Here is a 144,179-nt window from a genome sequence, read left to right as displayed (position 1 = left end):
GTATCTATTAAAATCATTAGATGCCTTGTGTTTTCCTGCCTGAACATCTTGGTAATGCCATTTTCTTTTCTTTTTTTTTTTTTTTTTTTTTTTTTTTTTGAGACAGAGTCTCGCTCTGTCGTCCGGGCTGGAGTGCAGTGGCCAGATTTCAGCTCACTGCAAGCTCTGCCTCCCGGGTTTACGCCATTCTCCTGCCTCAGCCTCCCGAGTAGCTGGGACTACAGGCGCCCGCCACCTCGCCCGGCTAGTTTTTTTTGTTTTTTTTGTTTTTTTTTTTTTTTTTTTTTTTGAGACGGAGTCTGGCTCTGTCACCCAGGCTGGAGTGCAGTGGCCGGATCTCTGCTCACCACAAGCTCCTCCTCCCGGGTTTACGCCATTCTCCTGCCTCAGCCTCTCAAGTAGCTGGGACTACAGGTGCCCGCCACCTCGCCCGGCCAGTTTTTTGTACTTTTTAGTAGAGACGGGGTTTCACCGTGTTAGCCAGGATGGTCTCGATCTCCTGACCTCGTGATCCGCCCGTCTCGGCCTCCCAAAGTGCTGGGATTACAGGCTTGAGCCACCGCGCCCGGCCTTTTTTTTGTATTTTTTAGTAGAGACGGGGTTTCACCGTGTTATCCAGGATGGTCTCGATCTCCTGACCTCGTGATCCACCCGTCTTGGCCTCCCAAAGTGCTGGGATTACAGGCTTGAGCCACCGCGCCCGGCAACAATGCCATTTTCTATATCTGGACAGCCTTTCTCTCTTCACTATCTCCTTCTACACATCTTCCTGTGGATTGCAGCACATACTGATGTCTCTCTTTTCTCTCTTTAGTAATTATTCTAAATCTCTCTTTTATGTCTTAGCAAATAACTGTCTTGGAATTATTTTTCCACTTTTCTATGTCTTAGTTTCCAGCTAGATTGTATATTCCTGGAGTCAGGGACTGTGTCATTTACTTATTCATGCCAGTGACTGAGTACCTCTGGAATGTTTTTGGCCCTGTGCTGGGGTTGCAAATTGGTTCGTAGTGTGCTCACTGCTTTTCAGTTGCTCACATTTTAGTGGGGATGTAGACACAAAGGCAAATCATTGCATTTCAATATGATAATGGCTTTAGAGGAGCCACAGATGGAAAAAGAAGAGCTAACCTTACCTAGGGAAACTGAAAAGGGCTTATACTTGACATTTCCACATTGACCAATGACCCACTAAAGAATCACATAAATTCCTTGCAGGTGATAACTCATGATTTTCACAATTGAGTTTTCTGTCACTCTAGAGAAACCATTAGTCTTTTCATGCATTTGTCTGAAGTATTCACATGTGTGGATGTTTTTAAACTACTGATTGTTAGGAAAACTTGTCAGGCCCTAATGAATTAGAATGTTTTCTCACAATTCAAATTTACAATGGGTACATATAGACCGCTACCTTGAAGATGGTGTCCCAGAAGTCAGGAAATTGCTGCAGTACATGGTCTACTTCCCAAGGCCTGGATGACTGGTGAAGGCTGGATGTCTGGAGAGTAAAGTGATAATATTCAAGGCCAGGCACAGTGGTTCATGCCTATAATCCTAGCACTTTGGGTGATTCTCTTGAGCACAGGAGGTCAAGACCAGCCAGGGCAACATGGTGAAACCTCATCTCTACAAAAAATACGCACACACACAAAATAGCCAGGCATGGTGGCATGTGACTGTGATCCTAGCTACTTGGGAGGTTAAGGTGGGAGGATTGCTTGAAGCCAGGAGTTGGAGGCTGCAGTGAGCTATGATTGTTCCACTGCACTCCAGCCTGAGTGACAGAAAGAGATCCTGTCTCAAAAAATAAAAATAAATAAATATAATAAAATAAAAAGAGGTTACTATTCAGGTAACACCCAGTGCTCAAAAGAAAAGATGGTAAAACTTTTAAAGATTATGTTATTTTTGATGGGGGGACATATCTTAGTGCATTCCTGCTGCTATAATAAAATGCCACAGACTGAGTAATTACAAATATTAGAAATTTATTTCTTCTAGTTGTGGAGATTGGGGAGTCCAAGTTCAAGGCTCAGACACATTTGGTGTCTGGTGGGGACCCACTGTCTGTTTCCAAGACCGCACCTTGTCGCTATATCCTCCAGAGGGGATGAATGCTGTGCTCTTACCTGGTGGAAACGATTGTAGGACAAAAGAGACTAAGATGCTGTCTTCAACCTTTTTTATAAGAACACTAATCTCATTCCTAATGATGGAGTGCTTATGACTTCATTGCTTCCCCAAAGGCCCCCACCTCTTAATATTCTCACATTGCGTATTAGGTTCCATCATGAATTTTGGAGAAAACACACATTCAAATCATAGCCAAGTGGGAATCTTATAAACAGTTATTTTCATTTATCTTCCCTTCTCATAAGGTCCATACCTCAAAGCCTGCTGGATATCGCTGATTTCATGTGTTAAAGAAGGAAAACCCTTTCCTGCCTCTGAGAACTTTTGCCTAGAGTTCAGTTAATTAGGAAAGGGGAAAAACTAGTGTTGAGACTCTGCCCCTAATGGGATGGCATCCTAGCTCTTTAATGCTGCATCTATGATGTTCGTCACCTGTACATCCAGTTAAATGAGATCATTTATTGCTTTATTCAACAGTTACTTGTTGAAGGTCTATTGTCTGCCAGAGGCTCAGAGTAAATTACTATTAGTCCGTTTGTGCTGCTATAACAAAATATCCAAAACTGGGTAATTTATAAACAACAGAAATTTATTTCTTACAGTTCTAGAGGCTGAGAAGTCCAAGATTAAGGTGCTGGCAGGGTCAGTGCCTGGCAAGGGCTGCTCTCTGCTGTAGCATGGTGCCTTGTTGCCGTATCTTCCAGAGGGGGTGAATACCATGTCTGCACATGGTGGAAGGACAAAAAAGAGGCTCTGGAACTCACTTGAGCTTTTTTATGTTTATTTATTTACTTATTTATCTTTTGTTTTATTTATTTATTTATTTATTTTTGAGATAGAGTTTCGCTGTGTCATCGCCCAGGCTTGAGGGCAGTGGCGCGATCTCTGCTCACTGCAAGCTCCGCCTCTCGGGTTCACGCCATTCTCCTGCCTCAGGCTCCCGAGTAACTGGAACTAGAAGTGCCCGCACCATGCCTGGCTAATTTTTTTGTATTTTTTTGGTAGAGACAGGGTTTCACCGTGTTAGCCAGGATGGTTTCGATCTCCTGACCTCGTGATCCGCCTGCCTCGGCCTCCCAAAGTGCTGGGATTACAGGCGTGAGCCACCGCGCCCGGCTTCACTTGAGCTTTTTTTATAAGGAGATTTATCCTATTCATAGAGTCCTCATGACCTAATCACCTCCCCAAAGCCCCACCTCTTTTTTCTTTCTTTTCTTTCTTTTTTTTTTTTTTTTTGAGACAGGGTCTCACTCTGTCAACCAGGCTGGAATGCAGTGGCATGATCATGGCTCACCGCAATCTCAAACACAAACAATCCTCTTACCTCAGTCTCCTAAGTAGCTGAGACTACAGATGTGCACCATTATACCTGGCTAATTTAAAAAAAATTTTTTTTTGTAGAGTTGGGGAGTCTCATCATGTTGCCCAGGCTGGCCTTGAACTCCTGGGCTCAAGCAATCCTTCCACCTTGGCCTCCCAAAAAATGCTGGAATTACCGGCATGTACCACCAAGCCTGGCCCAAGCTTGTTGTTATCATCACCTTAGGGGTTAAGTTCCAACATGAATTTTGGAGGGACACATACATTCAAACCATAGCAATCACAGAAATGGTGTTTACCTTTTTGGAGCTGATAATCTAGTGGAGGACACAGATAAAATAGTCACAAACAAGAATTAATTAGGAACAGTGATAGGTTTTATCAAGGAAGCACAAATGTCAGCAACAGAGAAAAATTAGGTAGGACTCTCTGTGTTTGCTCAGAGAAGTGTATTCCAAGGAGGTGACATTAAGTTGGCAGAAAGATGAGGAAGAGCCAGGTGGCCTTAGAGTAGAGGGAGTGTCCCAGGAAAGAGAGAAGTGTGTGTATGACAGGGTCCCAGGATGGGGGGACAGGGAGAGCGGAGGGCTGGAGACCACTAATCCCATCTAACTGGCAGGGATATGACATGGGAGTTAAAAAATACAGATAAGGAACCAGACTTCCCGGGTTCAAGTCTCCATTCTCCCTCTGCTAACACTGTGATTTCATGTAAGTTTCGGGTTCCATTCCTCAATTTTCTCACCTATAAAATGGAGGTTAAACATAATACTTGTCTCATAGAGTTTCAGGAGAAGCCATAAACCCACATTTTTACATGAACTCTCAATTTTTAAATTTTTAAATTTTGGTCACTTATTTTGGAAAGATTTTGTTTTTTTAAATGAGTAAATTGGCCAGGCCCAGTGGCTCACGCCTATAATCTCAGCACTTTGGGAGGCAGAGGCTGGTGGATCCCTTGAGTTCAAGAGTTCAAGATTAGCCTGAGTGGCCAGGCACAGTGGCTCAGGCCTATAAGCCTTTGGGAAGCTAAGGTGGGCAGATCATGAGGTCAGGACCCGCCTGGCCAGCATGGTGAAACCCCATCTCTACTAAATATACAAAAAATTAGCCGGGCATGGTGGCATGCACCTGTAATCCCAGCTACTCGGGAGGCTTGAACCCGGGGCAACACGGCAAGACTCCGTCTCAAAAAAAAAAAAAGAAAATTAGCCTGGGTGACATGGCGAAATCCCGTCTCTACAAAAAATACAGAAATTAGCCAGGTGTGGTGGCATGTGCCTGTGGCCGCAGCTACTTGGGAGGATGAGGTGGGAGGATTGCTTGAGCTGGAAAGGTTGAGGCTGCAGTAAGCTATGATGGTGCCACTGTACTCAACCTGGGTAACAGAGTGAGACCCTGCCTTGAAAAAAACAAAAACAAAAACAAAAAAACCTAAACTGGGTATTTAACTCCATTTGTGAACTCCTTATGACGTAGGGGTCACTAGTTTACAGTCTTTTATTTGGGGCCTCATATGGCACATAGTTTGGACTTTTCCCCTCAAGTTTTATGGGAATTCATTGAGGTGACATAGTCTGACCTATGTTTAAAAGATGATGTGACTGCAGACCAGAAAGTGGATTAGAGAGGGCAACGGGGAAGCAGTCAGACTGTTAAAACTTGGATGCAATTTCTAGAATGACCCTAGAATGCTTTAATGACCCAGTTCAGCTGTTTAGTTACTTCCTTTTCTTTGCTGCCACCCCCAAATTCCCATTAGTCCAGAGTCATTCTGAGACTTTCTTAAGGCTTCATCCATTTATATTTGGAAGCCCCTGCCCATATTATCTATGTATTTGTTCATTCATCCATTCATTCAACAGACACTTATTATTTTTCTCTGTGCCAGGTACTGTTCTAAGCACTTCACATTTACTTCTCACAGTCTTCTAGAGGTAGGTACTACTATTATCCCTTTTTTTTTTCTTTCCGAGACAGAGTCTTACTCTGTCACCCAGGCTGGAGTGCAGTGGCACAATATCAGCTCATTACAATCACCACCTCCCAGGTTCAAGTGATTCTCCTGCCTCAGCCTCCCAAGCAGCGGGGACTGCAGGCATGTGCCATCATTCCAGGCTAATTTTTGTATTTTTAGTAAAGATGGGGTTTCACTATGTTGTCCAGGCTGGTCTTGAACTCCTGACCTTGTGATTCGCCCGCCTCGGCCTCCCAAAGTGCTGGGGTTACAGGCGTGAACCACCACGCCAGGCCTATTATCCCATTTTACAGGTGTCTTGTCCCAGTCAACACTACTAGAATGAGGAAGAGCTTTTAACTGGGCAGTGTGACTCCAGAGTCTGATTAGAGTTTGCCTTTCATTGTGATCTTTTGCTGCCACGGCATCCTGCATTAAATAAAAGTACACATAAGTCTGTTAGGGAAAAATGGTGGGGATTGCTATGACTTTGCCTTTGAAAATATTTATTCCTGAATCTTACTAAATTTATGGCAGACCTTGAGCTTCTCAACAATCACCATGCATAATACGATTTCTCACATTCACCATGCATAATACAAAAATCTTGCAATTCAAAAAATCTAACCTACAACTGATTTTCAAATGTAGTGAAATGTTTATGAACACTAATTAACAGTATGCTGCGTGAAGTGGCTCACGCCTGTAATCCCAACACTTTGGAAGGCCGAGGCAAGAGAATTGCTTGAGCTCAGGAGTTCAAGACCTGCCTGCACAACATAGCAAGACTTTGTTCTCTACAAAAAAATTTAAAAATTTGCCAGGTGTGGTGGCATGCACCTGTAGTTCTAGCTACTAGGGAAGCTGAGGTGGGAGGATTGCTTGAACTCGGGAGGTGGAGGCTGCCGTGAGCTGTGATTGTACCACTGCACTGCATCCTGGGTGACAGAGTGAGACCCTGTCTCTTAAAAAATAAAAATAGGTCAGGCTCGGTGGCTTATGCCTGTAATCCTAGCACTTTGGGAGGCTGAGACAAGTGGATAACAAGGTCAGGGGTTCGAGACCAGCCTGGTCAATATGGTGAAACCCCATCTCTACTAAAAATACAAAACTTAGCCAGGCATGGTGGTGGGCGTCTGTAGTCCCAACTACTCGGGAGGCTGAGGCAGGAGAATCGCTTGAACCCAGGAGGCAGAGGTTGGGGTGAGCCAAGATTGCGCCACTGCACTCCAGCCTGGGCAACAGAGCGAGACTCTGTCTCTACATAAATAAATAAATAAAAATTAATAGTGGCCGGGTGTGGTGGCTCACACCTGTAATCCCAGCACTTTGGGGGATCAAGGAGGGTGGATCACCTGAGGTCAGGAGTTCGAGACCAGCTTGGCCTACATGGAGAAACCCTTTCTCTACTAAAAATACAAAAATTAGCCGGATGAGGTGGTGGGTGCTTGTAATCTCAGCTACTCAGGAGGCTGAGGCAGGAGAATTGCTTGAACTGGGGAGACAAGAGATTGCAGTGAGCTGAGATTGTGCCACTGCACTCAGCCTGGGTGACAGAGCGAGACTCTGTCTCAAAAAATAAAAAATAAAATAAAATAAATTAATAAGTGCATGACAGGGACATAATGCAATGTGTTGTAGACATTTAATTAACCATTTATTAATTTTGATTTTGCCAATTAAAATTTGTTTCCATGTCTTAAATTACTTCCATGAACCCTGGAACCCCTAAACATCTGAAGTCCTGACCTCAGTGGCCTGAGGGATGGGCTGGCCTCGTAGCGCTCCCGGTCTCTATCCTCCACCTCTGATCCTTTCCTGTCTGTATCTGGGATCCTGGCCCCTACTGGTTCAGGCCCTACTGGCTGAAACTCTTCTGTAAATCCCTGCGCAGAACTGAGCTCCTGCTGCTTTGCTTTCCTCTTGCCAGTCCTGCCGTAGGGCACTGGAGTTTTGCCCTGCAGATCCAGGGACTGAGTTCCACATCCCCTGGCCTGCTCACCTGCCCTCTGTGTAGTTTCTGCAGCTGAATTCCCTCTCATTTAGCCTAAGTGGATTGGAAGTCACAGGAGCTGACCATTTCCGAACAAAGCCCTGAGAGCCAAATCTGTTGTGTTTCTTGGACATTGTGCCAGCCCAGTCAGCACCTCATTAGGCAGCTCTGTCGTGGCAGCCTCCATTCCACCCTGGAACTCAGGGTAGGTGATGGGTCCACTTTGTTGGTTTTTCTGCCTTTTCTCCCACTGTCTCTGATGGACCTTCTGGGTACTGAGTAGCACTTGCTTTACATCTGCTTATGTGATTATTTGATTATTTATGTCTTCCTTGTTATTCATAAGTTCTGCAAAGGTGGGGCCCAACACTGATTTTGCACAGCATTGTATCCCAGAATCCAACAGTGTCAGGCACTTAGATGGTGCTCCGCATGTTTTTATCGAATAGATTAATGACACCGAGGTGCATTTTCTATTTACCCTTCCTGTTCTGTTCCCTTTTTTTCTCTCCCCTTTTTCATTTTTTCCTAGTTCCTTTAATCTCTTGGCTTCTTCAAATTCTTAATCTTTTTATCTGATAAAAGATGGTTCTCCTTTCCCTGTTCATGTATTTTGAATCAAGAAGCTCTTACTTCCCCCTTCCATCTTCATTTTCAAATGTGTGGTCATACAATGCTGTTCCAAATATATATATCTGGAAGACCAAGTTAAAGGCTCAGACAGATTTGGTGTCGTATAGGGACCCTGTCTCTGTTTTCCAAGATGTTGCTTGGAAACAGCAGCTTTGTTGCTACATCCTCCAGAGGGAATGAACACTATGTTCTCACGTGGTGGAAGTGATGGCAGACAAAAGAGACTAGGCTGCTCTCTTCAATTTTCTTTTAGGGGGGACAGAGTGTCCCTCAGTCACCCAGGCTAAAGTCTGAAGTGCAGTGGTGTGATCTTGGCTCACTGCAACCTCCGCCTCCCAGGTTCAAGAGATTCTCCTGCCTCAGCCTCCCAAGTAGCTGGGATTACAGGCACCCGCCACCATACCAGGCTGATTTTTGTATTTTTAGTAGAGACAGGGTTTCACCATGTTGGCCAGGCTGGTCTCCAGCTCCTGACCTCAAGTGATCCGCCCGCCTCCACCTCCCAAAGTGCTGAGACTACAGGTGCGAGCCACCGTGCCCAGCCACCGTTTTTTCTTTTTAATAAGAACAATAATCCCATTCATAAGGATGGATGTGGCCCAGTGCAGTGGTGCATACCTATAGTCCCAGCTACTCAGGAGGCTGAGGCAGAAGGATCATTTGAATCCAGTAGTTGGAGACCCAGCCTGAGCAACAAAGCAAGAACCTGTCTCAAAATAACAACACAAAGAACAAGCGGCAGCTTCAGCAAATGGAATTATAAGGTGGATGTATATACTCTCAAACACCATAACATTGAAAAAAGAATCAGAGGAGAAAGAAAACTAAACTCTGTACTGGAAAAAAAGGCAGTAGGTAGTATTTTTCAAATGTCTCGACATTCTAAGAAGTCTCTCAACAGTTAATAAATATGTTTTTCTTTGGAAACTGCCTGTGAAATATTTTCACATTTAAGGTTTGTTTTGGTTATTAAGCTTATGTAACATGCCAAGGCAGAAATTAAGTTAGAAAATTCTTGTCACAGTTGGATATGACAACAACCCATTAGTCTAGACCTTAAAATGAAACTATGTAATACAGTAATTTTTTTTTTTTTTTTTTGAGACAGGGTCTTGCTCTGTCATCCAGGCTGGAGTGCAGCATGCAATGTCAGTTCACTGCAACCTCTGCCTCCTGGGCTCAAGCCATCCTCTCACCTCAGCCTCCTGAGTAGCTGGGACTACAAGCGCATGCCACCACACCCAGCTAATTTTTTTTTTTTTTTTAATGTTTTGTTGACACAGGGTCTCGCTATATTGCCTGGGCTGTTTTCTAACTCCTGGGCTCAAATGATCCTCCTGCTTCGGCCTCTCAAAGTGTTGTGATTACATGCGTAAGCCACCACGCTCTACCCATAATAAATATTTCTAATTTCTACGATGCTTGTCATCTGCAGCCCTCCAGTGACCAGCAAACACAAATAGTTCGATTTTCCTGTGGGTGAATACATTTCCTAACACTCGGTAGCCAAGCTTACTCTCATCCCCAAGAGACAGGAAGGGAAGTACATGCTTAGATCAAGACACTTTCTATCTTGCAAGAAAAGAAATGGGTGCTGAAAGGTCAAGTGGCCTGACAACATTTCCTAGAGAAATGCATGGGGTGTGGGGAACTCTGAGTAGAGCCCAGATTTTTCTTCTGGGAATTGTTAGCTCTGAGGAATTAAGGGAAAGGTGAAATCAGTTTGTCCTATGTTGAAAAGTTTAGTAATCTTTCAACCCACATATCATACTGGACTATTTCCTACTTTTTTTCTTTTCTTTTCTTTCTTTTCTTTTTTTTTTTTTTTTTGAGACAGAGTTGAGCTCTTGTTGCCCAGGCTGGAGTGCAATGGCATGATATTGGCTCACCACAACTTCCGCCTCCCAGGTTCAAGCGATTCACCTGCCTCAGCCTCCCGAGTAGCTGGGATTACAGGCATGTGCCACCACACCTGGCTAATGTTTTGTATTTTCAATAGAGACAGGGTTTCTCCATGTTGGTCAGGCTGGTTTCGAACTCCCGACCTCAGGTGATCCGCCCACCTCAGCCTCCCAAAGTGCTGAAATTACAGACGTGAGCCAATGCGCCAGGCCTTTCTTCTTTTCTTTCTCCTTCCTTCCTTCCTTCCTTCCTTCCTTCCTTCCTTCCTTCCTTCCTTCCTTTCTTTCTTTCTTTCTTTCTTTCTTTCTTTCTTTCTTTCTTTCTTTCTTTCTTTCTTTCTTTCCTTCTTTCTTTCTTTCTTTCTTTTTCTTTCTTTCTTTTTTGAAACAGTCTCCCTTTGTCACCCAGGCCGGAGTACAGTGGTATGATCTCTGCTGATTGCAACCTCTGCCTCCTGGGTTCAAGAGATTCTCCTGCCTCGGCCTCCGAGTAGCTGGGGCTACAGGCATGCACCACCACGCTGGCTAATTTTTTGTATTTTTAGTGGAGACAGGGTTTCACCATGTTAGCCAGACTGGTCTCAAACTCCTGACCTCAGGTGATCTGCCCCTCTCAGCCTCCTAAAGTGCTGGGATTACAGGTGTGAGCCATGGCGCCCAGCCAGTTACCTACTCTTTTATATCATTAGGATATAAACCAACAGACTGGTTGATTTGGACATTTAGAACAGCTTTTCTGGTACTCAGTGTCTGTCAAAATATGGAGAAAACAATGTAACAGAATCAGTGGTCAGCTGAGTTTACTTGAGTCCCGGCCCTGCCTACAAGTTAGCTATGTGCTCTTTGGCGTATCTCACTGTCAGACTTCAGAAGAGGAAGGGAGGGAGAGAGAGAGAGTGACTGAGAGAATGAGAGGGAAGGAAGGAAGGAAGGAAGGAAGGAAGGAAGGAAGGAAGGAAGGAAGGAAGGAAGGAAGGAAGGAAGGAGGGAAGGAAGGAAAGGAGGGAGGGAGGGAGGGAGGGAGGGAGGGAGAAAAGAAAGAGAAGAAGAGATAAGGAAAGAAAGAGTGATGAAGGGAGAAAGGGAGAAAAGGAATGAGGGAAGGAGGAAGAAAAGAAAGGGAGGGATGGAAAAAAGATGGAACAAAATGATTATGAAGTTGTATTTCAATTGTAATAGTCAAAACCATGATTCTTTTTATTTCCTTTTCCTTTTTCTTCTTTACAACACGAGAACAACTTCACAAGAAAAATGTGAAATCACAATTGATAGATACATATGGCTTTCTCCCATCTAGTTTTGGCAGGACATCCAATGATTCCTTTGTTCTAAAAAATTATTTAAAATCATAGATGATAAAAATAAAAGGAAAAACATTCCATGCTCATGGACTGCAAGAATTAATATCATTTGAATGGCCATACTACCCAAAGCAATCTACAGATTCAACACTATTCCTATCAAACTACCAATGTCATTTTCACAGAATTAGAAAAAAACTAACCTAGAATTCCTTCTTTTTTTTTTTTTTTTTTTTTTTTTGAGACAGAGTCTCGCTCAGTGCAATGGTGTAATCTCAGCTCACTGCAACCTCCACCTCCCAGGCTCAAGCAATTCTTCTGCCTTAGCCTCCCAAGTAACTAGGATTATAGGCACCCACCAACATGCCCAGCTAATTTTTGTATTTTTAGTAGAGACAGAGTTTCACTATGTTGGCCAGGCTGGTCTCAAACTCCTGACCTCAGGTGATCCACCCACCTTGGTCTCTGAGGCTGAGGCACACTTACAGGCGTGAGCCACTGTGCCCAGCCCTAAAATTCATATGTAGCCAAAAAAGATAAAAGAAAAAAAAAGTTTGAATAGTTGCAGCAATCCTAAGGAAAAAGTACAAAGCCAGAGATATCACATTATCCAACTTCAAATTATACTATAAGGTTAAAAATAACCAAAACAGCATGATACTGGTATAAAAACAGACACACAGACCAATGGAACAGAATGAAAACCCCAGAAATAAAGCTGCACAGCTACAACCATCTGATCTTTGATAAAGTTGACAAAAACAACAATGGGGAGAGGATTCTCTATTTAATAAAATAAAAGGTGCTGGAATTACTGGCTAGCCATATGCAGAAGAATGAAACTGGATCCCTCCCTTTCACCATATACAAAAATTAACTCCAGATGGATTAAAAATTTAAGTGTAATACCTCAAACTATAAAAATCCCGGAAGAAAACCTAAGAAATACCATTCTGGACATTGGCCTTAGCAAAGAATTTTTGACTAAGTCCTCAAAAGCAACTGCAATTAAAAAAAAAAATTGACAAGTGGAGCCTAACTAAACTAAAAAGGTTTTGCACAGCAAAGAAACTATCAACAGACTAAACAGATAACCCACAGAATGGGAGAAAATTTTTGCAAACTATGCATTTGACAAAAGTACAATATCCAGAATCTGTGAGGAACTTAACAATCAAAAACCAAATAACCCCATTAAAAAATGAGCAAAGAACGTGAACAGATACTTCTCAGAAGAAGACATACAAGTGGCCAACAAACATACGAAAAAATGCTCAAAACTACTAATCTTCAGAGAAATGCAAATCAAAACCACAATAAGATACCATCTTATACCAGTTAGAGTGGTTACTATTTAAAAGACTAAAAATAGCATGCCGGCTGGATGCAGCGGCTCACGCCTGTAATCCTAGCACTTTGGGAGGCTGAGTGAGGCAGGTGGATCATCTGAGGTTGGGAGTTTGAAACCACCTGACCAACATGGAGAAACCACGTAAACACTAAAAATAACAAAATTAGCCAGGCGTGGTGGCACATGCCTGTAATCCCGCTACTAGGGAGGCTGAAGCAGGAGAATCGCTTGAATCAGGGAGGCAGAGGTTGTGGTGAGCCGACATCATGACATTGCACTCCAGCCTGGGCAACAGGAGCGAAACTCGGTCTCAAAAAATATAAAATAACAGATGTTGGAGAGGCTGTGGAGAAAAGGGAATGCTTATATACTGTAGGTGGGAATGTAAATTGGTTCAGCCTCTATGGAAAGCAGTTTGAAGATATCTCAAAGAACTAAAAACAGAACTACCATTCCATCCATTACAGATCTACCCAATCTCATTACTGGGTATAAACCCAAAAGAGAATAAATTGTTCTACCAAAAAGACACATGCACTTGTATGTTCATTACAGCACTATTCACAATAGCAAAGACATGGAATCAACCTAGATACCTATCAGTAGTGGACTGGATAAAGAAAACGTAATACACATACAGCATGGAATACAACACAGCCATAAAAACGAATGAAATCATGTCCTTTGTAGCAACATGGATGCAGATGGAGGCCCATGATCCTAAGGAAGTTAACACAGGAACAGAAAACCAAATACTGCCTGTTTTCACTTTAAATGGGAGCTAAACATTGGGTAGATAAGGACATAAAGATGGGAACAGTAGACACTGACAACTGCTACAAGAAGGAGAGATGGAGAGAGGCAAGGCCTGGAAAATGACCTATAGGAGACTATGCTCACTACCTGGGTGATGGGACCATCTGTACCCCAAACCTCAGTGTCATGCAATGTATCAAGTAAGAAACCTACACATGTATCCCCTGAACATAAAATAAAAGTTGAAAAAATTATTTGTGTTGCGTTTCCTCAAAAGAAAGAAGCAGTTAACCAGTCTGGGTCATCGGAGAGTGCCTCTCCTACCTAGTGGAAGAAAATCCTTTTGCTCGGCTGGGGCACAATTGTTAGCTGACAGGTACAGAAACTGAAGGTGGCATCTGGACATTGCATTCTCTTATTTCATTCTTGTGCTTTGCCCATATTAACCAACTACCTAGACCTTCACTGCATACCACACGGACTGTGAATGGCTGCCTTTCACTTGCTTTGTTGTTAAGTCATATTAATATATGTGTATCAAGTTTCTAGAAAATAATGTTTTTGCAGTATTGGGAATATGATGAAGTCAACGGCACTGTCCCTACCCTAGTGAGATTTGAATGGGCATAGAGAAATGTGCTCTTCCTCTTCAAGGCATGCAACTTGGCTTCCCCTTTCCTTCTCTTTGTTTGAATTCTTGTAGTTGCAAAGGCCAGAAAAACTCTTACTATTAATAAAATTTCCCATAGCAAAATGGGGAACTCTACTGGCTTTTAACACAGACCAGTTTGCACACGGCCGGATTTTGGGATTCAATTACGTCACTGAGTCAGGTCCATCTCTTGGCTAGAATTTCCCTCATGTGCACTTTAGCCTCTGGAAGGTCCTTATCAGAAAGGTGAAGGCCAGCAGAACTTCACCTAATCTTCACAACTTGCATCCAGCAACAACAACAAAAAATACCTCTTTTCTGGTCCCTTCAGCAATAGTTGTGGGATTGGTTCAGAGTGGGTCTGATTGGGTGGGTGCCACTCCTGAATCAGTCACTGTGGCTAAGGGAAGGGATGCTCCGATTGGTCTGGTTTTAGTTAGCAGTCAACAAAAGGAGCTGAGAATGTGGTTGACCCCACTCACTCAGCTACAGGGACTGACAATGGGCAGTGGCTTCCCAAGAGAAAGGAGGGTCACCTATACTTAACTCCAAGAAGAGTGAATGAACACTGGCCAGGCTATGTGAACCAATATCCACATTATCCCATAACATGAATCTTCTGAATCTCTTCATTCAGAAGAATAAGGGAGACTGAGGAGGCAGAGGGATGATGAGATCAACCAGGTTGAGGCTGGATACTTGACCAACCCCAGTATCATTTTATCCTAAGGACTAACTGAACCAAGTACTAAGTAAACTGTCCACTTTTCTGTTTCTTTTCTGTTTATCTTTGTCATATCACAAGTTAGAATTCTTACAAATCCTTAAGAAAGCTGCTCCTTACAATGTACACGGGGTTTTGCTATATTATTGTTTAAATGTTGAAAAGGGTTTCTTTTTTCATCCCTCATTGCATTTTGGCTTTTCATAGTGTGCAATTTTGCTGCATTTATAATCATTATGTACTTTGTTTTGGGAGAATGCATTTTGTCATAGAAGCTCTTCACACAGCAAGAGGAATGATCAGCTTCATGATCAATATCCAAGGACAACCTGGTTTTTTTCCTCCCTAAAAATATTTAAAATAAGTTGTAAAACTGTATGTACAGAAATTGAAAAAAGAAGCTGAAATCAATTTGATTTTTTAATCAAGAAATAATTAATTTGTGCATGACAATATTCAAATATTATTTTTAAAAGGCTGGATGTATTTCTTTCCCTTTTCCTTTCACAAAGTTGCCATTTAAATCTAGCTTTGTTTGTGATATAATAATGCAGAGCTTGTGCACAAAGTGCGACAAAACTAACAGAAAGACTTTTCTTATGAATAGGAAAAATGAATGTTTTTTTAATTTAAAGGAAACTGTATTTAAAATTCAATTTTTGGAAAATATAATAAAGTCAAATATAAATATTGTGAACAGATGTTTCTTAAGAAGCTTCTGAAATGAATAGTCACCATCTGGAACCATTTACAAGGAGAAGAAGGTAAGCACGCACCTGTTTCTTTCTTTAAAAAGATGTAATCTCTGTCCCAAATTATAAAGAAGTATGGCAGTTACCATAAAAATGTAATATTCAATTTGTCAAACTGTTTAGAAAAATATTGATAAGAATGTAGATGGTTTAGAAAACTGTGCTTCTAAAAGGCTTAATCTGTTTTCAGATTTCTTTGCTTACAATTTTTTAAAGATAAAACTCTTTGAAATGGATGCACGTTGTAAGTTTCAGAAAACATGCACAAAACCTCAATAGACACTGTCACTGCTGCTGCCACCACTATCATCGAAGGTATCCATTTGCCCATTATTACATTTTAGATACTCCACAACAAAAATTGAACCCATATACTTCTTCCAGTTAATGTGATTGATCGCATTAGAGGCTCTAATTAATGCCCTCCCTGCATCCATGCCCTTTGCAACATGGTATTGCAGCAGCTCTCATCAAAAAATGGAGTTTTGACTGGGCATGGTGGCTCACGCCTGTAATCCTAGCACTTTAGGAGGCTGAGGCCAGTGGATATCCTGAGGTCAGGAGTTCGAGACCAGCCTGGGCAACATGTCAAAACCCCGTCTCTACTAAAAACACAAAAATTAGCTAGGCATGGTGGCAGGTGCCTATAATCCCAGATGCTCGGGAGGCTGAGGCAGGAGAATCACTTGAACCTGGGGGATGGAGGTTGCAGTAAGCCGAGATAGTGCCACTTCACTCCAGCCTGAGGGAAAGAGTGAAACTCTATCTCAAAAAAAAAAAAAAAAAAAAATGGAGTCTTGTTGCCCATCCTTTGCATCTGGACTGAACTTGTAACTTGCTTTGGCCAAGAGAATACAGGAGAAGAAACAGCATGCCAATTCTGAGACTAGCTCTCAAGAGGTTTTGTACTTTCTCATTCTCCCTCGTGGAGCCTTGCTACTGCCAATGTAAATAAACTTGGACTATTCTGCTGGAGGAGGAGAGATGACATGGGAGAGAGCCTTGCAAAGGCCATCTTAGAGCAGTAAGACAGCCAGCCAAGATCAGCAGAGTTGCCTTACTTAGCTGTTTGCCTGAAGCAGGAAGATTTTAATTTCTCCCTGCCTTAGGATTGACAGAGGGTGATACAAAAGTTGCTTAAAGATTTTGGGAACTTCTGGCTACTGTCCTTGAACTTTAGGGAGGTAGGCACAGTTGTAGGGACATAGTGCAAAAGAGAAGATACTGGGATTTATAGATAGATCTTGATTTGCAGATTGGAGGCTGTAAATAAACAAAATAGGAACAACTCATGGGGTTTGTACAGAAATACAATTAACTTATTGAGGAGGATAATCTATTTTAAGTAATTTTGGCATATTTTTAATATAATAACAAATGAGGCTAATCTCTTTATCAAAACCCATCCTTCCTACAAATGAATTCTTCTTGTTCAATAGTTAGCTCCACATGCTATATGTTCTTTTAAAATACTCAACTAACTTATCTGTAAATAAATTCTATTTGTTTCCTAGCGAAGTCATCTTACTTAGAATACTTTTACCATAACTGAATTAATTGAGTTGTATTAACTCCGTTAGTAAATTTATCTGAAAGTTCTTGAAACAAAATTTCAAAGAATGAAGCAATGAGGAGTTACTTTTTGCCTGGCATGGTGGCTCACCCCTATAATCCCAGAACTTTGAGAGGCTGAGGCAGGCAGATCATGAGGTCAGGAGTTCTACACCAGTTTGGCCAACATGGCAAAACCCTGTCTCTACTAAAAATACAAAAATTAGCCTGGTGTGGTGGCAGGTGCCTGTAATCCCAGCTACTTGGGAGGTTGAGGCAGGAGAATCGCTTGAACCCAGAAGGTGGAGGTTGCAGTGAGCCAAGATCATGCCATTGTACTCCAGCCTGGGTGACAAGAGCAAGACTCTGTCTCAAAAAAAAAAAAAAGAAAGAAAGAAAAAGAAAAGTTACTTTTCATATTGGTAATGATCATTTATTGGTTACTTCCCTGGCATCCGTCTTCCATTTTCCCTTTATCTTTACCCCACAATGTCTTTCCCTCATTCTTGGTCATGTGATTTGGGTGGAAACAACTTTACTCCAAATGACAGGGGTGGGCTCCGATTGGTCTGGGGTAATATACTGCACAGTCAGAGATAACAAGACACAAGGAGATGTTTGTTGGCCTTCTGTTGTGGAAAAGCTGCGCAATTTCCCTGCATAGTGTGAGAACTAGAATTAAGAAAGTCCTTCCTTCCTTCCTTCCTTCCTTCCTTCCTTCCTTCCTTCCTTCCTTCCTTCCTTCCTTCTTTCCTTCCTTCCTTCCTTCCTTTCCTCTCTCTCTCTCTCTCTCTCTCCTCTCTTTTTTTCTTTCTTTCTTCTTTTTTTTGACTGAGTCTTGCTATATCACCCAGGCTGGAGTGCGGTGGGATGATCTCGGCTCACTGCAACCTCCACCTCCGAGGTTCAAGTGATCCTCCTGCCTCAGCCTTCTGAGTAGCTGAGATTACAGGCACGCACCACCATGCCCAGCTAATGTTTTTATTTTTTAGTAGAGATGGAATTTCACCATGTTGGCCAGGCTGGTCTTGAACTCCTGACCTCAGGTGATCCACCCACCTTGGCCTCGCAAAGTGCTGGGATTACAGGTGTGAACCACCAGGCCCAACCAGAAGTCATTTTTCTATGAGCAGAGGGGAGGAGATCCTAGAGCTGCCAGAGAGCCACAAAGTGGAGTCTAAGGGTAAAGGCAGACCATAGAAGGCAGAAAAGAGACATATAGAAAACAATGGGTCCTTGGAAACATTATTCGAACCGCTAGATACAGCTCTGCCTGAAGTTGACATTGCCTCTGGAGTTTTTGCTGATGTGGCCAATAATGTCTATTATTATTTAAACCAAAGTTTTCCTCACTTGCAAGTGAAAGATCACTGAAACAATCTGTACCTCTTAGTTTCCAACTTTGCCTCAAGCACCCTAGTTCAGGCCCTCTTTCCTCTTGCCTGGACTACTGCACTCTCTTAACTACAGGCCCTATCTCAAGTCTGTACCTTCTGATCTCTACTTCCCTACTGGGTTAATATCTCTCTCTTTTTTTTGGAGACAGAGTTTCGCTCTGCCACCCAGGCTGGAGTGCAGTGGTGCAAGCTGTGCTCCTTACAACCTTCACCTCCCAGGTTCAAATGATTATCCTGTCTCAGCCTCCTGAGTAGCTAGGATTACAGGCATGCACCACCACGCCCAGCTAAGTTTTGTATTTTTAGTAGAGACAGGGTTTCACCATATTGGCCAGGCTGGTCTTGAACTCCTGACCTCGTGATCTGCCCACCTCGGCCTCCCAAAGTGCTGGGATTACAGGCGTGAGCCACCGCACCAGCCCATGGGTTAATATCTCTTAAGCACATCTACAATCATATCCCCTTGCTCAGATACCTTCAGTGGGTCTCCAGTGCCGACTGGACTGTACTAAAAACAAACATTGTCTTTTGACATTGCAGGCCCACCTTCATGTGTCCCAGCCATTCTCCTTAAGGCTTTCCATGATCTCCATTCAATGTTGGTAAGTCAGAAAATTTCTTTTCACTTTTTCTTTGAGATGGAGTTTCATTCTTATTGCCCAGGCTGGAGTACAGTGGCGCGATCTCGGCTCACTGCAACCTCCGCCTCCCAGGTCCTGCCTCGGCCTTCCTGAGTAGCTGGGATTACAGGCATGCGCCACCATATCTGGCTAATTTTGTAATTTTAGTAGAGATGGGGTTTCTCCATGTTGGTCAGGCTGGTTTAGAACTCCCGACCTCAGATGATCTGCCTGCCTCAGCCTCCCAAAGTGCTGGGATTACAGGCGTGAGCCACCGCGCCCAGCCCACTTTTTCTTATTTGACAGCTCATTAGTGTTTAGCATTGTTGATGGCTCTCTACTAAGACATTCTCTTCCCTAGCGTCTGTAATACAGCACTCAGATTGTTCTTCTCTACTCAAACATTAAATGTTGGACTTTTTCAGGTTTATATTCTAGTATTGTTGCTTTCTTCTGAGTCCACACATATCACATTTTCTGGATATCTCTCATCTACTCCTATGACTTAAAATTCCCCCTTTTTGTCTTTTCTTTCTTTTATTTTCTTTCCTTCCTTCCTTCCTTCCTTCCTTCCTTCCTTCCTTCCTTCCTTCCTTCCTTCCTTCCTTCCTTCCTTCCTTCCTCCATCCCTCCCTCCCTCCCTCTCTCTCTCTCTTTCTTTCTTTTTCTTTCTTTTTGAGACCAAGTTTCGCTCTTGTCACCCAGGTTGGAGTGCAGTGGCGTGATCTGAGATCACTGCAACCTCTGCCTCCCCAGTTCAAGCAATTCTCCTGCCTCAGCCTCCCGAGTAGCTGGGATTACAGGTGCATGCCACCATGCCCAGCTAATTTTTGTATTTTTAGTAGAGATAGGGTTTCACCATGTTGGCCAGGCTGGTCTCGAATTTCTGACCTCAAGTGATCTGTCCACCTTGGCCCCAAAGTGCTGGGATTACAGGCGTGAGCCATTGCATTCACTTTATTATTATTATTTTGAGACAGAGTTTTGCTCCTGTTGCCCAGGCTGGAGTACAGTGGCACAATCTCAGATCGCTGCAACCTCTTTCCCCCACGTTCAAGAGATCCTCCTGCCTCAGCCTCCTGAGTAGCTGGGATTACAGGTGCCTGCCACCACACCCAGCTATTTTTTTGTATTTTTAGTAGAGAAGGGGTTTGATCATGTTGGCCAGGCTGGTCTCAAACTCCAGACCTTAGGTGATCTGTCTGCCTTGGCCTCCCAAAGTGCTGGAATTGCAGGCATGAGCCACCACGCCCAGTCTTTCTTTAAAGATGAGGCCTCACTATATTGCTCAGGCTGGTCTCAAACTCCTGAGCTCAAGTGATCCTCTTGCCCCTTGGCTTCTAGAGTCACTGGGACTGTAAGGTGCACCACCACACCACCACACCTGGCAAAAATACCTTTTAAATGCCAATGACTCCTAAATCCAAGGCTCCAGCTGAGACTTCTCCTCTAAGTTTCAAGTACCAACATCCATTTTTTCCATTGGACATCATCTCAGCTTTTCCACGTTACCCTTTCCTACTCCCATAGTTATCACCACCTACCTAGGTGCTCATGCCAGAAATTTTGCTGGCCTCTTGCACCTTTTTAATTCTTCAAATCTAATCAAACATTAAATCCTCTCAATTCTACCTGCTAAACATCTCTGGTCTTTGTTACTTCTCTCTGTTACCTACTGTCACCCTCTAGGAAAAGCCAAAAATCACCTGTTCTGAACTATTCAATAGTCTCCTAACTGGTTTCCCAACTCCCACAACTTTTCAACATTTACTGGGGGGCTGAATTAAAAATACTAAACACAAACTGGGCTGGACGCAGTGACTCACGCCTATATTTACTTTTTTAAAATTTAAATTTAATTTCTTTTATTTTTTTAAACAGAATCTCACTTTGTCACCCAGGCTGGAGTGCAGAGGTGTGATCTTGGCTCACTGCAGCCTGTCTCCCAGGTTCAAGTGCTTCTCCTGCCTCAGCCTCTTGAGTAGCTGGGATTACAGGCACACACCACCACCCCTGGCTAATTTTTGTATTGTTAGCAGAGATGGGGTTTCGCCATGTTTAACAAGCTGGTCTCAAACTCCTGGCTTCAAGTGATCTTCCTGCCTTGGCCTCCCAAAGTGCTGAGATTACAGGCATGAGCCACCATAAAATACTTTAAAAAAATTTTAAAATACAGAAGGAGTCTCACTATGTTGCCCAGACTGGTCTCAATCTCCTGGACTCAAGGAATCCTCCCATCTTGGCCTCCCAAAGTGCTGGGATTACAGCTGTGAGCCATTGTGCCGGCTTCATGTCTATAATCCCAGCACTTTGGAGACTGAAGTGGGAGGATTGCTTAAGGCCAGGAGTTCAAGACTAGCTTGGGCAACATAGCTAGACCTCGTTTCTACAAAAACAAAAAATTAGCCAGGTGTGGTGGCACATGCCTATCTTCCTAGCTACTCAGGAGGCTGAGGTGGGAAGATCACTGGAGCCTAGGAATTTGAGGCTGCAGTAAGCTATGATTGCCGCCACTGCACTCCAGGCTGAGCAACAGAGTGAGACCCTGTCTCTTAAAAATAAATAAATAAAATAAACACAAATTCTGTCTTTCCTTTTTAAAATGTCATGCTTACATGTGTGTGAAGATTGAAAATAAATTTAAAAGGAAGGTAAATGTTTTGCATAAAATAAATTTCTCAAAGTATATTCCTAGTTTGCAAAATAAAAAAGTGTATACAGATGCTCCCTTTAAAATAATATTTTAAAACCATTATTTAAATAAGTTTCTTACAAAGGAGTATATTTGAGAAAGCAAAGAAGTAAAAATCCTGAAACCTCTTAGCATGTTTCTATCTTTGCATCTATTTGCTACAGTGGAGAGAATTGCTGACAAAAAAAAAGTTAGGTACTATAGGTCATGTAAGTAGGCAGTTGCTAATGACAATGTTACAAATTAAAAATTTGAATTATAAACATTGAATTAATTTTCATTGCATGTATTTTCTTTTGAATAAGACCCTTTTAAATGTAGTCTAAATTGTAATTTATTGCACTTAAAAATAAAATCAATGCCATTGATTAAAAGAAAATGTGGGCCGATTGTTAATTCAGCCTTTGTGTTTGGGGTACATTGAGTCAGAACCTCCTAGCACCTAAGGTTTTCTTAGGTGGTAAAGGGAAATTCTTCGAAACCTTTATTAACTTTTCCTAGCCACATGAACATGTTCAAAAAGCTACAGTTAGAAAGCTATGCTAACAGAGAAGAATACAGGGCCCAAACTCAAACTGATTGTACTGTGCAGTTCATTCAGTAAATAGTCATTTCCTACATTAATCAGTTATCAGAGCTTTAGGAGATATGCCAAATACAGATAATCAGTTTTTGAAAACTTAGTACATGATAACTGCACTTAAGGCAAAAAAGATACTATACATAATTTTAGGTATTTGTGAACTTAATAATTGATACTGTTCATAGCATTATGATACATGCCCTGCATGTGCTATCTCATTTAATCTTCCCAACAATTCAATGTGATATGTACTATCATTCTCTATTCCCTTTATATAACCGAGGCAATTGAGGCTCAGAGTGGTTAAGTAACTTGACTACAGCCACACAGCTAGGGGGAGCTAGAATTATGGGCCATGGAGCTGGGTGTGGTGGTGGGTGCCTATACTCCCAGATGGGAGGATCCCTTGAGCCCAGAAGCTTGAGGGCATCCTGGGCAACAAAATAAGACCCTGTCTCTGAAAAACAAAACAAAACAAGCCATGTTTTCTGACTCTGAAGCCAGTAGATTTAGTCACAATGGTGTACTACTTCTCTTTAGATAATGAATTTGAATATTCCTATCCTGATAAGGTGTGGAAATGATAATACCAATTTCTGATTATACAATAACAAAAAGCTGAATCTGATGCCATATTTAATTTTTTAAATTTCTCACAGGAAATATATTTTTCTCACAGAGAGAGTTTTAGCAATCAAAAAGCAGTTCTTTCTTCCGGGAAATGGGTGGACTTCTCTTATCTCAGGACACTTGGTGGCTATCAGTATCAACTTCATTTCCCAATACTTGTTTTAGAGTAATTTAAATTCTATTTATGCTGATAAGCCCTGCCCATCTCCCTATCAGTTACAGGATGGGACATCTGGGAGGCAGGCTCTGTCTGATGAGGAGATGCTGGTGGGGATTTGCCTGGGGGAAGAGGAAATATGTGCACCTTAAGCAGAGAATTGAGAAAACTAGAGTCCAGCTCACTGCAACAGTTTGTTTGTTTGTTTCTTGAGACAGGGTCTCACTCTGTTACCCAGGCTGGAGTGTGGTGGTTTAGTCATGGTTCACTGTAGTTCTGGCCTCCCTGGCTCAAGCAATCCTCTCGCCTCAGCCTCACAAGTAGCTGGGACTACAGGCACGCAACACCATACCCAGCAAATTTTTGTATTTTTGGGGTTTCTCCATGTTGCCCAGGCTGTTCTCAAACTCCTGAGCTCAAGAAGTCCTCCTGCCTCAGCTTCTCAAAATGCTCAACAGTTATTAAATAAAGGTGGAGCATCCCTGGCCTGAAAATCCAAAATCTGCAATGCTTCGGAATTTGAAAACTTTTGAGCACCGACATGATGCCACAAGTGGAAATTCCACACATGACCTCACGAGACAGGTAGCACAGATTATTTAAAATATTGTATAAAATTACCTTCAGGCTATGTGTAGAAGATGCAAATGAAACATAAATGAACTTTGTGTTTAGACGTGGGTCCCCTCCCCAAGGTATCTCATTATGTATATTCCAAAATCTGAAAAAATTCCAAAATCTGAAAAAATTCCAAATTCAAAACACTTCAGGCCGGGCGGGGTGGCTCACCCCTGTAATCCCAGCACTTTGGGAAGCCGAGGCGGGCAGATCACCTGAGACCAGGAGTTCGAGACCAGCCCGGCCAATGTGGTGAAACTCCATCTCTACTAAAAATACAAAAATTAGCCAGGTGTGGTAGCACATATCTGTAATCCCAAGTACTCGGGAGGCTGAGGTAGGAGAATAGCTTGAACCTGGGAGGTGGAGGTTGCAGTGAGGTGAGATTGTGCCACTGCATTCCAGCCTGAGTGACAGAGTGAGACTCCATCTCAAAAACAAAAACAAAAACAAAAACAAAAAAACCCCACTCCGGTACCAAGCATTTTGGATAAGGGAATAAGGGACACTCTACCCGTTCCTGTCATGTGTTAGGCACTGTGCTCCCCACTTTTATTTGGTAATATTATTGGCTTTTACAGTTGAGGAAACTGAGGCCCAGAAAGGTGTGACAGCCACAGTCACAGTAGTGCAGAACCCTAATGTGTCTGATTTTATCCAACACTCTGCTCCGCAGTACTGTCGGGTGAAGGCATGCACAGAGGCTGGAATCCAGCACTCACTGCCTGTTCAGAGTCCCAGGACAGGCAACTCTGAGCCAGCACTGTGAGGGCTGTGAGAAACAGGGGACATTGCCGCCTGCCTTTCAGGACAATGCAGTCTCGCTTCCTCTGGGATCAAGTCCAACAATTATTTCACTTCCCAATCTCCTCTCCCAGTTTATTAACAGATTCAAGTTTTCTTTATCAAAACAAAACAAAACGAAACAAAACAAACCCTAAAAAATTAAAAAAATAAAAAACCTTTCCTTGACCTTGCTACACCTGGAAGCAATCCACTTATCTTCAGCTTTTCCTTGCTCAACCTCTCTTAAAAGGAGTTTACAACAAGGTGAGGCACCGTGGCTCACGCCTGTAATCCCAGTATTTTGGGAGGCCAAGGTGGGCAGATTACTTGAGGCCAGGAGTTTGAGACCAGCCTGGCCAACATGGCGAAATGCCATCTCTACTAAAAATACAAGAATGAGCCAGGCATGGTGGCGCACGCTTGTAATCCCAGCTACTAAGGAGGCTGAGGCAGGAGAATCGCTTGAACTTGGGTATTGGAGGTTGCACTGCACTCCAGCCTGGGTCACAGAGCAGACTCTGTCTAAAAAAAAAGGTAGGGCTGGGGGCGGGGTGGTTACACCAGCTGCCATGGGTAGGGTGACCCTGGGTTACCCAGGATATAGGAGTTTCCTGAAATGTGTGACTTTCCGTGCTAAAAAGGGGACAGTCCTAGACGCATTCGGACAGTTGGTGACCATAATACCAAGAGGATTCTCTGCTCACTCTGGGCTTATGTTCAGATTTAACCTTAGGAATCTGCCTTTCTTCTCCATCCACTGAAACCACCACTAACACCCAAACTCAGTGGGTTTTGTTGTGTTTTCTTAGTTCTGCAGTATCTGACTGGTGAACTTTTCCTTCTTGAAATTCCTTGGTTTCTTTCTTTACCCTCAGTAGCCCCATAACATTATAATTTTATTTCTTCTAGGCCAGGTGTGGTGGCTCACGCCTGTAATCCCAGCATTTTGGGAGGTTGAGGCAGGTGGATCACTTGAGGTCAGAAGTTCAAGACCAGCCTGGCCAACATGGCAAAACCCCGCCTCTACTAAAAATACAAAAATTGGCCGGGTGTGGTGGGGTGCTTCTGTAATGGGTATGGTGTACAGTATGGCCAGGTATGGTGGGGTGTTTCTGTGCTACTCAGGAGGCTGAGACACGATAATTACTTGAACTTGGGAGGTGAAGGTTGCAGTAAGCCGAGATCACACCACTGCACTCTAGCCTGGATGAAAAAGTGAGACTCTTATCTCAATAAATAAATAAATAAGCAAATAAAATATATAAGCCAGGCGCGGTGGCTCACGCCTGTAATCTCAGCCCTTTGGGAGGCCAAGGTGCGTGGATCACGAGGTCAGGAGCTCGAGGGCAGCCTGACCAATATGGTGAAACCTGGTCTCTACTAAAAATACAAAAAAAAATTAGACAGGCATGGTGGCACACGCCTGTAGTCCCACCTACTCAGGAGGCTGAGACAGGAGAATCGCTTGAACCCAGGAGAGGGAGGTTGCAGTGAGCCAAGATTGCGTTACTGCATTCCAGCCTGGGCAACAGAGCAAGACTCCATCTCAAAAAAATAAAAATAAAAATGAAATAAAATAAAAATAAATATATAATTTTCTTTCTCCTAACAACTGCTTCTCTGTCTCTTTCATTGACTCCTTTGACTACCAAATTCTGACATCAAACTACATGGTATCAGGCGGATCTGGGTTCAAGTTCTGGTTTTTTACTTGTGAGTTCTGTGAACACGACAAGTTATTTAATTCCCCTGAACCTTCGCTTTCTGGTCTGCAATACTGAGATAACGACACTTACTTACACTGTACCATAACGACTGGGAGAGAAATATTTAGAATATTTAAGGCAGCTGTTGGAAGAAAGCAAGTCTCATTAAAAGGAAGTTATAGTTACGACTGTGGTTCATCATATCTTAGGGTTTCAACTTTCATTTCCATGCAACTTGACAGACTGCAGCCTCAAGTGCCGTTTCTACTTCTACGACCTAATTTCTAACTACTGCCTTTCTCACGTTGTCTTCCAGGTCTATCAGTGAAAAATATTAGGGGACGAGGTGGCTGGCGTGTCTAATCCCAGCACTTTGGGAGGCCAAGGTGGAAGGATCACTTGAGCTCAGGAGTTTGAGATTAGCCTGGGCAACATAATGAGACCTCATCTCTACAAAAAATTAAAAAATTAGCCAGGCATGGTGGCATACACCTGTTATTCCATGTACTCAGGTGGATAGGAGGATCGCATGAGACCAGGAAGTTGAGGCTGCAGTGGGCTGTGATCATGCCACTGCACTCCAGTATGGGTGACAGAGTGAGTTCCCATCTCAAAAACCAATTTAAAAAATTAAAATTAAAAATATTTAAGGCCAAGCACACTGGTTCACACCTGTGATCCCTGCATTTTGGGAGGCCGAGGTGGGTGAATCACTTGAGGTCAGGAGTTCCAGACTAGTCCGGCCAACATGGCGAAACCTCGTCTCTACTAAAAATGCAAAAAATTAGCTGGGTTTGGTGGTGTGCACCTGTAATCTCAGCTACTTGGGAGGCTGAGGCAGGAGAATTGCTTGAACCCAGGAGGTGGAGGTTACAATGAGCCAAGATGGCGCCACTGAACTTCTAGCCTGGGCAACAGAGCAAAACTCTGTGTCAAAAACAAACAAACAAAAAAACAATTTAAGGCCAGGTGCGGTGGCTCACGCCTGTAATCCCAGTATTCTGGGAGGCCAAGGTGGGTGGATCATGAGGTCAGCAGTTCGAGATCAGCCTGGTCAACATGGTGAAACCCCGTCTCTACTAAAAATACAAAAAGTTAGCCAGGCATAGTGGTACACGCCTGTAATCCCAGCTACTCAGGAGGCTGAGGCAGGAGAATTGCTTGAACCCAGGAAGTGGAGGTTGCAGTGAGCCGAGATCACGCCATTGAACTCTAGCCCAGGAGACAGAGCAAGACTCCGTCTCGAGAAAAAAACAAAAAACAAAAAAAAACCCCAACAATTTAAGACCAAAGCCATCATCTTCCCCTGAAACCAAATCTAAGAAACAGTGTCTCCTGCTAGGTAACAAGATTCTCAGGAATCAGGTTGAAACACTCCTGGCTAGCTTTGACTCATTCTCTGATTCTCCTCTCTCCCCATCCACATCTAATCAGTTCCAAATCTGACTTATTTTCTATGGCATGTTTGTGGATTTTCCTTCCTTTTATTGTGATTCTCAGTGCCACTGTTCTCCCCGCTTCTGCCCACCCCCTAACCCCCGGCTCCCATCTCAGTGTCCCATAAGCTCGTACTTGGGCTATTCCAGTAGTCTTTTTATTGACTCCTCAACCCACAAGATCTTTTGTGCCTGCTTCTGCCAGATTAATTTCCTAAGGCAAGACTCAAAAAGACCTTCAGAAACAAATAAGGCACAAACTCATTAGTCCGACTTTCAAAGCTAAAGGTTCAAGACGTTTGAAAATGACTTAGCCCACATCATTTGATTGCTTAATAAGTGCTTCTTGAGTGTTCAGATTCAAGCAATTCCTTGAGAAATACTATGATTATTTCCTCAATTCAAATCATGATTGGCTGATCATGCCTGTAATCCCAATACTTTGGGAGGCCAAGACAGGGAGGACTGTTTAAGGCCAGGAGTTCAAGACCAGTCTTGACAACACAATGAGACCCCCATCTCCATAAACAATAAAAATTAGTCAGGTGTGGTGGTGTACCTATAGACCCTGTTACTCTGGAGGCTGAGGCAGGAGGATAGCTTGAGCCCAAAATTTTGAGGCTACAGTGAGCCATGATTGCACCACTGCACTCCAGCCTTAGTGGCAGACTGTCTCCAAAACATTAAAAAAATCAGGATTTTGTCCCCACCCTCCAACAACATTCCTGTTTGCAAGTTCACCTGTAACCTTACACTCCCAAATCCAATACTACTCTTTTTTTTTTTTTTTAAGATGGAGCCTCGCTCTGTCACCCAGGCTGGAGTACAGTGGTGTGATCTCAGCTCACTGCAACCTCCGCTTCTCAGGTTCAAGAGATTATCCTGCCTCAACCTCCTACAGGTTGGAGCCACCATGCCTGGCTAATTTTTGTATTTTTAGTACAGATGGGGTTTCAACATGTTGGCCAGACTGGTCAGATGATCCGCATGCCTTGGCCTCTCAAAGTGCTGGGATTACAGGCATGAGCCACTGCAGCCAGCCCCAGTGCTACTCTTCTTTGCATTCATGCTATCCCGACTCTTGGCTGTAGGGCCTCGCCCTCCTTTACACATTTCCTCTCCTCTGCCACAAGGAATGGATCAAGAATGGTTCCAAAGTATTTGGTCTGAGCAACCAGAAGAATGGAGGTCCGAATATGGGAAGGAATGAGCTGGAAATATAAAAATGGGATGCTTGATTGAGGCTCTAGAAAAAGGCTTAAGAAAATGTTAAGAAAGACAAAATCTGGAGAAGGCCATGGGAGTGTATGGTTAAGATAGGGTAGAGACAAAATATTACAGGTGAGGAGATTAAGAAAATGAGCTGTGTGTGGTAGTACATCCCTGCGGTCCCAGCTACTCCAGGGGCTGAGGTAGGAGGATCCCTTGAACCCTGGAGTTCAAACCTAGGAGTGTGAGGCCAGTCTGGACAACATAACCAAGCTTCCACCTCTAAAAAAAAAAAAAGAAAGAAAGAAAGAAAAGAAAAGAAAAGAAAAAATGAGGCTGGAGGCTGGGTCCAGTGGCTCACACCTATAATCCCAGCACTTTGGGAGGCTGAGGCAGGCAGATCAGTCAAGGTCAGGAGTTTGAGACCAGCCTGGCCAACATGGTGAAACTCTCTACCGAAAAATACAAAAATTAGTTGGGCATGGTGGCATGCACCTGTGGTCCCAGCTACTTGTGAGGCTGAGGCAGGAGGATCACTTGAGCCCAGAGGTGTGCAGTGAGCTGAGATTGCCCCACTGCACACCAGCCTGGGTGACACAGCAAGACTCCATCTCAAATAAATAAATAGACCGACTGTGTGGCTCATGCCTGTAATCCCAACACTTTGGGAGGCTGAGCTGGTGGATCACCTGAGGTCAAGAGTTCGAGACCAGCCTTGCTAACATGGAGAAACCCTATGTCTACTAAAAATGCAAAAATTAGCCAGGCATGGTAGCAGGCACCTGTAGTCACAGCTACTCGGAAGACTGAGGCAGGAGAATCAGTTGGACCCAGGAGGCAGAGGTTGCAGTGAGCCAAAATCACACCACTGCACTCCAGCCTAAGTGACACAGCGAGACTCCATCATCAGAATAATAATTAAAAAAGATGAAATTAATATTGACATTGTTAGTTTCTCATCTTCACACCCCATTCAAGTTTAGCCACTTAGGTCAAAAGGATTCAATTCCAAATCGGCATTATGTTTAGTTTATCATGTTCCTTTAATCTACTCCATTATAGAAAGTTTCCTTGGTCAGTGCCTCTGCCAGGCGGCCAACCGTCTGAGAAGTGAGGAGCGCCTCCGCCTGGCCGCCGCCTCATCTGGGAAGTGAGGAGCGCCTCTGCCTGGCCGCCAACTGACTGGGATATGAGGAGCGCCTCTGCCCGGTCGCCAACCGTCTGGGAAGTGAGGAGCGCCTCTGCCTGGCCGCCGCCTCATCTGGGAAGTGAGGAACGCCTCTGCCCAGTCGCCAACCGTCTGGGAAGTGAGGAGCGCCTCTGCCAGGCCACCCCATATGGGAAGTGAGCAGCGCCTCTGCCAGGCCACCCCATATGGGAAGTGAGGAGCGCCTCTGCCTGGCCGCCCCACCGGTCTGGGAAGTAAGGAGCGCCTCTGCCCGGCCGCTGTGCAACCTTCCAAGTGTGAAGTGTGAAGCCTTGCGTGTGAGCATTTCTCTCTTCCCCAAGTTTGCATTTTCGACATTAAAGTTTACTTTTTAATTAAAAGTTTTAAATTGTAGAATATATATATATTTATATAATATTGGTCTTCTATTGACTTTTATGACCCTGATAGTTTTGAAGCTTGTAGTTAGCTTATTTTGTAAAATGCCCTTCAATTTGGGTTTTTCTGATATTTCCTTGTGATTAGATTCATGTAGCAGGATGATCACAGAAGCAATGTCATGTACTTCTCATTGTATGGTGTCAGATGGTGCACAATTTCAGTTTGTCCCATTACTGATGTCAAAACACAAAATCATTAGTTTAGTTATAGACCTAATTGGCTTTTATTTGGAATTTATGAGTTGAGATAGCCTCTATTCTACAAAATGGAAGAATAGATTGGCAGGGTGCAATAGAGAAGTGGATTTTGTAAGGTGAGAACAAGGGAACAGAACAATAGAAACGAAGCTGATTGGCCAATGTTAAGTTACTTCAGGTTACTTTTTTTCTTTTTTCTTTTCTTTTTCTTTCTTTTTTTTTTTTTTTTTTGAGACAAAATCTCACTCTATAGCCCAGGCTGGAGTGCAATGATCTTGGCTCACTGCAACCTCCTCCTCCTGGGTTCCAGCGATTCTTGTGCCTCAGCCTCCCCAGTAGCTGGGACTACAGGTGTGTGCCACCACACCTGGGTAATTTTTGCATTTTTGGTAGAGATGGGGTTTCGCCATGTTGGCCAGGCTGGTCTCAAACTCCTGGTCTCAAACAATATACCCACCTCAGCTTCCCAAAATGCTGAAATTACAGGTGTGAGCCACCACACCCGGTCCAGGTTACCTTTTTGCAAGGATTAAAGCAGAGGGAACTTCCTTATCGTGCTGGATGAAACTGGCCTGTTTAGGGATTTGCCTATTTTTCCTCCTGCTTTCTTGGAAGGTCAGATAAACAACTTAGTTTTGGCTTGGTTTAACTCCATTTTGGTCTGTTGGGCCTAGGGTAGGAGCCCAGTCTAAACAATGCCCTCCTATTAAGTTTTATTTAATTAACACTGATGATGTTCATTTTGTGTAATTTTTTTTAAACACACTCTAAGAAACCAGAATAATGTTGTTGTTTTAGAGATAAGGTCTTGCTCTGTCACTCAGTCTAGAGTCTAGTGACATGATCGCAGTTCACTGCAGGCTCAAACTCTTGGGCTCAAGCAACAATGGTGTTCAGCTGGATCACATGATTACTGTGGTGTCTGCCAGCTTCTTCACTGTAAAGATACTCTCTTTTCCTTTATAATGAATAACTGTGTAAATCTCCCATCCCTTCAAACTCTTAATTTACTCATGTTTTAATGTACATCTGCATGGGCTCATGATCTTTATTTTAGCAAATAGATTATAATTTGTTACTATCATTATTTATTTAATGTTCAAATCCTGACCACACTGGCCAGGGGAAGCCCATTCAAGTTCACTTCTGTGTCCTTTGACAGACCCTCATCATTGTTGGGATACTGTCTTGATTTCTGGTACAAGATGTTCCAAGCTCATCGTGTGCATTCTCAGTCCTAACTCTAGAATCAGCCAGCTCTCCAAGAAGTCCTCATTCCTTTTAGTGAAAAACAATATTTAGAAACCAGATCTGAGCACTAGGTGCGTTCACTGCTCTTCGGGTGTTGCTGCTCTCAGCACACGGAGCTAGGGAATAGAAATATATATGCATATATACACATTTAAAACTATATTATTCATTGATCTCTATGTATGAAAAACTTTAAGTTTTCACCAAAGCATCTAATTCCAGTTCAACAGCTTAGAGTTTATCCTAGTTTTCTCCCTTTCCATAGAGACTTGACTCTCATTATCCTTATCACATTCATTTATTTGATCAATCTTCTGGAGTACAGCTAATCTCCCATCTCATTCTCCCATGTGACAGGCTTTCTCTCCTGTTTGAGCCCTGACTCCCCATGCCAGAAACTGCCCTGCTGCATGGACAGCCTGCTCACCTCTCCTGGGCACTGACATTCCACATCCCTTCACCTGGCATCCCACTTATGCGTCCTGCCCAGGCTCTGCTTCCTCATGCTGGGCCACTGTGGATTCCTCTCTCTCCCAACTATGGAGGTCTACCATGCTCAATTTACCTAAAAAATAGAGGGAAAGGGAGAAGAGAGAAGGGAGGAAGCAGTGTAAGGAAAGTGAGAAGTGGAAGGCAGATGAAGGAGGGAGGGGAGGGAATAGAAGTGGGGTGCGTAGAAGGAGAAAGGAAGAGAGGAGGAAGAGGAGGGAAAAGAAAGAGAATGAAGAGGGAGGGAAGGGTCAAGAGAAGGGTGGAAGAGAGGAAAGGTGAGGAAAAATGTGTACTTTTTTATCTCTTTAAAAAAGGCAATGGCTAGGCTCAGCGTGGTGGCTCATGCCTGTAATCCCAGTACTTTGGGAGGCCAAAACAGGTGGATCACTTGAAGTTAAGAGTTCGAGTTCAACATGGTGAAACACTGTCTCTACTAAAAATACAAAAGTTATCTGGGCGTGGTGGTGCATGCCTGTAGTCCCAGCTACTCGAAAGGCTGAGGGAGGAGTGTCACTTGAACTAGGAAGGTGGAGGTTTCAGTGACCCGAGATTGGGTCACAGCACTCCAGCCTGGGGGTAACAGAGCTAGACTCTATCTCAAAAAAAAAAAAAAAAAAAAGGCAATGTCCAAGTGCAGTGGCTCATGCCTATAATCCCAGCACATTGGGAGGTCAAGGTGGGAAGATCATATGAGTTTGAGACCAGCTTGGGCAACATAGTGAGATCCTGTCTCTACAAAAAAAAAAAAAAAATGTTTAATTAGACAAACATGGTGGCATGGGCTTTAGTCCCAGCTAATTGGGAAGCTGAGGTGTGAGGCTCCCTTGAGCTCGGGAGGTTGAGGCTGCAGTGAGCCATGTGGGCCACTGTACTCTAGCCTGGGTGATAAAGTGAGAGTCTGTCTCAATCAATCAACCAATCAATAAAAATTAAGGCAAAGGCAAATATGGTAAAATGTTAAAGTTTTTTTTTTTTTTTGACACTGTTTCTTGCTCTGTCACCCAGGCTGGAGTGCAGTGGTGCGATCTCGGCTCACTGCAACATCTACCCCCTGGGTTCAAGCAATTTTCCTACCTCAGCCTCCTGAGTAGCTGGGATTACAGGCACACACCACCATGCCCGGCTAACTTTTTGTATTTTCAGTAGAGACGGGGTTTCACCGTGTTAGCCAGGATGGTCTTGATCTCCTGGCCTCGTGATCCGCCCGCCTCGGCCTCCCAAAGTGTTGGGATTACAGGTGTGAGCCACCGCGCCCGGCCAAAATGTTAAGTTTTGACAAAGCCTGAGTAACGGCTAAATGAGTGTTTGGTGGTTTTTTTTTCCTTTTTTTCTTTCTTTTTTTTTTTTTTTTTTTTTGGTATTGTCTGTGGTTTGCTTTTCAAACCGTGTGTGATTACGTTTCCTTCTTCTTGAATTATTTCCATTCCATTATGGACTGATATCCTTGTAAATATACTAAAAATGAGTAACTAGAAAAGTGAAATAGCAAACCAAAGACACGTAAAACATAGGCTCTCCAATTTTTATTATTAGATTCAACAGACATAAGATTATTCTGTGAAAGTGCTCTGAAATTTTCTAAATGCATTCTCTCAATTTCTTCATTTCTCCATTGACCAATACTAAGAGTCATGAGAAGCACTGTCTGCTAGCAACCCACAGTTTGAGTAACACTGTAGTCTAGATTTTTTCATGGTCAACACATGACTTTTAAAAATAAGATAAAAAACAGGTCAGGTGTGATGGCTCACACCTGTAGTCCCAGCACTTTGGGAGGCCGAGGTGGGTGGATCATGAGGTCAGGAGTTCAAGACCAGCCTGGCCAAGATGCTGAAATCCCATCTCTACTAAAAATACAAAAATTAGCCAGGGGTGGTGGTGGGTGCCTGTAATCCCACCTACTTAGGAGGCTGAGGCAGGAGAACTGCTTGAACCCCAGAGGCGGAGTTTGCAGTGAGCCAAGATGGTATCACCGCATTCCAGCCTGGGCCATAGAGCGAGACTCTATCTCAACAACAACAACAACAACAAAATATAAAAAACAAAGACGAAGAGCCTGGATTCTACTTTGAAAAGTCACACGTGTGTTCATGAATTTGTGGGTGACTAGATGAGGCCTTCTGCAGGCATTCATTCCATTGCCAAAGCATCCTGCCAAAATAATGGTGTTTAGGGACTGGTAAGTTGCCCTGACCTTGACTTCCTGGAATCTAGGGATGAAAGAAAAGAGAGAGAGAGTAGACTGGGAGAACCAAAGGGACAGAAGCCCAGGCAGACAGAAGCCCATTAGAAGGCTCCTTACAGAATACAAAAACTTCTAAGCAGAGAGAGGAGACGAGCAGAACGTTGTAAAGAGATTACTTTTAAAAAACTGTGTCTGTGTTTCTGGATCTTCCCCAGACAAGGCAGTCTCCTTTCCAGTCATTCCCGGTCCATGAGCCTGAGTAACTTGGAGTGTTGGCAGCTACTCTGAAAGCCTTTGGCTCCACGTTTTGCAGACAGTGACTACCCCCTGAGAGCCTTGTCTCCTGTCATCCGTGTGGAGATTCTGCAGTCCCCGTTGTTCTGGGATCCTGTAAACAAAATCACAGTGGAAGAGGGGAGATAAGGAACAGATGTGACCGGCACATCTGAAATACAAAACAAAGCACGACAGAAAACAAGGGTGCTGCACAGTTTTTTCCACAGTGGGGATCAGGTTTCTACGGGGTTTGACTTTGCTTTGGCACAGGGCGCTCTGAGTGGGTAGTGAGCGTGCTCAGCACAGGAAGAAAGGGGCTCTCTGCGGTGTTCATTTTGAAGGTTTATGTTTTTAGAGCAGCCATTTTGATTTGAAAAATGTGTCAGCTTAATGCCCTCTCCCCAGGGGCCTAAAAGGCCATTTCTTTAAGTGTGAATTTCCCAGCAAAATATTTACTAGATTTTTGGGCTTTTTTTTTTTTTTTTTTTTTTTTTTTTTTTTTAAGTACAGTTAACCTGGAATTTTCCCTAATACTTACAAGTGGTTTTTTCTTTAAATGAACCCTTTAGCTCAGTCGTGTGGAAAATATTATTCTTTATATTTCCTCTGCTGGAAGGCTTTAGGTTGCATTTTCCTTCCCCCGATGGCATTTTTATTCATGCTTGACAAGTCACTTTGACAGGTGGCCCTGGGAATTCTCTAGAGGCCAGGATGAGGTCTGGATACCATTCCTGGGTGGTCTGAGAGCAGGGTGTTTAAAGCTAACTTTTCACATTCTGGGTCTGGAATCGTTTCTGAATCCATTCCTCAGAGCTCTGCTGCTTGTTCTATGAGACTTCTCCTTCCAGTGCATGAATTGGGATTTTGGCTGCATGTGCTCATTAAGAAAACCCATGTCACTTGTCACAAGCGTAAAAAGAGTGTTTCAAATGTTCCTGGAAAACTTTCAGCTGGTCCACATCCATGCCTAGGTCCTTCTTATAATTTCCCATATTCCTCCCTGCCCGGGTTGTCCTTCGGAGTTATTTCTGAGGCAGAATGACTGCCACGGGTCAGCCAGTCAGACTGGCTGCCGGTAGGTGATGGGTAAAGTCATTGATGTGGATGATTAACTGACATTGGGGAAGGGGCTCGGGGATGAGGGAGGTGTTCCTAGGCTGGATTTCTATTAGTATGGCCAAGACACAAGATTTATAACAACCCTTCAAGGATTTAATACCCTTTTGTGAATATGATCTCAGAGGATCTTATTAATACAGAGGCTCATTCTGAAGCGAAGAAACTCAATAGACGTAAAAAAGCAGAGGGGGAAAAAACCTAGCCTTTATTCCCAAACATTTACTTAGGATGGATTTTCTTTTTCTTTTTCTTTTTTTTTTTGAGATGATGTCTCGCTTTTCCACCCAGGCTGGAGTGCAGTGGCATGATCTCAGCTCACTGCAACCTCCGCCTCCTGGGTTCAGGCAATTCTCTGCCTCAGCCTCCCGAGTATCTGGGATTACAGGCACCCGCCACCACGCCTGGCTAAGTTTTATATTTTCAGTAGAGATGGGGTTTCACCATCTTAGCCAGGCTGGTCTCGAACTCCTCACCTCAGGTGATCCACTCGCCTTGGCCTCCCAAACTGTTGGGATTATAGGCGTGAGCCATCGCGCCTGGCTAGGATGGAATTTTTTTTTTATGAAGACCCATTCACATGTAATTTCTTAAATGTTTTGAGCTTATTTATCCTAATTATTTTTTATCTTCTATTTTTTAATTGACAAATAAAAATTGTATGTATTTATGGTATACAACATAATGTTTTGAAATTTGGAGTGTCTAAATCAAGCTAACTAGCATATGCATTACATTACGTTATTTATTATAATTTTTAATTACAAAAAAATGTTTGATGTCATCAGTATGGCTATGAACATACATAAGTAAGCACTTTGAGACTGTTCTGAGATCTTCAGGATTTTTTTTCTTTCCTTCCTTCCTTCCTTCCTTCCTTCCTTCCTTCCTTCCTTCCTTCCTTCCTTCTTTCCTTCCTTCCCTCCCTCCCTCCCTCCCTCCCTCCCTGATGGAGTCTCACTCTGTTGCCCAGGCTAGAGTGCAATGGCGCAATCTCGGCTCACTGCAACCTCCGCCTCCCAGGTCTGAGTGATTTTCTTGCTTCAGCCTGCCAAGTAGCTGGGACTACAGATACCTGCTGCCATGCCTGGCTGATTTTTGTATTTTTAGTAGAGACAGGGTTTCACCATCTTGGCCAGGCTGGTCTTGAACTCCTGACCTCAAGTGATCCACCCGCCTCAGCCTCCCAAAATGCTGGGATTACAGGCATGAGCCACTCTGTTTTTTCCTTTCTCATCTATTTTGTGAAAGAAGGTAGTCTTAAAGCTATGGCACTGGGCAACACTGACCTCAGGGGATTAAGGAATATTAACCTGCATTCAAAACAATATCACTCTTCTTTAAAATAAATAAATAAATAAATTGAAACAGGGTCTCACTCTGTTGCCCAGTTTGGAGTGCAGTGGCATGATCATGACTCACTGCAGCCTAGACCTCCAGGGCTCAAACAATTCTCCCACCTCAGCCTCCTGAGTAGTTGGGATTACAGGCGTGTGCCACCATGCCCAGCCAATTTTTGGTTTTTGTTTTTTGTTTTTGTCTTTTTAAATTTTTTTGGTAGAGACAGGGTTTTGCCATGTTGCCAAACGGGTCTTAAACACTTAGGCCTAAGCAATCCACCACCTCGGCCTCCCAAATTGCTGGGATTACAGGCATGTCTGGCCACAGTATGACTCTTAAGGGAATGAAAAGACAAGACTGGGAGAAATTATTTGTAAAACATGTATCTGATAAAGAATTTAGGCCAGGCTCAGTGGCTCATGCCTGTAATCCCAGCACTTTGGGAGGCCAAGGTGGGTGGATCATGAGGTCAGGAGTTCAAGACCAGCCTGGCCAAGATGCTGAAACCCCATCTCTACTAAAAATACAAAAATTAACCAGGCATATTGATGGGCGTCTGTAATCCCAGCTACTCAGGAGGCTGAGGCAGGAGAATTGTTTGAACCCGGGAGGTGGAGGTTGCAGTGAGCCGAGATGGTGCCACTGCACTCCAGTCTTGGTGACAGAGCAAGACTCCGTCTCAAAACATATACATATACATACACATACACATACACATACACATACACATACACATATACATATACATATACATATACTTAGAATGTAGATACATATACTTAGAATGAGCAAGACTCTGTCTCAAAACATATACATATACATATACATATACATATACATATACATATACATATACATATACTTAGAATGGTAAAAATATATTTAAAAAAACACTGACACCACCAAATGTTGGGTGAGGATGTGGAGCACCAGGAACTCTCATTCATTCCTGGTTGTAAATGCACAATGGTACAACCATTTTGGAGGACAGTCTGGCAGTTTCTTACAAAGTTAAACGTTCTTACTACATGATCTAGCAATTGTGCTCCTGGGTTCTTACCCAAATGAATTAAAAACTTATGTCTACTCAAAAAGTTGCACATTGATATTCATAGCAGCTTTATTCATAATTGCCCAAAACTGGAAACAATCAAGATGTCCTTTTAGAGATCAATGAGTAAATTGTAGTACATCCTTAAAATGGAATGTTACGCGGTGATAAAAAAGAAATGAGCTATCAACTCATGAAAAGACATGAAGGAAACTCAAATGCATATTTCTAAAAGTAGCTAGTCTGTAAAGGTTACTTTATGATTCCACATATACGACATTCTGGAGAAGGAAAATCTTTGAGGCAGTACAAAGATCAGTGGTTGCCAGGGGTTGGGGAGGAGGGAGGGAGGAGTGGATGTGGGTGAAGCATCACTGTTACAATGGTGGATATGTGATGGTATACATTTGTCAAAACCCATAGAACTGTACAACACAAAGAGTGAATCCTAATATAAACTATGGCCTTTGCCGAGTGTTGTGGCTCACACCTGTAATTTCAGCATTTTGGGAGGCTGACGCAGGAGGATTACTTGAGGTCAGGAGTTTGAGACCAGCCTAGCCAACACGGTGAAACCCTGTCTCTATTAAAAATACAAAAATTAGTCAGGCATGGTGGCACACACCTGTAATCCCAGCTACTCGGGAGACTGAGGCAGGAGAATTGCTTGAGCCCGGAGGCGGAGGTTACAGTGAGCTGAGATCGCACCACTGCACTCCAGGCTGGGTGACAGAGTGAGACTCCATTTAAAAAAAAACAAACAACAACAACCACAAAAAACTATGGCCTTTGTTAATAACAATATATTCATATTGGTTCATCAATTGTAACAAATGTACCACATTAATTCAAGACATTAATAATAAGGAAAACTAGGGGAGATGGGAGTATATGGAAACTCTTTGTATTATCTGCTTAATTTTTATGTAAACCTAAAACTACTCTAAAAAGTAAAGTGTAATAATTTTTTTAAAAAGAGACTTAAAATGATCAGCTTTCATGACGAAGGGAAACTCTTATCTTCTACTATATTTCATATCTTTGCTGGTTCCTCAAGGGCCCTGGTCTAGCTTGTTCACCATTATATCCGCAATGACACATAGATGCTCAATAAAGACTGCTTAATCAGTATATTCAAAAGGCTTAGCCATTAAAACCTGCTCTTGGCTGGGAGCGGTGGCTCATGCCTGTAATCCTAACACTTTGGGAGGCTGAGGTGGGTGGATCGCTTGAGGTCAGGCATTTAAGACCAGCCTGGCCAACATGGTGAAACACCATCTCTACAAAAAAAATACAGAAATTAGCCAGCAGTCTAATTTCTGGTGGCAGAAATTAGTGGTGGCAGTCACCTGTGGTCCCAGCTATTTGGGAGGCTGAGGTGGGAGGATCGCTTGTACCTGACAGGTTGAGGCTGCAGTGAGCTGTGATAACACCGTGATCAGCCTGGGTGACAAAGTGAGATCCTGTCTCAAATAACAACAACAACACTTTTGTTCTCATCATTTTATACTCTGTTTGAACAGACAGAGCTTGACCAAGCACAAACCACTGTATTAATAGTTATTATGTATGGAACATTTAATGTGTATCAGCCATTTTTCTAGAACCTTGACATGAAGTACTTAATAATTCATTTACTCCTCATAAGAACCCCATGAAATGGTACTTGTTTTCCAGATAAGGAAACTTGGCCATAAAGAGTTTAAATAGGCCGGGTGCAGTGGCTCACACTTGTAATCCCAACACTTTGGGAGTCTGAAGCAGGTTGATCACTTGAGATCTGGAGTTCGAGACCAACCTGGCCAACATGGTGAAACCCCATCTCTACTTAAAAACACACAGACACACATACACAACAAAAATTAGACAAGTGTGGTAGTGCGCGCCTGTAATCCCAGCTACTTGGCAAGCTAAGGCACGAGACTCGCTTGAGCCTGGGAGGCAGAGGTTGCCATGAGCCAAGGTCACGCCACTGCCACTCTAGCCTGGTTGACAGAGCAAGACTCCATCTCCAAAAAAAAAAAAAAAAAAAAAAAAAAAAAAAACAAAGAGTTTAAATAACTTGTTCAAGGTTACAGAATCTGTGAGTTACAGAGACAGGATTCAAACCCAGAGAGTCTAGCTCCAGAGGCCATACTCTTTGACAACTCACTACAATAAAGCTGTGAGAATAAAGATGTGTACCTCCTCACTTAAGGAGATTTCAGTATAGGATAGTGAGGCATGAAGACTAGACAACTGTGCAGGGGGCTGATCTCTGTCCTCTGGAGGGCTCACTCAGCACAGCTCTAATGGATACACCTCAGCTGGGTGGCTTGTTTATCTACATCCTGAGCCTAGTTTTTCCTTCAGACACTATCACAGTTGACATTACTTACTGATTGTTTCTTCTGTGTTTATCATTTCCCCCAATTAGACTCAAACCCCTTCAGGTCAGGGATGACTTCTTATAATTGGCTCTCTTCCTGCATGGTGAATGGTTGTCTTAGTCAGTTCAGGTTGCTATAATAAAATACCTTAGATGGGGTAATTTATAAACAACAGAAATTTATTTTTCACAGTTCTAGAGGCTGAGAAGTCCAAGATCAAGGCACTGGCAGGATCCTTGTCTGGTGAGGGCTGCTGTCTGCTTCCAAGATGGCACTTGTTGCTCTGTCCTTACATGGTGGAAGGACAAAAGACCCAGGCAGCTTTCTGAAACCTTTTCTATAAGGGTATTCATCATATTCATGAGGGCTCCATCCTCATGGCCTCCTCACCTCCTAAAGTCTTTAGCTCTTAATACTATCACATTGGCAAATAAGTTTTGACATATGAATTTTGGGGGACATATTCAGACCCTAGTAGTGGTTAATAAATACTTTTGGATTGATTCACTGTTGGAATGACACTGAGTAAGAGAACAAATTCAAGTCCAGTTTTGAATAAAAATAGAATTCAAAAGTTATTGGGTTTGTGTTTGTTTCTTAGGATGTTTGGTAGCAGATTTCCACTTTATTTACATTTGGTTATCTGTGAAATCATAGTGTTTGATGTTAGCCATACCTTTGATAGCCCATTAGGGGGCAAATGCTTGTGTAAACCATTCATACAAAAGCAGAGAGGGGTCCCGACTGGATCCCAGAATTAAGGGGTCAGGAATCACCAGATTTAGTAGAAGGGGTCAATCTTCGGGGAGTTGGAGAGCTATGTTTTAGCCTAATATTGTTACTGGCACTGTGTCTGGGGTAGGTCATTTAACTTCTCTAAGCCTCAGTTTTCCCATCCATGACATGAAAGGTCACTTTTCTGGTGGGGGTGGACAGAGTCTCGCTCTGTCGCTCAGGATGGAGTGCAATGGCGTGATCTCAGCTCACTGCAACCTCTGCCTCCCTGGTTCAAGTGATTCTCCTGCCTCAGCCTCCTGAGTAGCTGGGATTACAGGCACAAGTCATCATACCTGGCTAGTTTTTGTATTTATGTAGAGATGGGGTTTCACCATGTTGGGCAGGCTGGTCTTGAACTCCTGACCTCAGGTGATCCGCCCGCCTTGGCTTCCCAAAGTGTTGGGATTACAGGTGTGAGCCACTGCACCCGGCCAACATGAAGATAATTTTACTTGCCCTGCCTACTTCACAGGCTTTTTGTGTCAACTGAGATTTTGGTAAGTAAAAGATCAAGATGTTATGTAAATTGAAAGAGAACATGATAGTAAAGGATAGTGATTAAATATTTTGTACTTCATTTGACACTAATTGTGCATTAGAAGCTTATTGTTTGAAATGGGGCATTGGCATAAATCATTTTTTTGGTGTTGTAGGATATGTTAAGAGCTTCTGGAAGAGGGTTTTGGTCATCTGGGTTAGCTGTTGAAGAACACCAAGTGAATGTCCTCTTTTCTCTCTAAATAAATTTCCCTCTGCTGGACATGGTAGCTCATGCCTGTAATCCCAGCACTTTGGGAGGCAGAGATGGGAGGATTGCTTGAGGCCAGGAGTTTGAGACCAGCCTGGGCAACATAAGGAGACCCCCATCTCTACAAAAAATGAAAAGAAAAATTATCTGGGCTTTGTAGCACACATCTGTGGTCTCAGCTACTTGGGAAGCTGAGGTGGGAGGATCACCTGAGTCCAGGAGGTCAAGGCTGCAGTGAGCCGTGATCGTACCACTGCACTCCAGCATGGGTGAAGAGGAAGACTTGTCACGAAAAATAAATAAATTAATTAAATTAAATAACATACATAAAACATCCAGCCCAGTGTCTCACATGTAGTAAGAGTTCGCTGGTTGTTGTTTCACATGACAACCGTGTTAGGGTTATTTGCATGTATGCCAGTCAGTCCTATTTGGTTATAAGTCCCCTGGGGGCAGGCTCTGAGTGTGCTCATCTTTGTCTTTCTTCTTCTGGAACTAAGAACTCCCTGAAGGTAGAGACCATTTCTTTTCCTTTTTTTTTTTTTTTTTTTGAGAAGGAGTCTTGCTCTGTCACCCAGGCTGGAGTACAGTGGCGCCATCTCAACTCACTGCAACCTCCACCTCCCGAGTTCAAGTGATTCTCCTGCCTCAGCCTCCCTAGTAGCTGGGATAACAGGCATTTGCTGACATGCCCAGCTAATTTTTGTAGTTTTAGTAGAAACGGGGTTTCACCATGTTGGCCAGGCTGGTCTTGAACACCTGACCTCAAGTGATCTGCCCGCTTCAGCCTCCCAAAGTGCTGGGAGTACAGGCATAAACCACTGCACCCAGCCCATTTCTTATTCTTGTAGACATTGTTCTTAGCAAATGGCAGGCACATGATAAGCAACATAGAAACTAGGTTGAAGGAGTGAATGAATGAATGAAGGAGTAAATGAATGGACGGAAACCACACAAAAATGAAGCGAATGGAAACCCAGGAATAGAGTATGATTCCATATGCCTGTTATTTTTGCTTGAAGTTAATTCTCAGATCTCTGCTGGGATCTTGGCTGACATGCATTTGCTGGAGTTGACTGGATTATATAATTGCTGTTTTCTGTCTCTACTGTGATTATGACTCAAACAGTGGATACATTTACGGTGCTACATAAATAATAATTATTTTAATTATGGTTTGACCTGTACAACATATTCTAGCAACGTAGCTGACTGTGCATTTGTGTATGTGCTCCTCTGAGAGTCCTGGAGAAGACTCCTATTATGAGGGTACAAAGGAATCTCCCCTCTATGCACATGGTAATTTTACAATTATAACATGGAGAAGTACAATACTACTGTAATTATAGCAAGTTTTCAGAACAAAATGGCTTTGAAATAATATATAATCTAACTGTATTGTACATATGTAGTATAAAGTTTAATTTGCTTAACAATGTTTTATTTTTGGTGCCAGGAAAAAATGGGTATATGGCCATTTTTCAGGCTTCCTATAAGAGTACGAAAGTGACTTATAAATTTTAAGTGAGACTTAAGCAACATGATTTGTGTAACATGCTTAACTAAGTGCCCAGCATGTAGTAAGTGCTCAATAAGTATTAGGTAACTGAACTTAACTAACAACAAGGATAAAAAAAATAGGTATAATTTGGCCATAGTGTATCTAAGTAAGCATTCGATATAAATGATGGTGTCTCTGCATTTTAAAAATGATCCTAGGGAACTCGGATTTGGTCCACATGCCACCTGTAGACCCTCATCAATTCAGTGAACTTTTTTTTAATCCCACTTGTAGTGCATAGGGGACCATGCTAGACACTGGAGGGGTTGAAGAATGGTTTAGGCCCATGGGGTCCATGGGTAGGACACAAAGATAAATATGATAATAACTGCTGCTATGAAACCGACAATGTAGTGAAAGAGACAAGACAGTCATGGAATAATAGAACTCTCACTGAGCACTTAGTACATGCCAGGCAGTGCTCTATGATTTTACTCAGGAAAAATCATTTAATCTTCATACAGATGAGGAAACTGAGGCATAGAGAGTTAAATAGGGTGTTACAGATAAGAAGCAGGTGAGATTCCAACTCAGGCTGTCTGATCAGAGTCTACACTCTTGACTGCTACATTATGGCTTCCCCTTTACACCTCACACCTTTAGTGTGCAAATAGCAGTGATATGAATATAATTTGCAGAGAGGGGTTAGAGAACTACCGTGGGAACATTACAGCCAAGATATTGGGACTACTTCTCCGAGGAGTGGCATTGAGTAAGAAAGAACAGCTGCTTAGAGGTTTTAACTGATACTCCCCATTTCCACCAAGTCTGGGGTAGACTACTCCTATGGGGTCCCACATCAACTATAATTACCCCTATTGGAGCCCTAAGTACATTTTACTGCAATTGCCTGTTTATCTGTCTCTTTGGCCATTAAATATATAAGCTCTTTGACCTGCTTGGACATATTTGTATCCTGAGCATCCAGGAGACCCTCAAGAGTTCACTGAGGGCTGGGCAGAGGGCCTTGCACCTTTAATCCCAGCACTTTGGGAGGCCCGGGTGGGAGGACCTCATGCCCAGAAGTTTGAGGCTACAGTGAGAAATGATCATGCCACTGCACTCCAGCCTGGATGACATAATGAAACCTTGTCTCTTAAGAAAAAAAATTATTGATATGACCTGTCACCTTTTTTTCCCCTGAAATTAGATATTTTACACAATAAAATGAATACATTTAATTTAAAAGACCAGATGCCTTGCAGAAATGCTCATTTATATAGCGCTAAGATGTGCTGAGCATGTAACTCAGGATTTGAAACAGTTTTGTGGCTAAAAATCAGTAGGATTATTGGAGCAAAAAGTAAACCTTTTAAATGCATACGTCATGGAGGATGAATGTTTCCCAATTATCTGGAAAGTTAATATGGCATTTTAAAGGAAAATAACAATAAATCCTGCTCCTGCTGTCATTTGAATGCTCTGTGCTTTGCTATTCTATTCACACACAGAGGATGTTCAGCCTTTCCAGTCCAGTAGGAAATACATAGCCGTAGTTGTCAGATGGGTGCTATTTAATTGAGCAGACAATAGAGGGAAACCAGGCTCACACAAGAGAGGATGACCATACTTCAGAAATGAACAAAATTAACAATTTATGATAATTCATGTATTCTCAAATTCCTTCCCAGGAATACTGTTTTTCACGTTATCAAATTCTGTCTCCATTGTTACTGAAATGTTAGAATATTAGAAGCATATTCTTTCTCACACCAAAGTTACTGGCTTCAGGATATGAGCCAGCTGGTTTCTAAGGGCTCTGTCTTCTGGAAAACATTAGGGTGCTTTTTGGAGATATGGAGGGCTATTTGTTTATTTTTAAAAATTCATTTCCTAGGCCAGGTGTGATGGCTCGCACCTGGAATTGCAGCACTTCGGGAGGCTGAGGTGAGTGGATCATCTGACGTCAGGAGTTCGAGACCAGCCAGGCTGAAGTGGGAGAATCCCTTGAATTCGGGAGGTAGAGGTTGCAGTGAGCCTTGAGCCCACCACTGCACTCCAGCCCCAGCAACAGGGTTAAGACTCTGTCGAAAACAAACAAACAAACAAACAAACAAACAAAAAATTTATTTCCTAGAAGACCCAAACCCTCCCCCAGGACTTAAGCCACACTCTCCTTCTTCAAGAACCCTCTTTGGGTTCCCCCCTGATGCTTTTTTCTCGAGGCTCCTGGCTCACAGACAAGCTCTGAGCTGCCTGTCTATGCATTGCTTGGTCTGCCACTCAGCCCCTCGCCAAGTCCACTTTCGGCCATGTTTTCCATGTATCTTCAGTGAGTGTCAAAATTCCATACCCAAAGTTGATATTTGACATTATTTTGGCTGGGCATGGTGGCTCATGTAATCCCAGCACTTTAGGAAGGTGAGGAGGAAGGATCGCCTGAGGTCAGGAGTTTGAGATCAGCCTGGATGACATAATGAGACTCCTGTTTCTACAAAAAATTAAAATTAAAATTAAATGGGCATGATCATTCATGCCCATAGTTCCAACTACTAGAGAAGCTAAGGCAAGAGGATCACCTGAGCCCAGGAGGTCAAGGCTGTAGCAAGCCATGATCACGCCATTGCACTCCAGCTTGGGCGACAAAGCAAGACCCTATCTCAAAAAGGGTCAATGTACACATTGTCTGAAATACACTGGATTCATTCATTCTTTCTTTCAAAAAACATTTGTTGAATGCCCAGTATATGCTAAGCACTGTCTGGCAGGCACAGGCACTAGAGTGGATTATGAAGTAATGAGGCTCCTTGTTTTCATGAACTTTATACTCTAAAGAGAGGAACAAACAAATAAACCAAGAGATCAATATGTACCTATAAACTGTGGGTCAGTGCCATGTGGTAGTCCTATGATGAGAATAAGAACAGGAAGGAGGGGTCAAGGACTTCCCTCCTAAGGACAGATACTAAATCTGAGATAGGAGGGGTAGGGAGGAAGGCTAGCGAAGAGGTGGGAAAGAAGGTGGATGGAGGAAAGTTTTCCAGGCAGAGGAAAGCAGTCTGCAGATCCAGATGTGGGAAAGAGCTTGATAGATCTTAAGAAGGAAAAGACCATTGTAGAAAGGAAAAAGAGTGGTATGAGATGACATTGGAGAAAGTAGGCAGAGCCACATTTAGATGTCTGGGTTTTGTTTTAAATTCAATGGGAAGCCACTGATGGCCACTAAGTAGGAGGTGACATCAATCAGATTTACAAAAGAGCATGCTGCCCATGAGAATGGCTAAAATTAAAAAAACATCAAATCTTGGCAAAAATACAGAGCAAATGGAACATTCATATCTTTCCAGTAAGAGTATAAATTGGTTTAAGTACTTGGGAAATTGGCAATATCTACTTAAGTATGCATACCCCATGCCCAACAATTTCATTCCTAGGTATATTTCAACAGAAATGCATACATACACTCACCAGAAGAAAGGCATGAGAATGCTCGTCACAATATTACTCATAATAGTCAAAAGCTGAAAATTACTCAAGTATCCATCAAGAGTAGAATGGGTAAATAAATTGTGGTAAATTCATACAATGAAATACTTCCCAGGAATAAGACTAAACAATCTGCAACTATAAGCCACAACATGGATGAATTTCATCAACAAAATGTTGAATAAAAGATGCCAGGTACAGAAGAGGATGCATGGGATGATTCTACTACATAACATTTTAAAGCAGGAAAAAGCAATCTTATGGTGTTAGAAGTAAAGATAGTGGTTCCCCAACCCAAATGCTCATCAATGACAGACTGAATAAAGAAAATGTGGTACATATACACCATGAAATACTATGCAGCCATAAAAAAGGGTGAGTTCATGTCCTTTGCAGGGACATGGATGAAGCTGGAAATCATCATTCTCAACAAACTACTACAGGAACAGAAAACCAAACACCGCATGTTCTGAACACATGGACACAGGGAGGGGAACATCACACACCAGGGCCTGTTGGGGTGTGGGGAGCTAGGGGAGGGATAGCATTAGGAGAAATACCCAATGTAGATGACGGGTTGATGGGTGCAGCAAACCACCATGGCACGTGTATACCTATGTAACAAACCTGTACGTTCTGCACATGTATTCCAGAACTTAAAGTATAATAATAAAAAAAAGAGAGTGGTTCCCTTGGAAGGAGGTAGCATGGAAGGGGCATGAGTGGATGTCTGGGATGCTGGTCATGTCTTATGTATTGATCTGGCATTGGTGACATGAGTATCCTCTTTTACGTAAAACCACTGAGTTATACAATATATGTTATATTTCAATAACCTACATATAACTTGCATAAAAAATAAGACTTTTTGTTTTTTTTTTGAGATGGAGTTTCACTCTTGTTGCCCAGGCTGGAGTGCAATGGCGCAATCTCGGCTCACTGCAACCTCCACCTACTGGGTTCAAGCGATTCTCCTGCCTCAGCCTCCCACGTAGCCGGGATTACAGGCATGCACCACCACGACCAGATAATTTTTGTATTTTTAGTAGATACAGGGTTTCAACATGTTGGTCAGGCTGGCCTTGAACTCCTGACGTCAGGTGATCCATCTGCCTCGGCCTTCCAAAGTGCTGGGATTACAGGCATGAGCCACCACACCAGGCCAAAAATAAGACTTTATGTTTTAATAAGGGTACCCTGATTGCTGTGTGGAGAATGAATTGACAAAGGCAGGAGTTGATGTAGGTAAGCAATTGGAAGGTGATTCCTGGAGAGAGGAACCTCTTGAGATTAGATTGACGCCGTGGAGCAACAGAGGAGTGGACAGACTTGAGAGACTCTTGGAAGGTAAAAATCAATAAAACTTGCCATTGACCAGGCACGGTGGCTCATGCCTGTAGTCCCAGCACTTTGGGAGGTCAAAGCAGGTGGATTGTTTGAGGTCAGGAGTTCGAGACCAGCCTGACCAACATGGTGAAGCCCGGTCTCTACTAAAAATACAAAAATTAGCCAGGCATGGTGGTGCACACCTGTAATCCCAGCTACTTGGGAGGCTGAGGCAGGAGAATTGCTTGAAGCCAGGAGGTGGCAGTTGCAATGAGCCAAGATCATGCCATTGTACTCTAGCCTGGGCCACAGAGTGATAATCCACCTCACACAAAAAATTAAAAATTAAAAAAAATTAAAGCTTGCTATTGGCCTGAATAGGAGTTAAGAGAAAAGGAAGAACAAAGTAGACTACTAGATCTGGGGCCTGGGCTACTGAGTGGTGGTGTTATTATTTGAGACAGGAAAGTCTAGGGGAGAATCAAGCTTGGGTGAAAATCTACAGTTCAGGACTCAAGGCTTCCCATTACGTCTATTGGTGCAAGGCTGATTTTAGAGAAAATGGAGAAAATCAAAATGACTCAGGACACCTATAGCTTTGCCAGCTTTGACAAGGACTCTCTGGACAAAAAGAGGGAACATTCACATTCAAAAGAATTTTCTTCCTAGGATTTCACAGTCTCTCCTCCAACTCTTCTCCACTCCTTTAGCTCTGGATCTGACAAGCAAACTCCTGCCACCAGAAAAGTGATGAGGATATCCTTGCATTCCTCTCTCTTGGCCAGAAAGTGGAACATTCCCATGTCTTCTTTTTAGGTCAGGGAGTGTTGCAATTAAAGAAAAGACTTTTCCTAGGATAAGAAGGAAAGGAAACAAAAGTACCAGCCAGAGAACACAAAGTGGATGGAAAACGAAGAGTGTTTTCTGAGCTGCCCAGGTTCTGACCCAAACAACACAATGTTGAAAGAGCTGCGATGCTGGAGCTGCAGGGTGCAGGTGGGGGTGTCTGGGGCAAGGCAGGAGAGGGCGTCGGGGATCCTGTATTATATGGTAGGCATGGTAGGCTCTGCAGAGGATTCTGGCACTCAAGCTTATAGTCATTGAACACCTTTGAATAGCACAGTGTGGTTCGCATTTCAGAAGGATCCTTATGGTAGGACTGTGGGGGGTGAGGAGAAGAGGTAAAGATTGGAGTTGGGAGATGTAGTTAAGAGGCTGTGACCATAGTCTGGACAAGCGAAGGCAAGGACTTGAACTAAGGCCCTGGAGGCAAGAAGGAATGAAAGACCTGGTGCCAAGAATGATTTGGGAGGTCAGTCTGGAGATTTCCCAGTTTAGGGAACTGGGCAGATTCTCATGGGGAGGGGGATGGGTTAGTCAAGGACAATGTCCAGGCTGAAGGGACCCTTGGAACTGTGACATCAACAACTGAGATAATACAGGACAAGAAGGAGATTTACAGGAGCTTGAATAGGATTTGTTGACTCCTGTGATCTGGTGAGAATCTAAATCCTGTCTTGCAAAAGTTGTCATTGTTCTGGTCAATCGATGCCCCACCCAGGCACTGAGTCACTGGTTCCATGCATTTGTTCATATGCTAATTTGTTCATAAACTTCTGGGAAATTACTTTCTATTTCTTATCTCCTCGCTGTTTCTTCCTGGTCACCAAGTACTCAGCCTTGCATGTAGAAGGTACTATACCCAAATTACCTTTTGAATTTAGTGGCATTTATACAGTGTGAACCATGATGCTAGGAAAAAGACACAGGAGACCAGTTGTGGTGGCTCACGCCTATAATCCCAGCACTTTGGGAAGTGGAGGCTGGCAGACTGCTTGAGCTCAGGAGCTAGAGACTAGCCTGGGCAACATGGCCAGACCCCATGTCTTCAAAAAACACAAAAATTAACCGGGTGTAGTGGCACACGACTGTGGTCCAATTACCCAAGAGGCTGAGGTTGGAGGATTGCTTGAGCCCAGGGGTTGAGGCTGCAGTAAACTGTGATTGTGCCACTGCACTCCAGCCTGGGTGACAGAGCGAGACCTGTCTCAAAAAGAAAAAAAATTAAAAAGACAAAGGAACACTAAAAAGACAAAGGAACACTAAAGCCCACCCCATTTAGATGAAAGGAGAAAAATAATGTTTTCCTTTGAGTTCTTTGGTTAGCAACTCTGTCCCCATTATGTGCACATAAATTATTTCAAATGGCAAAGAGCACGATGATGTTTGAGATATCATTGCTGGGAGCCAGGAGGGTCCCTGTTCTTTCCTTATCTGAGTATGACAGTAGCTTGAGTAAATCAGTGACCTCTCCTACTCAGTTTCTTTTTTTCTTTTTCTTTCTCTTTCTTTTTTTTTTTTTTTTTTTTTTTTTTGGAGACAGAGTCTTGCTCCATCACCAGGCTGGAGTGCCCTCTGGGCTCACTGCAACCTCTGCCTCCCAGGTTCAAGCAATTCTCATGCCTCAGTCTCTTGAGTAGCTAGGATTACAGGTGTGCACCACCATGCCTGGCTAATTTTTTTTTTTTTTAAATTTTTTAGTAGAGATAGAATTTCACCATGTTGGCCAGGCTGGTCTTGAACTCCTGGCTTCAAGTGATCTGCCCACCTCAGCCTCCCAAAGTACTGGGACCACAGGCATGAGCCAGTATGCCTGGCCTTCTACTCAGTTTCTGTGTGCAAATGGTGATAAATCACTGCCCTTTCTTTCCGTGGCTGTGAGGATCATCAAATAAGCTCATATATTCAGATATGCTTTGGAAGGAGTAAAATGGCATTGGAAATACCGGGCCATATAAAATGGAATAGCAAAACTAAACTGAAAGGAAATGACCTGTATACTTCTATTGGTCCATGGGGATTTTGGAAGTATCAGGGTAACTGAAATATTTATTTTTCATTCAACTTTCAGGTAAAATGTAGACCCAGCGGGTGTTTATCCTCTAGGCGGTGTGTGTGACTGCACGTGTGACACAAGGATGAGGTACTTGTCACACAGCTTTAGAATGAAACTTGAAAAGGTTACAGAGAGGGCTGTGAATTTTAACCTGTGCTCCGAGATGGAGTACTAAGCAGCACCTATCAGAAAAGCTCTTCCTTCGTCCTCTGGGTGGGGTGAAAAGGGAACTCTTGAATCTCCAATCCCACTTTCTCAGGTTCTATTAGTGGCTTTAGTGAAAGCAAACAGGACTCAGACAGGAAGATAAGATAACCACTATCTGAAGTGTGAGCCTGCAGTTTTAAATTGCCTATTATTTGGAAATACTTTCAGTCTCATTTGGATGCTAAGAGCAAAACTTAAATCTATGACACATAGTCCTAGACAACTTGTTTATTAAATGTGCAGAATAAAGATTTGATGCAAACTTCTATGGCAATAAACTAGGTTCATGGGTGGGTATTAGGTTAAACCAAACGAATTGCTGACATTCAAGGGATTTTTGGCTGCAACAGTTACATAGGCCAGAACTGCCTAATCTAATCCAGATTCTGTCACTGGCAAATTCGAATCACCCACAGGAATCTTTGACAGAATTTATATTAGTCATTCCTTACTTTTTGTGTGTGTGATAGTCTGGTATGTCTCTAATTGTATCAAAGAGTATTGAAGTATACCTTAAATCAAGTTTACATTCATGTATCTTTACAAATAAAAATATGTCACTGCACTCTTATTTAGTACAATATGTGTTAATGTTAGAGAATAAACACAAATCTTGGAAATCATCATGATCATGCCTGAATTTGACCAGAATAGAGGCAGGCATTAAATCTGAATTAGCAATATCTTGTGTGTGTGTGTGTGTGTGTGTGTGTGTGTGTGTGTCTGTGTGTGTGTATGTGTGGTGCTACTGGTGGCTGTAGCAACATAACCACAAATACATGAATCTTGTAGTTGGATAAATCATTTTGATTCAGCCAACCTTTATTTTCTCAAGTGAACAAAATGCGGCTTTCCACAATAACAATAGTATCAGGTTTTTCACAGGGGCTGCCATAGGATAGTATTTGATAATAAATATTTTCTATAATGAATGCTTGTTTTAGAATGTTGTTTTTAGGCCGGGCGCGGTGGCTCAAGCCTGTAATCCCAGCACTTTGGGAGGTCGAGACGGGCGGATCACGAGGTCAGGAGATCGAGGCCAGCCTGGCTAACACGGTGAAACCCCGTCTCTACTAAAAAATACAAAAAAAAACTAGCCGGGCGAGGTGGCGGCGCCTGTAGTCCCAGCTACTCGGGAGGCTGAGGCAGGAGAATGGCGTAAACCCGGGAGGCGGAGCTTGCAGTGAGCTGAGATCCGGCCACTGCACCCCAGCCTGGGCCACAGAGCTAGACTCAGACTCCCTCTCAAAAAAAAAAAAAAAAAAAAAAAAGAATGTTGTTTTTATGGAAAAACCTCAGAAAGTTAAATCTTTTAATTCCACGATGAAGTCTAGTCTGTCAAAATACTGTTTTTGTGATAATAAATGCAAAACCTACTATGCCATTTCTTACCAGCAGCCAAGATTTTTTTTTTTAAATGTTTGAGAATTTCAGCAGTTGATGCAAAGTGGACATTATGAGCCACGGATCTATGTTACAGGAGTCAATTTTAGACATTTAATTTGAGTGGAATTTAAGTGTAGCTCCTCCCTTATCTCTTTGAAGTTGCTGGGGCCCTGTTGCATTTTAAATCTACTCAAAAGTGCCTCTAGGAGCAAGACCCGCTGGTCGCAGCCACTGATGGAGTTCATGGCCAACCCTCTCCCCACTCCTGTCCCTATGCATTTATTCATGCAGTTCCCTCTAGAAGAAACACACCTCTGGTCGTTTTTCTCTCTCTCTTTCTCTCTTTTTCTTTCTTTTTTTTTTTTTGGTTTTTTTTTGTTTTTGTTTTTGTTTTTTTAGAGACAGAGTCTCACTCTCTCGCCCAGTCTGGAGTGCAGTGAAACGATCTCGGCTCACTGCAACTTCCATCTCCCAGGTTCAAGCGATTCTTGTGTCTCAACCTCCCGAGTAGCTGGGACTACGGGCATGCGACACCACGCCCGGCTAATTTTTATATATTTAGTAGAGACAGGGTTTTTGCATGTTGGCCAGGGTGGTCTCAAACTCCTAGCCTCAAGTGATTTGCCTGCCTCGGCCTCCCAAAGTGGTGGGAATACAGACGTGAGCCACCGCGCCCGGTCCGTTCTTCTTTTTCTTTTTCTTTTCTTTTCTTTTTTTTTTTTTTTTTTTTGAGACGGAGTCTCTCTCTGTCGCCAGGCTGGAATGCTGTGGCTCCAGCTCGGCTCACAGCAACCTCTGATTCTCTGGTTCAAGCGATTCTCCTGCCTCAGCTTCCCGAGTAGCTGGGATTACAGGCACGCGCGAGCACGTCCAGTTAATTTTTGTATTTTTAATAGAGACGAGGTTTCACCATGTTGGCCAGGATGGTCTCGAACTTCTGATCGTGGTCCTCCCGCCTCGCCTCGCAAAGTGCTGGGGTAACAGGCGTGAGCCACCGCGCCAGGCCCGGTTCTTCTTACTCTTAAAGGCAGCCCAGACAGCAGCCCAAGAAGCCCCCCGCCCCGCCCCCCAAACCTCTTAGTTTGCGTAAAGCGCCTCGATTCCGTGTGGTCATGGCTTTATATTTGTCCCTCTTCCAGTTGAAATAACTTGTGCGCCTATATAGGGCCTGGCCCGCGGTGGAATGGTCGCGGCTGCAGCTGGAATCGCATCACTTCCTCCTCCCCTCCCCCAGCACTGACACACGAGCCCCAGTGTCCTGAGGATGACTCCAAACAGCGTCGGGCCTTCAAGTGGAACTTCAGGCTTGTTGAGGAGTGGCCTGGAACTGCACCAGATTTCAGGGGTGCCTGGGGAGGCTTAGAGATGGGAGACGCCCTGACTTGGTTCCTTTCCAAAACATTTGGGAACACTTGGCTTGGTTTCAGGCACCAAATGAGGACTCGCCCACGGTGGACTTAGTTCTGAGGTGGCCTCTTGCTCCCTCTAGTGGTTTAGAAATCACAGCCCTGCAGGAAGGTCAAAAACGGGTCCGGTTTTTCTCCGAGGAGGAATCCTCATTAACCATTTAGACATCTACTGCGCAGTGAAGTCAATTCATGAATACGTTTCTGAGCAATCCAATAATTAACCAAATGCACACACAATAAGGACTTTGGACCGTCTTGTGGGATCCTTGGAGGACCTTGGATTCATTTTATAATGCAAACCTAACATGCTGTTAAGTACCCAAGGAATAATTGAAAATATGCTTTAATCAAAGTCAATCACCCTGTCATTGTCAGCCTGTGAAACATTAGCTCATGGAGCGGGATGACAGCACGCAGTTCTCTTATCGCTCCAAGATAACTCCACCAGGATGACAGAGAAGCATCAGATTTGGAGATGTCACTAGTCTGGAGTCTCAGTTACATTCAAATTTCATGATAGCCTATCCTTGGGGAACTGAATTGTCTCTTTTGAACAAAGACAATTTCCTAGTTGGGTGAGTTCAGTCATTTTGTGATTCAATATCAGATCATTACAGTTCCTTTGGGACATAAAAACTATCGTTTCTAGAGACAGAGGAGTGTACTTTGCGATGTATGTTCCTGCCCTATACATACACTTCTTATGCGACATATATTTTCTGAATGACTTAAAAATAATAGCTGAATGTGGCATCTTTCTTCAGAATAGCACGAAGCTTTAAATATCACCTACTGTGGGGTGCAGCGGCGCATGCCTGTAATCCCAGCACTGGGGAGGTTGTAGTGGGAGAATTAGGCTTGATTTTCAGAGTTTGAAACCAGCCTGGGCGACATAGGGAGACACTGTCTCAATTATAAATAAATAAATATCACCTCCTCAGGGAAGATTTCCTGAGGCACCAGACCAGCCTGGGCTTCCCACAGTGACGACGGCCTCCCACAGCACTGGCTGACCACAGAGCACTGGTCATGCCTGCCATTTAATCAGGGCCTGGTTTGTTTTCCATCTGTCTCCTCTGTCCAAAGCTGAGCTCCATGGTTGTTTGTCCATGACAGCATCCCAGAGTCTAGCACAGTGCTGGTATAGGAGGTGCTGAATAAATATTTGTCAACTGATACAATCTAGGGGGGGTAAATGCTGAGGAGACAGACTGCAGAGGTGAGCTGGGTTTTTTTGTTTTTTTGTTTTTTTTTTGAGACAGAGTCTTCCTCTGTCACCCAGGCTGGAGTGCAGTGGTGCCATCTCAGCTCACTGCAACCTCCGCTTCCCAGGCTCAAGTGATTCTCCTGCCTCAGGCTCCCAAATCGCTGGGATTGCAGGGGGCCACCACACCTGGCTAATTTTTGTATTTTTAGTAGAGATGGGGTTTCACCATGTTGACCAGGCTGGTCTCGAACTCCTGACCTCAGGTAATCCACCTGCCTCAGCCTCTCAAAGTACTAGGATTACAGGCGTGAGCCACCGTGCCTGGCCTGATTCTTATCTTAGGGCTGTGAGGGAACCCTTCATTCAAATTATGAGCAGAAAAAAATACCTTATTAAAGGCTCAGGATAGTGAGGTGCAGGGCTGAGATTAGCACCCAGGTGGCCAGTGCACATCTGCAACCACAGTGCAGCAAGAGAAACCCAGAATTCTCCCACTCAACTCCCAAGTCAAGCAGGAATCACCATCCCCCGGCTCATGGAGCTGCATTTCTTTGCCAAGGGCCTGACGGAAACTGTCCTAAGCTCTGGGGGATGGTTTACCAGCAGGACTGTCCCATTATCTTAACATGTGTGGGATGTTTACCTTTCCAAAGGCATTTTTTTTAAAAAAAAACAGACTGGAGTGCAGTGACATGATCTCAGCTCACTGCAACCTCAGCCTCCCGGACTCAAGAGATCCTCCTGCCTCAGCCTCCTGGGTAACAGAGATGGCAGGTACATGCCACCACACCCAGCTAATTTCTCTACTTGTAGGTGAAATGGGGTTTCATCATGTTGGCCAGGCTGGTCTTGAACTCTTGACCTCAAGTGAGCCACCCTCCTTGGCCTCCTAAAGTACTGGGATTACAGGTGTGAGCCACCGTGCCTGGCCTCTAAAGGCAAATTTTTAAAGCACTGAAAATTAAACAATAACATAAATACCTGGAAGCTCTGGAGGCAGCAAAGACAGAGGCCAAAAGTGTGCAGACTGTAAGAATAGAATAAAGAGTAAGGGTAAGACTATAAAGAGGAATGAAAATATGAGGCCAGGTGAAAAGATAGGGAAAAGAGAATGAATGTGTTCCTTCTTGTGTCCTTCAGCTTTCCTTCAGTATCACTGACTATCTGAAGAGAAATTTAGTTAAACAGGCAGCATGTATGAATTGAATGCTGGGAAAGAAACACATACATTTAAAATCCCACAGGAAAATTATAAATGTGAGCAGGTCAGCAGGGAGGCACCCAGCCTTGGTGGGCCTCCTGGGATGTCATGTAGCTGAGTGTGTGTTTTCAGCCCCGCTATATCCCAGGTTTCATTTTTGAGTGAGGGTGATGGTATTTGGAGTTAGAATGAGTAAACCCTTTTTGACTTTATTAGGTAGGATTGTTAAGGTTGGCTGTAAATAATAGAAAAAAAAATCAAAATAAGTGGCTTAACAAGAGAGAGAGAGAAGGTAGAATTTTAGGCCAGGCACTGGCCTACATTTGTGGCTCATGCCTGTTATCCAAGCACTTTGGGAGGCCAATGCAGGAGACCAGGAGGTCGAGGCTGCAGTGAACCATGATTTCACCAAGGCACTTCAGCCTGGGCAACAGAGTGAAACCTAGTCTCAAGAAAAAAAAAAAAAAAAAGAAAAAGAGCCTGGGTGCAGTCGCTCACACCTGTAATCCCAGCACTTTGGGAGGCCAAGGTGGGTGGATCACCTCAGGTCAGGTGTTCGAGACCAGCCTGACCAACGTGGAGAAACCCCATCTCTACTAAAAATACAAAAAAAAAAAAAAAAAATTAGCCGGGCATGGTGACGCATGCCTGTAATCCCAGCTACTCGAGAGGCTGAGGCAGGAGACTCGCTTGAACCCAGAAGGCAGAGGTTGCAGTGAGCCAAGATTGCGCCATTGTACTCCAGCCTGGGCGACAAGAGCAAAACTCCATCTCAAAAAAAAGAGAGAGACAATCTTCTCTCTGCTCGCGTGGCAGACTCGCAAGGGCGCCACAAAAAGACAAGAAGCCCAAGAAGTCAACCTGGAAGTTTAATTTGGACCTTACTCATCCAGTAGAAGATGGAATTTTTGATTCTGGAAATTTTGAACAATTTCTATGGGAGAAGGTTAAAGTCAATGACAAAACTGGATATCTCGGGAATGTTGTTCACACTGAATGCTTCAAGAATAAAATCACATTCTTTCTCAGAAACAGTTCTCTAAAAGGTATTTGAAATACCTTACCAAGAAATACCTTAAGAAGAGCAATCTTCATGATTGGCTTCGAGTGGTTGCATCTGACAGAAGACTTACGAACTTCATTACTTCCAGATTAGTCAAGAAGATGAATCAGAGTTGGAGGACTAGGCAAAGGCTTCCCTTGTAGGGCTTTGCTTATTAACAAAATAAATGAAGTATATGTGAGAAATACCAAGAAATTGGCTTTTAGCTTATCACTGAATAAGAAAAAAATTGCACTCTTTAAAAAAAAAGAGATAATTTTCTTTCTGCTACATTTTCAAGAAGGCAGGAGGAAGATTATCAGGCTTTGTTTGGGGTTTAAGGTTGAGGGATCTTCTACTTGATAGTACCACAGTGCACAGTTTCCCTTTTCAAGGTGGCCTCGTAGTCTAAGTTGGCCGCTGAGGCCCCACTCACACACCTGCTTTCTATTCAGCACAAAAGACCAGACTGAGAAGGATGCATCCTTTATTTTAAAAGCGCTTTTTAGCAGTTGTACTCACAACTCGTGCTTACGTCCTGTTGGCTGGAACTTTTCTTCATGACACACTGACCTGCAAAAAAGTTGGTGAAAGGAAAACTTCTGTTCCAGGGCGGGGGCGGGGGTGGGGTGGGGAATAAACTGAAATGAAAAATCAAGGACTCTATTACTGAGAAGGAAAGGAGAATGATTATTGGAGGACAATATGCAATATGCAGTCTTCATCACTGGAATCGAACATATATTTTTTTGTTTCTGAAAATGAGTCCGGCCTCACTCTCTCCAGGGCATGGTGAGGGGCCGGAGTGGTAGCTGGTAGAAAGCTAGTGTCCTTAAGACAAGGATTGGCTTTAATCCTGCTTTGGGTTTTTGGGTGATCTGAAATCCAAATGTGGACACAAATGTCTATTTTTGTGTTTGTCTTTGAGACAGGGTCTCACTCTGTCACCCAGGCTGGAGTGCAGTGGCGCGATCTTGGCTCACTGCAGCCTTGACCTCCTGGGCTTGGGTGATTCTCCCACCTCAGCCACCCAGGTAGCTGGGACTACAGGCGCCCATCACCATGCCCAGCTAATTTTTTGTATTTTTAGTAGATATGTGGTTTCACTATGTCACCCAGGCTGGTCTCGAACGCCTGGACTCAAGCAATCCACTCGCCTCAGCCTCCCAGAGTGCTGGGATTACAGGCATGAGCCACCGAACCCGGCCAAAAGTCTATTTAAGAGCACAAATGAGGGAAAAATAATCTAGTTTTGCCAATTATATTATCACTAAAGCTCTTACGTTGTTGTAAAAAGTCACCAGACATGTTGTATAATGTCACTTCTTCCTTCCTTCCTTTTTCTTTCTTCTTTCCTTTCTTTTTTTCTTTCCTCCCTCCATCCTTCCCTCCTTCCTTCTCTCTGTCTCTCTCTGTCTCTCTGTCTCTCTCTGTCTCTCTGTCTCTCTCTCTCTCTCTCCCCCACTCCTCTCTCTTTAGAGACAGGGTCTTACTCTGTCACCCAGAGCTGGAGTGCAGTGGTGTGATCATAGCTTACTGTAGCCTTGAACTCCTGGGCTTAAGCCTCCTCCCACTTCAGCTTCCCAAATAATGTTGAATTTAGACGATAAGTTTACACAAGTCTTTAAATTCAACCAACTCTCATCCTGTGGATTCAGAGACAACAGCTGACTATCCAGGAGATAAAGATTCCTGGCTATTCCTTTTCACTATCTTCTTTGCTTATTGGAAAATGCTGGAGTTACCCCAAATTCTGTCCTGTTTTTTTTTTTTCTCTCATTTTAATCCTTCTTGAGTTTTTTCCAATTTGTCATGTTTAAAAGTGGACTCATCTTTTCTTTTCTTTTTTCTTTTCTTTTCTTTCTTTCTTTCTTTTTTTTTTTTAGACAAAGTTTCGCTTTTATTGCCCAGGCTGGAGTGCAAAGGCACGATTTTGGCTCACCGCAACCTCTGCCTCCGGGGTTCAAGATATTCTCCTGCCTCGGCCTCCCAAGTAACTGGGATTATAGGCTACTGGCTGATTTTGTATTTTTAGTAGAGACGGGGTTTCTCCATGTTGGTCAGGCTGGTCCAACTCCCGACCTCAGGTCATCCACCTGCCTTGGTCTACCAAAGTGCTAGGATTACAGGCGTGAGCCACCATGCCTGGCCGATCCTTTCCTTTCTAACCCTATTCCTGGTTGTCCCCCTACTGAGTAGACAGCACCAGCCATGGCCTCAGCCAGGTACCCCACTCTCCCTCACAGTTCACATTTAGCCAGTGAGTGCTAGGCATTCCTACTTCTTTCTCTCTAATTCACTTTTCACTTTCTCCAAGCTCCTGCCATCTGCCAGGAACAGGGAAGCATCCTCTCTTGTTTGATTATAGCAGGAGCCTCCCTATCTCCTCAGATCATCCAGGCTGATCTCGCTAAAAGTTCAACTCTGCTCCTGTCTCGCCCCTCTTTAAACCAGATTCTTCCACGGAATTAAGCCCAGGTTCTTTTGTCATTTGTTTTCCTTTTTATTAATAATAATAATTATTATTATTTTTGAGATTGAGTCTCGCTCTGCTGCCCAGGCTGGAGTGCAGTGGTGCGATCTCGGCTCACCGCAGCCTCCGCCTCCTGGATTCAAGTGATTCTCCTGCCTCAGCCTCCTGAATAGCTGGGACTACGGGCACATGCCACCATGCCCGACGAATTTTTGTATTTTTAGTAAAGACGGGGTTTCACTGTTGGCCAGGCTGGTCTTGAACTCCTGACCTTTTGATCTCCCCACCTCAGACTCCTAAAGTGCTGGGATTACAGGTGTGAGCCACCATCCAGCCTTATTAATTTATTTTTTAGAGATGGTGTCTTGCTCTGTCTCCCAGGCTGGAGTGCAGTGGTGTGATCATAGCTTCCCTCAGCCTTGAAATCTTGGGCTCATGCAATCCTCCTGCCTCAGCCTCTGGACCAGCTGGGAATACAGGTGTGTACCACCACACCTGGTCAATTTTTAATTTTTTTGTAGAGATGGAGTCTCACTATGTTGTCCAGGCTGGTTTTGAACTCCTGACCTGCAGAGGTGGGAGGATCGATGGAGCCTTCCATCTCTGACTTTTAACATGGTCTAGAAGGCCTCCATGAGCTCCATCTCACCTCTTTTTTGCTCCTTCCCCGCGGACCTTTACAAGGTGCAGCCATTCCAAACTCCTTTCACTTCTGATTATCTCATGTTCTTTCTCACCTCCCGGCCCATGCAATGAGGTTGCTCCCCAACTACATTCTTACTCCTCTTAGATTTGCAGAGAAGCCTTCCCTGAAAGAAGCCCTCTCCCACCTCCCAGATTGGGTTAGGCTCCTCCTGTGTGCTGACTTCATTGTCTCCCTCCAACATTGCTTAGAACGCTAAGTTGCAACTTTATGTCTAATTGATTGCTCCACTAGTCCATAAAATCTAGGAGGAAAGGGCCGTATCCTCAGCCCTTGACACACGGCCTTGTACATCTTAAGTTTGCATATGAACCACTAGAACAACCCTATAGGTTGTGCATGATTATTCCAATTGTTGTCATTGCTGTTATTTTAAATAAAGATGGGGGCTCACTATGTTGCCCAGGCTGGTCTTAAACTCCTGGGCTCAGGTGATCCTCCCACCTTGGCCTCCTAAAGTGTTAGGGTTACAGTCGTGAGCCACCTTGCCTGGTCAATTATCCCCCTTTTAATGTATGCACAAAGAGTCGAGGTTCCACTGGTTTTCCACTGCAGTATCTCTGCTGAAGACTTAAAAAAAAAAAAAAAAAAAATCACAGGGCTGTGCTGGACTCCTGGGACTTCCAGAGGACAAGGCCCTCTCTTCAGTGAGGCTGATCTCCACAGAGCCAGCCCTCCTTCCCCTCCCAGCCACAGCTGTGTGTTGGAAAGCTGGCGGCCTGGGCCCCTAATAAAGAGCAGACCTCCCAATCTCCTCGTTCCCTCCCCCTCCCCTCACATGGTTTTTCAAATTAAAAGCAACTAAAAGGAAAGACCTAAGGAGCAGGAGAGGGCGGAGGCACAACAACATGTTTAAACCGAGGAAGGGGGCTCTCTCGCGAGGGAAGGGGTATCCAAAAGCCAGATCCAGAGGGTTCCAGTCCTACCAGTCTGTCCCAGACTCTAAGGAGTGTATGGCCCACCGGGCTGGACTGGACCAGGAAACAAGTTCTTGTCCTCAGGTCCGTAAACAAGCTCTGGTGTTAGGAACCCTCTGCTTCTACTTCTCCTTGGAGAGCGAGCCCCTCAAACCCAGAAGAGAGGCTGCACCTTGAGATCCAGCCAACAACCACAGAGAAGAGGAGGTGGGTGCGGAGTCCTGGGGAGGCTAACTTTCACCTCAAGCTGCACAGACCCATCTCGATCTTTTTGTAGAATTCCTCCTTTTCCCAGACTTGTGCCGTTCTGAATTCTGAGCGTGCAAAGAGACTCCTTAGAGCTAGCTTACAAGCCTCAGCTGGGGCAGACCCGAGGCCACGGCGTCCCTCTCTCTGCAAGGATCCCTCACATCTGTGCGTCGCCTCCACTACCTCCGGGCAAAGGACCCTTCCGCGCTGGACCCAGGGAGGGGGCTATTCCAGATGCAGCCAAGGGTTAAAGGGGGTGAGGGAAGGAGCAGTTCGCACCATTTTCTTTTGCAAACCACCAAACAGGCCCTTCGTTTTCAAACTGTGAAGCCAGAAACATCCCCTGTTCCCTTGCCCCGCCCATCACCATTTGAAAAAAATAATTCACAAGTTTAAACGTGATTTTCACAACTAACGGCTTTGATAACTGTTACATTCGTAAGGCTTCTAGAGCAAACGGACTTGAATTCTTCGAGGAAAGTACAATTGGGGGTGGCGCTGGGGAGCAGGGGAGGAGAAGACACAAAAAGCCAACTCAGCGGGAAGCGCCCTCAAAGCCAAAGGTGTGGCGCTCGGAGCTGTGGCCGCCCTCGCCCGGGAGTTGGGGCCGGGAGAACGGGCCCTGGAGGCAGGGCAAGGCACGGCGAGATTTTGCTTTTGTTTTTAGTGACCGTTTTGATCTGGTTGTAAAAAGTTTACGAGGCCCTCTTTTTGAAGGTCAGCTCATCGACTGCACCTTTTTATGCCCTTGCTCCCAATTTCATGTCGCCTGCTGGCGTAGATGCGCAAGGCCGAGGACAGAACTGTCACAGTCCCTACCCTTTTCTCCTAACTTCCCGGCCCAGCTCAATTCGGGAGTTGAGCCTCCTTCCTCTCCGCACGCAGCCTCCCCGACTCCCCGTTTGGGGAGAAAACCCACATTCTTAACCCCTTGATAATCCCTTAAGGAAAAAACAAAACAAAAAAACCCCAAGAGGCTGAAAATTAGAATCCGGGCACGGGTTGAGATCTGCGCAGAGCTGCCCAGGCCGGTGCAGGTTGCTCCTCTCCGCGTACACGAGATGGCCTGGTACCCTCCTCCCACCTCCCGCACGGCGCCCAGTCGGAAGCACAGGAAGGGGAGAAAAGACCCGCAGCCCGCCTCAGGAGGGCAAGCTTTCTCGCCCCCTGCGGTCCCGGGGCCATCCCGGACCCGGGGCGTCGAGGGACCAATCTGGAAGGATCTTAGAACAACACTGGGAGAACGCGGCAAGAACTCGCCCCGCCTTCACCCGACGCTCCGGACTGACTGCCGGGCGCAGACCCGACTTCTCCCGAACCAGCCTCGTACCAGCCTTAGAAGGCGGAAAACAGGATTCAAACCCGCCTATGAGCAGTGGTAGGGGCGGGGGCTGTGGGGGCAGGACTCGGTTTAAGGAACCAACCGCCTCGGTTCGAGGGTCTCCTGTCCGGAGGTTGCTCCTGACCACTGGGTTTATTTTGTTTTGCAGAGGAGGCAGATGTTGACCTCTCTTCTTTGCACAGACTCTTCGCGAAATCTTCCCCCAACCATTTGCTTTCTTGCGCCACCCCCCACCGGGGCACTATCCCCGGAGTCAGCTCCTCAGGCCTTTAAACCTTCCAGAATGTCACACATGGAAACCTTTAACAAATGTTTGTTAATGGTCATAACAAAGGCATCATTCAAATTAGGCAGGTAATTACTACCAGAAGGACAACTGGGTGCTCGCTTGCTCATCCATTGCTTTCTGCTTTAAACTCCTGAGGAGTCGCTGCCTGGAGCCACTCCCGCCCGGGCTGCTTTTCGGGCCCCATTAAACGGCTCTGAAATGAACTGTGAAGTTACCATTTGTGGGCGGAGAGCGCTGGGGCCCTGCGGACGGAAGACCCTGGCTTGACCGGGCTAGCAGTGTCGCCGAAACAAAGCAGTCCTTCTGGGTAGGCTCTCTGTCTCGCCTCCTACCCTCTGGGGCAACTCGCCTAAAAACCCAGTTCTCAACTTAACAGCAAGAAGCCCAGCAGCCGCTTTTGCCTTTTATTCCGCACTCTGATTTTTGGGGGGAATCGTTTGTTCCGCTCATTTTCTACAAACATTACGGTATCCTGTTAGCATTCCGAACAAGGGGCTGTTCATATATTTGCCTTCAATGATTTCCTGAAGGAACATGTGGAAGTAATAGCGAGCTGTGCAGTCACCCGAGCTGAAGATGCACGAGAGCAGGTCGCGTAGAAGAGCTGGGGCAATGGGGCCCCCAGCGCAGCCCCAGGCGCCCTATTTCCAAGGCTGATACCCCAAGATCCTGTCCTGATTAGACACAGCACCGCGCCCGGTGGAGTACTTCTCTGTGACTCTCCTCTGTCCACTGCACTGTGTCTACCCTCCTGGTGAAGGAGGAGACGGCTGTTGGACGTGCCAGTCCTAACCTGGCCACCTTGGCCATTTTCAGGGTGCTTGTGTGGGGGTGGGGTTGAGGGAGAAGGGTGAAGGATGACCCCCAACCCCAACAAGAGAATTCAAAAATCAGAGAGCGAGAAAGGTGAACGCGCTCCCCTCCCCCTCTGTCGCTGGGAAGCCCCACTCTGCCCAGGTCTGGTTTCTGGAGCATCAGCGCCCCCTTTCCCTCGCCGGCAGGATCGTTTCCTCCCGACACTGGCCTCGCTCCTTGGGCGCAGGGTTTGGGGCTCAGCTGTCAACTCCGAAGCATTCGTAGGGTTCGACCCACTCGGCGGGAGGGAACGGAGGGAGAATCAAAAGGCACCCTCTCCCACGACGCGGAGGCGGTGGGACGATTCCCCAAACGCCCAAGCTTGAACTTTTTTGTATGCGAGTTAGAAGCCAGGGCAACCTCGCCCAGATAACCCCCAAAACAAAGGCACGACCAGATAAGTGACTTAAAGGGAGTAAAGGTCGTTCTATCGGAGAACGTTCCAAACCTACACAGACCCTCTTTTCTTTGTACCCTATTTCAGACTCCACCCAGTCTTGCACACACACACACACACACACACACACACCCATACACAAAACAAACCCATCGTTGTCATATTGGACTCAACAGTTTGCCTAATCCCATTAAAGAACTAGCAACTATATAGCCCTTAGCCCTTCCCCTAAAAGACCCTTAGTTCAAAACGGCGCAACCGCTTGGAGATTTCTCCCGAGGGCCCTATTTCTAGTTGGGCCGAGTTTGTAGAAGGGACATTTCTTGATTCTAGATTTATATTCTCTCTGGGTATTAAATGCAATTTTGTATGTTCCTTTTCTTCTTTTCAAAGAGAACACAAAACTATAGCAGTCTAAGAAAATAACCCCAAAATGGGGAGGCAAACTCATTCTGGAAATGATGGGCTGTTTGTAGTTTCACAAAACCGCTTTCCCGGCAGAGCACCAACACCTCCCCCTTCCACCCCCCCATCCCATCTGGTCGGCTTCTCCCCGCCCCCCAGTTGTTGTCGAAGTCTGGGGGTTGGGACTGGACCCCCTGATTGCGTAAGAGCAAAAAGCGAAGGCGCAATCTGGAGACTGGGAGATTCGGAGCGCAGGGGAGTTTTAGCGAAACTTTTATTTTGAAGAGACCAAGGTTGGGGGGGGGGGGGCTTATTTCCTGACAGCTATTTACTTAGAGCAAATGATTAGTTTTAGAAGGATGGACTATAACATTGAATCAATTACAAAACGCGGTTTTTGAGCCCGTTACTGTTGGAGCTACAGGGAGAGAAACAGAGGAGGAGACTACAAGAGATCATTGGAGGCCGTGGACACACTCTTTACTCCATGTGTGGGACATTCATTGCGGAATAACATAGGAGAAGGTAAGGAAGAAGAAAAAATGATTTTTTGATTATAAGAGAAGTCCCTGATCAGACTCTGGGACTGGAGAAAGCGAAGTAACTTCAAACTTTGGGCGACAAGAAACAAAAATGGAGCTGGATTCCAATTGTGTGTCCAGAGAGCATTTTTTTTTTTTCGGAATAAACTTCACTTGGGGATGGGTGGGAGATAACCATAGAATTAGAAAGTCTAGGGATTTTTTTTTAAACACACGTTTTCCAGACCTATTTTTAAAAAACAATGTTTTTCTAACAACCCTATGGCCTCCCAAAGAAATTGTTTAGGCTTACATTTTTGAGGTTTCTTTTGGGAGTGGGGGTGGTGTTCATGAATACTGGGCCGAACACCAAGGAACTGGGGGTGGAGGCAGAGGTGTTTGCCCTCTTCTTGGCAGTGGGTCCTGGAAGGCGACAGGTTTTAAATGAGTGTTTTCATTCCTCGCCTGCGGTTTGGCGGGACAGCGCTGCAGCCCGTGGTGTGGAGCGCGGCTGGGGGACCAGGGGAGGTGGGGAGAGGGGAGCGCGGAGAGGGGCGCGGGAAGGGGTTGCTGGTCGCAGGAGTCGGGCAGGGCTTGGCCGGAGACCGGACCTCCGTGCTGGCCTGCAGCACATGGAGCCGGTCGAATGCGCGTAATTACTGGACGGCGCTGCTCTGGGTGAGAGTCCGGGCCAGATTTGGCGCAGCGGTGACGCGGCTGCGGGACAAGCAGAGGGGCGCGGGCGTGGGCAAGGGTTTGGGGCGCTCTGGAGGGGTTTGTCGGGTCAGTGAGGTGCTAGGGAGAGCGGGTGCCTGCTCGGCTGTACGCTCGGGTTGCACGCCCTAGCGCGGGGGCGACAGCGGCGGCGCGGGCGGGCGGTCTGGAATAATGACAAACACATTTGGCCCTGAGTGAAGAAGTCGATGTCGCCTCGCATTCCAGCAACTGGGATTTGAGGAATTTCGAACCGCACACCAAGGGGTCCTCATTGTGCGCCGTGGCCCCCGCCCCCGCTCGTCTCCCCGCGCCCCCTCCTCGGTGGAACCGTTTCTGCATTGCCCGGGGCTCTGCTGCCGCTCAGTTCTGGCCTCAGGCAGGAAGAGAGGAAAGGTCTCCAGGAAAGTGTCGAACTTCTTGTGAGTAAGTTAGGGACCACTTGGAACTGGGGAAATTTGTTTGCAGGTAAGAGAAAGGTGGGAGGTAAACCACATTCTCCCTCCGGGCAACTGAGCCCTGGGCACCCCCTACCCGGCGCCCCTCTCCGCGCGGGGGTGCACGGCACTTGCCGTCTGCGCTCGCCCAGCGCTGCTGGGTCCTCTCTAGTCGCCCTTTTCTCCATTCTTCTCCCTGCCAGCTTCAGAGCCGTCTGTGCTTACTTCTCCTTCCTCTGCTGTCTACCCCCATGGAAACAAGGTTTATACACGATTAACTCCGCCCGGCTGCGTCCGGGGAGCGGGCTGCGTCCGTTTGACTCCGAATATGTGGGATCAGCTGTTCTATTCCGAGAGGGTGTCGGCCAGGTTGGAGCGACAAGGAGTGTGGCCCGACCCGAGTCCGGTTGCCGGAGGAAGCCAGGAGCCGGGGCCGGGCCAGGTGTGCGGGAACTGCCGGTGACCTGGCCTTGCGTCTTGGTCGGGAGGGACTTGCTGCCCAGGCCGGCTGTCCGTTGTGCATCCCTCCCGCAGCCAGAGGGCCGGTCCCGCACTTCGCTCCCCCAGTTCTGCTAAGACCTCAGGATGTGCGCAAAGAGTGCCTGGAAGAACTTGCCACTCACTCCATCTCCCTGGGTGGAGGCAAGCATGGATGGAACCCCTATCAGGTCCCGACCGCCCCACGTCCGAAAAGCCCCGGGCTGGGCAGTATGGGAAATGGCTTTTTGGCTCCGAGGCCGAATTGCTCAATGTTTTGGACCGACTCGCCTCGCCGCGGTCGCTCCTGACCAGAACTAGACAGATTTTTGGAGCAGGGAGAGGCATCCAGGGCAAACGAGGCACGACAATCCTCCGCAGTGCATCTCACCCGACAAACATCCCGCAGCCACAGAAGGGGAGGAAGGGGTCCCCGGGCGTGCGCACCTCACCAGCCGCCGCGCTGTCCCACCCCCGACCCCTAATCTGGTCAATCTGGACCCCAGCACTGCCGAATTGCATCCCCTCCCTCTTCTCCCTCTCTCCTCGGCCTCCTCCTTTCCATAATCCTTACTATGGGGAGGCCCTGCCTCGCCTTCCCGACAGGCGCGAGGCCGAGCAGCCTCGCTTTGACGCACAGGTCAGGCCCTGCTTCGGAGCTTGCACAGTTTTGGGTTGAGCCAAGTGCAGCTGGACCTCGTTCACAAGAGTGAGGAGGAACGAGAGTTGGGGGACGCCAAGAATGAACCCGTCGTTAGCCCCCGGTGCCCTGGCTCTTGTTTAAATCCTTAGATCGAGAGGGACTTGAAGGAGAGCCCAGGCTCCCAGCTCTCCGCCCCTGGGCCAGTTTCCTCTCGGGACGCGGACTGAGGAGGGATGCAGGGGGAGGGGCATTGGGCTGGGCTTTCCAGCTGCAAACACGTCTGGCGCCGAGGCGGGCCCATTTTGTGCCTCCTGGGGACAGACCGTGGGCGGCGCGCAGCGGCGGGACGCGTTTTGGGGACGTGGTGGCCAGCGCCTTCCTGCAGACCCCGCAGGGAAGGACTCCCTCTGACCTCCGGGGAGCTGCGACCAGGTTATACGTTGCTGGTGGAAAAGTGGCAATTCTAGGAAAAGAGCTAAAAGCCTGATCGGTGACCGAAAGGTGTGGGTCTCAGGGGTCCCCCTGGTCTAACTCGCCGGGTCCACCCGCAGCATCAGCCTTGGGGCGGCAGATAATCTTTCGGTCTTGCCTGGGGCGCAAGATACAGGATCGGGGCAAATGGCTTCTCCCAACTTCGCCCTAGTTCAGGTTCTGCCAGATGGTTGTCGTTTGCTGAAGTGGCTCGGCGGCATTTCCTTTTGTTTTAAACTGATCAGTGAGCGAACCCGGGATGGGCTGAAAAAGTAGATTGTAGGAGGGAATAATGGGAACCCCGACTTGGGGCGCCTCCTTCCCTGCCTCCTGCTGCAGTTTGTCGGCCCGCGCGAAAGGGGAGCTACAAGCGCGGGTGGGCGCGGACTCGTCAGGGGGCAGAGGCTGCTAAGGCGCGTGTCGAGCAAGCTGGCACCAGAGGGCACTTTTTTTTTTTGGACAGAGTCTCACTCTGTCGCCCAGACTGGAGTGCAGTGGTGCGATCTCGGCTCACTGCAACCTCCGCCTCCCGGGTTCAAGCGATTCTCCTGCCTCAGCCTCCCAAGTAACTGGGATTACAGGTGCCCGCCACCACGCCAGGCTAATTTTTGTATTTTTAGTAGAGACGGTATCACCATGTTGGCCAGGCTGGTCTCGAACTCCTGACCTCAGGTGATCCGCCCACCTTGGCCTCCCAAAGTGCTGGGATTACAGGCGTGAGCCACCGCGCCCGGCCAGGAACAGTTCTTAAATGCCGAGAGGGCGCAGGCTAGCTCTCTCCAGCATTCCATGTGAGCCGCTACCCATTGCCGGGCGGCTCTCGTGCCCATAGGAGGCGCTGGCGAGCGCCTGTAACCCTAAACCCCTCGGCCCCTTTCCCCCCACCCGCCCGGCCTCTCTTCCCGCTCTCCCCCTTCTCCCCACACCCTGCCCGGCCCCCTCTCGGGTCTCAGTTGAAAACAATGCAAACGCCGAGCTTTGTGCCTGGGGCGCGGCGGCCTTTGCAGCTCTGAGGTACAGAGTGCGGCGCGCACGGACGCAGGTCCCGGGAGCGGCTGGGCATCGCCACCAACCCCGGGACAACCGAGCCGCCGAGGGCGTGGTGGAGGCGGGAGGGCGAGCCGACCGCGCAGTGTTCCTCTGGATCCCGGGGTCAGAAACCGGACGGTGGCTGGGGCTGGACTGTCCGAGCGCAGAGCCTCCCGGGTGAAGTCTGCGCGCAGCACTCCCGGCAGCGCTGTCGGGGACCTGGAGCCTGTGCTGTGGGCTAGCGGGCCGGCGAGCCGGGTAAGATTCGCGGGGCTGTCGCGCCCTCTAGTGGGCTCTGGGGGCGCATCCCGCTTTCCCCAGCCCCGGGCGGTCGGCGCCCGGATCTCAGTGGAGCGCGGCGCTGGAACCCCGGGGCCCCGGGGCGGAGGCTAACCTGGGTCACCTTTCCTTTCCTCCGGGCCGCCAGTGGACGCCTCGCAGGCTCTGTGTGGGCCCAGGAAGCGCCGGGTGGACGAGAGGGGGCGGAGGTCGCTGGGTTTGGATTGAGAATGGAGCGTCCTTTTAGTTCAATGTGGGAGAAGCAGGGGAGGATGGAGGAGGATGGGTCCCGTGCGTTCTCTGGGGACAGGCGCCGTCTTCTGCGTTCCAGCCCCTCGCCAGCTCCCTTGGCCCTCGGGCGGCCTGTTGCTGTTTGTTTGTTATACGACCCTGCGTTATTGTGCAACGGGAACAGTCGTTTCTAATCCGCCCGCGGTTCCCGGGCTGCGCGGCCGTCGCGGCCTTCGCTAGGCTGGTTTATGAGGGGCAGCGGTGTCGCGCGGACAGATAGGGCAGCGCAGCACGGGAACGGCGTCGCGGCTAAGGCGGTCCCCCGCCCCGAGGGGGCGGAAATGCTGAGGTGTCGAGAGCGTGGGTTTCACAGAACCCGAGTAGCGAGTCCGGCTGAGTCTCTGCGGCCTGGCCCGGCAGCGTCGTCTTCCCGGCTCCCGAAGCCCCGCTGTCCCAGCGCACCCGCTCCCAGTGATGGGGATGGCGATGGGGACGATGGGGAGATGTCCGCCTACCCCGAATTCTTCTGGGGTCCCGAGGAGATTTAGCCATTTTCAACAGCAGTTTTCGTATTTCTGCTCAAACCCCGCGGGCTTTCAACTGAGGTCGCCACGAAAGCTAAAAGTACAGCCTAAGGAAGGGGGAGACTGGAAGTTAAGATTTGGGATAGTGGAGCTCAGAATTCCTGGCAGACGCGTCTGTGTCGCAACCCCTGGACGCACGTCCTTCGACCAACACTGCCATCTGCTGGCCACTGGCAAGAACTACCGCGACCCGCTGTGAGAATGGTCTTTGCGGAGACTCCAAGCTAGCACTGGCGTTAGGAGGTGGTTTTTTTTGCTTTATTTATTTATTTATTTATTGCTCTGTAGGACCGTAATAGGTGACTGATTTTCTTTTCCTGTGAGGCTGCAAGAATTGCTGGAAGACAGCATTTTTATTTCGTGGAAATTTGTGTTGTGTTTCGCCTTGGTTGTTAATGCTTTGCATTTACATAGTGAACATATTATCAGAGCAGGCCTGTGAGGAAGGTAGTGGGGGGTATTGGTGTTCCCGTTTCTGAGTGAGGAGACCTATGTCGGGGCCTTGGTGACCTCAAGATAAGGTTGTGCCATTAGGAGTCACACCCGTTTGGTGACATTCAAAAGGATATGTCATTTTATTCTCCCGTGGTTAAATATCTGGTGAAAGGAGAGCACACATGTTTATGAGCCCAGATTGTCCCATAAAACGCTCCTGTGTAAAAACACTCCAGCCTCCTCCCGTTACTGGAATGTCTGATGGAGCTCCAGGAGATCAAAACAACAAAACAGGCTCTGGTAGGGTGCAGAGGTCCTGGTAAACACACCCTCTGCTGGAAAACAGGGAGAAGTTTCCATCAGTGTAGACCTGCACTTGAGTTGCCTGGGCTGAAGTCAGGAGACTGCGTAGAAAAAGGAAGATGTGTAATTTTCACAGTTAGAATTAACTTAGGAGAGCTGAAATTAGCTGAACCTCAGAAATCTGAATCTTGAAGTCACCAGTGGCTTTGGGATTATGAGAGAGTCTCCTGTGGTCTTTAATCATGTGAGGGTGGGGTGAAATTAAATATTCAGTGGTTCTGCAATGGGATGCACTGTGCAATTGGTGATTGAGAAGCAAGCTCTCTGGCTTTAGGAGAAGAATGTCTTGCTCTTAGTCCTTCTGGAAATAGAGCCTTGCATTGCCTGCTGTCTCTTTACACTGCCTTGGGTTATACAGTTGTGTTCAATGGCTCTTTACTTCTGTTTTAAGGGCAGGAGATGGCACCCTGTTAAAGAGAAAGGATAGTAGCTGCAAAAGCATTTGTTTCTCTGTTTCTGTGACTGTATATGTTGGCTCATCTTTGAATGGTCTTTATAGCTACAGCAGGCTGGAGGTAACAGGGTCATGGGAGTGGACTGCTGATGTGGGCTGAATCACAGTTCAGATCCATGTCTCCAGGAGGCAGGAGGTGCAGGGCAAGTCATGTCGCTTCTGGGGCATCCGTCACTTTCTTAGTTAAGGAGAAGTTGAAGGAGCTGATCTAAAATATCTTGGGAGTCTGCAGAAAAAGTTTTGAAAATTAAAGCACTTTCAATTAAAACTCTATAATTTAGTCCTTAAAATAATGCCACAAGGCAAGCAACCAGTCAGGCCTTACTAGTGCTTCCTAGAAGAAGAGACTGAGGCTCAGAGAGTTGGACAGAGTGTCAGATTTGGGATCAGTGGCTAGTCCAATGTGATTTCCATCCTTTCTTCTGAAAGAAAGCATAAGAAGGCCAAGAGGATGGGGGAAAAGCACAAGTCACCTGCCTGAGAGTCAACAGGGCAGGGGTCTCTTTCTCAGTTTGTTTCTCTAAGTTATGGCAAATGCTTTTTGAGCTGTGATTATTGAAGATGGGGGCCGAAGTTCAACATGTAGTTGGCATGAGGGAAGTAATCATGATTGAAGAAAAGATTTGGTTGAAATCTATCGTTCTCTGCAAAGGGGGCTGTTCTCATGGATTCTTAGTAGTGCCATGTTTCTCAGAATTTGTAGCTTCAATTATATTTGCACACCTGACTTTAGATGAGCACTGGAATAGCAGTTACTAATTAAGGATGAGCATTTAGAGTAGAAAAAGTGGCAGGAACAGCCAGATTCACTCCCAGAGAGCCTCACTACAGGTCTGATAGTTGAGGAAAGTCCCCATCTTTCCCATTTTTCTTCATTACCTCCCTGTGGGGCAAGCACTGCCATTATTCATGAGTCACCTGTCTGAGTTATAGATAAGTAATGACATGAAACTTCACAAACACGCTGAGCACAGTGGCTCACGCCTGTAATCCCCGCACTTTGGGAAGCCGAGGCGGGTGAATTGTTAATGCTTTGCATTTACATAGTGAACATATTATCAGAGCAGGCCTGTGAGGAAGGTAGTGGGGGGTATTGGTGTTCTCGTTTCTGAGTGAGGACACCTATGTCGGGTTCTTGGTGACCTCAAGCCGAATGCTCAAACTGCTACTGCTACTCCTAAGGTTGTGCCATTAGGAGTCACACTCATATGCTGACATTCAAAAGGATATGTCATTTTATTCTCCCGTGGTTAAATATCTGGTGAAAGGAGAGCAGACATCTGGTGAAAGGAGACCAACATATACAGTCACAGAAACAGAGAAACAAATGCTTTTGCAGCTACTATCCTTTCTCTTTAACAGGGTGCCATCGAGACCAGCCCGGCCAACATGGTGAAACCCTGTCTGTACTAAAAATACAATACATTAGCTGGCCATGGTGGTGGGCACCTGTAGTACCAGCTACTCGGGAGGCTGAGACAGGAGAATCGCTTGAACTTGGGAGGCAGAGGTTGCAATGAGCCGAGATCACGCCACTGCACTCCAGCCCAGGCGACAGTGCGAGACTCTATCTAAAAAAAATAAAAAAAGAGAAAAAAGAAACTTTGCAAACAGGCCTAGATTTTCTACCCAGGGAACCACTGTTATTGGAGACAGGAGTTTGGAATCTTATGCAACAAACGTGTTTATTCTCTTGCTTCCTGATGGCTTGCTCAGAGGGCCTGTTTCCATTGCCTACTTTTTTTGAGACAGAATCTTGCTCTGTCACCTAGGCTAGAGTACAGTGGCAAGATCTTGGCTCACTGCAACCTCTGCCTACTGGGTTGAAGCCATTCTCCTGCCTCAGCCTCCTGAGTAGCTGGCATTATAGGTACCTGCCTCCATGCCTGGCTCCTTTTTTTTTATTTTTAGTAGAGATGGGATTTCACCTTGTTGGCCAGGATGGTCTCGAACTCCTGGCCTCAAGGGATCTGCCCGCCTCAGCCTTCCAAAGTGTTGGGATTACAGGCGTAAGCCAATACGCCTGGCCTCATTGGCCACTTTATATGTCAGTAAATAATCTTTCCTGGCAGAGGGTCCACTGTATCTGGAGGCACTGAAGGAAATCCGGGAGTGTCTGGCGAGGGTAAAGCAGTGCTTAGAGCTTGCACAGGAAAAGCAGTGAGCCCTTCTTTTAAGCTCAAGAATGCTTTAAAGATGCATTTTTGGCAAGTCTTGCCAAAGAAATATGGGATCTAAATGTGATAAAACCAAAGACATCAAGCTGGCTCTGGAGGTCTTCTTTGAAGTTTGCTGAGTGGATTGTCAGTGGGAGGCTGATATTTTCATGTATAAACACACAAGCGTGCGTTACTGCTAATTGTGGTAAATCAGGCTGGTCAGCCTGGCTCTGGGGCCCACTGTGCCTGCCACCGCAGCAGTATGGAAGCCCTGCATCCCAGACACATGTCAGCATCCTCAGAGGCCATCAGCCAGCCAGCATTGTGTGAATTGCATTTGGGTTCACAGCACTGTAATTGTGTTTCTCCTGCTGTGGTGAGCAAAGGAGGAAAATGGAAGGAGGAGGTGTAATTTGCCCTAGGAAATAGTCAGGCAGGCAGCACACAGGGGTGGGATAAGGCTAAAACACTGACCTTCCCTTGAGAGAGACCATATGGTGAAGTGGAGAGGGCATAGCCTTTGTATCACACAGACCTTGTGTTCGAATCCTGGCTCTGTCACTGGCTGTGTGACTTTAGGTCATTTGCAAAACCTCTCTGAGCCTCAACTGCCACTTCTTAAAATCAACTCTAAGTAATCTCTAAGGGTTATTCTTCACAAACACAGCATGTACATGCAAACTTTGGCTTAGTAAATAATGGTTTCTCATTCTCTTATTTTGTTTTCTACGTACCCCACTCCCCTTCCTGTTAGGAGCCTTCCACCTTTTACTCTGTGTTTTCTTCCCCTCTCATTTTCCTGGTGGCATTCAATAAAGCAGAAATCTGATTTCTGCAAAGCAGGCCACCTTACAGGAGAAATGCATGATTAGGCACCACCAAAAACTTTGTTTAGGCTATTATCTTCTGGATCCTCTCCAACCAAACTAAACTCAACTAGGGATAAACACAGCAATACAGGAATACATTGAATTTCTCTCTTACTCTCTCTTTTTTTAAACCAGTTTACTCAGGAATCACATGCACACATATTTTAGCTTCCAAAGTCAATGATGGAACACATTGAGTCCCATTAGGCTCACTCCATTGTATGAGTTAGCATCAGAGGAGTTCTTACCAGAGTGTCTTCATCTTGAATAGGGCCTAGGTAAGAAGAGGATGAGACCTGCTGGGCTGCATTCCCAGGAGGTTAGGCATTTGTAGTCACAGGAGAGAAAGGAGTTGGAACAGGAGTTGATAGATACAGGTCATAAAGACCCCAGTGATAAAACAGGTTGCAGGCCAGGTCTGATGGCTCATTCCTGTAATCCCAGTACTTTGGGAGGCTAAGGCAGGAAGATTGCTTGAGCCCAGGATTTCAAGACGAGCCTGGACAACATAGTGAGACCTTGTCTCTACAAACAATAATTTTAAAAACATGAGCTGGGCATGATGGTGCAGGCCTATAGTCCCAGCTACTGGTCTGAGGGGTGGTTGGGGGTGCAGACTGAGGTGGGAGGATGGAGGCTGCAGAGAGCTGAGATCAGGCCACTGCACTCCAGCCTGGGTGATAGAATGATACCCTGCCTCAAAAATAAATAAATAAATAAGCCAGCAAAACCAGGATGCAGTGAAGAAGCTGGCCAAAACCAGATGGTGATGAAAGTGACCTCTGGTCATCCCTACTGCTTATTATACACTAATTATAATGCATTGCCATGTTAAAAGACACTCCCTCCGGTGCCATGGCAGTTTACAAATGCCATAGCAATGACCAAAGATACTCTGTACGGTCTAAAAAGGGGAGGAACCCTCAGTCCTGGGAATTACCTGCCCCTTTCAGGGAAAACTCGTGAATCTTCTACTGCTTGTTGAGCATACAATCAAGAAATAACTATAGGTATACTCACTCAAGCAGCCATGCAGTTGCTGTGCCCATGGAGTAGCCACTTTTTTATTCCTTTACTTTCTTAATATATTCGCTGTTATTTTACTCTTTGGCTTGCTCTTGAATTCCTTCCTGCATGAAGCCAAGAACCTTTGTGACCTCCCAGGTCGAACCCCAATTTTGAGGTTCACCCTATGACATCTTTTCTGGTGACCAATGACGGGACAATGGTGACCTCCCATTGACTTTAAATTAAGACTGATTGGCACTGTGTGGGCTTCACTAGTGGGTGAATCTCTCCTTGCCCAGATTCAGCTTGCTAACATTTTTTTCCCTTCAAATTGGCTCCTTTGTCCTTTCTAATGTTCTTTATTTTGGACAGATGGGAAAGTGGCTGTGAGGCCTCTGGCTTAGCAGCCTGATAGTGGCCTCCTGTTGTCTGGTTGCCCCAGATGGGAGCATGCCTGGCTGGTCACATCTTTTGCAACCCACCTTGTCATCCCTTCTCTGAGACCTTTTCTCTTTAGTTTCTTTTTAAAAATTTTTTTTAATTAATTAATTAATTAATTAATTAATTAATTTTTAGAGATAGCATCTTGCTCTATTGCCCAGGCTGGAGTGCAGCGTCATAATCATGGCTCACTGCAGCCTGGACCTCACAGGCTCAAGTGACCCTTCCACCTCAGCTCCTGAGTAGCTGGGACTATAAGGCATGCACCACCACACCTGGCTAAATTTTGTGGGTTTTGTTTGTAGAGACAGGGTTTTGCCATGCTGCCCAGACTGGTCTTGAACTCCTGGGCTCAAACGATCTGCCTGCCTCAGCTTCTCAAAGTACTGGGATTATAGGCATGAGCCACTACACCTGGCCTGTCTTTAGTTTCTAATGACTGGCTGTTTGACTTCTCTGCTCTTCGGGCTGATATGCTTATTTCATGTTTGTTGTCTTTGCCTTGGCTATTTGGCAATTGTTTAAGGCAGGACACTTGTTTGTGAGAGTTCTCCTGTTGTGTTGACCCTGGGACACCAGAGTCATCGTTCTGTAGCTCCAATTATGTTAGGTCTCATACTTTCAGGGTTCACTACTGGCCATCCCCCAGATGCTCTGGGGTTTTTGGCATTTGGTGTGGGGACCCTTGTTAGCTGATTCTCCAGGTTTTGTGGCATTTGGATGCTCCAGGGTGTTGGGCACTGGCATTCCCCTCTAGTATTGTGGGTTAGAGTCCCACCCAAGGGGAATCTTAGTCTTGCCTTTTCTTGTTTTCTACTCTAAAATTATCATTTTCTGTAAAAGCATTTTCTTATTGTCTCTTCATTTAATTTTTTGCTCCAGGAGGTGGGAATTTGCAGGGGAAAATAATTGGACTCTCCCTATACTTAGAAAAACTTCTGTGTCTAGTAGAGATCCTTGTTAGACAAAGGGACAGTGGTGAGTCCCAAAGGACTCGTCACTAGGGTGCCTTTTAGGCAATTGGAGCAAATTCAAATTAGCAAACAAAGTTCAGCTATTTGGATAAGTCCCAGTTTTGTCAGGGAAATAATTTGGGTCCAACTATCTTTTATAAAATAGTGCATTTGCGTTTCTACATTATGGCTAGAGCTCAAAGATAAAAGCGATTGGATCTATGTTTATGTGTGTGTATAAATGTCTAGATGTGTTTATGTGTATGTACATTTATTGTGTTATATATTGTGTCTACAGGGTACCAAATTGGCTTATAAATAAAAGAGTGCTCATAAAAAAAGTAAATAAGTCCAAGCATTTCTCAAGCCATGTAACTTTAGTTTGCTAAAATTTAGAGTTACTAAAAATTCATATATAACTCTGTATAAATGTGCCAAAGAAGATATGCTCTTAGCGAAAATAAATTCTTTTGGGCCAATTCAGATGTCATTTATATGTGGGGTTTAAAATACGAGTTTAGAAAGAAAATAAAAACAAGTAGAAAGAAATAAAAAACAATAAGTAGTGGAGAGAGATGTGAGGAAAGTTATGAATATGAAGATGTATTTTGGTCAGGAAGGTTATAAATAAATTTTATGAGAAAGGATCTTATATAATAAATTCTTATCCTAAGGTAGAATGACTGATTGTTTAGAGAAGAAGGAAATATAGGACAAATCAGAAAGTCCAAGCATGTTGTAGATGACCTGTGTAAGTCATGGTAAAGTTTATAAAAGAGAATTAATTAAAATTTAGATGTAATTAGCCATAACTGAAAGGAAATTAATTAATTAATTAATTAATTAATTTTGAGAAGAAGTTTTGCTCTTGTTGCCTATGCTGGATGCAATGGCATGATCTTGGTTCACTGCAACCTCCGCCTTCTGGATTCAAGCGATTCTCCTGTCTCAGCCTCCTGAGTAGCCAGGATTACAGGCATGCACCACCATGCTTGGCTAATTTTGTATTTTCAGTAGAGATAGGGTTTCATCATGTTGGTCAGGCTGGTCTTGAACTCCTGACCTCAAGTGATCCACCCACCTCAGCCTGCCAAAGTGCTGGGATTACAGGCGTGAGCCAACTCATATGCCCAGCCAGGAAATTTATTTATAATAGTCTCTCTAAACTTTGGTGCCCTATGTTAAAACAAGTTTGTCTTAAAGTATTGGTTGGCTTTCAGTAAGATTGCAAGAAATACTGACTTTTAATTCTAGAATCTGTTTCCTTTCAAGGCCTCTCAGATTTATATCTGTTCCTTTTCCCTTGAAAAAGTATATCCTTTGTAAGCTCAAAACTGACTTCCCTAGACTCCTTTTAGGAAAAGCAGTACAGTGCTTGTTTCAGGCTGTGGCTCAATAGCTAAGCCTTTGTTCTTTCATGGTGGTGGCCTGGGTTCAGTTCCTGGCTTAGGGAATGAGAGGTTTCCAGTTTGCTACTTCTGGGACTTTTGTCATTTATTCTTTTTGTCTGCACTGATAGCTTCTGATTTTTTCATTTGAATTTTTTTTTTCTGTGAGCTACCTTAGGGGTAATGCTGGGTCTTGTAAAAATTGCTTGTCATCTTTTTTGAGACACCTCTTGTGTCCATGGTCAAGTTATAACCTTGGTTAGGGCCTGTTGGTTTCACTGGGGAAAATACCTTTAAAAAAAGGCTTAAAAGCCAGAGATGTTGGCTATTTGTCCTGGCTAGAGTCTGGTATTAAGGGATTTAAAAGGATTTTTTAAAAGGACCTCTATAATTAAAAGTCAGCTTAATTAAAAATGGATATTCCATATTCATATATATATACACACACACATATATGTGTGTATATATATATTTAAAAGAGCTTTATGATTTTTTTCTTCTTGGATCTTATTTTTTTAAGAGAAAGTTTTTTGTGTGTGTTTGTTATTTGTTTTTCTTCTCAGTGGTCTGAATTATTTCTCCATTCTGTCTTTTTGCCCCCTTTAATGCCCATATTAGAGGACCTAAGATAATTTCTGACAGCCTGGGACTCCTTGGGAGGAAACAGAAGGTGTCACAGACCTCATTTTGGGAGAAACCTCTGTTTTCTTCATGGAACCCCCAGAACTGTAAGCAGACAGGACCCCTCAGAATCCAAGGCTCTGCTCTGTTTTACCTCACATTACCTGACCTTTGTGACTTTTGGGGGCATCAGAAATTACTTTGCATTGTGAGAGAACCTTTAGCATTGGTGTGTATTACCTAGGTAGGATGTATACTTTTAGGGATGGCAGTTGCTTACATGAGTGGTTATTACTACAGGCCAATACTTACTTCTTTTCACATTTAAATGAAAAAAAGCATGCTCTTGTGCATCCACCTGTGAATGGAGGATGGGCTGATTTGCTTTAGGTTGGCCACCAGCCTTTGGGGAACATCCTTGCAGTGAAATGCTTGGTGAAAGCATTGCACTGTCTGGTCGCATAGTGTTCCATTTTGGGGGATCCAGTGTTTGGTATAAATATGGGATTCTTGATTTTTGGAGATCTGTTTGGCCTTCCAGCTGTGCCTCCTTATTTGGACCTAGAAGCTGCATGCTTGAAGGAAAAACTTAAAAACTGACAAATGAAAAAAAATCCTACAACTACTGGATATTTATATGTGTTCTGTGTATTTAAATGTGTTCTGTGTGTGAGATTTATATAAAAGAGCTCTAATTCATTGGTTTAAAGAAAAATAAGTGCTTAAATCAAATATATTGTCAGAAAAATGGCAACTTTAATGCCTTTGAGTTCAAGTGACTTTAGTAATCTTTGGGAAATAAAGATAGTGTTAAAGATCATTGATAAAATAAAAATGTCTTCAAAATTTCGACATGTGGTCTAAATTAGGCAGGTTTGATACTGTTTTCTACTAAACAACATAAACTACTTCTCTGAGTTTTGATAATTGTTCAATTTACCTGCTTTGGAACATTAGATGCTAGGTAAGGCCTGGGGACATGTGAAGTTAACCATGTCAGGTTTTTAATCAAAACTAAAAGTTACTAAGAGTTAACACTGTAACATATGTACCTGAAATTACCGGAGAAACAGTTTTACATACAAGATATGTAAGGAAAGCAAAATGTGTTTTTGGTAAAAGATTATAGGAAGGCATGGGAGTACAGTTTTGTTTTTGTTTTTGTTTTTGTTTTGCTTACTTTAGTGGATTAAAGGATTATTTTAAGTTGAATAGGAAAAAGCTGAAGTATGAGCAAGTTGTGAAAGGTATATGAAAGATTAACATTGTAAAAGAAATTCTGTGTGTAAACATTGGCTAAAGTTAAAGGGATGTTATTATTATTATTATTATTATTATTTTTTTTTTTTTTTTTGAGGCGGAGTCTCGCTCTGTCGCCCAGGCTGGAGTGCAGTGGCCGGATCTCAGCTCACTGCAAGCTCCGCCTCCCGGGTTCCCGCCATTCTCCTGCCTCAGCCTCCCGAGTAGCTGGGACTACAGGCGCCCGCCACCTCCCCCAGCTAGATTTTTGTATTTTTTAGTAGAGACGGGGTTTCACCGTGTTAGCCAGGATGGTCTTGATCTCCTGACCTCGTGATCCACCCGTCTCGGCCTCCCAAAGTGCTGGGATTACAGGCTTGAGCCACCGCGCCCGGCCTATTATTATTATTTTTGTAAGTTAAACATTAGGATTAAAAAGCACGGCAGAGTTTTCTAGAGCACTGATCTGCTCTGTAACAGAAAATTGTAAAGGGTTATAAAAAGTTTATGAGAATCTTACCTTATGGTCAAACTGATTAAGATTGGGAAGATTTGTCTATAAAGTTTTATTAAGAATTGCGTTTAATATTAATAGTACACTAATGCAAAGGTGAAATTTGGCTTTCCCTCTTGAATAAGATTTTCATGTAATATTACAAGATAATGAAAGATTTTTGTTTGATTTTTAAATAAACTATAGGAAAAATAAGGGCAAAAAATGTGACAGATCATTTGGAAACCCAAGTCTGCCCTATATCAATGAGTAAACGTTTTTACCTTTTTGAAATCTTTGAGTTATCATTTTGGTTAAATAAATGCTTTATGGTGACCTGGGATTCTATTTTGTAATATCAACTGTTTAAACCTTTTATATTTGATGAACGTTCCAAAATGAAATTCTAAAGTAAGTCTTTTTCTGATCTGATTAGTCCTTCTAGATATTAGGTCCCCTAAAATCCAAAAGTGACATATTTGGCTTATTTGGTGTATTAAAATCATACGAGAAGCACTGTCAAATATAAAATACTATTTGGCTTTCTTTGGGCTATACTTATATAAATGTGTTATTGGTATGTGTTCCAAAATTATGCAAAACTCCTATAATTCTGATATGACTTAGTGTACATTATCAGTCGTAATTATAGTTCTTATGTTACATTATTGTGTGCTACAAAGGTAACCAAATTTCTTTGTCAATTGCATATTTAATTGGTTGTCCTAAGACCTTTGTCACCCACAGAGAATTGTTGTCTTGTTTTTAATCCTTTTCAAAAGGTGGTTTATAATCAGCTATAGGACTCTGATGGGTACTCTAAAATGCAAGCCTCTGATAACTGAAAATTGTGCCATTGGCTAGGCATGGTGGCTCACACCTGTAATCCCAGAACTTTGGGAGGCCAAGGCAGGTAGATCACTTGAGGTCAGGAGTTCGAGACCAGCCTGGCCAGCATGGTGAAATGCCATCTCTACTGAAAATACAAAAATCAGCCAGGCATGGTGGCTCACACCTGTAATCCCAGCAATTTTGGAGACTCAGACAGGCAGATCACTTGAGGTCAGGAGTTCGAGACCAGCCTGGCCAGCACGGTGAAATGCCATCTCTATTAAAAATACAAAAATCAGCCAGGCATGGTGTCATGCACCTGCAATCCCAGTTACTTGGGAGGCTGAGGCAGGAGAATCGCTTGAACCTGGGAGACAGAGGTTGCAGTGAGCCAAGATCGCACCATTGCACTCCAGCCTGGGCGACAAGAGGGAAACTCCATCTCAGGGGAAAAAAAAAAAAAGAAAAAGAAAAAGAAAATTGTGCCATTGAAATAGAAAAGAAAACACAAAAATACTTCCAGGATTCTCATAGAAACTTAACATGTTCATAAGGAATGTGGCCCAATATCAGGCAAAACAAGAGTTAATAGCATGGACTAAACTAATAAAAGATCAAAACAATCTTTTTATGACTTTTTGCTTAAAACATTGCTGATCCTTTCTGTTTTGGTTTTCAGAGTCAAGAAAACTTTTCCTTTGGAAAGTATTAACTGCTTTTAACAATTGAATAAAGTATACTACTGTAGACAAAATTTGGAGCATGTCTTTCTTTTTACCTGATTTCTCCAGAATTTGAAAACTATTTGGGAGTATTCTTAACTAATATCAATACAGTTATTTACATAAGTGCAGTAAGAATCTTTTCTTTTGTAACAGGACACAATTAAAGAAACTACTTATTTTTTGAAGGCTTTGGCTAGAATGGTGTACTTTCAGATACAAACAGACTGCTTTAAGGGATCAAAGTTGACTTACAAAGCCAATAAAAGTTACTTGGGAAAACTGACCTCATTCCTTGTCTATGCAGTCTCTGTATGGGGTTCCTGACCTGGGGTAAGTGAAAATGTCACTTTCTGACAGGCCCAGGAGCCCCAGGTTATCTTGGGACATCAAGAAGAAAGGAATGCACCCAACTTATACAGACATTTTCAGGCACAGATAAATCTGTGGCTGACTCAAGGCTTTAAGAAGCCTAATTTGAGATTCTTTATAAATTAAAGTTCCATCAAAACCAATTTTAAAAAGAGCCTATGTGGCAAATAATTATTTTTGCTGTACTTTATATAAATAATCAGGCCAAATATAATAAGATTAAAACTTTATAGCAAACAAATTGGTCCCACTGTGATTTGTCTTTGGTAAAAATGGAAACTAGAGAGAGAAGTTGTTTCAAAAACTGTGATACACCAGTTATTAGATTCTAGTCTCATCTGTTGTTTTTAAGTTTCTTCTGCAATTTAGACAGACCCTGCTTATTCCTGAGAATCAACCAGTGATGTATGGCTGTTGCTCAGAAGAAATAAGAGGGATGGCTAATGTAAAGATCTGGATCAGTATTCTAATTCTGGGCATGTATTGGAATTGGCTAGTGACCACGTATCAGCTTGGTTTTAACAATTACCCAGTTCATGGAAAGCCTTCTTATTTAGTTTACTTGGGATAATTGTGTTGATTTTGCTTTACTGTTGTGGAATATATTGCTGTTGTCCTCTGTGTGGGAATGCAGGATAAACTTACTTAACATTTTCTTAAATTGAACACTTATTAATCTTCCAGATTTCACTTTTGTCAGAACTCAGAGTTATGATTTGCCCTCACTATACTGACAACAGGCTCTGGTAGGGTGCAGAGATCCTGGTAAACACACCCTCTGCTGGAAAACAGGGAGAAGTTTCCATCAGTGTAAACCTGCACTTGGGTTGCCTGGGCTGAAGTTAGGAGACTGAGTAGAACGTTTGCTGCAGAGAAAAAAGAAGATGTGTAATTTTCACAGTTAGAATTAACTTAGGAGAGCTGAAATTAACTGAGTCTTGGAAATCTGAATCTTGAAGTCACCAGTGACTTTTGGGACTGTAAGAGAGTCTCCTGTGATCTTTAATCATGTGAGGGTGGGGTGAAATTAAATATTCAGTGGTTCTGCAATGGGATGCACTGTGCAATTGGTGATTGAGAAGCAAGCTCTCTGGCTTTAGGAGAAGAATGTCTTGCTCTTAGTCCTTCTGGAAATGGAGCTTTGCATTGCCTGCTGTCTGTTTACACTACCTTTGCACATTGCCTTTGGTTATAGAGTCATGCCCAATGGCTCTTTACTTCTGTTTTAAGGGCAGGAGATGGCACCCTGTTAAAGAGAAAGGATAGTAGCTGCCAAAGTATTTGTTTCTCTGTTTCTGTGACTGTTTATATTGGCTTATCTTTGAATGGTCTTTATAGCCACACCAGGCTGGAGGTAACAGGGTCATGGGAGTGGACTGCTGATGTGGGCTGAATCACAGTTCAGATCCATGTCTCCAGGAGGCAGGAGGTGCAGGGCAAGTCATATGGCTTCTGGGGCATCCGTCACTTTTTTAGTTAGGGAGAAGTTGAAGGAGCTGATCTAAAATATCTTGGGAGTCTGCAGAAAAAGTAGTGAAAACCAAAGCACTTTACATTAAACTCCATACTTTAGTCCTTACAGTAATGCCACAAGGCAAGCAACCAGTCAGGCCTTACTAGTTGTGCTTCCTAGAAGAAGAGACTGAGGCTCAGAGAGTTGGACAGAGTGTCAGATTTGGGATCAGTGGCTAGTCCAATGTGATTTCCATCCTTTCTTCTGCGAGAAAGCATAAGAAGGCCAAGAGGATGGGGGAAAAGCACAAGTCACCTGCCTGAGAGTCAATAGGGCAGGGATCTCTTTCTCAGTTTGCTTCTCTACGTTATGGCAAATGCTTTTTGAGCTGTGATTATTGAAGATGGGGGCTGAAGTTCAACACGTAGTTGGCGTGAGAGAAGTAATTATGATTGAAGAAAAGATTTAGATGAAATCCATTGTTCTTTGCTGTAAAGGGGTTGTTATCCCTGATTCTTTTTTTTTTCTCTCTCTTTTTTCGATGGAGTCTTGCTCTGTCGCCCAGGCTGGAGTGCAGTGGTGTGATCTTGGCTCACTGCAACCTCTGCCTCCTGGGTTCAAGTGATTCTCATGCCACAGCCTTTCCAGTAGCTGGGACTACAGGAGTGTGCCACCACGCCTGGCTAATGTTTGTACTTTTAGTAGAGATGGGGTTTCACCATGTTGGCCAGGCTGGTCTTGAACTCCTGATCTCAAGTGATTCACCTGCCTTGGCCTCCCAAAGTGCTGGAATTACAGGAGTGAGCCATTGCACCTGGCCTATTCTCACTGATTGTTATAGTGCCATGTTTCGCAGAATTTGTAGCTTCAATTACTTATATTTGTGCACCTGACTTTTAGGTGAGCTCCGGAATAGCAGTTACTAATTAAGAATGAGCATTTAGAGTAGAAAAAGTGGCAGAAACAGCAAGACTCACTCCCAGAGAGCCTCACTACAGGTCTAATAGGTGAGGAAAGTCCCCATCTTTCCCATTTTTCTTCATTACCTCCCTGTGGGGCAAGCACTGCCATTATTCGTGAGTCAACTGTCTGAGTTATAGATAAGTAATGACATGAAATTTCACAAACAGCTCTAGATTTCTACCCAGGGAACCACCGTTATCAGAGAAGGGAGTTTGGAATCTTAAGCAGCAAACACATGTTGATTCTAAGTATTTGCCTCCCGATGGCTTGCTCAGAGGGCATGTTTTCATTGCCCACTTTATATATCAGTAAATAATCTTCTCTGGCAGTAGGTCCACCGTGTCTGGATGCACACAAGGAAATCTGGTGGGGTCTGGCTGGGGAAAAACACTCCTCAGAAGTTTTGCAGGAAAAGCAGTGAGCCCTTTTAAGCTTGAGAATGCTTTAAAGATGCATCATTGGCAAGACTTGCCAAAGAAATACAGGATCTAAATGTGATAAAACCCACGACATCAAGCTGGCTCTGGAGGTCTCCTTTGAAGTTTGCTGAGTGGATTGTCAGTAGGAGGCTGATATTTACATGTACAAGCACACAAGCGTTACTGCTAATTGTGGTAAATCAGGCTGGCCAGCCTGGCTCTGGGGCTGCCACCGCAGCAGTGTGAAAGCCCTGCATCCCAGGCACATGCCAGGCTCCTCAGAAGTGATCAGCCAGCCAGCATTGTGTGAATTGCATTTGGGTTCACAGTACTATAATTGTGCTTCTCCTGCTATGAGGTGCAGAGAAGGAAAATGGGAGGGAGGGATGTCTAATTTGCCCTAGGAAGTTGTGGGGGAGGGACACGCACGGGGGCGGGACATGGCTAAAACACCGACCTTCTCCCGAGAGAGACCATATGGTGAAGTGGAGAGGACACAGCTTTTGCATCAGACAGGTCTTGTATTAGAATTTTGGCTCTGACACCAGCTGTGTGACCTTGGGTCATTTGCAAAACCTCTCTGAGCCTCAACTGCCACTTCTTAAAATCAACTCTAAGTAACCACGGGGTTATTCTTCACAAACACAGCATGCACATGCAAACTTTGGATTATTAAATAATGGTTTCTTTTTGTTCTATCTACTCCACCCCCCTTCCCATTAGAAGCTTGCTACCTTTCACTCTGTGTTTTCTTCCTCTTGTATTTTCCTGGTGGCATTCAATAAAGCGGGATTCTGATTCCTGCAATGTAGGCCACCTTAGCGCAAAATACACGATCAGGCACCACCAAATTAGGCTATTATGTACTGGATCCTGTCTAACCAAACCAAACCCAACTCAGGCTAAATACAGGAATACATGAAAACATTGAATTTCTCCCCTTTACTTTTTTTTTTTTTTTTTTTTCGAGACGAGTCTCCTGTGTCGCCCAGACTGGAGTGCAGTGGCGCCATCTCAGCTCACTGCAAGCTCCGCCTCCCGGGTTCATGCCATTCTCCTGCCTCAGCCTCCCGCCACCACGCCCAGCTAATTTTTTGTATTTTTAGTAGAGATAGGGTTTCACCGTGTTAGCCAGGATGGTCTCGAGCTCTTGACCTCGTGATCTGCCCGCCTCGGCCTCCTAAGTGCTGGGATTATAGGCGTGAGCCACCGCTTCTGGCCCTCTTTTTTTAAAAAAAAAAAACAAAAAAAAAACAACAAAAAACAACAACAACAGGAGGTTGAGGCAGGAGGATGGCGTGAACCTGGGAGGCAGAGTTTGCAGTGAGTCGAGATCCTGTCACTGCACTCCAACCTGGGCGACAGAGTGAGACTCCGTCTCAAAAAAAAAACAAAAACCAAAACAACAACAACAACAACAAAAAACAGTTTATTCAGTAATTACGTATACGTATTTTAGCTTCCAAAGTCAGTGATGGAACAAACTGAGTCCCATTAAGTCCACTCCATTGCATGAGTTAGCATCAGAGGAGGTCAAACCAGAGTGACATCATCTTGAATATGGGCTAGGTGAGAAGAGGATGAGGCCTTCTGGGCTACATTCCCAGGAGGTTAGGCATTCGTAGTCACAAGATGAGATAGGAGTTGGGTAGGAATGGTTTCACAAGATACAGGTCATAAAGACCAGGATGCAGGCTGGGTGTGGTGCCTTATGCCTATAATGCCAGTACTTTGGGAGGCCAAAGCAGGAGGATTGCTTAATCCTAGGAGTTCAAGAGCAGCCTGGGCAACATAGTGAGACCTTATCTCTACAAATAATTTTTATTTTTTGAAATGGAGTCTTGCTCTGTCACCCAGGCTGGAGTGCATGTTGGCTCACTGCAACCTCCACCTCGTGGGTTCAAGCAATTCTCCTGTCTCAGCCTCCTGAGTAACTGGAATTACAGGCGCACACCACCACACCCGGCTAATTTTTTTGTATTTTTAGTAGAGATGGGGTTTCACCATGTTGGCCAGGCTGGTCTTGAACTCACCTCAGGTGATCTGCCTGCCTTGGCCTTCCAAAGTGCTGAGATTACAGGCATGAGCCACCATGCCCAGCCTCTACAAATAATTTTTTTTTTTTTTTTGAGATGGAGTCTCAGTCTGTCGCCCAGACTGGAGTGCAATGGCGCAATCTCCATTCACTGCAGCCTCCGCCTCCCTGGTTCAAGCGCTTTTCCTTACAAGTAATTTTTTAAAAATGAGCTGGGTGTGGTGGATAAAGACCCCAGGATGTGGGCCAGGTGTGGTGGCTTATGCCTGTAATCCCAGTACTTTGGGAGGCCAAGGCAGGAGGATTGCTTAAGCCTAGGAGTTCAAGACCAGCCTGGACAACATAGTGAGACCTCATCTCCACAAATAATTTTTTAAAAATGAGCTGGGTGTGGTGGCGCAGGCCTGTAGTCCCAGCTCTTGGGCTGGGCGTGGGGGTCAACTCAGGTGGGAGGATTGCTTGAGCCCAAGAGTTCAAGGATACAAAAGAGCTATGATTGTGCCAGTACACTCCAGCCTGGACAACAGTGCAAGACCCTGTTTCATAAATAAATTTAAAAAACCCCAAAACCCAGGATGCAATGAAGAAGGAAGCCCAAACCCACCAAAACCAAGATGGTGATGAAGGTGACCTCTGGTCATCCTCACTACCCATTATATGCTAATTATAATGCATTAGCATGCTAAAAGATACCATCAGCACCATGACAGTTTGCAAATGTCATATCAATGACAGGAAGTTACCATATATGGTGGAAAAAGGAAGGAACCTTCAGTTCTGGGAATTTCCTCCCTGTTTCTGGGAAAACTCATGAATAATGCACCCTTTGTTTAGCATAAAATCAAGAAATAACCATAAGTATACTCAGTTAAGCAGCTCGTGTGGCTGCTCTGCCTATGGAGTAGCCACCCTTTTTGATTCCTTTACTTTCGTAATAAATTTGCTTGAATTCCTTCCTGGGTAAAGCCAAGAACCCATGTGGCCTCCCACGGTGATCTTCAATTTTGGGATTCACCCTGTGACTTTAGGAGCAACTTAGGGATCCAGTACATCCCAGGCCAAGACTAACGTGGTGATTTTCGGGGGGTTATGTTAAAACTGGGGGCTCTGCCCAGGACCCTTACTGTGACTTCTTCAGTCAAGAACTTACTGGCCCCAGCCCCTACAAGTTCATTCACAGTTCCTTCTCACTGACTTCACCAGTGACCACTACCAGTGACTTAAAAGGAGAAATGATGGGGGAGATAAAATAAAGCGAATGGGGAAGAGATAAAGAAGAGAGGTCTTTTCACGGTGTGCCAGAATAGTCCCTTACAGTGGTTTTACCGCAGGACAGCAGGGGCCCCCTTTTAATTTCTTTCTCTCTTTTAATTTTCTTTTCCCTTCCCTCCTTTCTTCTTGCTCACTTTTTGCCTTATTTGTGTCTTATGGACGGTCAATTTCCATCCTTTCTCTACTTCTTCATTCCCAGATTTGACTGTAGAAAATTAGGAAGTTCTTGAACTTGGTTTGCACAGGTGCTTTTACCTTAACATGAAAATGAATGATCAGCCTCCTGTTAATTTTATCCTAGGGTCTACTGCATCCCTCCTACCCCCTGCACAGGAATTTAGTCACACTTATCTCTCCCACTTTCTCTCCCTTCTTCACTTTCTGTATTCCTCCTCCTTTCATGCCTGTACCAGGTTTTCCATGCCCTGTTTAGTCTGGCTTGGGATCCAGCAGGTTCTCTGAGGGTTCCTGCGAGAACCCGGGCTGGGTGCCCAGGTCTGAGCCTGGTATGTGCCTCAGTATCACAAAGGCCTTCTGTAAATGACCACCATTGTTGAAAGTTTCAGAAATTCTAGGTCAAAATGGAACTTAAATATTAAGGTATTTACTCCAACCCAAGCAACTTTTCTAAAAGTTGTAGAGGGTGTTACCTCTTTATTAATTGAAACGTGAAAATCAGCTCTAGTTTGGAAGCTGAGAATATATATATATATATATGTATTTATTTCTTTGTTGTTCTAATTCTTGATATAAAGGTTTAAAGGACCATTGAAAGCTGCATTCAATCACAGAAGGTTTTGGCTTCAGGCAGCTCCCGCCATGATCTTGGGGCTCCATTGATTCTTTCATCTTTCAGGCGTCTTACTGTTTGAACCTTGAATTTTAACCTGGGACATGTTTGACTAAAATGATGCTGTTAATATTTTCTATTGTGCAAAACACAAAGAGAACTAGGCTCCAGGATTATTTCTATTTGCTAATGCTGTTTCTGTTGACTTTTGACTTTTCTAGTTTCCCAGAGCTATGGGGACTTCCCATCCGGCGTTCCTGGTCTTAGGCTGTCTTCTCACAGGTACGGAGCCCAGTCCTCTCTGAGTTCCTTGTTTGGGTATCTTGTTTAATAAGCTTTGTGCTCCATGGGTTTATTACCAGTACTCCATGTACACAGTCCAAAAGAATGAAATGAAATAGAAAACTACAGGACGTTATCCAGAATGACCACAAACCTTCAGTTCCCTTTGCTGTATTGCACTTACTCCATTTCAAAAGGAATGCTCTCCAGTGGCAGTTTTAGTAACATAGATAATGTTGGCATTGAAATGTTGTTAGTAATAATGTCTAAATTTACTTACTACTCTCTTCGTTTTCCTAGGACAAGGCTTCTATTAGAGCTAGATTAGATAAATTCAGGAATGGTCAACTGTGGGAGGTGGCACATCTGTTGTCCCAGCTCCTTGAGCAGCCGAGGTGGGAGGATCCCTTAAGGCAAGGAGTTCCAGGTTGCAGTGCACTGTGATTATGCCTGTAACTAGCCACCACACTCCAGCCTGGGCACCATAGCAAGACCTCATTAAAAAAAAATGTTCAAAGAAAATAAATAATAGAAAATTCTTGCCCAAGAAATCATACCTGTCTTAAATCATAACTCTCCTGATGAAAGATGCTTACATTGCTTCCAAATCTCAGAGTCACCTTTATCTTCTCTAGGAATCAAATTGATAGATAAATGTTTGGTTCTTGGAAAATCTTAAAAACTTTCCCACCAAAAGGATGCCATTGGGGTAATTTGTTGATGTATTGGACTTTCTTAGTTTTCTTCCAGATATTTATGCACTGCAGATGTTTGCCATGGAACCAGTGCTCTTCTATTCTGAGGAGTTAGCTCAGCCCGTTAGTGTCTTTGTCTTACTCATTTGGATATGGTAGAATTGAGCAAGACCAGAGATTTAACAGATGTAAGCTCCACTAAGTATACCCCATCTACAGAGTAACAGGTGATCCAGATGTGCTTACAAATCCTACCTTAACAAGCTTCAGGAATTATAGTGGTCATATATTGAAGTTGGGTGGGAGTCTCACATCAGGCTCCAAGGGAGATTACAAATCATTAATTAATAATTAAGTCAAAATATCTCTTCTATCAGTCTTGGGTTTCTTGTTTTCTAAGTTCTGTGCTCCATGGGTTTATTATCTGTACTCTGCATACACAGTCCAAAAGAGTGAAAAGAAGTAGAAAACTACAGGACGTTATCCAGAATGACCACAAACCTTCAATTCCTTTGCTATATCACATTTACTCTATTTCAAAAGGAGTAAGTTCAGTTTCAGTCTAAATAAGCGAGACTGAAATTTGAGGTTCAAAGATGAACTGAGAGTTTTCACTCGGGTTTTACTTACCAATTGTGCATTAAAATCCATATCATCTGGCACCACTGTACTCCAGCCTGGGTGACAGAGCAAGACTCCATCTCATAAAAACAAATAAATATATAAACAAATGAATAAATCCACATCATCCTGCTTTGGCCCTGGAAGTCATGAGGGAGAGACAGCCTGCCCAGGGGCTATAAGAAATGGAAAATGTGGAATTCTTGAGCACAGGTGTGCTTTGTGTTTTGTTCAGTCCATATCCTTGCCTCTGTTCTCATTCCATGTGTTTTGTTTTGTTTTGTTTTGTTTTTTTGAGACAAGGTCTCTCGCTCTATTGCCTAGGCTGGAGTGCAGAGGCTCACTGCAGCCTCAATATCCTGGGCTCCAGTGATCCTCTTACCTCAGCCTCTGGAGTAGCTGGGACTACAGGTGTGCACCAGCACACCTGGCTAATTTTTTTATTTTTTATTTTTTGTGGAGACCAGGTCTCACTATGTTGCCCAGGCTGGTCTCAAACTACTGAACTCAAGCGATCCTCCCACTTCCACCTCTCAAAGTGCAGGGATTACAGACATGAGCCGCTGCACTCCAGCCTCATCTCATTTTAACTAAGGGAAACCTCTGCAGTGACTGTGAACCATAAAGAACCCATATGTGCCTGAGCCTGTGCCATCTTGGGATATTTTATGGTTACACATAAGAGTCTGAAATATGGAATTGGAATCAGACATCCTCTGTCCATTTGAGTGTTTGGAGGAGTGAATCTAGTGGGGCTTGGTGGAGCTATCTGGAACATTTGCTGCTCTCAGCAGATGCAGTGGCTGTTATAATGGGGGACCTTTCATGGGCATCCAGGCTAACGGATTTTTGTGTAGAAATGGTCATTGTTCATCTAAGCTGCTACTGTTGCTTCTCTCAGTTCTCGGGATGAGACCGTCCTTTCTAGCTGCATCCTATTCAGAGCGTGTTTCCTTTTGCAGGGCTGAGCCTAATCCTCTGCCAGCTTTCGTTACCCTCTATCCTTCCAAATGAAAATGAAAAGGTTGTGCAGCTGAATTCATCCTTTTCTCTGAGATGCTTTGGGGAGAGTGAAGTGAGCTGGCAGTACCCCATGTCTGAAGAAGAGAACTCTGATGTGGAAATCAGAAATGAAGAAAACAACAGTGGCCTTTTTGTGACAGTCTTGGAAGTGAGCAGTGCCTCGGCGGCCCACACAGGGTTGTACACTTGCTATTACAACCACACTCAGACAGAAGAGAATGAGCTTGAAGGCAGGCACATTTACATCTATGTGCCAGGTGAGTGGGGTGGGTCCCCAGGACCGAGCTTCTTCTCTTCCTGTCTTTCCTGTTAAATGTACGAAGGTTTTAAACATATATATAAATAATTAATATTTATTGCAGGAAGTTTGAAAGATGTAAGCGAACACACAGAAATAAAAATCATTTGTAATATTATCAAGAAATATTCATTGTTAGCATTTCAGAGCTGTATTAAGTTTGGAAAGTCATCTTTGTTATGACATGTCCTGTATTGGTACTGTATAAACAATCTGAAATATACTCATCTCTATTCAGTTCATTCAAGTTGCACACATACTCACAGTGTGTCCAGCACTGGGCTACGTGTTGAGTATACAAAAATTAATAGGTAAGCCCTGTCTTGGAGTTGCTGATAGTTCATTATAATATCTTCCAAATAAACACTCGATTTTTCAGATTCACTATCAATATACATTTATTCTGAGAGTTGGAAGGAATTTTCTTTTTCCTTTTTAAAAAGTTATATATATATATATATTTTGAAACAGGGTCTCACTCTGTTGCCCAGGCTGGAATGCAGTGGCATGATCATGGCTTACTGCAACCTCAACTCCCCTGGTTCAAGCGATCCTCCCACTTCAGCCTCCCAAGTAGCTGGGATTACAGCCATGCACCACCACGCCTGGCTAATTTTTATATTTAAAAAAATTTTTGTGTGTGTGTATTTTCATTTGAGACAGGGGTTTCACCATATTGACCAGGCTGGTCTTGAACTCCTGACCTTAAGTAATCTATCTGCTTCAGCTTCCCAAAATGCTGGGATTACAGGCGCGAGCCACTATGCCGAAATTTTTGTATTTTTTTGGTAGAGATAGGGTTTCACTATGTGGCCCAGGCTGGTCTCGAACTCCTGGGCTCAAGTGAGCCCCGCCCACCTCAGCCTTCCAAAGTTCTGGGGTTATAGGCGTGAGCCACTGGGCCCAGCCTACTCCTACATTTTAATTAAAAGGACAAAGGATTGAACACAAGTGGTGGCAATTTCAGTATGCAGTTGGGTAAATTAAAAAGGACTGTGGCTAGAATCCTTGGTTTTAGAACAAAACAGAAACCGCTTAGGATTCTTGCCATCCTTGCTGTTTTGGCATAGGTCGAGGAAGGGGGTTCTCACAGAAGTGTGTCTTCCTACCTTTCTGCCTTTTCTTTTTCAGTTTTTAATGGGCTCCTCTTCCTACCCTCTGTAACTATGGGTGTCCCCAGGGACCTAGACCCTCTTCTTTCATGATACTCTTATTCATATGAGCCTTCCTTCTTAACAATTAAGGAAAAAATAAACAACTTTGTTTTGAAAAGGGAAGACATTTAGAATGTCACCCCAACTTCATTCACACTTAGATTCCTTCAGGAAAATCCTCTAGGTGTGGAGGGATTTTCCCCTGCTGTGAAGAGAATGGTAGGATCGTGAATATGTTAAAGGCACACAAGTCCCTGAAGTTTTAATCCGTGTAAGATTGTCCAAAAATTCTTCTTGTTCCCTATCTTTTTCCAGCACAGACGCCATCCAAGTAGCCCTTGCACCGCTGTCTGACAGAGATCTTTTTATTTCACAATAATGGAGATTTAGGGGCCTTTTCTGCAGCTGATGTTTGAGACTCTTAGAACTTCTTACCACCGTAGCTTAAGTAGCTCTTTTTCTTTTGGAAAGGAAATTCTCAGGCTCCTTCTCCTTCTCCTTCTCCTTCTTTAAATTTTATGTATTTCTCAAAGGATTACTTTTTAACAAACACATTTCTGTGCTACTTTTCAATCGTACTGACTACAGGTGATAAGAGTTTTTTGAAAGTATTTCATAATAAAACTAGAAATATTTTTTCCTGTTTTGAACAGAGTTGGACTCTATTAAATATTTTATTGTTCATTTTTGTTTTTAGTTGTTTAAATTTTGATTTAGATTCCTGGTTAGTATTTATTTATTTATTTGTAGAGACAAGGTCTCTCTATGTTGCCCAGCCTGGTCTCAAACTCCTGAACACAAGCAACCCTCCCACCTTGGCTTCCCAAAGTGCTGGGATTAAAGGCATGAGCCACAACTCTTATCCAGTATTGATATTTATCATCAGTATTATCCATCAGGAGACAGGCAATTTGATATTATTCACACTTAAAAATCACTTTGTAGCTGTCATGATAACTAATGCCAATGGGGCAATTCTTCTGGATATATGTGTAAAGGTGAACTTCATACCTAATATCAATACTGCCAGTGGGATAGTGTTTCTGGATTTATGTGTAAAGGTGAAATTAATGTCTAATGGAGTCTTCATTCTTTTTTAAACCACAGACCCAGATGTAGCCTTTGTACCTCTAGGAATGACGGATTATTTAGTCATCGTGGAGGACGATGATTCTGCCATCATACCTTGTCGCACAACTGATCCTGAGACTCCTGTAACTTTACACAACAGTGAGGGGGTGGTACCTGCCTCCTACAACAGCAGACAGGGCTTTAATGGGACCTTCACTGTAGGGCCCTATATCTGTGAGGCCACCGTCAAAGGAAAGAAGTTCCAGACCATCCCATTTAACGTTTATGCTTTAAAAGGTACTCGTATCATCTCCTTCCTTCTTTAAATAAGAGTAACAGGCATAATCATCAGGTGCATGTATGATTTTTTTTTTTTTAAATCATCGCCACTGGTGATCCTAAATTCTGATTTGGGGATTTAGGACCCCAGCTAATGCAGTGTCAGGGTGACCTCTATGGCTATAATAATAAGCTTAAAATTACTACAGGCTAAAGCTTGATTACTGATGCAAGATTTCATGTTTCATCAGTTGACTTCAAAATACTGTAAGGAATTCTTTTCTTACATAAGCCTCTTACTTTCATTCACATTCCTGACTACAGAGGCCCTAAAACAAGCATACACCTCGGGGGTTAGATTCCTAGATTAATTTAGTAACTTAAGGAAAAAGATTTCAATTCTGAAGAAAGTAGTTGTAGACTTCAACCCTTTGATGTCCACAGTTAGTACGCTTGGGGAAGTATAATACATGCTGAGGTCAACAGATATTTCCTGACCACTATTCTATGTGGAGGAAAGGGTAGCAGCAAGAGTACACTGTTTTAAAATCAGAGCACAGCTAATTTTGTGCCAGGCACTGTGCTGGGTTCTGGGAAAGTACTGAGAATAACTGAGGAGCAGAGTGGAAGAGAAGAAGAGAAGAAAAAATTGGATAGAAACAAAGTGTCTAGAGCAGTGTGGATCATCAAAGGTTGGTTGATTAAATGAATAAGTATGTCAGTCAAGGTGATTGTAGACGAGTATAACCATAACTAACGCACTGCTGAGGAATGTGGTGTTCTGTTTGATTGGAATTTATTTTTATTGGTATGTTGTACACCATCTCAAAATCAAGCCTTGTGAGATTTTCTAAATTTTATCTTGATCAGGGCTTTTATTCATAATTGGTTCACAAATTATTTTTCAGGGTTTTCTTAAAAAAAACAAACAACAACAACAACACCCAAACTTTATAAGAGCCTTACTATCCTATGGATTTTTAGGCCCTTGTATTTGTTCTTTTTTATAGCAACATCAGAGCTGGATCTAGAAATGGAAGCTCTTAAAACCGTGTATAAGTCAGGGGAAACGATTGTGGTCACCTGTGCTGTTTTTAACAATGAGGTGGTTGACCTTCAGTGGACTTACCCTGGAGAAGTGGTAGGTACCCTCAAAATGTGCAATGGCTTGGAGCAGAGCAGCAGGGCTCAGAAGACCTGCATTTGTGCTGGGTCTGTCACTGATGGGCACATCACTGAGTTTCTCTAGACCTTAGCTTCCCACCTCTATGATGAACACATTTGATTAAAAAGCCTTTAGGGCTCCTTGATCAATGGGCGAGTTTGAAACGACAGTTGCTGGACCAGGGCCTTCAGAATACATAAAGAGTGTGCACTAAGCCTTCTTTCTCAGAAGTCAGACAGAAATAGGAAGGTTCTCTGGCTACAAGATATCAACCAAAAAATTAGAAGAGCAAAAAAACCGCTGGATTTTACTATTGCGGAGAGTCATTAATTGTCATTGTCTTGGCTTCTGTGCTCCTGACGGTTGATTCATTTGATAGTGTTTATTGCCTGCACTCCTTCCTCTTCTGCCTTGTTGACACTGAGGACAGTGTGTCTTCCTGTTCCATCTTCTATGTGCCTGACATTTGCATGGCTCACGTTCAGTGAACAGTCACTATGTAATCATTCAACAAAGGTTTAATGATGTTTACTCAATCCCAAGCACCGTACCAGAAGCTGGTCCAATATTGCCGGATGAAGGGAGGAGGGGAGATGGAAGTGGGGAAAGGGAGCCACCATGCTGCCTCTTGGTCACTGGAGATTTACACAGAGTCTCAGTCATTCTAATGCATTGTCACTAAGTAAGAGAGCCATGTGTAAGAGGCTATGAATGCCCAAATGCAGGAATGACTAACATTCTTATGGAGAACAAAAACCAGATATATGTATTTCTTCCCTCTTCTCCTGACTTGTAAATTTCTGCTCCCTGTTCTTTTAGGCATTTGACAGCTTTCTGTCCTTCTATCCATTGATCTCCCTCCTTATATACATTTCTCTCTCCCATGCATTTGCCACTGCTTTTCATTCGTCCTGGGGCATCTGATTGGAAGGTGGGCATTTTCACTATTGCCTCATAAACTTCACACGGTGAAGGGACATTTACAGTCCAACAAATGTACATCTTCTCTGAAATATGGAGTGATTTGGTTCTTCTGTTCACACTTGATTGCCATTAATCCCTAACACATAAACACTGCTTTTTATTTATAGGATACAGCATTTTTTTCCCAAACCAAAGTACATGCTATTTGGCTTACAAATATATAATCAAAGTATTGTTTCATACAATATGTTTTTTTCTGATTGTAAAAGTAATGCAGGTTTAATGCAGAAACTTTGTAAAATACGGAGAGACAAAAGAAAGGCTACTTCCCAGGGCATCGCTGTTTATGTTTTAGGGAGATAAAACTTTTATTTTTTATTTGTCTTTCTTTCGTTTTTTTTTTCTTCTTCTTCTTTTTTTTTTTTTTTTTTTTTGTAGCGATGAGGGTCTCACTACATTGCCCAGGTTGGTCTCGAATTCCTGGACTTAAGTGATCCTCCTACCTTGGCCTTTCAAAGTGTTGGGATTACACATGTGAGCCTCTGAGATTGACTGAGATAAAGTTTTTAAATATTTCTTATCCATAGATAAACATTGAATAATTAATAGGTGTTATTCTTTAGACAGTAGTTTGTTACATTCTTTATCCTTCAGCAGTATAGCACAAACACCTTATATGTGTCATTAACTATCCTTTTAAAAAATTGGCTGGGTGTGGTAGCTCATGCCTGTAATCCCAATACTTTGGGAGGCCGAGGCAGGAGGGTCACTTGAGGCCAGGAGTTTGAGATCAGCCTGGGCAATGTATCGAGACTCTGTCTCTACAAAAATGTTTTAAAAATTAGCCAGGCGTGGTGGCATGAGCCTGTAGCCTCAGCTACTCTGGAGACCAAGGTAGGAAGATCGCTTGAGCCCAGGAGGTGGAGGCTTCAGTGAGCCATGATTGTGCCACTGCACTCCAGCCTGGGCAGCAGAGCAAGATTCTGTCTCTAGAAAAATTAAAAACAAACTAAAAAATCTCATGATTTTCTAAGCAGCTAGCTTTTTTTCTTTAGGTTTTATCTTTTAGAGCAGTTTTAGGTTTACAGCAAAATTGAGTGAGAGGTACAGAGATTTCCCATGTGTTTCCTGCTCCCACACATGCATAGCCTCCCCGCTTGTCAACATCCCTGCCATCCATTTGCTACAGCTGATGAACCTCCACTGACACATCGTATCACCCAGAGTCCATAGTTTACCTTAGAGTTCACTCCTAGGAGCGAGCTTTTTAAAAGTCGGTTTTCTTCCCCTTTTGCTGTAGAAAGGCAAAGGCATCACAATGCTGGAAGAAATCAAAGTCCCATCCATCAAATTGGTGTACACTTTGACGGTCCCCGAGGCCACGGTGAAAGACAGTGGAGATTACGAATGTGCTGCCCGCCAGGCTACCAGGGAGGTCAAAGAAATGAAGAGAGTCACTATTTCTGTCCATGGTACATTCCGCTTTCTAAAATGTCAGTCGTCCATGCTGCTCGGGATCCATATGTGGTAATCTTTATTTAATGGAAACTCTTCCCTGTACAGAGAAAGGGTTCATTGAAATCAAACCCACCTTTAGCCAGTTGGAAGCTGTCAACCTGCATGAAGTCAAACATTTTGTCGTAGAGGTGCAGGCCTACCCACCTCCCAGGATATCCTGGCTGAAAAACAATCTGACTCTGATCGAAAACCTCACGGAGATCACCACTGATGTGGAAAAGATTCAGGAAATAAGGTAAAGAAACACTCTGCCCAAGTATGCCTTTTTTTAGTGTGCATCAGAAGTGGACTGAGGTTTGTGTGTGTCTTACAACCCAGACCCAAAGTCATTCTAGAAAATGTAGCAATCTGAGTTCAGAGATGCTTGAAATCACATCCCTTTAATGATAACATTGCAATATGGTATTAGTATGCTGGTAAGTATTTAATGAGAAGATGAGAAGAAAGAACTAAAAGCTCTGGCTCCTGGGGAAAGACAGGTCACTGTATTCAGCTAGGGTGGAAGAAAGGAAGTAAAATTGGACTCACCAGGATTGAATAGATTGAATACATTCCCTGATGTTCATCATCCATATTGCAAGTAGACATGTATGGTGATTACACCCATGAGGTAGTTATCACGTCACCTTATGTGAAAGTTAACATCATAGGCTTAATCTGGAACCCATTTGCCCTAACTGAGGACTCCACAGGAAAGAAGAGTAGAGCTTGGCTGACTTTAGTCAGGAAAGAGATGTGCAGTGAATCACTTGGATCCCTGCCTTTTAATCAGAATGGTCGATTGCTCTCATCTCTTAACTGGTGGTGGTGTTTTGAGTGAGTCACCCTCAGCCACAGTTTCCTGATCTACAGTGTAGGGTAAACAATACCTTATGTCCTTCAAGGCAAGGAATTGGATCAGATGATATCATGGGGCTTCTTGAGGTTTTAAGCTGTGGTTAGAACCCAAGAGTCAGAAGGTACATCTTGCAGCACCCAGCTAACCGGCCCTATACTTTTGTCAGAAATCATCTCAGAAAGACAAAGTCAGTCCTCTATTTCAAGCCTTCAGGAGGAGGAAGAACAGAGCCTTTCTCATCAGTTCAGTTCACCTCATGATTTGCTTTCTTCTTTCTGAACTAAATTCCACGTGTAATTGAGAAGCAGTCTGAGAAAATGGAATTTTACAATCTCTATAGAATAGTAAAGGAAAAATGAAGTGGGGTACTGAATCTGGTAGGCTTTCTGTTGACACAAAATGAAGGTGCACAACAAGGAGGGTAGCTTTCCATAAGGAACTTCCATAAGGCTGTGCAGCCAGAGAGGAATAGGGTAACACTGGTACAGCTAACACCTCCAACACATGTGTGAGCATTGTCTGCAAGCCATAATCCACAGCAATGGCAGGACAGGCTTGCCAACTGAGTGGTTCTGGAAAGCTGCGTTTTCCTTTTAGTGATTCAAGGATCCTTCAGTGTGTATTTTTTAGTTCCTATTATGAACCGGTGAATATAAAGATGAACATGGTAGGTGGGGGATCTGGCTTCCTGGAGCTTAAAACTAGTGGACCCACTGGTTTTCTTGGCTGAAGAAGTGTAGACAACAAACAGCAGAGGATAATTTGGTAATCAGCATCCCAGTGTGCCCTAGGGGACTCTCTAAGGAAATCCAGTCCTGGAGCACACCCAGTATGGTTCAGCCTGCTCTCTTCATAGGTCTGAGTGCCCCAGCATTTGCAAAGTGTTTTGCAGCCTATGAAATCCTTTCACACATACAATCTCCTTTAATTAACTCTCACAACGACTCTGTGCTATGTGTACAATTATCATGTTTTACACACAAGGAAACTGAGGCATGGAGAATTGTAATAATGCCCAAGATCTTCTCACTCCATGACCAGTGCTTTTCTTTTCCAGTCCAGTTGCTTTTTCACACTGAGATGATTTATAAAGGACAATCCAATGGGCACATACTATATTTATGCACACGCATGCACACACACACACACACACACACAACCAGATGTCATTTATAATCCATGTAAAATATTTTTTGGGAAGCTTCTCTTTAATAAAATTTGAAGAGGCATATTTTTTCTAACTTTTTTTTTTTTTTTTTTTTTTTTTTTTTTTGAGATGGAGTCTTGCAAGCTCTGTCACCCAGGCTGGAGTGCAGTGGTACAATCATAGCTCACTGCAACCTCTGCCTCCTGGGTTCAAGCAATTCTTCAGCTTCAGCCTCCTGAGTAGCTGGGATTACAGGTGTGTGCCACCATGCCTGGCTAATTTTTTTTTTTTTTTTGTATTTTTAGTAGAGATAGGGGTTTCACCATGTTGGTCAGGCTGGTCTTGAACTCCTGACCTCAAGTGATCCACCCGCCTTGGCCTCCCAAAGTGCTGGGATTACAGTGTGAGTCATCACACCCAGCCTATAACTTTTTTTTTTAATAGGTGATAGAATCCCATGCTTGAAAAATAATCAAACATAAAGAGAGTGCATTGTAAGAAGCCTTACTGTACTCCTGTCCCCAGCTGCCCAATTCTCCCCTCCTTCCCACAGGGAAACACCTTTATTAGTTTAATTAGGTTCTTAGGAAACCTTCCAGAGTTTCTTTAAGCAAAATACAAGCAAGTAGGAATGTCATATCCTGTGGACCTCTCCATACCAATATGTAGAAAGTGTCCTTATTCTGTCCTCCAATGGTATTCCATTGTTTTACTGAACCACCTAAATGATGGATATTTAGGGGAAGCAAATATTTTTTTAAAAAGGTAAAAACCAAAGGGTTTGTTTTGTTTTGTTTTTTTAAAGAAAAGCTGGTAGGCTGTGTTTATTCTTTCAGAAGTCAGACCCTGGCTGAACTGATAGCTCTTGGAGATGACCACTGCTCATCTCTGAATGTCTGATTTTCTCTTGTAAGAATTGTGTGTATGATCCAGACCTTCAGTACGTGCACTGAATATTGAGAATTCCAGAAGAGATGATACGGACCAGGAAAAAAAGATGACTTTAGTTTTTACAGTAAAAATAAAACTTAAATTGAATAGTACAATTGCTTAAACAATTGGAACTTATTTAGCTACTGCTTGTTGAAACAAAATCCTTTTTTTAAAAGGTATCGAAGCAAATTAAAGCTTATCCGTGCTAAGGAAGAAGACAGTGGCCATTATACTATTGTAGCTCAAAATGAAGATGATGTGAAGAGCTATACTTTTGAACTGTTAACTCAAGGTATGTAAAGGGAGTATAAAGATAATGCTAGCTCTGTAGATGAGTGTCTTCCAAGGAAAGCCTAGCACCTTCCTCCTGGGTCATGGAAGAAAAGCAACACTTAGGGGAGAAGCAGTGTCTGCAGATGTCACATATTAGGGATACCTCTGTTGGACTTAGGAATTCAGGTATTTCTTGGAGGTTCTGGGTTACTCTAGAGTTGGTGGGGAATCCCTAGGCTCCACTAGCTTTCTTTATTTTTGTAGAGATGGGCTCTTGCCATGTTGCCCAGGCTGGTCTCCTGAGTTCAAGCTGTCTTCCCACCTTGGCCTCTTAAAGTACTGGGATTACAGGTGTGAGCCACTGCACCTGGCCTCCACCAGCTTGCTTAGCACCTGCTTCTCAATCTGAGAAGAGAGAAGTGATACTTTTTGGTCCAGATGATCTTAGAATGTTCTGGAGAGTTTTGCTACAAGTTTTCCTTATAGACATTGTACACGAGTCCCTAACAGAATGGAGTGCCCAAGTCTGTTTACATTCAGGCTCAGCACCTATCCCCAGTCACAGCCATGTGCCAGGTGCCGTCTGAGGTGCATTCATGTGATCCTCACAGTAAAACCTGTGATACAAGCATCACCGTATACCTAATTTATTTGACCACAGATTTAGGAACGAATCTTTAAAACCTAATAACATACCACAGATGCATTTTGGTAAATGCTGCTTTAGATTATACTTTAGCCGAATCCATTAGTTGAATCCTAAGCTATAATATAATTTTAAGAACTTCCTTGCCTTTCAAGCCAAATAACCAAGGGACTTTCTCCTTCCCTCCCTCCCTCTCTCCCTCCCTCCCTCCCTTCCTTCTTTCCTTCCTTCCTTCCTTCTTCCTTCCTTCCTCCCTCCCTCCCTTTGTTCTCTCTTTTCCTTTCCTTTCTCTCCTTCCTTCCCTCTTCCCTCACTCTCTCTTTTCTTTTCCCTTCCTTCCTTCTTTCCTTCTTTCCTTCCTCCCTCACTCTCTTTTCCTTTCTCTCCTTCCTTCCTTCTTTCCTCCCTCCCTTGTTCTCTCTTTTCCTTTCTTTTTCCTTCCTTCCTTCCTTTCTTCCTTCCTTCCTTCCTTCCTTCAGTCCTTCCTTCCTTCCTTCCTTCCTTCTTTCCTTCCTTCCTTCCTTCCTTCCTTCCTTCCTTCCTTCCTTCCTTCCTTCCTTCCTTCCTTCTCCTCTCCCTTTCCCTCCCCTCCCCTTCCCTTCCTTTCCCTTCTCATCTTTCTTCTCACCATGTTGCCCAGGCTTGCCTCAAACTCCTGGGCTCAAGTGACTCTCTTCTACCTCAGCCTACCAAGTAGCTGGAGTTACATGTGTGAGACATCACAACCATGGACTCTTCACTTTCTTCACTCCAGGTTAAAAACATCACAGGGATAAATCTCAAAACACCAAAACTGAAAATGCTACTAATCATGAGGGTCTGTCTAAATTGGAGTGTTACTTGTACAACTGGTTTCAGCCCCTCTGGAGTGGTTTGAATGCCACATGGATGAGTTGTGAACTCATATTCCACTTTGTAGTCCCATATGTTCTGGGGCATGAACTCTTCCATTCTGACTTCTTTCTGCCTCTTGCAGTTCCTTCATCCATTCTGGACTTGGTCGATGATCACCATGGCTCAACTGGGGGACAGACGGTGAGGTGCACAGCTGAAGGCATGCCGCTTCCTGATATTGAGTGGATGATATGCAAGGATATTAAGAAGTATGGAAAACAGATGTATCTTCTTCCTTTGTGGTCAGAGGCTTTCTCCCTTGACACAAATGATGTCAAATACATTTTACTTATTGACTATAAGATAGGGTTTTGGGTGTGATAGCTTCAGGGTGTGTATCTTTTGTCACAAATAGCTGTAAGGAGAAGGTCCATGGCTTTCATTAGACCTTCAAAGTGTCTCCAATCTAAAAAAAAAAGAGTGAATTTTAAGAACCACTGTCCTAAGAAGATTTTTACTACCCTGGCTCACATACTTTAATTGGTGAACTTTGTTTGGTGGTCGGACTGCATGTAAACATAAATGTGACTGCTTAGTCCCTTATCTGCCCACCTGCTGTTTGGTGGGTTAATTCGCCAGTGCCTCCTTCATCCTCCCAGTCCTCAGCCTTCTTAAATGGGCATGTGAGCGATGTGTTTACACTTCATCCCTGGTAACTGGTTGTGTTCAGAAGCCTCAGTTATTTCTTCCTCTAGACAGAGACTCCTCATCTTAACTTCTCCTAGGGCTAAGGATGGACTTGGATGTTGACTGGAGTTTCTAGTAGATTCCAGTGTGGAGCAGGAATCTAGCTCTTATAAGTCAATCAGAGGATCATCGCAACCCTAGTGACACCTTAGGGGCTCTTCCCAGAGTGGGTGTTGAGAAGGGAGGGTTCCAGGCCTTTTTGAAGGTGTGGGAGATTGAGATCATTAAATATGGTTGAAATTGAACTGTTCAGTTTGCTCATAGGTTCAAGATTGGGGAATGGTAGTCATATTTTATTAAACTTGTTTATCTCTGCCTGCTATGTAAACACTTTCAGTTCATGTGTGAATTATGCCCTCTTTAGCACATGCAGACAAGTTTTAATGTTCATCTGCATGTAAAATAAATCAGTGGGTAGTGCCCCAAAATGTAGACAAGATCCCAACACCTTGCCATCTTAGAGTGTTCCCTTGGCTCCACTCATTGCCATGACTCTCAGGAATTGGCCCTATACTTAGGCCCTTTTTCTCTCTAGATGTAATAATGAAACTTCCTGGACGATTTTGGCCAACAATGTCTCAAACATCATCACGGAGATCCACCCCCGAGACAGGAGTACCGTGGAGGGCCTTGTGACTTTTGCCAAAGTGGAAGAGACCATTGCGGTGAGATGCCTGGCTAAGAATCTCCTTGGAGCTGAGAACCGAGAGCTGAAGCTGGTGGCTCCCAGTGAGTTCCTCAACAGTCAGGACAACTCATCAGCTGAGCCCCATTTCCCCCAGGCGGAACTTTGAATCCCAAATAGGACTCATATAGAAATGAAGGTCCCAAGGCAGAAATTCAGTTATGAATGCTCTTAAAGGCAGGCATGTGGACTTTGCTTTATTTTGTTTTGTTTTTTGAGACAGAGTCTTGCTCTGTCGCCCAGGTTGGAGTGCAGTGGCACAATATTGGCTCACTGCAAGCTCTACCTACGACTTTGTTTTAGATTCAGATCCAAAACAGCATTTTGCAGAGGCTCCTCAACATTTTGTTTGTCTAATAATATAGCTACACTTTCTACTTTGAATGTCTGTGTATGTGGATGCAGTGTGGGGAAGAAGGATCTTCTGTCTCATTGCTCCTTGAAAGACGGATGAAGCCAAAAGCAATATAAGCAAAATGCAATTTACAAAATAAGCTTTATAATAAAGCATATGAAGTAGAGGTGTCTGCCCATATAGTAGCTGTCAATTGCATTTATCCATCTTTATTGTTCCTATTCAAATTCTGTCCACAAGGTTACTGTTGGAGCAACTTGGGAGAAAATACTGAGTTCTCCTGATTGATTTTTGTCCCCTTCTTGTATAAGGAAAGAGTTGATGTAGTTTCCTGGGTGTAGATAGTTTGAGAGATGGTACTTCCTATCCCTAAAATGAACCAGACAGCCCTCACATTTCCCCACCAGCAGTGAGAGATTCCTGGCTCAGACACAGCCACACTACCTTGCTGCCCCCATGCATGTCTGCCAGGAAACTTTTCATTGTACCTCTCTCTCTTGTCACGTAGCCCTGCGTTCTGAACTCACGGTGGCTGCTGCAGTCCTGGTGCTGCTGGTGATTGTGATCATCTCACTCATTGTCCTGGTTGTCATTTGGAAACAGGTAGATATTTTCTCATAAAACTAAAGATCTTTGAAGCCAATGAGAACAAGAACAGCAACCTGGCTCAGTGCTTGGCACAGAGAAGGAGCTTAGTAATTATATGTGGAGTGAACGTTGTTGGACTCTACTGTGTCCAGTCACTGTGCAGCTTCATTGAAGCTCTGGTGCACTGGGACTTTGGTAATTCACCAGTTACCTGTCCTGGTCATTTATAGAAACCGAGGTATGAAATTCGCTGGAGGGTCATTGAATCAATCAGCCCAGATGGACATGAATATATTTATGTGGACCCAATGCAGCTGCCTTATGACTCGAGATGGGAGTTTCCAAGAGATGGACTAGTGCTTGGTAAGTTCCATGGGGTGACCTCCCAAGACTCCCTCTTCCCTTGCACACAGCTTTACAATTTATAGGCCTTGGCAGAATAGAGACCTGAGCTTGTGCTTAGTAAGAACTAGGCAATAGAAATTTGCTTTCAGAAATACATTTCTGTCTTGACAATGAGTTAATTGGATCACTGCAATGATTTTTTAAAATCTCGTTCCATAACAAATTATAGTTAAGGAAAATTTTACAAAGGGAGAAGAGAATATGAAGAGGGCTGGCGAAGATACCCACCAAAATTGCTTTGCTTTAGAAATGACACGAATTGAAAATGAGATGAATTTCTGTGACTAAAAATGAGCAGATGAGAAATGAATGAGGACAACCACAAAATGTGTTTTGATTCAGTACGTTTTAAAGATGCATTAGATACTCCTTTTTATATATTTGGAATATGGAATATAAAAATATAGGTACATTTTAAGGCAAAATATGTAAAAATAAGCAAGCCAACTTACCACAAGCATTTCAAATATTTCAATCCTGGGCTGAGACCAAGAATATGAAGCTTTAGTCCAAGGCAGTATTTCTTTTTTTAAATCACACTCCTAATGAATGAAAGCAAGACAAAGGTAAATGAAAGTATAGGTAGAGGCTGTGTTATGATGAATGATCTAACAGTATATATGTTAAAGAATGCCAAATGCAGGTTTTAATTACTTAACCTGTCTCATTCCAAAATACAGAAGTCTGCTTGGAGAGTTACTTAAACTGAAATCAAGCAAGGCAGCAGAGTGAAATCACCTTTCCAAAAGTTGCAACTGAGGAAATTATGACAGTGAATGAGATATGATCTAACCAACTCCATTTTGCTTTAGCCTCCAAGTTTTCCTTGTTCCTTCCTGGGCATAGGCCAAACTAACTTTGAGAGGAACTTATTTTATAGTTTGACTTTGAAAAAAAGACAATAATAGCCCTTTGCCAAACCCTCTTCTTGCCTGGGAACTAGACTGCCTTTGTGGGACTAACAAATTAGCTACAAGATTAGAAAGCACGGTTTAGGGGTCACTGTTGTGAAACCTGAGGTCAGTGCTTGAGATATTTTGGAGATCCTGTATTTTGATGCATCAGCTGACACCACCCAGGTCAATAAACTGGCTCATCTGATCTTGTGGCCCCTACCTAGGAACTGACTCAGTGCAAGAGGACAGCGTCAGCTCATGATTTCGTCTTTGACCCAACCAATCAGCCCTCCCCATTTCACCCCCTACGCACCAAATCATCCTAAAAACCCCATTCCCCCAGTTTCAGAGACACTGATTTGAGTAATAATAGAATGGTAGAAATTCCCCAGTTTCAGAGACACTGATTTGAGTAATAGCAGAATAGTAGAATAGTAGAAATTCCCCAGTTTCAGAGACACTGATTTGAGTAATAGTAGAATAGTAGAAATTCCCCAGTTTCAGAGACACTGATTTGAGTAATAGTAGAATAGTAGAAATTCCCCAGTTTCAGAGACACTGATTTGAGTAATAGTAGAATAGTAGAAATTCCCCAGTTTCAGAGACACTGATTTGAGTAATAGTAGTAATAGTAGAATAGGTCTCCTGTACAGCCACCTCTGTGTGAATTAAACCCTTTCTCTATTGCAATTCCCCTGCCTTGATAAATTGGCTCTGTCTAGGCAGCAGGCAAGGAGAACTCATGGGGCGGTTATAAGAGCTGCTCCCAATTTCATATATTTATATCTAAGCTTTCTTTATTTTCCTGCCTATTTCCCAAAAAGGGATGAGGAGCTTAGGGAGTTAAAAAGTAGTAAAATACGGGGAAAGAGGCATAATTCCCATTATACTGAGAGGCATTGCTGGTGAAGCAATACCTTTCCAGGTACAATTTCCAGTAACACAGACATGCAGTAAGAGTCAGTGTTGGCTGTTAGTGTCTTTCATGAGCCAAGTCTTTCCTGGGCTTGGCTATCTGCGGTGAGACTGACACCCTGGGAAATGTTTCTCTCAGACTGTGAGCCCTTTCAGGGTGGGACAACAGCTTCAGTGTCTTTACGTAAATCTCCTCCCAACATGAAGCTAATTGCTGTGCTCTCGGGCATGCTTAGCTCTTGGTGGAGTGGCTTTCCTAATAAATAGGGAGCAGTGAGCCCAGCCTGAAGTTTTTACTTAGTCACTCCTTGGAATCAGTGATATTTTGAATCCTGAAGTATTTCCAGTGGCTAATAATTTATTAAGACAAAAGATGCCCCTGTTTGCATATGGAAAACAGAAGGGGAGAGAACCAGGGGGTATGGGTGAGAGCCTCCAAAGGCAGAGGATCCCAGGGGCTGGCCCAGCACGGAGCTGGTAGACAGCATGCTCACACCAGGGAGGGCTGCACCCTCCTTTCTCCCTTCTGTGTTTTCTTTCCCCTGCAAATGTTATTCGACAAAAACAATTATGCTAATTTCCTTCCCTGTGGGCTCAATTCCGTTTTTGACACGATGACTTGGAGGAGTCATTATGCTTATTCCAAACAGGAAAGACACCCGCCCAGCTGTCCACCCACAGAGAGCTGGCTACGGTGCAGAAAGCTGGGGAGGCGGCTGGAGTTTTTGGGTGTTAATGATTCTGCCTGCCCACAGGTCGGGTCTTGGGGTCTGGAGCGTTTGGGAAGGTGGTTGAAGGAACAGCCTATGGATTAAGCCGGTCCCAACCTGTCATGAAAGTTGCAGTGAAGATGCTAAAACGTAAGTGCTCCTTCCTGGGGATTTTTTGAGCACAGGGATATTAAAGGAATTTCTCAAAATCATACAGCTAGTAAATAAGACATTTAGGACTAGGTCCTGATTCTTTTGACTCCAGGTTTTATGTGTATTTAGACAATTTTGTCAATTAGGTTTATTTAGATTGCTCTTGCTGCCCATATGTTGGAAAATTAAGAGCTTGTTATTTCCAGACTTCATTTTGCTAGAAAGACCAGGAATTAGTTATTAGCATTGAGGCCAAGTAGCCGTCTACTTCATTTAGACTTTTGGTAAATAGAATGATATCCAATCACAGGATTAGCCATGTTCTTGGTTTTTTTCTGAGCACGGGAAATTGGTAGCTCAGCTGGACTTATATGTGATTTATTCCTTCAACAGCCACGGCCAGATCCAGTGAAAAACAAGCTCTCATGTCTGAACTGAAGATAATGACTCACCTGGGGCCACATTTGAACATTGTAAACTTGCTGGGAGCCTGCACCAAGTCAGGTGGGCTCACTGACCTGGAGTGAGGGTTTTCATTGGACACATGTGGTTCTGAAAACTGTTCATTCAGGCTTAAATCCTCCACTCTCCATCCCCACACATGCCAGGGAATAGAAGTCCCTTGAATGGAGCTGACCGGTCCCTTGAATTGATGGAAGCTCATTGTTTTTTGAGCAAAATCTGTTGCCAGTCCAGTCATAGCCATTCATGGCTCTTTAAAAAAAAAAAAAAACAAACCACTTATTTGGTATCTTGTTTTTTTCTGCCCCATATGGTCTGCAGGATAATTCATGACTTTTCTGTTCTTCATTTTCATACCCTAACCATCTCCTAACGATTTTTGTCTCCATAGGCCCCATTTACATCATCACAGAGTACTGCTTCTACGGAGATTTGGTCAACTATTTGCATAAGAATAGGGATAGCTTCCTGAGCCGCCACCCAGAGAAGCCAAAGAAAGAGCTGGATATCTTTGGGTTGAACCCTGCTGATGACAGCACACGGAGGTGGGTGCAAAGAGAGATGTTGCTGTCTATCATTATCTTACAGGCATCACAAATGGAAAGACCCATGTCCTGATAGATTCCATGTCAGCAGGTTCAATGCCCAAGGTAGCAAGACTTAGAGTCAAACCATCCTGCCCAGTTGACTATTCCATAATCATGCAGAGAGATTCATGATGTCTACAGGTGTTTTGGACATGGGAAGGCTTTGCTGATAGGTTTGAATGAGAGTGAGAGTTAGAATGATTCTGGGAGCTCTTCTGCTATTTACATGTGATCCATTTAGACCTATAAAATGCAGCTCTGGCCAGGGATGCTTGAGTTCTGGAACCTTGCGAGAACAGTCTGTGGATCTCCAAGCTCGAGGTCCTTGCTGAACCTGGACCTATAAATGACGCCAATGATAGTGATCCCTACTGCAGAAACCTACAAGTGGCTGTAAAGAGCTCTGTAGATAGGAAGTTCTGTAATATCACAATAAATTACTACTTAGTGGACACCAAATAGGTGCTAAATTGATTGGGTAGAAGGAATTATATGCCCAAGCCACATGGCCACATGGCTCCAGTTCCAAGGCTTGTGAGTTGAAAAACTGAGAAAGAATAATGACAGACTTAATGTAGTGAATTCTTCAAACTTTAAGTGTAATGGACTTACAGATCCATGAGAGCACAGCCCCACTGTCTTAGATGAGGCTCTACAGGATGTGCGGGCTCCTGCTAAAGATGCGCAGGGAACTGGCAGTGAAACCAAGTGGACGGTAATCATCATGGCAACTGACATTTGTGGAGTCCTTTGTATGTAAATATTCCTCCAGTCTTTCCCATCTTTGTCAGTGGGATTCATTCTACGTCTTCTGAAAAGTGCTTTCGTGATCCCCCAGATCAAGTCATTTTCCTTACAGGCTATTGAAACCATTCTTCCTTCACAGCACATCTGAGTTTGAGTTGATCTATGTATTTATTTTGTTTGTTATGTTTCTTTTTTCCCCTGTTTAAAAAAATTTTTTATTTCCATAGGTTTTGGGGGAACAAGTGGTATTTGGTTACATGAGTAAATTCTTTGGTGGTGATTTGTGAGATTTTGGTGCACCCATCACTGGAGCAGTATACACTGAACCCAATATGTAGTCTTTTATCCCTCACCCACCTCTCTTTTCCCGAGTCCCCAAGCCCATTGTGTCCTTCTTACGCCTTTGTGTCCTCATAGCTTAGCTCCCACTTATGAGTGAGAACATACGACGTTTGGTTTTCCATTTCTGAGTTACTTCACTTAGAATAATAGTCTCCAGTCCCATCCAGGTTGCTGTGAATGCCATTAATTCATTCCTTTTAATAGCTGAGTAGTATGTGTATATATATATACCTATATACACATATGTATAGATATACTGCAGTTTCTTTATCCACTCCTTGATTGATGGGCATTTGGGGTTGGTTCCACATTTTTTCAATTGTGAATTGTGCTGCTATAAACATGTGTGTGCAAGTATCTTTTTCGTATGACTTCCTTTCCTCTGGTAGACATCCAGTAGTGGAATTGCTGTGGTGCATGTATTTCTGTGACTATTTGATTAATGCTCATCTCCTTGACTAGATCACCTCATGTGAAGGGTGTGGATTGGTTTTGCTTTTACCTGGTTAGCTCCCATGCCTACCTCAGTACCTGGCACGTTGTAGGTCCCCCAAAATCATCATCTACTGAAAGTGGAATGACCACTTCAGAAGGGCACCCTGGGTAAGATTTCTCTTTCTGTTTTTACAGCTATGTTATTTTATCTTTTGAAAACAATGGTGACTACATGGACATGAAGCAGGCTGATACTACACAGTATGTCCCCATGCTAGAAAGGAAAGAGGTTTCTAAATATTCCGACATCCAGAGATCACTGTATGATCGTCCAGCCTCATATAAGAAGAAATCTATGTTAGGTAAAAGTGTCTATACTCACTCTGGGTATTGGGACTGTCCAGTGGTTTATTATGATACTTAAAGTATTTAGGGGGGAAGTATATAGGGATGGTAAGTGAACCTGGCAGCCCACGTGGTCTCTAAATTCAGGTCTGCACAGCCAGTTCTGTGACATATTTCCAGGTTTGTGGCCTGTAAACTGAAAAGAATAAAAGCTGACAATGTAACAAATTTTTTAAACTTTAAATGTAATAGTTTTAAAGAATTTTCCTGGTATGTTCCTGCAGTAAATATTTTTTAAAAAATAATTACTTATTCTGATATAATGAACTTCCTTTTTTGTTGCTAGCATGTCTTTCTTTTTTAATGAAAATATGGTGATTGATATTGTTTTTAATGCCCTTACTTGGCAGTAATGTAATACCCCTACAAGTTGGCAGTCTTATGTTGGTTCCTCACACCGTTTTTTTTTTCCTTAAGTTTTAGAAGTCTCTGATGTCTATGAGTTCAGTAACCCTTGCTTTTACTTTTCCTAACATTCAATTTGTGATAGGGACTCTAGAGTAGATAATTTGCAGTTACATTTTCTGGACAAGTGTTTCTGGTGAATGTTTTTTGAAGGTGGGTCTATCTGTGTTTCAAGCACATGAATGGATGGCAGGGTTAAATTGATTTATAAACTCCAGGGAGTCTAGCTGATGCCCAGACCAGATGGACCACTTCACATCTGCTCAGGGTGGTTCCTCCAGAGCCCTGGACTGGTCAGAGACATGAGGTTGGAAGTCTGACATTGGCTTGTCCTGTGAGCTTGTCTTTTTGGGTCTGAGCCCTCCCATTAGTCAATGCAAAAATGTGTTGAGCTGCCATGGACACTGTTTTGGAAATTACTGATGTGCTCTGAATGTTTTCGGGGTTCTTAAGTGAAAGGTACAATCCATTAAAAAAAGGAATTTGTTTGTTTTGCAAAGCTCAGTACACAATATTTTCCATTTCTGCAGTTCCAAGTTCCATTCACTTCTCATTGCCAAATGGGTGAACTTCCAAGCGCTTTTAAAAGATTAGCCAGTGAGAGTTATCGGAACCAGTACTTCCTCTCCCCTCCCATATTGTTAAAAATAGTTTACATTGCTTCCCAGGCTGGGCTGGTGGAGTTGGCACAAAATGTCAGAGGAACCTGAGTGACGCTCAGGCGCAAGCCCTTTTGGCAGGCAGACCACTGCTCTCTGGCCTTCCGTGGCTATCTGAAAAAAATGTGAATGGCTAGAGCTACTCTTCACTTGCCTGAACATTTTCAAAAAGAATTGAGAACTTCTGGATTAAATTGCCTTCTTCCTCGAAAACCCTGGGACCCTTCCAGATGGGACTAACTGGGGAAAGTGGACAAGTTACAAACAAAGAAACTCAAAGCAAAGTCATTGGCACTCATCTCTAAGATGCTATCACGTGTGATTGGTGTTTGATTTTATTAACAGACTATAAGCAAAGTACTACAAAGGTGGCTTTAAAAAGAAAATAAAGCAATTCCCAGAAGCTACTTTTTCATGTAGCTTGTGAGCTTCTCTGCATTAATTACTCTAGCCATCAATTCTTCCACTTTTTTTTCAAGATTTTTAGTTTCTTTGCGCTGGGTACGTAATTCCTCCTTTAGCTCTGAGAAATTTGATGGACTGAAGCCTTCTTCTCTCATCTCGTCGAAGTCATTCTCCGTCCAGCTTTGATCCGTTGCTGGCGATGAGCTGCGCTCCTTTGCCGGGGGAGATGCGCTCTTATTTTTTGAATTTCCAGCTTTTCTGCCCTGCTTTTTCCCCATCTTTGTGGTTTTATCTGCCTCTGGTCTTTGATGATGGTGATGTACTGATGGGGTTTTGGTGTAGGTGTCCTTCCTGTTTGATAGCTTTCCTTCTAACAGTCAGGATCCTCAGCTGTAGGTTGTAGCTGTAGGAGATTGCTTGAGGTCCACTCCAGACCCTGTTTGCCTGGGTATCAGCAGCAAAGGCTGCAGAAGATAGAATATTTCTGAACAGCGAGTGTACCTGTCTGATTCTTGCTTTGGAATCTTCCTCTCAGGGGTGTACTCCACCCTGTGAGGTGTGGGGTGTCAGACTGCCCCTAGTGGGGGATGTCTCCCAGTTAGGCTACTCAGGGGTCAGGGACCCACTTGAGAAGGGAGTCTGTCCCTTCTCAGATCTCAACCTCCGTGTTGGGAGATCCACTGCTCTCTTCAAAGCTGTCAGACAGAGTCTGCAGAGCTGCTGCGTTTGTTATTATTTACTGTGCCCTGTCCCCAGAGGTGGAGTCTACAGAGACAGGCAGGTTTCCTTGAGCTGCTGTGAGCTCCACCCAGTTCGAGCTTCCCAGCAGCTTTGTTTACCTACTTAAGCCTCAGCAATGGCGGGCGCCCCTCCCCCAGCCTCGCTGCTGCCTTGCCGGTAGATCACAGACTGCTGTGCTAGCAATGAGGGAGGCTCCGTGGGTGTGGGACACTCCCGGCCAGGTGTGGGATATGATCTCCTGGTGTGCCTGTCTGCTTAAAGCGCAGTATTGGGGTGGGAGTTACCTGATTTTCCAGGTGTTGTGTGTCTCAGTTCCCCTGGCTAGGAAAAGGGATTCCCTTCCCCCTTGCGCTTTCCAGGTGAGGCAATGCCTCGCCCTGCTTCAGCTCTCGCTGGTCGGGCTGCAGCAGCTGACCAGCACCGATCGTCTGGCACTCCCCCAGTGAGATGAACCCAGTACCTCAGTTGAAAATGCAGAAATCGCCGGTCTTCTGTGTCGCTCGCGCTGGGAGTTGGAGACTGGAGCTGTTCCTATTCGGCCATCTTGCTCCGCCCTCATGTAGCTTGTATATGTGCTCCATGTATTTCATCATGGAAGATTTTAGTGTGTGTTTATGTGTATGTGTGTTTTAAAGGTAGCTGAGATGATTTGCTAACTATGGTTGAAAAAAAGAAATTTAGGAGGCAAACAAAATAATTGTGTGAGATTTGTCTTTGTGGCTATCTGTGTGTGTGTTTTGTGTGTGTGTGTGTGTGTATGTCTGTGTGTGTTTTAGGCTGTTCTTTTATTGCTATAAAGAAATCCTAGAGACTGGGTAATTTCTAAGGGAAATAAGTTTAATTAGTTCATGATTCTGTGGCCTTTACAGGAATCATGATGCTGGTAGATCTGCTCGGTTTCTGGGGAGGCCTCATGAAGCTTCCAGTCATGGCAGAAGGCAAAGTGGTGCAGGCACATCACATGGCCAGAGGAAGAGCAAGCGAGACAGAGAAAGAGAGAGGCGCCACACACTTTTAAACAGTCAGATCTTACAAGAAGTCACTTACTATTTGCAAGGACAGCACCAAAAGGATGGTGCTAAATCGTTCATAAGAAATCTGTCCCCATGATCCATTCATCTCCCACCAGTCCCTACCTCCAATACTGGAGATTACAATTCAACATAAGATTTGGGCGGGGGACACATATTCAAACTATATCATATTGACCCTGGACCCTCCCAAATCTCATGTCCTTCTCACATTTCAAAATACAATCATCCTTCCTCAATAGTCCCCCTCAAGCCTTAACTAATTCCAGCATTCAACTCAAAGTTCAAAGTCTTATCTGACCAAGGCAAGTTCCTTCCACCTATGAGCCTGTAAAATAAAAAACAAGTTATTTACTTCTAAGATACAATGGGGTTATAGGCCTTGGGTCAACATTCCCATTCCCAAAGGGAGAAAATCAGCCAAAAGAAAAGGGCTACAAGCCCCCACAGAAGTTCAAAACTCAGCAGGGCTGAAAGCTCCAAATAAACTCCATTGACTCCGTATCCCATATCCAGAGCACACTGGTGCAAGGGGTGGAGCTCTTGGGAGGGGGTGGAACTCCCCTGTGGCTTTACGGGGGGGGGGGGGTTCAGCCCCTGCAGCTGCTCTCAGGGGCTGGTGTCAAGTGCTTGGGGTTTTTTCCAGGTGCAGAGTGCAAGTTGTTGGTGGATATATTATTCATGGAGGATGGTAGCGCTCTCTTCATAGCTCCACTAGGCCAGTGCCCCCAGTGGAGACTCTGTGTGGGGTCTTCAACCCCACATTTCCGCTCTGCACTGACTTAGTAGAAGTTCTCTATGAGGGCTCCACTCCTGCAGCATGCTTCTGTCTGGGCACCCTGGTTTTTTTAATATATCCTCTGAAATCTAGGCAGAGGCTCCCAAGCCTCAACTTTTGCACTCTGTGCACCCACAGACTAACACCACATGGAAGCTGCCAAGGTTTATGGCTGTCACAAGCTGAAGCAGCAGCCCAAGCTGCACTTGGACTCCTTTGACCCATGGCTGGAGCTGGGAGTCATAGGGATGCAGGGAGCAGTGTGTCAAGGCTGCACAGGGCAAGTGGGGGACCCTGGGCCTGGCCTATGAAACCATTTTTCTCTCCTAGGCCTCTGGGCCTGTGATGCGAGGGGCTGCCATGAAGTCTCTGAAATGCCTTCAAGGCCTTTTTCTCATTGTTTTGGCAATCAGCCTTTGCCTCCTTTTTAGTTATGCAAATTTCTCTAGCAAGTGGTTGCCCAGCATCCCTCTTTAATTCTCTCCCAAAAAAGCTTTTACTTTCTCTGTCACATGGCCAAGCTACAAAGTTTCCAACCTTTTGTGCTCTGCTTCCCTTTTATTTTTTTTATTTTTTATTTTTTTGAGAGATGGGGGTCTCGCTGTGTTGTCTGGGCTAGTTCAAACTCCTGGACTCAAGCAATTCTCTCACCTCAGTCTCCCAAAGTGTTGGGATTACAGGTGTGAGCCACTGCACCTAGCTTCTGCTTCTTTGTAAATGTAAGTTTCAACTTCAAGTCGTTTTCTTTGCTTTTGCATCTGAGTGTAGGCTATTGGAAGCAGGCAGGCCATGTCTTGAATACTGCTGCTTAGAAATTTCTTCCACCAGATATCCTAGGTCATCACTCTCAAGTTCAAAATTCCACATATTCCTAGGGCATGGACATAATGTGGCCAAGTTCTTTGCTGAAGGCTTAACAAGGGTGACCTTTACTCCAGTTCCCGATAAATTCTTCATTTTCATCTGAGACCTTGGCAACCTAGATTTAATTGTCCATATCATTTTCAGCATTTTGGTCACAAGCATTTAACCAGTCTCTGAGAAGTTCCAAACTTTCCTTCATCTTCCTGTCTTTTTCTGAGCCCTCTAAACTCTTCTAATCTCTGCCTGTTACCCAGTTATCTTTACAGCAATTTTCCATTCCTTGATCCCAATTTTCTCTATTAGGCTGTTTTTGCATTGCTATAGAGAAATACCTGAGACTGAGTAATTTATAAAGAAAAGAAGTTTCATTGGCACATGGTTCTGCAGGCTATACAGGCATTTGCTTCTGGGAGGCCTCAGGAAGCTTCCAATCATGGTGGAAGGTAAAGGGAGGGCAGGCATATCACATGGCCAGAGCAGGAGCAAATAGAGAGAGAGAGTGGGGGGGGGAGGGGGAGAGAGAGAGAGAGAGAGAGAGAGAGAGAGAGGAGAGAGAGAGAGAGAGGTGCCACACAGTTTTAAATAGGCAGATCGTGCAAAAAGTCACTCACTTTTGCAAGGATATCACCAAGGGGATGGTGCTAAACCATTCATGAGAAATTCACCCCTGTGATCCAGTCACCTCCCACCAGGGCCCCACCTCCAATACTGGGGATTACACTTCAACATGAGATTTGGGTGGGGAAACATATCCAAACTATATCATTTTGTGTGTGTATGTATAATTTTTAAACCAGATATATGTTTCTGCATATCTCCTTCCTTCCTTCCTTCCTTCCTTCCTTCCTTCCTTCCTTCCTTCCTTCCCTTCCTTCCTTCCTTCTTTCCCTCCCTCCCTCCCTCCCTCCCTCCCTCCCCTCCCTCTCTCTCTCTCTCTCTCTCTCTATCTTCTTCCTTTCTTTCTTTCTTTCTCTTTCTTTCTTTCCTTTTCTTTCTTTCTTTCTTTCTTTCTTTCTTTCTTTCTTTCTTTCTCTTTCCTTTCTTTCTCTTTCTTTCCTCTTTCTTTCTCTTTCTTTTCTTTCTTTTTTCTTGACAGAGTCTCACTCTGTCACCCAGGCTGGAGTGCAGTGGTGTGATCTTGGCTGACTGCAACTCACTGCAACCTCCTCCTCCCTGGTTCAAGCAATTCCCCTGCCTCAGCCTCTCTAGTAGCTGGGATTACAGGTACATGCCACCATGCCTAGCTACTTTTTTTGTATTATTAGCAGAGAGAGAGTTTTCACCACGTAGGCCAGACTGGTCTCGAACTTCTGACCTCAGGCAATCCACCCTCCTCGGCCTCTGAAAGTGCTGGGATTATAGGCATGAGCCACCATGCCTGGCCTATATATCTATTTTCTAAGATAGAACCTTCGCATAGTGATACTTACCTGTGAGATCTAAACATTCTACAAGAAAATTAAGAAAATATTTTTGGATGTGTTCTTTGGGCATGCCTCTGCAACCTGATGATTTCCTGCTGCCTGCCAGCACCAATACATTTAATTTCTTTTCTGCAGACTCAGAAGTCAAAAACCTCCTTTCAGATGAGAACTCAGAAGGCCTTACTTTGTTAGGATTTGTTGAGCTTCACCTATCAAGTTGCCCGAGGAATGGAGTTTTTGGCTTCAAAAAATGTAAGTTCAAGGAACAGAGACCTTTTCAGACCCAGCCACAGATTTCAGAGTGAGTGGAGTGTGGAAGGAGATGCTAGGAGATAGATCTTGGAAAGGCCATTAATAAGAGGGGCCTCTTACTTACCTGTCTCTCTCCTTCATCCCCTACACAGGGCAGGGAGTCCGAAATCAGACGTCTACTCTTCTCTAGAGCTTTCTCTCTGTTGGGAGTGGGTGGAGTGAGAACCTGGGAGAAGGCCAGCCCTTTATATCCAGGCAGGCAACTCCAAGTACCACCATGGATCGGGGATTGGCCAGTCTTGCAGGGGTGATGCTGGTTCAGCCACAGATGGCTTGACCCTGAGTCATTTCTTCCTTTTCCATGCAGTGTGTCCACCGGGATCTGGCTGCTCGCAACGTCCTCCTGGCACAAGGAAAAATTGTGAAGATCTGTGACTTTGGCCTGGCCAGAGACATCATGCATGATTCGAACTATGTGTCGAAAGGCAGTGTACGTCCCTCACTTCCCTCAGTGGTCATGCTCACCCCTCCTTCACTTTAATCTCTGAAGTCAGGTGTTGCTTCTATGAGATTCAGTGCCTGTTTTATAAAACATCAATACACTACAAGGGGTCAGTACACAGCCTTGGCAGCAGAGATTGCCCAGGTGTGAGTGCCAGCTCCACCACTTACTTGATTTGGATTCGGGCCTAGATACTCGACTGTTCTGCCCCTCTATCTCCCTGACTGTAGTGGGAGGTGATAATAGTACCTATTTGCTGAGTTGCTATGGGGATTAAATCAATGAATTCATGTAAAGTGCCTAGGACAGTGCCTGGCATATAGAAACAGCATTCAATAACTGTTAGCTATTTTATTTATTTATTTTCTATTTTTTTTTTTTTTTGGAGACAGAGTCTCACTCCGTCACCCAGGCTGGAGAACAGTGGCGCAATCTTGGCTCACTGCAAACTTCTGCCTCCCAGGTTGAAGCGATTCTCCTGCCTCAGCCTCCTGAGTAGCTGGGATTACAGGCATGCACCACCATGCTCAGCTAATTTTTGTATTTTTAGTAGGGACAGGGTTTCGCCATGTTTGCCAGGCTGGTCTCGAACTCCTGGCCTCAAGTGATCTGCCTGCCTCAGCTTCCCAAAGTGTTGGGATAACAGGTGTGAGCCACTGCACCTGGCAAGTGTTAGCTATTAATATGTCAATTGCGTGTATGCATGGACAAGCATGCATTCCCAAGAATGATGTCTCTATATTTTAAGCTTTTATCAGATTTTCAAAAGCCATCTGTGACCCCTAAAATATTGAAACCATTTGGGTTTATATATCTTGGAGGCACAGTTTCCTTAAAGATATTCATTTTGTTGTCTACTTGGACCACTCTCCCCATTCCTTCCACTTCTCAGCAGATGACACAGCTCCCTGTAGGGATACATCTGCTCCCTGTAGGTACAATTCCAAATCACCTCAGTGCACTGGACGTGAGACAGCTCATGGCAGCTGCTGCTTCCACCTAGGGAAAGACATGGCCTGCATCCGTGCTGTGTGTGATTCATGTACTCATGTGGCCGTGATAGTTGTAATCGGCTCATAGATCACTGGATCTGTCCAGGAATATCTAAATAGAGGAAACAGGTCCCTTCAGGGCTTACACCTTTTGGGTGAAAATTCAGGATTAGTGTTTTTGGATATTATTCCTTTGGAGGACATAAAAGGCAATATTGATCATTCATCATTCATCTAGTATTTGTTGAACACCTACTATGTGCTAGGTACTGAGAGTTCAGCAATGAACAAAACACATATAAGAGACACTCAAATGGGACAAGATAATTAGCACAAGTTATTAAGAGCCCAAAGGGAACCCTTTTCCATTTCCACAGCTGTAGATCATCAGTGAGTAGACATGGGTTTAACTCTCTCCCTCCTTCTTTGCAGACCTTTCTGCCCGTGAAGTGGATGGCTCCTGAGAGCATCTTTGACAACCTCTACACCACACTGAGTGATGTCTGGTCTTACGGCATTCTGCTCTGGGAGATCTTTTCCCTTGGTATGGGCCTGACATTGCTGCTTGTTTGGGCTGTTCTGAAACACCACTGGAAGGAAAATGTGTTCTTTCAAGCCCCAGCATGTATACAGTGTTAAGATAACCTGGTGTGAGGCCAGTACCCTTCAGCTGCCTCATACCACACGTCGTGCCTTATTGTGTCTGAGATTAGGCCCATGCAGGTGGAAATGAGGTCTTTGTTGGGGGTTGCATCTCACTCCTGACCTCTGCCCCTCCTCTCCTTTGGGCTATGCCAGAGTGACTTCCTCCCATTGGAAGTGGTCCCAATGACATTTGCATCCCAGCTGCTTTTTCATTTTGGGCTTTGGGTCACATGGGTACACCCTTGGAGAGTGGGCCCTCCGTCACCTGGTGGTGATTGATGATTAGGTGAAAAGGGATATGTGGAGGGAAGGGCAGGGCTCTCATTCTTGGTTGTCATTGGCCAGTCTTGACAACCCAGGTGGTGAACAACCCAGGTGCCCTGGGCTGCCCGGTGAGGTCCCTAAGAGAAGGATCAGCCATAACCCTGACATCTGGATGGTTCATCTGGGGAGATGAGACTTACACACTTAGGATAAACAGTGTGGTACTGATTTAAAATTGTAATTCGAATCTTGAGTAAAGAGAAAGGAGTCCTGGAATAGTGTGGGAAGGCTTCAGAGAGGGAACTTAACTTGACCTGGCCTTGGCTTTGAATATGTGAAATGTTTCATGGATTTATCTGTGATCAGGATGTAATAGGAAAGTGTGTCTTCCTGCCCCATCTCCCTTTTCATCCTAGTTCTCCCTCTATGGATGATCACAATGGATCATCCCCCAGTGGTTTAATGGAGTCTCGTACTCCCTTAAAAGCAGAGAGGCCCCCACTTTGATTTTTGCTTTAGCGATTTGAACATACCTGGTGAAAAAGACTCTCTGAGTTTTAATGATTCAGAATTTCTCCTTGCTTTTCTAGTTCATTTTGTCTGTGTTGATCCAATAGTCATACACATTGAAAAACACTTGAATGCTTGTTTCTAAAGATGTAGAATTTTTTTGATGGTACTTGGACTTGACCAACCTGGAGTCCTAATTAAATTTAAGATTTGAGCTGGTCTCTGAAGTCAAGGAGATGATGACACTGAATTTTCTTGAAAACAAAACCAGTGTTTCAAGGCTATAGGATCTGAAAGGTGTTCTAACGGTGTTCTATCATGCCAAGTGTTTCAACAATGCACTGAGCATTTGTTAGTCCTGGTGTTTATTGTTTGGCTTGTAGGTGGTACTCCTTACCCTGGCATGATGGTGGATTCTACTTTCTACAATAAGATCAAGAGTGGGTACCGGATGGCCAAGCCTGACCATGCTACCAGTGAAGTGTGAGCTTCTTCCCCATCCCGGGGGCCTGTGTTCACACTCTGTGGGTCTAGGGGGAGGGAGGGGCCCTGAGACTTCCCCCCTGTGCCCACTCTTGAGTTCTGTCCCTCAGCTACGAGATCATGGTGAAATGCTGGAACAGTGAGCCAGAGAAGAGACCCTCCTTTTACCACCTGAGTGAGATTGTGGAGAATCTGCTGCCTGGACAATATAAAAAGGTGTGTTTGGATCTGTGGGTGGAAAGGTCTGGATAAAGCTGAAAGTTATACCAGTGAGCTGTGCTGTTTGGCATTTCTAGAGGAGCATTTTTAAGAGAGGCAAAAGATTGTGTGATCCAGTTGCTGGGCTTCATGGCGGTGCTCCACAAGACCCTAGTAGCAATGATGAATGAAAACCCTCTCCTTCCCGCGGGCCTTTCCTTTCATCTAAATGTGCAGCACCTACTCTTCTCCAGATGTTTGAGTATCAGAAGTTAGTGTGCAGTTAGAAGACTCAGGGAATCCATGGCCATTATATTACTAATTTGAATGCACTTAAATCCATGCAAAATTGGCTTTTACCAGCTAACTGGAAAGAAGAACCTCAGCTGTTATCTGTGGCACCAGCTGGTTTTTGTGGAATAGGAAGCATTGTTCAGAGGAACAAATGTAATTTCATGGAACCAAGCAGGATATGTAAATGAATAAAACAACTTTCTGCTGAGGTGTTGAGAGGAAAACTCAGACATAACCTCAGTTTCTTAGATTCAGATTAGTCCCTGTGTAGACTTTTTATACTTATCATTGTTCTTCCTTTTTCTCAAGGAGGAACAGCATTAGGAGATTGTGTGCTAAACTGCAAATTAAACACTTCTGTCTGTTAATTATCTCACTGCCCACTACAACTTTCACAGTTGAGGCAGTGAGGCAGTGAGGAGGCAGAAGGAAATTAACCCTCAGTTGGTCAAAGAGACTGATTGGTGGAAATGTGTTGGTGGGAAGAGATTGAAGCTATTGTTGAAAATAGGGTCTGTTCACATCCAATGTTAGACCTCTCCAATGTTTAAGGATCATGAAGGCTTTGGGTATTATCCCCCCAATAGAAGTCCTCACTGCCTCTCTATGGGATCCATCCAAGCCCTGGAAGGGCAATGTGATGAGGACCAGAAGGGTTCTCGGTTGTAGCTACTGACTTGGAGAAGGGGCCACTGGTATCTTAGCATCTACTGGCAGAAGCTCTTTACCGTTGGTGGCCACTTCTTCATGTTCTACGTCTCTGGGGATAGTTGACATGACTCTCCTTCAACTAAGTCCCACATCTTCTAGATAGTTTGGAAATATGTACAGTTAAATAATAGTAAGTTCTGAGTGTCTCTATTCATTTTTGAGGTTTGCTCATTAAAACTTGATTAAATATGTTCAATGAATGTTTATAGAGTTATGAAAAAATTCACCTGGACTTCCTGAAGAGTGACCATCCTGCTGTGGCACGCATGCGTGTGGACTCAGACAATGCGTACATTGGTGTCACCTACAAAAATGAGGAAGACAAGCTGAAGGACTGGGAGGGTGGTCTGGATGAGCAGAGACTGAGTGCTGACAGCGGCTACATCATTCCTCTGCCTGACATTGACCCTGTCCCTGAGGAGGAGGACCTGGGCAAGAGGAACAGACACAGGTAGCTGTGGGGGCAGCGTCAGTGTCTCACCTTTCCCCTCCCCCACAGGCCATGAAGGAGAGGACCTGATAATGGTACACTCCTGGGTGGTAAATCTGTACTTGGGGGCAAGTTGCAGAATCCTCAGGAGGTCGGTGTGGTTTTGAAAATGCTTCCCAGATGATTCTAATATGTTCCCCCTGGGGCTGGGAGAGGGGTGTGCATGTTGTGGGGAGAGGGTCATGCTTCTCTGGTGGAGAATCTTTGAGCTAAGTTCTCAGGTAATTTGATCAAACTGATACAGAACTGTGATTATTGAGATCATATAAGCCTCTCCTGCCATTGTCTTAAATAGTCATTGAACTAGGGAAAAAGTGGAGAGAGGCAGGACTGGGTCCTTTGATGCTATACCCTACCTGTGAATTGGAATCACCTGCAGAGATTTAAAAACTGTTGATATACAAGCCTCACCCAAAACTACAAATTAGAATCCCTGGGGGTGGTGGCCAACTGCTCCCTGGCTAATTTGATTCTTCTTTCTTTTAAATTTTATATTCTGGAAGATTTCTAACATGTGCACAATTCACATAGTATAGTGAGCTGTTCAGTATCCATCACCCAGCTTCAATGACTATGCACTCTGCCAGCCTGGATGCATGCATGGCCATATCTGTCTCTCCTCAGCCTCCTCTGGATTGTTTGGAAGCAAATCCTAGACACGATATCATTTCACCCATAAATATTCCAGTGTGTGTCTCTTAAAGATAAGGGCTCTATTTTAAAGAATAGCAACAGTTATTAAAAAGTTATTAAAAATAACTACAATGCCATTATCTCACCCAAAACAGGGATAATAAATCGTTAAGGCATCAGACAGTCAGTTAAAGGTTCAAATTATCTCACAAATATTATCGTACTCCATTAAAAAGTGGGCAGAGGACATGAGCAGACACTTTTCAAAAGAAGACATACATGCAGCCCACAAGCATACGAAAAAATGCTCAACATCACTGATCACTAGAGAAATGCAAATCAGAACCATGATGAGATACCATCTCACACCAGTCAGAATGGTTATTATTAAAAAGTCAAAAAATAACAGATGCTGGTGAAGTTGTGGAGAAAAGGGGATGCTTATACACTGCTCGCTGGAGTGCAGATTTCTCAAAGAACTTTTTTTTTGTTTTTTTTTTGAGATGGAGTCAAAGAATGTTTTTTTTTTTTTTTTTTTGAGATGGAGTCTTGCTTTGTCACCCAGGCTGGAGTGGATTGGTGAGATCTCTGCTCACTGCAAGCTCCACCTCCCGGGTTCACACCATTCTCCTGCCTCAGCCTCCCGAGTAGCTGGAACTACAGGCGCCTGCTACCACGCCTGGCTAATTTTTTGTATTTTTAGTAGAGACAGGGTTTCAGCGTGTTGGCCAGGATGGTCTCGATCTCCTGACCTTGTGATCCACCCGCCTTGGCCTCCCAAAGTGCTGGGATTACAGGCTTGAGCTTCTGCGTCCGGCCTCAAAGAACTTTTAGCAGAATTACCTTTCGACGCAGCAATCCCATTATTGGGTATATAACCAAAGGAATATAAATCATTCTACCATAAAGACATGCATACGTATGTTCAGTGCAACACTGTTCACAATAGCAAAGACATGTAATTATCCTAAATGCCCATTGACAGTAGATTAGATAAAGAACATCTGGCACATACACACCATGGAATACTGTGCATTGATGAAAAAGAACAAGATCTGAGATACCATCTCCCACCAGTCAGAATGGCTATTATTTAAAAGTCAAAAATCAACCAATGGTGGTGAGGTTGTGGAGAAAAAGAAACACTTTTACAATGTCAGTTGGAGTGTAAATTAGTTCAACCACTGTGGAAGACAGTGTGGCAATTCCCCCAAAGACCTAGAGGCAGAAATACTGTTTGACCCATCAATCCCGTTACTGGGTATATACCCAGAGGTGACAGAGGTATATAAATCATTCTATTACAAGGACACATGCACGTGTATGTTCACTGCCGTAGTGTTCACAATAGCAAAATCGTGGAATCAACCTAATGCCCATCAATGATAGACTGGGTAAAGAAAATATGGTACATATACACCATGGAACACTATGCAGCCATAAAAAGGAATGAGATCATGTCCTTTGCAGATGGAGATGGAAGCCGTTATCCTCAGCAAACTAATACAGGAACAGAAAACCAAACACCGCATGTTCTCGCTTATCAGTGGGAGCTGAACAGTGAGGACACATGGACACATGGAGGGAAACAACACACACTGGGGCCTTTCAGGGGTTGGGGGTTAGGTGGAGCATCAGGAAGAATAGCTAAAGGATGGGTGATGGGATGATCTGTGCAGCAAACCACCATGACACATGTTTACCTATGTAACAAACCTGCACAACCTGCACATGTACCCTTGAACTTAAGAAGTGGAAAATACAAACATGAAATTAAAAAAAGAACACGATCATGTCCTTTGCAGCAACATGTACGGAGCCAGAGGTCATTATCCTGATTACATCCTTGTAGTGTCCTTCTCAGGTGCTTCTGTCCTCTCTATGTGTTGCAAACTGGTAGTTAGTCTAGGAACTTAACCTGACTCAGGTTAGATCTTTGGCAAACACGCTTCAAAGATGGTTCTGTGTGCTTCTGTCAGGAGGTTTGCACTGTCCAGTTGTCTGCCTTTTGTAACATTAGCAGTCATTGGATGATCATTACCTAGATTTTCTTTCTTTCTTTTTTTTTTGAGAATCTTGCTCTGTCACCCAGGCTGGAGTACAGTGGTGCAATCTCGGCTCACTGCAACTTGTGCCTCCTGGGTTCAAGCCATTCTTGTACCTCCGCCTCCTGAGTAGCTGGGATTACAGGCACATGCCACCATGCCCAGCTATTTTTTGTATTTTTAGTAGAGATGGGGTTTCACCATGTTGGCCAGGCTAGTTTTGAACTCCTGACCTCAAGAGATCCACTGGCCTCGGCCTCCCAAAGTGCTAGCATTATAGGCATGAACCACCTCGCCTGGCCTAGATTCTTTAACTCAGCACCAAGGTGGAGCTAATGCCCAGGCAGGACTGAGAATCACTGGTTCACGTGGTCGGATGGAGGAGACTATGCCCCAGTTCACCGCTCTCTTTGCATGGCCCTTGGACAGAGGTAGGAGAAGGTGATGATAGTGGCCCCTCGTTCAAGGTCCAAGTTGCTTGTGTGTGTGTGTTTTTTTCCCTCTTCTTTCCTATCAGAGCATTATTTTGAAGGCTTATGACTGTGAACTTTGTTAACCAATTTAGGTATGATATGTAGACAGCCCTTGTTTATTTGTATGAACTGGGTAATTTTAAAAGTATGGCTTTTCTGTTTTGTTTTAGAATATGTTATGTGATTTGAAGATGGGACAAAGTGGCCTATCAGTCTTTGGTTTTTTATTATGCTTTGCTCAGGCCAGTTTTTATAATGTGTTTATATCCCTTGAGCAAATGGTGTTCCTCCAAGTTTTAGGGGTCTGTGGTGGAACTTCACAGGGGTCGGGGAAGGCTGAGCAGGGAATCTAGGGCTCTCTGTCTCAGATCTTTTCTCAATTTGGTTACTTTGTATTTGTGGGCTCTGAATAATATTTGAGTTGTAAGAGGGTTCTGCTTTTATATAAAGTTAGAAAGTCACATTGAAATAAATAACATGAGAAAGGTGCCCAGAAATTTTCTAGGGCTACACCAGGCTGAGCTGCAGAATTTGACACACCAGGAATTGAACTTTCCCAGTTGAAGTTCAAGTTCAAGTTAAGTAACTTGTGTAGCATCACACAGCTAGTAAGTGGGGGGACCATTCCAGACCTAAGGCTTTCTGACTCCAGAACTCCCCTTTCAGCCACTGCTCCAGCACGTAAGGAGCCATCACCTGGACCTTCAAGATGGGATGGGGGCTGCGGGCATTGGATGTCAAGAAAGAGGGGAAGAGGGCATTCCAGGCAAGTGGCACGAGATCCTGAGAACACAGTTTGAATGCCCAGGAGGTTTCTGGGAGAGCACCTGATGGGCCTGGCTGCAGCTTGCAGCTGACTTCACCCCCTGCTCTACCTTCCCGGGCCTTTGGATCAGGCATTGCTTATTTTCTCTTCCATTAGGATTGAGTAGGGCAAGTAGAAATTGTTGCAGCTTGTCAGCAACTTTGATGAAAGACCTGACAGAAAAGCAGGAAAGCTGAAGTGTAAAAATGATGGGTGGACCTTGGTTTTCTATGTGGCCTACCACAGCATGTCAGGCCTGGGGGCAGAATCTTGCCATACCGTACAGCCCAGATTTGAATGCCAAAGGCTTTCCTTTGTCTCTAGGGGGCCACAGTCTAGCTCTAGTTCTTTGCAGGAGTTGTAATCTTTGCTCTTCTCTCCCTCCTCCAGCTCGCAGACCTCTGAAGAGAGTGCCATTGAGACGGGTTCCAGCAGTTCCACCTTCATCAAGAGAGAGGACGAGACCATTGAAGACATCGACATGATGGACGACATCGGCATAGACTCTTCAGACCTGGTGGAAGACAGCTTCCTGTAACTGGCGGATTCGAGGGGTTCCTTCCACTTCTGCGGCCACCTCTGGATCGCGTTCAGAAAACCACTTTATTGCAATGCGGAGGTTGAGAGGAGGACTTGGTTGATGTTTAAAGAGAAGTTCCCAGCCAAGGGCCTCAGGGGGCCTTCTAAATATGAATGAATGGGATATTTTGAAATGAACTTTTTCAGTAGCATCTCAGCGGTGTGTGAAGTTTGGAGATAGATGGAGAGGGAAATAATAGGCCACGGAAGGTGAACTTTGTGCTTCAAGAACATTGGTGAGAGTCCAATGGACACAATTTATACTGCGACAAAACTTCAGCATTGTAATTATGTAAATAACTCTAACCAAGGCTATGTTTAGATTGTATTAACTATCTTCTTTGGACTTCTGAAGAGACCACTCAATCCATCCATGTACTTCCCTCTTGAAACCTGATATCAGCTGCTGTTGAACTTTTTAAAGAAGTGCATGAAAAACCACTTTTGAACCTTAAAAGGTACTGGTACTATAACATTTTGCTATTTTTTTTAGTGTTAAAGAGATAAAGAATAACAATTAACCAACTATGTTTAATAGATTTGGGGCATTTACAAGCCTGACAACTCATTTTCATATTGTAATCTACATTTATAATAATACTACTGTTATCAGTAATGCTAAATGTGTAATATGTAACATGATTTCCCTCCAGAGAAAGCACAATTTAAAACAATCCTTACTAAGTAGGTGACAAGTTTGACAGTTTTTGACATTTATATTAAATAACATGTTTCTCTATAAAGTATGGTAATAGCTTTAGTGAATTAAATTTAGTTGAGCATAGAGAACAAAGTAAAAGTAGTGTTGTACAGGAAGTCAGAATTTTTAACTGTACTGAATAGGTTCCCCAATCCATTGTATTAAAAACAATTAACTGCCCTCTGAAATAATGGGATTAGAAGCAAACAAAACTCTTTTTTGTTGTTGTTTTTGAGACAGAGTCTTGCTCAGTCACCTAGGCTGGAGTGCAGTGTCGCGATCTTGGCCCACTGCAAGCTCCGCCTCCCGGGATTCACGCCATTCTCCTGCCTCAACCTCCCGAGTAGCTGGGACTACAGGCGCCCGCCACCACACCCGGCTAATTTTTTTCTATTTTTAGTAGAGACGGGGTTTCACCATGTTAGCCAGGATGGTCTCGATCTCCTGACCTCGTGATCCACCCATCTCGGCCTCCCAAAGTGCTGGGATTACAGGAAACAAGACTCTTAAGTCTTAAAAGTTCTCAATGTGGAGGCATAAACCTGTGCTGAACATAACTTCTCATGTATATTACCCAATGGAAAATATAATGATCAGCAAAAAGACTGGATTTGCAGACGTTTTTTGTTTTTTCTTTATGCCTGGTGAAAGCTTTGATGACCCCAATATATGCATTTTTTGAATCTATAAACCTGAAAAGGGTCAGAAGGATGCCCAGACATCAGCCTCCTTCTTTCACCCCTTACCCCAAAGAGAAAGAGTTTGAAACTCGAGACCATAAAGGTATTCTTTAGTGGAGGCTGGATGTGCATTAGCCTGGATCCTCAGTTCTCAAATGTGCATGGCAGCCGGGATGACTAGATCCTGGGTTTCCATCCCTGAGATTCTGAAGTATGAAGTCTGAGGGAAACCAGAATCTGTATTTTTCTAAACTCCCTGGCTGTTCTGATCTGCCAGTTTTCAGAAACACTGACTTAGGTTTCAGGAAGTTGCCATGGGAAACAAATAATTTGAACTTTGGAACAGGGTTGGAATTCAACCATGCAGGAAGCCTACTACTATTTAAATCCTTGGCTTCAGGTTAGTGACATTTAATGCCATCTAGCTAGCAATTGCGATCTTAATTTAACTTTCCAGTCTTAGCTGAGGCTGAGAAAGCTAAAGTTTGGTTTTGACAGGTTTTCCAAAAGTAAAGACACTACTTCCTACCGTATGGGGGAGATGAACTTGCCCCGTCTCCCATCTTCTGCCTCCCACTCCATTCCCCGCCAAGGAAAGGCATGTACAACAATTATGCAATTCAGTGTTCCAAGTCTCTGTGTAACCAGCTCAGTGTTTTGGTGGAAAAAACATTTTAAGTTTTACTGATAATTTGAGGTTAGATGGGAGGATCAATTGTCATATCTATCCACACTGTCAAACAGGTTGGTGTGAGTTCATTGGCATTCTTTGCAATACTGCTTAATTGCTGATACCATATGAATGAAACATGGGCTGTGATTACTGCAATCACTGTATGTGCTATTGGCAGGTGATGTTTTGGAAGATGTAGAAGCAATAACAAAGTACTTGACTGCCTACTGGTGTAATCTCAATGCAAGTCCCAACTTTCTTATCCACCTTTTTCATAGTAAGTGCCAAGACTGAGCCAGATTGGCCAATTAAAAACGAAAACCTGACTAGGTTCTGTAGAGCCAATTAGACTTGAAATACATTTGTGTTTCTAGAATCACAGCTCAAGCATTCTGTTTATCGCTCACTGTCCCTTGTACAGCCTTATTTTGTTGGTGCTTTGCATTTTGATATTGCCGTGAGCCTTGCATGACATCATGAGACCAGATGAAACTTCTCAGTCCAGCAGTTTCCAGTCCTAACAAATGCTCCCACCTGAATTTGTATATGACTGCATTTTTGTGTGTGTGCGTTTTCAACAAATTCCAGATTTGTTTCCTTTTTGGCCTCCTGCAAAGTCTCCAGAAGAAAATTTGCCAATCTTTCCTACTTTCTATTTTTATGATGACAATCAAAGCTGGCCTGAGAAACACAATTTGTGACTTTTTAAATGATCAGTGATGTCCTTAAAATGTGGTCTGCCAATCTGTACAAAATGGTCCTATTTTTGTGAAGAGGGACGTAAGATAAAATGATGTTATACATCAATATGTATATATGTATTTCTATATAGACTTGGAGAATACTGCCAAAACATTTATGACAAGCTGTATCACTGCCTTTGTTTATATTTTTTTAACTGTGATAATCCCCACAGGCACATTAACTGTTGCACTTTTGAATGTCCAAAATTTATATTTTAGAAATAATAAAGAGAAAGATACTTACATGTTCCCAAAACAACAGTGTGGTGAATGTGTGAGAAGAACTAACTTGATAGGGTCTACCAATACAAAATGTATTATGAATGCCCCTGTTCATGTTTTTGTTTTAAAACGTGTAAATGAAGATCTTTATATTTCAATAAATGATATATAATTTAAAGTTATGCTAAGGTTCCAGCATTTTTGTTTTTAGTTTAATCATAAGAATTAAAGCAATCCTGTTCAATTTACTTTCTTAGCAACATTTGTAGGACTCTATATTAGGCTTTTTTTTTTTTTTTTTTTTTTTTCTGAGACGGAGTTTTGCTCTTTTCATCTAGGCTGGAGTGCAGTGGTGCAATCTCAGGTCACTGCAACTTCTGCCTCCTGAGTTTAAGCAGTTCTCCTGCCTCAGCCTCCCCAGTAGCTGGTATTATAGGTGCCTGCCACCATGACCGGCTTATTTTTGTATTTTTAGTAGGGACGAGGTTTCATCATGTTGGCCAGGCTGGTCTCAAACTCCTGACATTAGGTGATCTGCCTGCCTCAGCCTCCCAAAGTGCTGGGATTACAGCTGTGAACCACCATGCCTGGCCTTTGTTAGGCTTTTGATGAACCAATAGAATATCTAAGGTTTAAGACATTATATGAGCTAGATTGTTCTACAACTCAGTATTTGACTTAAAGATGATTGTAACTTGACTCATCTTTGGTCTCATCATTTTTTTGATTGTCTTTATCCTGTGGTGTTTTCTTACCCTGCATGAGGAATACAGGACTGCATTTACTCTGTACAACATTCAACTTTCGTAAACGCGTAGGAGGTTAAATGTTAATTTTTTCACCGTGTCTTCTTCCTTCTCCCTGTCCTGTTTTCAAGAGGCAGTGCTGTACCACTTGGTGTGTCTTTTAACCTTCTAGTTCCCTTTCTATGCATCTGCGTATATATATTCCTCCAATACACACATCTCTACGTTTGCTTCATATCTACCTAAATGGGATCTCACTTCATGTAATCCTTTGTAATGTTCTTTTTTCCTTTTCTTTTTAAAACGATTTATCAAAGCAGTTTTAGATGTGCAGCAAAATTGAGTAGAAGGTACAGAGATTTCCCATGTGTCCCCTGCCCCCACACCCACAAAGCCTCCCCATCACTAACATTCTCCACATTTGCTACAGCTGATGAACCTACATTGCCACATCATCACCCAGAGCACAGTCCACAGTTCTGTATTTTTATAATGCTGTTTTAGTGATCTCTGTGAAAAGTATATAGAGGCAGACTGCCCTCATTTTTATTAGCTTCATAGGATCCCATTATGTAAATGTACCATAATTTATGCAATCATGTTCCTATAAAATGGATTTATAGTTTCCAGTTCTTTGCTATTAAAATGATTTCATGAACATCTTTGCAACATACATATTTGCACACAGTATGTGTTTTGTAGAATGGATTTCTACAAATGAAATTGCTAGGCCAAAGGGTGTGCAGAAATAAATTGATGTTGAGCTCAAGTCTTCAGACAGGATTGCTACATAAGTTCTTAAGCGTCTGCACATGAATCACTGGCTTCGCACATTACATGCAGTTTTCTAGTCTCCTCTGCCCCACACTGCCCAGGAATCATGGTCTTACGGTCTTCAAAACAGGATTGGAAGAAACACAATGTGGTAACTATGAGAGAATGTGGGTTTTGTGTTCTGAAGCATACTGAAGCAAGTGACTTTAGGAATTTAAAAAATGGTACAACTCACCTTATTTTGAGCTCATGGACAATGAAAATTGATTAAGTTGTTAATAATCAGAATATAGCACCCTATTCCAACATAACTCCTTATCCAAATTCAAATAGCCTGCAGCTGGAAGCATACTTCTTTGGAGTTAAACCTCCAAGGAGGGATTCAGAAGATCATAGCGTATGAGAGGCAGGACTAGGTTGCAGCTCCGGACAGAGCAGCATGCAGAGGCTTACATTGTGAATTTTAGCTCCAGATTGATTGCAAGGACAAACCAGCAATCCTGAGAGGACCCATAGACCCTATGATGGAAGTGGACTTCTCCTGCAGGACCGGGGAGACACCCCAAATACTGTGAGGCCCCAACTGCGGAACTGGGATAGGGAGACCCTCCTTTACCAAATGCACAGTCCCACTGGAGAAGCTGAAGGTTTGCTTGCAGAAGTTTCCTACTTTACCTGAAGCTGAGTCAAGTTAGAGAGCCGAGCAAAATACAGGGGTAGAGGAAGCAGCAGAAAGGCCCTGGGAGCTTGCTGGGTCCCCAAGCAGCCCATTCCTGCCTGGCACCACAGGGATCCATAGGGAGGGTGGACAGAGGAGCAGGGGGTAAAACTCTACAGGGAGAAGGAAATCTCGAACTGAACTTTGCAACAATTTGAATGGGGCAAGAAGGCTCCTGGCCGGAATTCAGGGGAGGGTGCAGACTTCACAGGCAGGGGAATAGCTAAAGCCCTTTTCTCTCCCAGCTGGGTGGAGGATAGCCTCAGGCAAGTTTTCAAGCCCATCTTGCCCTCTGCCTGGAAACAGACTCAGGGCTGCTGGGGGAGGGGCACGGTGGGAGTGAGACAAGCCCTTCGGTTTGCTGGGGAGCTGGGTGAGGCTTGTGGTTGCCAGCTTTCCCCCACTTCTGTGACAACCTGCATGACTCAGCGGAGACAGCCATAATCCTCCTAGGTATACAACTCCAGTGACCTAGGAATCTTACCCCCATCCTCCAACAGCAGCCTCAGCAAGACCTGCCCAAGGAGAGTGTGAGCTCAGACATGCCTAGCCCCGCCCCCATCTGATGGTCCTTCCCTATCCACCCTGGTAGCATAAGACAAAGGGCGTATAATCTTGGGAGTTCTAGGACTCCGCCCTCTGCTGGTTCCTCTCCACACTACTATAGCTGATGCTTCCTGGAAAGTACCGCCTTCTGGCAGGAGGTCAAGCAGCACAAAGATAAAGCATTGAACCACCAAAACTAAGGACCCTTATGGAGTCCATTGCACTGTCCACGACCTCCACCAAAACAAGCACTGGTATCCATGGCTGAGAGACCTACAGACAGTTCACATCACAGGACTCTGTGCAGACAACCCCCAGTACCAGTCTGGAGCTGGGTAGACTAACTGGGTGGCTAGACCCAGAAGAAAGAAAACAATCACACAATCACTGCAGTTTAGCTCATAGGAAGCCACATCCATAGGAAAAGTGGGAGAGTACTACATCAAAGGAATACCTCGTGGGACAAAAGAATCTGAACAACAGCCTTCAGCCCTATGCCTTCCTGCTGACAGAGCCTACCCAAATGAGAAGAAACCAGAAAACCAACCCTGGTAATATGACAACACAAGGCTCTTCAACACCCTCCAAAAATCACACTAGTTCACCAGCAATGGATCCAAACCAAGAAGAAATCCCTGATTTACTTGAAAAAGAATTCAAGAAGTTAGTTATTAAGCTTATCAGGGAGGGACCAGAAGAAGGTGAAGCCCAATGCAAAGAAATCTAAAAAATTATATAAGAAGTGAAGAGAGAAATACTCATGGAAATAGATAGCTTAAGGAAAAAACAATAAAAAATTCAGGAAACTTTGGACACACTTTTAGAAATGTGAAATGCTCTGGAAAGTCTCAGCAATAGAATTGAACAACTAGAAGAAAGAATTTTAGGGCTCAAAGACAAGGTCTTCAGATTAACCCAATCCAACAAACACAAAGAAAAAAGAATAAGATGCAACCGTAACAAAGGATGAGTTCATGTCCTTTGCAGGGACATGGATGAAGCCGGAAACCATTATTTTAAGCAAATATCACAGGGACAGAAAACCAAACACTACATGTTCTCACTCACCGGTGGGAGTTGAATAACAAAAGCACATGGACACAGGGCGGGGAACATCACACATTGGGGCCTGTCAGGGTGTTAGGGGCCAGGGAAGGGATAGCATTAGGAGAAACACCTAATGTAAATGATGAGTTGGTGGGTGCAGCAAACCAACATGGCACATGTATACCTATGTAACAAACCTGCATGTTGTGCACATGTACCCTAGAACTTAAAGTGTAATAATAAAAAAAGAAAAAAGAATAAGAAAATATGAACAAAGGCTCCAAAAAATCTGGGATTGTGTCTAAACAACCAAATCTAAGAATAATTGGTGTTCCTGAAGAAGAAGACAATTCTAAAAGCTTAGAAAACATATTTGGGGGAATAATGGAGGAAAACATCCCTGGCCTTATGAGATACTAGACAGCCATATACAAGAAGCACAAAGAACACCTGGGAAATTCACTGCAAAAAGATCTTCACCTAGGCACATTATCATCAGGTTATCCAAAATTAAGACCAAGGAAAGAATCTTAATAGCAGTGAGACAGAAGTACAGAGGAAAACCTATCAGATTAACAGCAGATTTCTCAGCAGAAGCCCTACAAGCTATAAGGGATTGGGGCCATATCTTCAGCCTCCTCAAACAAAACATTTTATCAGCCAAGAATTTGGAATCCAGCAAAACCAAGCATCATATATGAAGGGAAGATACAGTTGTTTTCAGACAAATAAATGCTGAGAGAATTCACCATTATCAAACTACCACTACAAGAACTGCTAAAAGGAGCCCTAAATTTTGAAACAAATCCTGGAAACACATCAAAACAGAACGTCTTTAAATAATAAATCACATAGGACCTGTAAAACAAAAATACAATTTAAAAAGCAAAAACAACAAACAAAAAACCAAAGCACACAGGCAACAAAGAGCATGATGAAAGCAACAGTACCTCACATTTCAATACTAACATTGAATGTAAATGGCCTAAATGCTCTACTTAAATGATACAGAACCACAGAGTGGATAAGAACTCACCAACTAACTATCTACTGCCTTCAAGAGACTCACCTGACACATAAGGACTTACGCAGAATTAAAGTAAAAGGATGGAAAGAGGCATTTTGTGCAAATGGACACCAAAAGCAAGGAGGGGTAGCTATTCTTATATCAGGAAAACACACACACACACACACACACACACACACACTTTAAAGCAACAGCAGTTAAAAGAGACAAAGAGGGACGTTATATAATCGTAAAAGGCCTTGTCCAACAGAAAAATATCACAATTCTAAACATATGCACCTAACACTGGAGATCCCAAACTTACAAAACAATTACTAACAGACCTAAGAAATGAGAGAGACAGCAACACAATAATAGTGGGGGACTTCAATACTCCACTGACAGCACTCGACAGGTCATTAAGACAGAAAGTCAACAAAGAAACAATGGATTTAAACCATACTTTGGAACAAATGGATCTAAGAGATATGTAGAAAACATTTCATCCAACAGCCGCAGAATACACATTTTGTTCAACAGTGCATGAAACTTTCTCCAAGATAGACCATATGATAGGCCATAAAAAAAGCCTCAATATATTTAAGAAAATTGAAATTATATCAAGTACTCTCTCAGACCACAGTGGAATAAAACTGGAAATCAACTCTAAAAGGAACCTTCAAAACCATTCAAATACATGGAAATTAAATAACCTGCTCCTGAACGAGCATTGGGTCAAAAATAAAATCAAGATGGAAATTTTAAAAATTATTTGAACTGAACGCCAATAATGACAAAACCTATCAAAACCTCTAGGATACAGCAAAGGTGGTGCTAAGAGGAAAGTTCATAGCTATAAATGCCTATATCAAAAAGTTTGAAAGAGCACAAATAGACCATCTAAAGCCACACCTCAAGGAACCAGAGAAACAGGAACAAACCAAACCTAAACTCAGGATAAGAAGGAAATAACCAAGATCACAGCAGAACTAAATGAAATTATAACAAAAAAGGATAAATGAAACAAAAGGCTGATCCTTTGAGAAGATAAATGAAATACACCATTAGCAAGATTAACCAAGAACAGAAGAGAGAAAATCCAAATAACCTCACTAAGAAACAAAACAGGAGATATTATAACTGACACCACTGAAATACAAAAGATCATTTGAGGCTACTATGAGCACCTTTATGCACATAAACTAGAAAACCTAGAAGAGATGGATAAATTCCTGGAAAAATACAACCCTTGTGGCTTAAATGAGGAAGAATTAGATACCATGAACAGACCAACAACAAGTAGCGAGATTGAAATGGTAATTAAGAAATTATAAACCAAAAAAAGTCCAGGACCAGACGGATTCACAGCAGAATTCTACCAGACATTCAAAGAAGAATTGGTATCAATCCTTTTGACATTATTCCACAAGATAGAGAAAAAAGGAACTGGAACCTTCCCTAATTCATTGTATGAAGTCAACATCACCCCAATACCAAAACCAGGGAGGACGCAACAACAACACCACCACCAAAAAAAAAAAGAACTACAGACTGATATCCTTGATGAACACAGATGCTAAAATCCTTAACAAAATACTAGCTAACTGAATCCAACAACATAAAAAAGATAATCCACCATGATCAAGTGGGTTTCATACCAGGGATGCAGGGATGGTTTAACATATGCAAGTCAATAAATGTGATACACCACATAAACAGAATTAAAAACAAAAATCACATCATCCTGTCAATACATGCAAAAAAAGCATTTGAGAAAATCCAGTATTGCTTTATGATGAAAACTCTCAGCAAAATTGGCATACAGGGGACACACCTTAATGTAATAAAAGCCATCTATGACAAACTCATATCCAACATAATACTGAATGAGGAAAAGTTGAAAGCATTCCCTCTGAGTACTGGAAAAAGACAAGGATGCCCACTCTCACCACTCCTTTTCAACATAGTTCTAGAAGTCCTAGCCAGAGCAATAAGATAAGAGAAAAAAATAAAGGGCATCCAAACAGGTAAAGAGGAAGTCAAACTGTTACTCTTTGCTGATGATATGATCATTTACCTGGAAAACCCTAAGTAAGGACTCCTCCAAAAAGCTCCTAGAACTGATAAAAGAATTCAGCAAAGTTTCTGGATACAAGATTAATGTACACAAATCAGTAACTCTTCCATACACCAACAGCGACCAAGTGGAGAATCACATCAAGAACTCAATCCCTTTTATAATAGCTGAAAAAAAGTACTCAGGAATATACCTAACAAGTAGCCAAAAGACTTCACAAGGAAAACTACAAAACACTGCTGGGAAAGAAATCATAGATGGCACAAACAAATGGAAACATATCCCATGCTCATGGATGGGCAGAATCAATATTGTGAAATGACCATACTGCCAAAAGCAATCTACAAATTCAATGCAACCCCCATCATAATACCACCATCATTCTTCACAGAATTAGAAAAAACAATTCTAAAAATCATATGGAACCAAAAAAGAGCCCACATAGCCAAAGCAAGACCAAGCAAAAAACAAATCTGGAGGCATAACACTACTTGATTGCCAACTACCCTATAAGGCCATAGTCACCGAAACGGTGTGGTACTGTTATAAAAATAGGCACATAGACCAATGGAACAGAATAGAGAACCCAGAAATAAACCCAAATACTTACAGCCAATTGATCTTTGACAAAGCAAACAAAAATATAAAGTGGGGAAAGGACACTTTTTTCAACAAATGGTGCTGGGATAATTGGCTAGTCACATGTAGAAGAATAAAACTGGATCCTCATCTCTCACCTTATACAAAAATCAACTCAAGATGGATTAAGGACTTAAACCTAAGAGCTGAAACTATAAAAATTCTAGAAGATAACATTGGAAAATCCCTCCAGACATTGGCTTAGGCAAGGATTTCATGACCAAGAACCCAAAAGCAAATGCAATAAAAACAAAGATAAATAGCTGGGACCTAATTAAACTAAAGAGCTTTTGCATGGCAAAAAGAACAGTCAGCAGAATAAACAGACAACCCGCAGACTGGGAGAAAATCTTCACAAGCTATACATCTGGCAAAGGACTAATATCCAGAATCTACAACCAACTCAAAGAAATCAGTAAGAAAAAAACAATCAAAAAGTGGGCTGAGGGCATGAAGAGACAATTCTCAAAAGAAGATACACAAACGGCCAACAAACATATGAAAAAATGCTCAGAATCACTAATGATCAGGGAAATGCAAATCAAAACCACAGTGCGATACCATCTTACTCCTGCAAGAATGGCCATAATAAAAAAAATCAGAAAATAGTAGATGTTGGCGTGAATCCCATGAACAGGGAACACTTCAACACTGCTGGCAGGAATGTAAACTAGTACAGCCACCATGGAAAACAGTGTGGAGATTTTTTTTTTTTTTTTTTTTTTTTTGAGACAGAGTCTCACTCTGTCACCCAGGCTGGAGTGCAGTGGTGTGATCGTGGCTCACTGCAACCTCTGCCTCCTGGATTCAAGTGATTCCCCTGCCTCAGCCTCCTGAGTAGCTGGGACCACAGGCGCCTGCTGCCATGCCCAAGTAATTTTTGTATTTTTAGTAGAGATGAGTTTCATCATGTTGGCCAGACTGGTCTTAAACTTCTTGACCTCAGTTGATCCACCCACCTTGGCCTCCCAAAGTGCTGTCATTACAAGTGTGAGCCACTGTACCCAGCTGAGATTCCCTAAAGAACTAAAAGCAGAACTACCATTTGATCCCACAATCCCACTAGTGGGTGTCTATTCAGGGGAAAAGAAGTCATTATTCAAAAAAGATACTTGCATACGCATGTTTATAGCAGCAAAATTTACAGTTGCAGAATTGTGGAACCAACCCAAATGCCCACCAATCAATGAGTGGATAAAGAAACTGATATATGTATATATATGCATATATATATTTTATATATATATGAAGGAATACTACACAGCCATAAAAAGGAATGAATTAACAGCATTTGCAGTGACCTGGATGAGATTGGAGACTATCATTCTAAGTGATGTAACTCAAGAATGGAAAACCAAACATCATGTGTTCTCACTGATATGTGGGAGCTAAGCTATGAGAATGCAAAGGCGTAAGAACTTTGGGGACTTTGGGGGAGGTGTGGGAGGGGCCGAGGGAGAAAAGACTATAAATACGGTGCAGTGTATACTTCTCGGGTGATGGATACACCAAAATCTCACAAATCACTACTAAAGAACTTAATCATGTAATCAAATACCACTGGTACCCCAATAACTTATGGAAAAATAAAATAAAGAATAAAATAAAATAAAAACCTCCAAGGAACTGGCTGTAGGTGGGATATTGGCTATATCTCAGTTCCAGCTCCAGGAAGAAGACAGATCATTGGGAGCAAGAACCATGCTGATTAAACAATAGCTGCTTAATATGGTAGCAACACAGGTTACTCCAAACTTGCTTGGATAGTTTTGTCCTTTTAAAATGTACAATTCTACTTCTTAATACAATGCAGACAACTCCATCTACTTTATACTTTAGTCATAATAAAATAGAAATGTCTTTTACTCTTAGAATATTTAAAACTTGTTCAAAGATTTTTTCACATTTGCTTCTTTTGATTCTTAAAATGGCTTAATGGCTTTTTTTTTTTTTTATTCTTACAAAGGAAGGGAAGACATTTTATAGACGAGGAAACCAAGATAGCACAAGACAAATGACTTTTTAAAAATCGTATAACTGAATACGGACAGCACTAGGATTAGAAACTGCAAATACACCAATGCCTGTGTCATTTACACTACAACAAACCATGGGAAAAGGAAGAGGTACAGAAGAATATCTGCCCTCAGAAGTAGGTTGCTTGCTTCTTGAGATATTTCAAAAGACAAGTGATGAGCTAGTCAGCCTGTGGAACTATTCTACATGTTTATAATCGGAACAATTTCTTTTCTGAAATACACCAGTTCTAATAATGGATATTATGATTTTAATAGCTATGTGCTTCACAAAATGCAGTTCAGGAAAATGGCTGAGAATATCTGAATCCATCATAAACTAGGCAATTTTCCCTGGGATAACAGTGATAGAAATGCTTCATTATCTCTCATTCTAAATACATGTAAGGATTAAATCCAACTACATTGTTATAACAAAATTAATATACTGCATTTAGAACAGACACAATTTTTCACTCCCTCCCATTAAGATATATGTGAAAATACATATGTGGCTTTAATTAGCAGATTATAACATTCTGTTCCACGCAGTTAGATACATAGCACCTGTGTTCTAAAGAATAATGAATATATTCTCCCAAATCTATTCGTCTGTGAGTAAGGTTTCCATCACCCACACTTTCGTTTACATATAAGTGATGGAGACATCAAGGACACATGGTCTCACATGGCAGAGGGAGCATATTTGCTCCCTGTTTCTGGTTTATAGGCTAATTGGAATTTTAAAAAGATTTGCCACATTATGCTGGCAGATGGTATTTTGCTTTATCATTATTCATGGGTATTAATGACTTCCCTCTGGAGCATGTGTATCCTGTCTATTTTGAATTTCATTACATTTCATGCTGACTGCTTCGAATAGAATTGGATCCAGTATTTTCTGTGTAGTGTTTGAGCTGTAGATCGTGTGGTTGGTCAAAGTTTTAGACTTGATTAAGAATTAAGTAACTCTTTGAAATAAAGAAATCCTTTTTGGTCACTTTTCTGAGTGTTCCATCAGACTTCTCATTTTGTTCAGCTTGCTATCCCACAGGGTTGCATATAATATCAGACGTATATGAAGGCAATTCCAGAATAGATGCATCTTTCATTAGCCTGAGATTATTAGACATCCTTTCTTTCTTCCTAGAAAGACTAGGATTTGGTTTCCTAAAAGGAGAAAATGCATGAGAACGTGCTGTCATAATCCAGCCACAGAAAGTCACTTTTAATTAATTCCTTCAACAAATATTTATTAGAGAACAGCCTCTTCTTCGTTTAGTTGATCTCTGAAATGCCTAAATGTGACAGCTGGTACAGTTGATTTCAACCAGCTAATTACCTGAGGGAAACACTACACCATAGAGAAGAAAATTGTGGTAGGTGGAGGCCACAGTCCTTCCTTAGAGTGAAAAACAAGAAAGCCAATGCAGTAGGATAAAGAATAAAGCTTACTGGAGCCTTCTGATAAAACTGAAGCATTCCTGCAACCAGAGAACACAAAGTATGGTTGCAGAATTTGAGAACAGGGAACTAAGTAAGGCTGGTGTAACCAGACCTGGTAGCTTTACTTCTGCAGTCTCTGTCTTTGCTTTAATTCCAGACACTTTCATGGCCACCTTCACATCCATCCTCCCCAACTATTCTTCCATGTTATTGAGCTCGGCACTGTTTTAGGTCCTGAGGTTTGGTAATTAATACAACAGACAAGATTCCTCTCTATCATGGAAGAAAGAGAGAGTCCCTCTCTAGAACAGAGGGCAGATTTGCTTGGTGTGCAATATAATAAAGACGATGTCTCCCTCTGGTACTAACGTTTGTCAGGTTTGCTTGCAGCTCATTATAAAAGATTGGGGTTTCCTAAATGTTGCAGTTTTTAGTGCATATACACGCACACACACACACACACACACACACATATATAGAGTTAACTTATTTATAAGTATTTCATGTTTTTAGCTGATGTTATTGTAAATGGTATTTTTAAAATTTCTATTTCTATCCAGTTTATAGAAGTGCAATTGACCTTATCTTCTGCAACCTTGTATATTCCTTAGAATTTTAGATGTAGACAATGATGTTAACTGCAAGTAAAGACAATTTTGCTTCTTCCTTCCCAACGTGGATGTATTTCATTTCTTCTGCTTACCGTATTGCACTGGCTAGGAACTCCAGTACAAAGTGGAATGGAAATGGCAAAAGCCACATCCTTGCTTGATTCCTGATATTAAGGGGGAAGTATTCAGTCTTTCACCATTAAATATGATGTTAGCTATAGAGTGTTCATGGACATTGCTCATCAGTTTAAACACGTTTCTTTCTGTTCCTAGTTTGGTGAGAGGTTTTTAACTGGAATGGATGTTGGGATCTGTGGGAAGTGTTTTCTGCATCTATTGAGATTATCACATAGTTTTCTTTTTTTCATTTCTTAATACAGTCAGCCTTTCAATCTGCAGGTTTCACATCTCTGGATTCAACAAACTGTGGATGAAAATATTTTTTAAAAACCTATGAAAAATAATAATGCAGCAATACAAATAATACAAATAAAAAAATCTAGGATAACAATTATTTGCATGGCATTTACGTTGTATTAGGTGATATAAATAATGTAGAGATTTTTAAAGTATATAGGAGGATGTGCACAGGTTTTATGCAACACCACACCATTTTATATAAGGGACTCGAACATCCTCAGATTTTGATATCTGCAGAGGGGTCGCAGAACCAATCCTTCACAGATACTGAGGGATGACTGTATGGTCAATTATATTGACTGGTTTCCAAATGCGAAAGCAATTTTGCATTCTCCAGTTTATACCATCTTAATTATGATATGTTTATATATTGCTAGATTCAACTTGCTAATGTTTTGTTAAGGAGTTTTAACTCTATGTTTATGACTGATATTGACCAGTAGTTTTCTATTCTCATCACGTTTTTGCCTTCATTTGATAACAGAGTAATAATGGCATCACAGAATGGGTTTGTGTAGAATTGGTATTTCTTCCTTAAATGTTTGATGTAATTTACCATTGGATCCACCT

General features: G+C 43.6%; 1 protein-coding gene and 1 pseudogene across 1 annotated transcript; both read left to right on the top strand.

Annotated features, from left to right (window-relative positions):
- Positions 1-30,235: 30,235 nt before the first annotated feature.
- Positions 30,236-58,079, top strand: LOC119621071 (ribosomal protein eL22-like pseudogene; annotated as a pseudogene).
- An 11,758-nt stretch (positions 58,080-69,837) lies between these two features.
- PDGFRA (platelet derived growth factor receptor alpha) lies at positions 69,838-131,746 on the top strand. Its single transcript, XM_037989439.2, is given in 24 exon segments — positions 69,838-70,114; positions 90,452-90,512; positions 92,791-93,108; positions 95,411-95,671; positions 96,664-96,794; positions 99,043-99,214; positions 99,306-99,495; positions 102,355-102,470; positions 104,074-104,200; positions 105,214-105,407; positions 106,227-106,321; positions 106,537-106,669; positions 109,278-109,382; positions 109,779-109,889; positions 110,239-110,392; positions 112,154-112,320; positions 118,806-118,861; positions 118,863-118,922; positions 119,290-119,412; positions 120,849-120,960; positions 122,219-122,318; positions 122,429-122,534; positions 123,731-123,972; positions 128,358-131,746. Coding segments are annotated over 23 exon segments (3,270 nt in total). The 5' UTR covers positions 69,838-70,114; positions 90,452-90,463; the 3' UTR covers positions 128,506-131,746.
- The last annotated feature ends 12,433 nt before the right edge of the window (positions 131,747-144,179 follow it).

This window comes from Chlorocebus sabaeus, chromosome 7 (assembly GCF_047675955.1).
Source record: "Chlorocebus sabaeus isolate Y175 chromosome 7, mChlSab1.0.hap1, whole genome shotgun sequence".
Lineage (NCBI taxonomy): Eukaryota > Metazoa > Chordata > Mammalia > Primates > Cercopithecidae > Chlorocebus > Chlorocebus sabaeus.
This window is presented reverse-complemented; position numbering and strand designations above follow the sequence as displayed.